At 41.5% G+C, this 133,418-nt stretch overlaps 1 long non-coding RNA gene across 3 annotated transcripts; it reads right to left on the reverse strand.

Moving 5' to 3' along the window:
- Positions 1–61,230: 61,230 nt before the first annotated feature.
- LOC143686093 (uncharacterized) lies at positions 61,231–115,796 on the reverse strand. Of its 3 annotated transcripts, none has more exons than XR_013176892.1 (7): positions 115,326–115,796; positions 113,933–114,052; positions 73,926–74,084; positions 71,215–71,381; positions 66,035–66,114; positions 63,029–63,211; positions 61,231–61,600 (listed from the first exon to the last, which is right to left on the reverse strand). It is a non-coding gene; the product is annotated as an uncharacterized LOC143686093 (long non-coding RNA). The 3 variants fall into 3 exon arrangements; XR_013176891.1 differs by having other exon boundaries at positions 73,907–74,084; XR_013176893.1 differs by lacking the exon at positions 66,035–66,114 and having other exon boundaries at positions 73,907–74,084.
- Between the last annotated feature and the right edge of the window lie 17,622 nt (positions 115,797–133,418).

Genomic DNA, 133,418 nt, shown 5'->3' on the forward strand with positions numbered 1-133,418 from the left:
CAAGATTGTGAGCCAATAAATGCTTGTTGTTTAAGCCAACCCATTGTGATATTGTCGTGTTATATATCTATTTCTTTTTTATCATCTTTCTCACCCATTGGAATACAAACTCAGTGAAGTTATATGCACATTATCTTGAAACTCAGAACATAAATACCAAGAAAAGATCCCAGAAAGTTCTGAAGGATTTAAAAAAAAAACCTTTCATATGAGGGACAGTGTGTTCATTTCCTAGGGCTTCTGTAGCAAATACCACATACTTGGTGGCTCAAAACAATAGAAGTTTATTCTCTAATAGTTCTGCAGGTCATACGTCCAAAATCAGTAACAGAGGGATGAAATCAGTATCAGCGGGTTCATGCTCTCTCTGGAGGCTCTTCGAGCTTCTGCGGCTGCCAGCATTTCTTAGCTTGTGGCTACATCACTCCCATCTTCAAGGTCAGAAGCTTCAAATCTCCTTCTGCTCTATCTTCATATCACCTTTACTTCTGTGTGTGTAAAATCTCCCTCTCATAAGCATACATGTGCTTGCATTTGGGCATCACCCAGATAAGTCAGGATGATCTCCCTAACTCAACATCCTTAACTTAATCACACCTGCAGAGTTTTTGCCATTTAAAGTGAAAGTACAGGTTTCAGGGACTAGGACCTGTTATTTTTGGAGGCCATTACTGAGCCTACATAAGACAGTGAATCAGAAAAAATGTTGAATTAAAATATTCATACATGATATCTTACTGTATGCATCGTTCTGCAACTTGCTTTTTTATTTTAATTTTAATTTTTGTAACTTTTTATTTGTATAATATAACATATATACAAAGCAAGGAAAGGGAAAAGCAATAATTTTCAAAGCACACTTCAACAAGTAGTTACAGGACAGATCCCAGAGTTTGTCATGGGCTACCATACCATCATCTCAGATTTTTCCTTCTAGCTTCTCCAGAACACTGGAGGCTAGAAAGATTTTTATTTTTTACCATCACAATTGAATTAAAAAAATTTTTTTTTGTGAAAAATAATATATATACAAAAAAGAAGTAAATTTCAAAGCACAGTGCAACAGGTATTTGTAGAACAGATTTCAGAGTTTGGTATGGGTTACAATTCCACAATTTCAGGTTTTTAGTTCTAGCTGCTCTAAGATATTGGAGATTAAAAGAAGTATCAATATAAGGATTTAGCAATCATACTCATTTGTTAAACCCTACCTTCTCTGTAGAACTCCACCATCACCTTTGATCTTTCTCCCACTCTTTAGGGGTATTTTGGCCATGCCCATTCTAATTTTTTCATGTTGGAAGGAGCTGTCAATAATATGGGATAGGGGAATGGAACTAGCTGATGTTCTGGAGAGGCTGGGTCCTCTAGATTTCAGGACCAGGACTGATCTGGAGGTTGTAGTTTTCTGGAAAGCCACCCTTGTGCATGGAACCTTTGTCAAATCTTATAGGTTGCCCTGAGTGTTCTTTACGATTGGCTGGAATGGTTTTGGTTGGGGTTTGGTAAGTTATAATAGGTAGCAATCTCTAACTAAAGCTTGCATAAAAGTGATCTCCAGAGTAGCCTCTTAACTCCATTTGAACTCTCTCAGCCACTGATACCTTATTTGTTACATTTCTTTCCTCCCTTTTGGTCAGGATGGAATTGTTGATCTCACGTTGCTAGGGCCAGACTCATCCCTGGGAATCAACTCCCACACCACCAGAGAGACTTTCACCCCTGGAGGTCAATTCCCACATAAAGGGGAGGGCAATGACTTCACTTGCAGAGTTGTGCTTAGACAGAGTGAGGCCACATCTGAGCAACAAAAGCAGGCTTCCAGAAGTAACTCCTAGGCATGTTTATAGGTAGGTTAAGCTTCTCTGCAATCTACATAAGCTTCACAAGAGCAAGCCTCAAGATGAAGGGCTTGGCCTATTGATTTGGGTGTCCCTAATATTTGGCACAGTACCAAGGGTTTCCCTGGTGGTAAAGTTAAATAGTTCCATGTTTTTTCTCCCATCCCTCAAGGGATCCTACCAATACTTTTTGATTATATGCTTAATATATTCTGGGATGTATCCAGGTATTACATTAACCTATGCAGGATTAAAGGCTCTCATTCTTTTTTTCTGGGCTCCCTGCTTTTTGATTGTTTAAATGAGCTATCCAGACAGGTTGAGTTAGATTATGTGCTACAGAAAATTTAGGTGTGGACAAAATAAAACTTTCTTCCTTTGTACTTTCAAAGAGTAGGTGTGGTCTAAAATATATACAATGTCTTTCTTACCTCTGTGTTCTGAATTACCTTAATCCCAACCTGATTGGCTCCATTCTTATCTCTAAATACCAGGTTATATATATATAAAACAGCCTCTTAAAATCCAGAAATAATAATTATCACTCCCGACTAAATGTGATGCAGCTTGCTTTTTCAAGCAACAGTTGGCTTGGAGGCTTAGCCAGATTGGTACTTGCAGATCTACTGCATTCTATTTAATTTCTGCATGTCGCCTTATCACACGAATATGTCATGAGTTGTTTAATGACTCAGCTGAATGGACATTTATTTTATTACAAACATAAATATACTTTTTAGGTAGGTACCTATAAATGGAATTTCTGGGTGGAATTTTTACAAACATTGCCAAATTGCCTATCCAAAAAAGCTGTACTGATTTCTAATCCCACCAACAGTAGGATTAGAAATACACCTTCCCCCAACTTGATAGGTGGAAAATATTGCATCAGTTTTCATTTCCCAGATTAATTTGTGGTTTGCCTCTTGATGTTCTCTGCCCATTTTTCTATTGTGCGGTCTTCACGTTTTCTCGTCTCTCTTTCTAGATTGGTATTAGCTGGCTGTTGGGTTATCACATTCTGTCCACTACAACATTTCATCCATTTCAAGATGCACATTCCTCATATTAGCATATTTGGAATAAGAAATATCAATAACCAACGGTGACTTTGCATTGTGCATAGCTTGATATGCAGTTTTTTCCGCTTAGTTTTCCATAAGTATGAGTGTGTCTCACAATTGAGGATGTTAGAGTCAGTGAAATTTGGTATGTTTCAACTTTTCCGCTGTGCTTTCCAAGTCTTTATCTCTTTGCACTGCTTTCTGGGGAGAATTCTTCAGCCCAATCTTGTAGCTCACAAGCCCCCCCCCCCCTTTTTTTTAATCATTGTGGGTTTAATTTCCAATATTTCTATTGTTTCTTTTCTACAATAGCATATTATTATTTCATATAAGTGATATTCTTTCATACTTTGAGGTCATTAATTTAGTGAGAGAGAGAGAGAGAGAGAGACCCTCATTCTGTTTCCTTGGGTGCATTTTCCTCTCTTAGCTGCATTTGGTTGTCTCCTTCATGTTCTTGGTTTCCCTGAACTGTTTGATAATTTCTGAGCATGTGCTTTCCATGCATTTGAGCTTCTCTGTTTTTCTGGATGCTATTTCTGATTACTCTTGTCTGCCTCCATGGATTCGGGGTGGGGGGGCAGGGCAGCATATTCTGTGCCAGCAGCTAGTCTCTTTTTTTTGCTTTGGCTTGGGCAGGCACCGGGAATTGAACCTGGTCTCTGGCATGACAGGCAAGAACTCTGCCTGCTGAGACACTGGGGCCCACCCAGCAGCAGCTAGTCTTTCGAATGTGGGAATATCCTATTTCTCTTTTGCCAGTCACAATAGAGGCTTCCCTCTTTCTCTGGTCTAAGCGCCCACATTCATTTATCCAGTCTGTGGATAAAAATATCTGGTCCCTGTTGCTTGGCAAGAGTAGAGAAGAGAGGAGCCCCCCCCCCCCCCCAGTTATGTCAAATGGTTTCTCATCCGTCACCCTGCTGGCTTACCTAGACTCCTCTTCTGCCTCTCATGATGCTTGCCTCTTGTCTCAAAGCACCTCTAAAATATCCCCTACGTTTCACAGCAGTCCATCACTATGCATTTTTTATTGTAGTTTCCTTATTTTTTTTCTGATCCTCTCTGCTTCCTGCCTTTCTGAGTTCCTTCAAAATTCCTGGTACATTGATTGCATTCTTTCTAACTTTCAATCGTTCTGCTTTTCAACTCATGATCCTCACAGTGGGCACTCAAGCTGTTCATTAGAGGATCCCAGGAAGAGGAATACCACATTTCAAAGGTGTATCCACCAACACGTCCTTTCTCCTCTATCCCTAGTAGAAATAATCTGGCCATTTGTAAAAGCCAGCACAGCACCTAAACAATGCCTGGAACTTACTGACTGAACGGCATGCAAGTGATATTCTTTCTCAGCTTCCAGACATAACTTCCCTCTGTCTTGATAGTTCTTTGGTAATTTCAGTTGCCTTCTGGGGAGGTCAGGAATGGCATAGCGGTGTCTATGAAGTTATAGGTTGTGCTTTGACTGCCTTGATCCTTGAAAGTTCCTCTTTCAGTCAGTCCTGGGAACAAAGACCATATTTTATAAGCACCAATACTTAGAAACCAGTGTGGACAGTTCAGGAATAACCCAAATGATGGCTTCATCTGGGAGTGCCATGGAGGACATGAAAGTGGGTATGAGAGATGGGGGAATAAAGAAGGAAGCGGATTCAGAGAGGCTGGGATTCTCTCTGAGGGCCTCCAACCCAATTGGCTTCTGTTTTCAGATGCTTTGGCCTGGCGCCTTCAGTTAGCAAGCGCAACCATTCGGATTTTACATTTTTATTTAAATGGTCTTTTTGTGAAATGTTAGAGTCATCCCCATCAGCACTTTTCTCGAAGGAAGAGACCTGGGATTATTATTTCCTTTCCAGCCTTTGAGCAAAGCGCCAGGATGAGGATGGGAGCGCAGGGCCAAGGCTGAGCAGCTGGTGTTTGCTCATCTCTTCCCCAGCCACCTTCGAGTCACTACCACTCCCTGGGAAGCCTTGTGCAAGGCTTGAACTGTGATGGGCGGATGTGCACGTGTCTTTGCAGGGCCTTTTGAATGATGCCCTTCGAACTGGATTTTTCTGCTGCTGGGGAATTTATGTGCAATCCATGCACATCTATTTAAATTTTGCTTCCGTCGATGTCATGGCTATTCATTTATTGACTGTACAAATTCCCAGGTGGATTATGTGAGATTTGGCAGTTTCCTTCTTGAAGTCTTGCCCTTTGATCATCAGCAGGCATGCCATCTGCCACCGCTGCAGAGTCGTGTGTGGCTATGTCTCAGGAATTGGTTGATGTCCTGCGAAACAGATTTGCACAAGCCTGGACAGCTTCTGCTAATGAGTGTAAGATGGTTACCAGAGTCTGATGAGATGCGGGTGATTATTAAGCCGACAGAGTTTTAAGAGTCTAATGAGCACGTAGACTTGAAATAAACCAGGCAGGCAGGACACCTTTTGACTGCATCTCTGCCTCCCTCACTCTTCATAACCATCCAGAAATCTGACATTTCTTCAAGGAAAATTTATTTTCCCTTCGTGGTTCTTCTGCAGTTCTTTCCGTTTTCTAGATTTTTTATTTCTTTACTGAGATAAAATTTACATAGAGTGGATGCACAGACATTAGCCAAATACACTGAAGAATTTTGACAAATGTGACTTCTTTCATTCATCCATGTAATGGTGTATGTTAGTGGTTTCTCCTTTTTAATTGCTGGATTGTATTCCATTGTATGAATTTTCCACAATATTTAAAAAAATATATATACTGTTGAAGGGTATGCAAATTTATTCCAGTTTGGGGCTTTTATAAATGAAGCTGCCTTAAGCATATGTATATCTGTTTTTTTTTTGTGGATACATATTTTCATTTTTCTTAAGTAAATATCTAGAAAACCAAATAGCTATGTCACAGGGTAGGCATATGTTCACAATTCTTGTTACTGTTTATTTCTAATTGTCTAATAATTGTTACCATTGTAAGATTTTTTTTACATTCCATTTTCTAAATGTTTACTTCTGGTTTATAAAAGAAAGAAAACTGTATTTAAAATATGTATTTGGTAATTGGAATCTTTGTTGATCTCTATGATTAGTTCTTTTTTATTGTCTTTTACTTTGCTAGAATAGTCTCAAAATAAAATATTCAAACATTAAATATATATATATAAAGTAAAATATGAATGACTTTCCTTGCTTTCACCCATCTCCCAGTGTGTCCCTAAGAAATAATGAATGCTAGCAGTGCAGTGGATTTGGCTTTCAGACCTTTTCCTAAGCACTTAAATGTGTAGTTTTTCAGGTTATGAATTGAATGTGGTGCCACATTCAGACCTTCTAGATCTATGTATAGTTATCATGACAGTTTTTTTTTCTTAACATTTTTTGTTGTGAAATGTAACGTAAATACAAAAAACCCCCAATATATTTCAAAGTACATTGTAACAAGTAGCTACAGAACAGATTTCAAAGTTTGGTATGGGTTACAATTCCACAATTTCAGGTTTTTCCTTTTAGCTGTTCCAAGCCACTGGAGACTAAAAGAAATATCAATAGAATGATTCAGTAGTGCTCCTCATTTAACACACAATTAAACAAGGAATATTTTAAAAAATTAATTGTTTATTTTAAGTTTGCTCCCATCGATGTAACTGGTAGCTACAGAACAGATTTCAAAGTGTGGTGTGGGTTACAGTTCCACAATTTCAGGTTTTTCCTTCTAACTGCTCCACGACACTGGAGAATAAAGAAATATCAATATAATGATTCAGTAGTGCTCCTCATTTAACACACAATTAAACAAGAAGGATTTTAAAAAATTAAATGCTTATTAGGAAAGAGGAAGGCTCACACTGGAGAAAACTACTTTGGGTATTTTTTTTTTATTAATTTAAAAATTTCTTTTTTAAACTACCAAAAAAACACCAAACAAATGCAAACATTCATAACTTTTGATCATTCCTTTCTACATATATAATCAGTAATTCACGATATCATCACATAGTTGCATATTCATCATCATGATCATTTCTTGGAACATTTGCATCTATTCAGAAAAAAAATAAAAAGAAAACAGAAAAAGAATTCATACATACCATTACTCCCCACCCCTCCCCCTCACCGATCACCAGCATTTCACTCTGAATTTACTACTTTGGGTATTTAGAGGACTCTTTGAGGTTGGTGACATTTGAATTAAAAGTTCAAAACATAAGAAAGTCCTGGTTGGTAGAGGTTCTGAGTCTCTAGGGTAGGACTATTGAAGCATCAAACACCCTTCTAACTTCTTTAAGGTGGCTTCATAAATGGAGAGAGAGGATACCATGAGCTGAAGTCTGGGTAAGTCTCTATCCGGTTCCATCTGCTATAGAATAAGCCCCAATTCTCTAACTATTTTGGCAGTTGTCTATTGATTGATCTCAGCTTCAAGGGCTGTGAGTTTCTGCCTTTCTCAGTCTTCATGGGATGTTGAGTGATGAACTTGAAGAGGCTGCACAAGGGGCCACTGGCTGACATGACTTTGAACAATAAATCTCAACTGTGTTTGTGTTAAGTGTTGTGCATCAATGCCTTTCCCAGTTTACTCTCTAACAAGTGCCTGCTGTGCAGGTCCCATTTTGCTAATTAAGGACAGAACAATAGGAGTTATTAAATGATTTTATAGAAGCTGAGGAGGGTAAGACAAAATATACTTGAATATTCGATTACGGCATAATAAAACATTGTTGCCCTGGTATTGTCTAAAATGACTGTTTCTAGTCACGTCCTTTCTCTCAGGGCCATTGAATTTGGGCCGACTTCAATACATGAATGAGTGAGTGAGATTCCAAGGTTCTAAGTCCCGGAGCATGGCTGTAACAACTTTATTCCAAAGGGTTTTTTTTTTTTTTTAAAGGAGGAGCTATCTGATGTCCATATCAGTTATAATACCAAATGCCAGAGTGAGAAATATAACTTCTAGTGTCCTTTCCAAAATATACCATTTCCAAAATGTTAAATGTAATTGTCAAAGAGGCTGCTATGTTGCTTTTTTGGAAGACTTAGTGGTTTAGTAAAAACAATCAACAGAAAACCTCAGTCATCCCTTGAAGGACTCAACAGGGGTTCACCAGAAAAGAAGTGTGTTGTGTTTGCAGGGGTTGGGGCAGAGGAGAGCTTTAAGGGAAGACAGAGAGGTATAGGGTGGGAAAGTCATGCCAAGCAGCTGGAGCAGCAGAGGTAAAAGTGATGGGAGAGAATGCAACGAAAGTAGAAAGATAGCTACAAGTTGATTAGAAGTGGGGTGGAGATTGTAAACTCCTTTAGATTGGGGACTTTGTTTATCTAATTTATGGGGTCGACAAACTATGGCCCAGGGGCCAAATGTTTTTGAAAAGTTTTGTTAGACACAGCTACATCCATTTGGTTACACATTGTCTATGGCTGCTTTTGTGCTTCAATAGCAGAGTTGAGTAGCTGCTGCAGAGACTGTATGACCCTAAAGCCTAAAATATTTCTATCTGACCTTTTCTAGAAAAGTTTACCAACCCCTGATCGAATTCATTGCCATGTCCCCACTAAGTAGATTCTGGTATAATGCCCAGCACATAGCAGGTGCTCGATTCAAAGTGAAGTACATGAAATTGAAGCATGAACTGGTATCTGGTTAACAAAGGGACCCACATTTGGTCCTTCTGGACAAGAAGGTGGGGCTTTATCTTGAAGGTAAAGGCTTTTTGAGCCATTTATTCCTTCATGCATTCATTTATTTATTCTTATGCTTTGAGACACACCTCAAGTCTGAATTGGTTTCTCTCCAGTTGTATAGCAAGCTAACGAAGCACAAACTACACTTTTTACCTATTCACTTAGTGGTTTTCTCCATTAGATTGTGATGGTAGAAGGTATTTTCTTTGTCTCAATGGTCACAATACATGACACAGTGCCTGGTACATTGTAAGGCCTTGGTAAATACATTTTGAATGAATTAAATGAGGCTTTATCAAGGGCTATTTTGAAAGAATCAAGAAATCCAGCTGATTTGATTCATAAGAATTATGAATTCTTGTATTCATAAGCATTATGTAGAAGTATTTTGTAATTTGAACAGATCAACATAAATGGAAAATTCTTTTATTGCTTAAAAACTTTCTACTTGTCTATCTGTATGCATATGTTAAGTGCGTAAGCTCCTTCTTGGAGTGCCAACAAGAAACTATGTGGACTTTAGACCCAAGTCTGAGTTGAAATCCCAGGCATTTCTTCATCAGTTTCTTAGTAGTGAGCAATTTGTTTGCACAGGCTTAACCTAGAAACCACAGTTTTACTAAAATAATTAAAAATAAAAATTTTTATAGAGTCCCATGGAAAAATGTCCACATTATATTTTTCAATAGAGGAATATTCCTGAAAACACTGGCTCTACTTTTAGCCATGGAAATGTATATATTTGGGAAAGAATGACATACAGATTTAGTTTAAAAAATATTTTTTCTCATAGATTTATGTAGTGCTCCAAGTGAGTGTATGAGTATGATTCATCCCATTATCAAAATCTATAGTTCTTTAAAAAATATCATCCCCATTTTATAGATGGAAAACTGAGTCTCAGATTTGTCCGAGGGCACAGAGAAAGGTGGAATCAGTACTGGAATTTCATTAGCTCCATTTGGTACCACAGTGATTAAGCCAATTGTGTGCTAAGCCCTTTCCCCACTGAGCCTCATTTCTGTGGCTCACTGATTTTCCTCTCTGCTCAGGCTAGGTCAGAGGTGACCCCCCCTTTCCTGTATGAAACAGGGCTTAGGCTGGTGGCCTCCACATTGTACCAGCTCAGCAGTCACCCTGGTACACACAGACTCAAGCCATTCAGGGCTTAGTCCCTAGCACTTCCCTTTAGGACCCAGGTTTGCTATGCCTTCCATCCCAGCATATCTCCTCAGCCAGCTGGAGGGTTCTCCTCTGTCAACAGGTGGTCACCCTGGCAGCCTTTATTCTTCTAATCCTTATTCCCTTATAAGTGCTGCATGGAAACTAGACTACCTGCCATGAAACAAAGCAGGGTGGCCATTTGCTCAATAGTAGGGATCCATGGCTCAACATTGTCTAATGGTTTCCTTGCCTACAAGTCTCTCCTCAAATCTTTTGGAGAGAGTTACTTAATCCTTGTGGATTTTTGTCTCCAACACTCTTAATTCTTGGAGCCCTATAAAGATATAAGTAATTGGGGATTTTTCCTTGGGGAAAGAGAGCAAAAGGGCAGATTGCTGAATTGAAATATATTCAAGTTCCTTTCCCCATTCAATCCCAACTCACTTTCCTCTTATTGACTTTGTAGGCTTTCCAGAGTGGGTATCACTTCCTTCCCACCCAGACTTCTGGACCTGGACCCCTAAGGACTGGATTCATTTCCGGACCCCTAAAGGTTGGCTTCAGTAATACAAGAGGTGAAGTTGGGACTTATTGGTGACCATTCTACATTTGAAGGGCAGGAAGGCTTTCAGCTGAGAAAAAGAGGCAGAGACTTCGAGATGGGTCTTCATCAGTCTTGGGCTCTTGACTCCCTCTTCCAGGAGGGAAGAGTCCTTCTGGCATTCTCTGTGCATCATGGTCACCATTTCTGCACAACTTTGCAGATAGTCAAGCAAGCATCTTCTGAAGCAATGTTCTCACTGTACATCCCTAAGCAGAAGGGGGGAGGATGCATCAATAATTCTACTAGTCTAGATATTGGATCCACTGTAATTAAAGGAGAAGATCTGGAATATGTTCTTCTGTGTCCAAATGACCAGAATGACATGATGGAGAGAACAAGATGAGCTTACAGAGTTTTGCAGGAGGTGACATATGAGATTGTTCTAGTTTTACAGATTAATTCATGGGCTGAACCTAATAGAATATATTTGAATGTGTCCAAGACAGACCTGGCCCTTACTTCACACTCAATAACATTAGTCCCTTCATTTATTTATTTCTCAATATATTTATTGATTTTATCAGTATAAAGCACACAGAAGATGGCTCTGCCCTGGCTTAATTTATTTTCCCCTGACCCCAGAAAGGGAGAATTTCTGGAGCTGTGTGAAGTGTTATGAACATCGAAATTTCCCAGCTCCAGAAGGCCATAGATCCACTGAATCCCTTCTGAAGGTGACTTTGCTCTTTCTCAAAATATCCAAGCTGCATGGGCTGCCGTGCTCCTCTCAGGTTTCTAAGTGAGAGCTGATGACTCTGAGTACAAGTCAGGGCACCCCATGTAGCTCATGAAAATTTGATGTTTGCAATAAAGCCTGTCTTTCTTAATGCAGGCCAGTCCCTTTGTCTGCAGGAGTTAATACCCTTTTGGGAAATGATGTAATTTAAGCCAAAATGTTGGGGAAGGAGAGGATGGGGAGGGAAGGTGAGACTCTTTCATACAACCCCTATCTCCAACCACTTAATAACTTGGCTAAAAGCCACAATCAATACAAAGCCATCAGCTGGGCTCCAGCCCCTCACAGCCTTCCCAATCAATCAACAAGATTTAGGAAGCTACCGGTTGGAGTTTGTGTCACTTAAAAAAAGGGAGGGTTCTTAGCCAGCCCTACAAAGACTGATTAATTCTTCCAGGGCACTTTGATTAGCTTCCATTTGGAGAACAGTAGCCTGTTGATGGAGGTCCAGCTATTAGGCCTTCTAAGTGTATATCTAGGAAAAGCAGGCATTTAGCACACATGAGATCCATTTATCTCTACATTTTCCCCACCAAACATAACTCTTTCATCAATTAATAGCACACTTTTTTGATGGAGATGTGGTTAAGAGGAAAGAAAACCATTGGGAGCTTTATAATGGGTCATACTTTCTACACTTATTCTTTCTGCACTTATTCTTACAGCAAATTCATGAGCTAGTTATAAGTAAACATCATTTTTCATATGAGAAAACTGAGGTGAGACCATCCTTCCCCAAAACAGGGGTCAAGAGTGAACTCCACGCATTGGGACCAAGGCCTCATCTCCCCAGGAAACCACTTGGTCACCATTGACAGAGATGAAGAAGGGAACTACAGAATCTGGAGTAAGCCCTAGCTTCTGGAAAACTCTTCCTTTCCAATAAGCAAGTCCTAGACATACACTTTTTCTATGCTGTATACTTTTGACCCCACTACTACTAGTTTTCTTGAGTCTGTCACAACTGTGGAAATAAATGAAGACTACCCTAATGAGAACAAGCAAAAGATGCTTATTCAGAGCTTGCAAGGGAATGAGGCACCATCTCTTGTGTTTAGTAGACACTCAAAGGCATGCAGGGGAGTGAGAAGTCTTTGTAATGAAAAAAAGAGAAAGGTTCCAGGTAAGCTCAGACTGGTGGTTGTTGGCATAGGGTAACTGGAGGTGGGCTAACTAGTAGTAGGAAATCTTATGTGATTGATTTGTGGAGTATTTTGGCTTTCACCGGTCAGTCCTGCGTTGGAACTGGGGGCAAAAAAATGTCCCATTTTCACCACCACCTACCTCCTGCTTTGTCTGTTCTCTGTTAGATTTGGCAAGAACCTCAACAAGAGTGTTTTTGATGGAACGAATGTGGCAGAAGTCTAATTGGAGAGTTGTTTAATAGATAATGGGAGAATAAGGATTGCAGACATTGAGTCTAAGAACTCTTTCAAGGAGTTTGCTGAAGAGAGGATTAGCAGAGCTCTCTTATGCCAACAGTTTATTTATTTTAGATTTAGTGAGTTAAAACCACATAAATTAAATCTGGGAAAAGTTAGTTCATATTTATTTAACGTTTATTAGAAACCAGGTGGGTTTGCAGAACTGGGAAGTAGATGGATGTACAGAAATAGAAAAGTTCGTCCCTTCTCTCAAAGAGCTGTGGTGAGTGCAAAGAGGTGAACAGAATGGGTTGGGCAGGGTGAGAACTTGACTTCACTCTACAACCAAACAGGCATCTTTGTCCTGCCTTTATCTGCCACAGAACCTCAACTTGGTGACACTCACAGTTTTCCTTTCTCATGTCCCCATGTTCCTTTTTTAACCTCACCAGAGCTGCATAGCATCTTCTCAGGCAGACCAGATGAGGGACTCACCTAGGGTAGACCTGGCACTGTCCAGTATGGAGCACCTTCATTCATCCAGCCCTTTGCCCTCCAATCTTGGATTCATAGGGTGAGTTTAGCTGGGCTTGGCTCCTGGTTCTGTCTCATTGGAGACTAACCAACCAACTCTGCTTGTTCTCCAGGGTTTTGTTTCTTGAGTTCATGGGATATTCTTCTCCTGTCCAAGAGATAGGACCAGCTCTCTTCAACTGTTGGTCTCAACAGATTGTGTTCACACCCACACCCAGGGATGCATCCTGGCTTTAACTTTCTCCCTCCAGAAAGCATATTAGAAAAAAGTAACCGAGTGAGGCAATTCCAGGGATAACATTGGTGTTTCTCTGATTCAGTTGTAGAAGTAAATTACTGCAAATATTGTTTTTTAACCACTATTATTCACTTACTGCTAGCATTCCACCTCACAAGGAATCCACCTGCAAGACCACTCCCAGCTGTTGAAGATTTCTATTAACATGTGTAAGCTGAAGCACAAAACGGGCCAACAGTCACTCAAGTAGGCAAAAGGGAGGGGTGGGGATTTTGGCAAACATAAAAACACAGGTCTACCTGCAAGGGGTAAGGACCTCTCCTCTAAATCATTGTCACTGTTGTCCGGCCACATATGACCAATATTCTGAGTTTCCAAGAAAAGCTGGAAATCCACATTTTAAGGAGAACCTTCTGATTTTTAAAATACTGGGAACTTATTCAAAATCTTCAAAAACTCTGTGCAGGTCAAACAAAATTCAACTGCAAGCTGGGTTTGACCCATGGGCAGATATTCTGCAAATTGCTCTCAAACTCCAGGGTCTTTGTGAACTCAGGATGACTTCTTCCTAGAATTTCCAACTATATCTGTCTACCAGAGACCCCACCCAGCTTCTCCATTTGATCAGTATTTCAATTCCATGTCCTTAGTGTCAAGTTTCCCTCTTGCTATCTGCAGTGGGTGGAGAGGAGGGGGTCCAGGACGTGGAGAGATGTGAGAAGAGAGCAAAGTTGGTGCTTTTCACAATTAACACCCTAATGGATCATGAGGAACATGATAGAAGCTTCACAGGGACATTTCCAGATCACCAAGAAACAAACTAGTGGGAAGCTGGCTCAGCAGATTCTGTGAGCTTTGGGATTTTTAAAAATCAGAATGCAGGTTGCTAGTGGTTGATGTCAGCATGACAGATGCTCCAGGTAGCTAGCTGATACTGGACTTGATGCTATTGGAGAGCCAATTAGCCTTAAGGTGGTAAGAAGCGAAGAAAGGATTGAGAGAGCAATGTGCTCAAGGAGGCAGGGAGTCCACCTGCCAATGACAGCTGGGGCCTCAAGTCACATCCATGAGGCCATTCCACTTCACCTGGAGTCACAGGGACAGAAAATGGAGTAGAAGTGCTTTGTGGAGGGTAGCATACCTCCCCTCCTCCCCATCTCCACCACCATCCTAACTCTGCCACATCAGCCAAGATTTCTGAAATGTTTTTTTTCCTTGTGGGTCAAAGTTGTTGGTTGTTTGTTTTTGGTTAGGGGGCAGAGGTGAACACAGGTTGATGTGGACCAGTCTTCTAATTTCCTGGGGTCTGAGTCTCAAACACCCCCAACACCACGCCTATCCAACCTTGTCTTGCTGCCTTCGGATGTCTGTTGCTAAGGAGGGTGCCGGAAGACCAGCTTTCATTCACTCACTAACTCATTCATTTAATTACCCATTCATTCATTAACTCATTCCACTATTCACTCATTCACCCACTCAGTCATTCACTCACCCATTCATTTATCCACTCATTCATTTACTCATTCATTCACAAGTATTTATAGACTACCTTCTCATTGCCAGCACTGTTCTAGACATTATGAATTTAGTCAGGGGAAAACATTGACAAGAATCTGTGTTTATGGAGCCTACCTTCTGGGGTGGGGGAGCAGTAAGTTAAAGGGTATATATCATGTACTGGATATCTGGAGGTGATGCCTATTTTCAAGAATGAGGCAGACTAAGGGCTGGAAGTGACCAGAGGTGCCATTTTAGATCAGCCAGAGGGAGGAGAAAGGCTCCTCTGAGGAGGCACCATTTGAGCAAACTTCTGAAGGAAGTGAGGGAGTGAGGTTTGTAAATATTGGAGGGAAGAGTATTTCAGCTGAAGGAGTAGCAAGTTTGTAGATGCTGTGTGGAGATGTGCTTTGTATTCTGAGGAATAGCCTAGAGGACAGTGTGGCTGGAGAAAAGTGAGGGAGATGAAGGGAAAGAGTAGAGATAGCTGGAGAGGAAGCTGGGGAAGCTGATAGAGATTTTGAGCAGAAGGTAACATGGTCTGCTTTCCATTTTAGCAGGATCCCTCTGTCCACTGTGCTGAGAATACATGGCAGAAGGACAGGAGTGGAAACCAACTGAGTGAGGAGTCTGGGGTGGGGTCTAGGCCTAGAATGTTGATGACCCAAAGTTGGGTGGTGGGGGTAGAAGTGATATACTGTGGATGGATTTGAAATTTTATCTTAAGGACCAGGTAAATAGGCCTTGATTTTGGTTCTCTGAGAGCCCAGGAATGCCCACACCAAGGTACATGAGCAGGAAGACAGGGTGGCCTGGCCATATGGTGGAACATGGTCACACACTGAGTGCTCCAAGGACAGGGCAAGCAGGTCTCTGTCCTCTGGAACTTCCCCTTTCAGCAAACCCAGTGGCCCTCCCTTACCCCATGTCACCACCCTATGTACTGGTTGCAAAGGTTGGTTTACTCTGCCTTGCTTCTCCCAGTGGGCCCAGTGCCTTGAAACCCAATGAAAATTATCTATGCTTCCACCCCCACCAGGAGATTTGGTGGTGGTGGTGGGTGGCGGATCCCCGTTTCATACCTTCCCTCTCCTCTGAAGTTGAGCAGCCAATTGTAGAAATGTCTGTCGGCCCTTTTTCCTACACCCAGGACCAAGGGGTGCAGAAAAAAATAAGAGGTCAAATCATAAAGAAACTAACAGATGTATATGGATATGGGACCCTTTTAGGACGGTGTTATTGATAAGAGCCTGGCTGTCTTAGTTTGCCAGTGTGTATAGCAAATATTGCACAATTGATTGGCTCGTGGTTTTGGAGCCTTAAATCAAGGAGTTGACAAGGATATGCTTTCTTCTGGAGTCTATAGAATTATGGTGCTGGTTTGCCTCAATCCTGAGGCTTCCTTGGCTTGCATCTCTGCCAACCCTTCCATGTGTGTGTCTGTGTCTATTTCTCTGTCTCTTTCTCTCTTTCCCCTTGTGTTTGCTCTGTCAGCTTCCATTGGCTTCTGGTTTCTTCCTGTGGCCTTCTCCTTCTTGATTTCGTCCAAATTTTCTTTCTTTATGAGGCCTCCAGTCATGTGGTTTGAAGCAACATCTTCAAAAGGTCCTGTTTGCAGATGAACTCATACCCACAGGAACTTGGATTAAGATTAAGAATTTGCCTTTTTTTTGCATACATAATTCAATCTACCACACTGTGTGATTTGAATGAGATACGTAAATTTTCAGTATCGCATAATGGAGATGGATGACAATAGCTACTTTCTTTTTTTGTGTGTGAAAATCACACAGGATTAGATTTACCAGTGACTAAAATGTGTTAGGATCCCACAAAAGAGCAATTGTAATCCAAACCATCCCTCCCTTTTAAGGAAAGAGAGAACAGCACAGTGTTCATTAATTTACTGAGAAGCTACATATCTGGGATCTAAGTGGAACCTTGATGAGGTCAGAGAATATTCTTGGTGAAATCACTGGGCCCAGCGTGGTGGCTATCCCATAATACGGATTCAAAAATATGGCTAAAGGGACTGAAGGAAGAGAGGAAGGACAGAAGGAAAGTGAAGAAGAAAAGAAAGAAGAGTGGGTTTCTATGGGAGATGGCCCCTTATGTCAGCTCGAAGAGATGAAATGGACTTCGAGAAAACTTGAAGGATGTGCAATAAAGACATTTCATTCTGAGTGGGGTACTGGATACTAGGTGAGACCTTTCCCTTATACAAACAACCCAGAAGAGTGGGGGAGGGAAATCCTACTCAGAATTATGTTTTACCTCTGGACAATTACACCGGTTCCTTTCTGTTAAAATCCAAAAATTTCCCTCCCATGTGGAAAGAAATAGTTTTAATGATGCAGCAGATTAAATTTTGAGCCAGAAAAGCAATTTATGAACAGTAAAACGAAACATTCCTATAAGAATAGGCATGCAGTTTAAAGCCCTGAATGCTTTGTATTAAGGGTTTAGTTAGTGTTATGCCTGCTTTGAGACAGGGAGGGAAAGGCAGAACCACTGGCATGCAGGCACAATGAATAGCAGACTGGTGAGTACTGTGACATCTCCTTTCTCTTTGTTATAGTTGGTTCCCGACACTTGCCACACCCCCTGGGAAGCTGATGTTGCTGTGGGTGAATGAACAGGGGGCATGGTTTTCCCTGACTGCTGAACTCAAAGCCCAGTGAAGACTGGTTTCTCTGCACTTCATCCCAGTAATGGATATAGCATTTCCAGGAGCATTAATTCCATGATTTATTAGCAAGTTTAATGCATCCTTTCCATACAGAGAAGGGGTCACCATTTTGCCCTAGGAGGGAGTGCATTGAGACCTTTCCTTCTAATGCAACCCCTTCAGCAATTTTCACCTTACATGTATTCACCCAGTGAACTTTTCTTCTATGTGTCCCCTAAGCAGCCCTTTAAGCATACATGATGCTTGCTACAGGAGGGAACCCTTCTCTCCTTCCCATAGGATGAAAACTTCCACTTTTCTTTCCAACTCCTTTGCCATTCCTTCTCCAGAGAGGAGGGGTGCCTCTGACTGCTAAATCTGGAGGAAGGAACACTAGCTTGTGTGGCTCAGTTCTCCTTCTCGCTTATTCTTTGGATCCAGGCTGCAGGCATTCTTATTTTCCCCATGTGTGTGGGTGGGATGAGTGGGGGTAAGATCTAAAGTTGAACTTGGAGGCTGCTTCCATTGTGGGTGCTGGTAGTAATCATTTTGGACTAAGGACTTAGCTTCTTTCTCAAATACAACTTCCCAATAATAAAATCAATGCTGCAATTCTTGCCTCTTTTCTGTCTCAGTTGAGTCTGGCCATAAATTTGAGAGTGAGAGGCATGATTCATTGGCTCCTTTAAACACTACCATCTTTCGTCAAGGAATTTGCAATCTACTTGGGAAGGCTGACAAATAAACAAACATTTGAACAGTGACAAGGGTGGTAGGGATTGTCCCCCACAAAAGGTGTCCAAGTCTGATTCTGAGATCCTATGGGTGGGAATCCATTTGTAAACAGAATCTTTTGAAGATGTTATTACTAGTTAAGGTGTGGCCTGACCAAATCACAGTACATCATAATCCAAATGACTAGAGGCCTTATGAGGAAAGGAAATTTTGGAGACAGTCAATCAGTGGAAGTCAGAAGTCAGAAGAAGCCTGGAAAGAGAGATCACCATGTGATGGGGGCCTGCCATCACCAGAACACTACCGACCCCAGGAGAAATCCAGCTCATTGTTTGGAATTTGTCATAGCAGCCCCAGTGAACGAAGACAAGGGTGACAATAAAGGAAGTACAGAGTGCTACAGCAACCCAAACAAGTAGATCAAACCAGGGAAGGGAACTAGCAGGATGAAGTAAAATGCCAGTACAGTCTGTTTGGGATGTATGGTGTGAGGTGGGGAGCAGGAGATAAGGCTACAGAGAAAAGCAGACTCTAACTAATAAAGAACCTTATAGAACTTTGTTGAAGACCTTGCATTTTATTGTGAGGAAAATGAAAGTCACTCAAGGATTTTAAGGAAACAGATGAACTGATCAGATTTAGAAAGAATGGTTTGACTATAGGGTAGAGAAGAGATTGGAGGAAGGCAGGCTTTGGAAATGGAATCTTTCAGGAGAATGCGCTGGTGGCCTGAACTAGGGTACAGGAATAAATGAAAGTGGTTGGATTTGAGAGACATTTAGGGGGTAAAAACAAGAGGACTTGGCTTTAATTAACCAGGAAGTGGGAGCCAGAAAAAGGAGTCCTTGACGACTCCCAGGTTTCAGGCTGCGTGGCTGGTAACTTTTTGCTAAAGTAGGGAATGCAGTTTTGAGAGGAAGATGGTGAGTTCTGGTTTGCACTACTGAATTTGGTTGTCTCTGGGCTAACTCCATAAGGATGCTTGCTTGGTATTTAGCTGTGAGTCTCAGTGGAGAGATCTAGGTGTGGGAGTCACCAGCTTGCATAGGACAGTTGATGTTTGGCATAGTCTATGCAGAGAATAGAGAAGAAGCTGCCTAAGGGAACATGGAAGTGTTCTTGTTAACTACTGACTGACTGTGTATATTTTGAGTCTATGAAGGTAGCTAGGGGTGAGGGCAGGCAGCCATCTAATTACTGAGTCACCCCAACTTAGAAGTCAAGAGCATTCCATTCTGACTCTTTCCTCCATGTTCAGCCTTTTTCCTTTAGTCCATACCCTTAAAGTGGTACTACTTGGTCCTGACTGAGCAGATGGGACTCTTAGGACATCCAAACAAATATTTCAGGAAAGGCCTACTTATTCTTTATTCACTGCAAAATAACCTGATTTCTATGCCACCCCAGAAGTTCAGGGACTGCTGGACTGGATTTCGCACGTGTAAAGAGAAATGCATCCTTCCCTCTCCCTCCTAATGCTCTCCATTGACCTTTGCACTCTCTCTAGGCAGGGTTCTTGACCCTGCCTGCCCATTAGAAACACCTGGGGAGATTCCAAAAGCTATGGATGCCCTGAATCTCACCCCAGTGCATCTAAATTAGAATCTCCACTGATGGAGCACAGATATTGACGTTTTGTAAAAGCTTCTCAGTTGTTTCTAATGGGGAGTCTGGCCCATGAACTTACTGGTCTGAGCAGACTCAAGCCTGTGGGTCATTAACCTTGACCAAGTCAAATAACTAATCCTCCTCAAATGAGAAATCCCTGCCATTTTGGAGAGGTTGTCAATAGGTATTATACAACCCTTTGTATTTTTTTTTTTAATCCCAGAAACTTCCAGCTGTAGAATAAGCTGAAGTATCCTTGATTGGAATGGGCACCTGGGGGCTGGTCTGCTGCCCCCCCTCCCCCGAGCCTCTGGCTTTGGTGGACAGCATATCCTTCCTAAAGGAAGCAGTACTGCTGTCTAAAGAGTCAGAGCAGTGAGTTCAGCAAAGTGTTTGGCAACGAAGTCCCATAAGATTAGATTCAGCCACGTGCATACCACCGTAAAGATTCTACTGGGCCAGTCTTCCAGGTGGTCTTGTGTTCTGGGCTCTCACACTTGAGACCCAGTCTTCATCTGGAGAGAGAATGAAGGTTAAGTACCGGGAATTGTGAATCTGCTTCAATCATGGTGGGTTAAGTTTCACTGGGTGAAGATTTTAGGGTTCATCACTATTCTATGCAACTTAAATCTAGGCCACAATAAGTCGTAGCGTTCCTTTTTTTTTTTTTTTTTTTTTTGCATGGGCAGGCACCAGGAATCGAACCCGGGTCTCTAGCATGCCAGGCAAGAACTCTGCCACTGAGCCATCACGGCCTGCCCAGTCGTAGCATTCTTAATCTCTGCCAAAGGCCTGGGCCCCCACCTATGCCCTATACCCTATCGAAGTCAAGGATCAGGTATTTGGTGACTTCATTCCTTCTACTCAAACAGGACCCTTCAGTCCTATAGGCACCTGCTCAGGTGAGCACCAGAGCCCATGGGCAGGGTTCTTAGGGCTTTGTGGTGCAAGATCTAACTTTTTTCTTAAACAACACCAGCTTTTTCACCCACCAGAGCTGCCAATTTTCTGCTTTTGCAACAACCAAATGAACTTTGTCCTGTGCTCAAGACAAATTGTAATTCATCAAATTCACACATATTCTTTTCCCTTGCTTTTTTGACTCAAACAATGCTGCAGAGAGGTTATTAAATCTTTTTTTTTTTCCTAGGGGTGAAGTACCTAGAAAGGCTGTGCAATTCAGAAATGCACTCGAAGAATTTAAGTAAATTTGCTATGCTTGATCTCACTTATAAAGCTGAATTTGCTGCTCCTTATAAGATAATACACACAAAAAATGTATTCAGCACACCCAGCCCCTAATATTCCCTGCTGCTTCCAACAATAGAAGCTGAGCTTCCTGCTTTAGCTCATATTCTTCTGAATAAGAGGAAATGTACGGACAATTTTCTTTCCCTTCCTCCTGCGCCTTGAATTTCAACCACATCCCCAGAGGACTTTTCACTATTTCTCCCCCACGATTCCATGTCTCTACTGGGCTATGTAGTTACCCACATTGAAAGGTGCTGGAAGTCTCACTTTTAGATCCTGTACAGACTTGAAGACTGTGCCTTAGAAGTGACTCCTCTTTAGGTTAAATTAACTACACGGTTTATAATTTTGCCTTTGCTTATTTGGACCACAAAGAAATAATCACAATGTTTTTTTTTTTTTTGAGCATGTAATGTGCTAAGTTCTATACAGCGTGCTTCTCTAAATTAGTTCATATAATTCTCACAATAACATTGTGAGTTAGGCATTATTATCTCAGTTTACAGATGATAATCAATTTATGGATTCTAAATCTCCTGCACAAAGTCACAATTAAAATCTAATTAATCAGTCAACCTGTCCATTTATTTAATTGGAAAATTCACATAAAGAAATAGTGCCCAGGAAAACTCAGAACAAAAATCACTACCAGATATTAAAACATGTTATAAATCCTCAGTGATTAAAGCCATGTGATATTGGTTTCTTGAGTACACAGTCAGATCAAAGCAAGGGAAGAGCAATAATGGATTTCTTATAAAAGGAATCCCCGAACTTAGTTGGAGCTAGACCCACCAAAAGGACAGCTTTGTGAATCAGTGCCCTTGTTCCCCCAGAGTTAGGTTTTGGTCATCCTGAAGCAGGCTCGAAGTGAGAGCTGAAGCACTGAATGCTATGAAATATCTTAGAGTTGATTTATTCTAACCTCACTTTATAGATGAAGCTGAGTTCCAGAGAAGGGAAGGGATGTGCACCTTCTCTCATTAATATTGAGGTGGAGTGACATTTAAAAGTATTAAATAATACGTGATTTCCTACCTGGAGTGGCTGCTGACATATCTCTTCCATTCACAGAAAAATAGTTAGGGCTTTCACTACTCTAGGGACCTCCCACCACTCAGAATAAAGATGGTGGATGCTACGTTACTAGGCTCAGAGAAGATTTGAAAATGTATGCATTTAGGTAGAAGAAATTTTACATTCCTATGGTTTAAGTCAGGGGTTCTCTGTCTGCAGCAATTTTGTAAATTGGCAATTTCTGGAGACATTTTTGGTCGTCACAACTGGGGATGGGATGGTTACTGGCATCTAGTGGATAATGGCCAGGGATGCTGGTAAGCATCCTGCAAGGCACAGGACAGCTTCCCACACCATGAATTATCTGGCCCCAAATGCCAGTATTGTCAAAGCTGACACCCTGGTCTAGATAAAGATAGATGAAGGTAGGAAGGAGGACAGTTTGCAAGAGATGGAAAAAGGCACAAGAGGAAAAGACACAGTAGGGACAGGGACAGATCCAGAGACCTAAAGTTGAAAGACCACTTTAGGAGAAGAAATATATTTTCTGACCAGCAAATGCAGTTTCCTTTATTCAGGTTATATTGTGCATAGGAGAGAACTTTCTTTCTTGAGTAAACATGGATGAAAAACAAATCATCCACTTACAAAGTTATCACCTCATGGGACAGGAAGAATATTCCACAGAGTAGCTTTTCCCCTGAGCACATCAAGTCCTGTTTTCCCTCCTCTATCCCTACCCATGAATGCTGAGAGTTGTAGGGTGTGTCCATGTAGAGACACAACTGCTACTCCTTTGAGTCAAGACACTGGATGCTTGCCACAGGGGGCAACAGAAGGCTTCCTGGAGGCCATTCCTGTGTCAAGATGGCTAGCAACCACTTAATTCTATAGGGAAGTCATTGTGAATCAAACAGACATATCCCACTAAACCCAGAGTAAATGCATTCCCAACTCAAATCACCCTAACCATATCCCCTAAATGCTCTCAGCCATCCCAGTACCACAGAACATGAGAGAAGAGTGGTGGAAGGGGCAGTCAGAGTAAAAAGAGATGACAGTCTTAACCAATGGAGATTTAAATATCTGACTTTTGCAAATTTTGCAATGCCAAAACCTTTGTAGGGACGTTGCAGGAATTTAGGGGTGGTGGTGGTGGTGCAAGTGAGGGCCTTTGAAACTTAAACTTCCTATGAGCGTCAGTAAATCCAGTTCTGCCCCATATGATCCTCTGAGATTTGAGAGCATTTGTGAGTAAGGGAGCTATGCTAGTTTGAAGTTGTTATGTACCCAGAAAAGCCATTATTCTTTTAATCTTAATCCAATCTTGTGGGGACCGACCTATTGTTTAGGGTGGAACCTTTAGATTAGGTTATTTCCATGGAGGTGTGGCCCTGCCCATTCAAGGTGAGTCTTAATTAGTTTACTGGAGGCCTTAGAAAGGGGAAACATTTTGGATAAAGCTTAGATGCAGACGTTTGGAGATGCGGAGGAAAACACCAGAAGAACTCACAGAATCTGTGAGAGCCATCTGAAACCAGAAGTCAGGAGAGGAGCCAAGCAGAAGTTGCCATGTGCCTTCCCTTGAGATGTTGAGCAAGCCCACAGTTTTTCCCTGAAGAAACCAAGTGAGGACCCACAGATGCACTGAAATCAGAAGAACAAAGCAATGAACCAAGAGCAAGGACCTCAGATGCCAGCCACGTGGCTTCCCAGCTAAGAAAAATCCTGGATGCCATTAGGCCTTTCTTCTGAGTCAAGGTATCCTTTTCTGGACGCCTTAGTTTGGACATTTTAAGGCCTTAGAACAGTAAACTTGTGACTTAATAAATCCCCTTTATAAAAGCTGATCCATTTCTGGTATATTGCATTCCAGCAACTTCAGCAAGCTAAAACGGGAGGGTTCAGGCTATTCCTTAGCTTTGCAACTGGGAGGGCTATAGTAGGGAAGATGGGCAAAAGTTGGTGGTACGGAGCATGGAGACCCAAGACAGCTGCCCAGACCTCTTCTTAGAGATACACACTTATCAACAATTGTATAAGAAGGTTGCCCACATTTCCCTCAGTCCTGAGTGGAAGGAAATGAAGGGTAACTGAGAGTAGAGTTTGTCCAGACTGCCAGCAGCTGCAGTATGTGGCAGCCAGCTCCACGAAGCAGAGGCGTCTGAGGTTTATGCAACCAGAGTCATATGGAGAGGATGGAAGGTGCTTCAGAATCTCTTAGGGTTGTCCTCAGAGGGCGAGGCTTGAGAAAACCCAGGTGAACCAATCTTCTCAGGAGAACCTGATGTTTGCAGTGACCAGAATCAGCCTTCCGGCCAGGACTGAGAGCACAGACCCAGACGACACAGGCAAGCGTGCCAGCCAGGGGCCAGCTCACAGGAGAGCATGAAAGCCCTGTCCCTCCACCCCCCCCCCAAGTCAGGCCAGTCATAAGGATGATCTCTCCACTGCCATAGCCATTCTTGGTGTGATTTGTATTTCCATGTGATGCCCTGGGATGAGCTAGCTGGGAAAAATGGAAGGAAAGGAAAGAGAGGAATGGCTTTGTTTGACATTTTAAATCAGACCTGGAGAGAGCTAATGAGCCTAAGTTTAAATTTAAAAAAATCAGGTGGGGAGATGGAAATCCTGAATGGACTGCATTATTTTACCTACTCCAAGATAAATACCTCTTGGATAAATACTGAAGAGTTGGATTGCTGGGCTTTAAGACAAGTGTATCTCTAACTTATGTTTAAAGCATTTGTGAGAGTTGTTTTTCTAAACATAATTCTTAATTAGTGCCTTCAGACTGCTCTGCCTGGCCCTTAGCTGAGTTTCTCATGGAAAGCAGAGGAAGAGGCGGCAGGAGAAGTGACATTGAAGCCTTGGAGATGCTGGTTCAAGGAAAACAAAAGTGGCGAGGGCCTTGAGGGTAGCATCAGATAACGGGAGTTTGTGTACTGGGCCCAGAGGTGGGTTGGGAGGGTTGGTGTGACATCTTCACCCTTGGGTGGGTCCTGCCTGCAGAGGAGCCTTCTCACTTTCACCGTCATACCCCCCTGAACCCCAGCTTGAAGCAAAGGCTAAGAGGGGGCAGGATTTTTTTTTTTAGATTTTAATATTTTTATTGAGAAATCTTCACACACGTACAGTCTATACATGGTGTACAACCAATTGCCTACAATATCATCACATAGTTGTGTATTCATCATCATAAACATTTTTAGAATATTTGCATCACTTTACAAAAAGAAATAACAAGAAAAAAGAAAAAACTCATACATCCCATATCCCTTACCCTTACCTCTCATTGACCACTAGTATTTCATAGTATTTCAATCTATCCGGTTTATTTTATCCCTTATCCCCACTACTATTTATTTATTTTTATTCATATTTTTTTTTTTTTACTTATCTCTCCATACCCTGGATAAAAGAAGCATCAGACAGAAGGTTTTCACAATTACACAGTCACATTGTAAAAGCTATATCATTATGCAATCATATTTAAGAATCAAGGCTACTGGAACACAGCTCAACAGTTTCAAGTACTTCCCTACAGCCACTCCAATACACCATAAACTAAAAAGAGATGTTTATATAATGCATAATGCAGAATAACCTCTTGACTCTGAAATCTCTCAGCCACTGACACTTCACTTTGTCTCATTTCTCTCTTCCCCCTTTTGGTCAAGAAGGCTTTCTCAATTCCATAATGCCAGGTCCCAGCTTATCCCAGGAGTCCTGCCCCACGTTGCCAGAGAGATTTACACCCCTGGGAGTCATATCCCACTAGCGGGAAGGGAAGTGAGTTCACCTGCTGAGTTGGCTTAGAGAGAGAGGTCACATCTGAGCAACAAAAGAAGTTATCTGGGGGTGACTCTTAGGCATAATTATAAGTAGGCTTAGCTTCTCCTTTACAGGAACAAATTTCATGGGGGCAAACCCCAATATCGAGGGCTCAGCCTATTGAATTGGTTGTCCCCACTGCTTGGGAGAATATCAGGAATGCTCCAAATGGGGAAGTTGAATATTTCCTCCTTTCTCCCCAGTCCTCCAAGAGGACTTTGCAAATACTTCTTTATTCATTGCGGGGGCAGGATTTTAAGGCTCTTTTCCTTTGGGGAGGTGACTGGAATCCCTTGTTCTCCCCCTAGGAGAAGGAGCTGCCCTCTGGGCACTGAAATGTAGACTCTCAAGCATGGAAGCCACCACCTCTAGGCAGGAAATGGGCCTCTCTCACAGTGATTCCTGATCTTCACAGTTCAATAGAACATGAAGTTGTTGCTCAGCTTTCAGGAGAACATGTGAAAAAAAAAAATGTGTCCAGTTGAAAAACCACCAGTGGGTAGCACAAGAGCCCTCCTTCCACAGGAGAGCCACTGTTTCTTTGGCAACGGCCAGAGAGGACCACTTGCCGTCAGTTTGAGGGTAAATGCAGAGGGTTTTTCCTAGGAGAGAAGAGCCCTGACCGCTCTCTCAGAGGGCTCCGGTTTTCACCAGAAGGAGAGACTGTGGGATCGGCAGCGAGATGAACAACCACACTGGCTACAGTGTGCGTTGGAATCTGTGTTTTTCCCGCCCCGCAGCCAGCTGCTGCGCTCCAGAAACAGAGGGCGTCTAACCTGCTCTCTGCCTGGAGACCAGAGACTCGCGGAAGGTGGGAGGGATGACCTTATTTTGTGGAATGAATATGCTTGTTAATTTCCTGTTGTTCTGGAGCTCTTGGGAGAACCTTGTGAGCAGCCAGAGGGGATGGTTTGGTGGAGTTTAGAAGGTTTGTAAACTCTACTGATAAGGAGTAACAGAGGCGGGCAGCTCTTCATTCCCTCTGCTAGGAGCTGGGCGGAGCAGCTGATGCCTGGCCATTTGGTAGACAACATTTTTGCCTTATAAATGAATCTTAAGACAGTGGAGTGGGAAAAAAAATTGGGGGGTGTGTCTCGTGGCTGCCTAGGGTTGTTTTTTGCAGAAGGCAGGCTGGTGGCTCCTAAGGAAGTGACTCGATGCTTCAGTGTGGTGTGGACCAGCTTAGAGCAGGAATCAGGAGATCCAAGGGTTATTCCTGGCTCCGCCCTCTCTTGCTTTTGAGCTGAAAGCCAATGACTCCACCTCCAGGGCCTGTTTTCTTATCTGTAGTTTTCACCCAGGCCTTCCCAAGCATCTCATCTTCTTCAGAGTCACACCAGAGTCTCTAAGGCCTTGTCAGTAAGACACTGTTTACTCCTTTTGGAGCTTGAAAACCCTCCGGAGAATGTCCCCTAGGCGCTCTTCTACATAAATCTCTCCCCAGGGTGCTAAGCGAACTTGGGCACAGCTTCCTGTTCCTCACTCTTGTCTTGCTGAAGCCCAGACCCAGCCCCCAGCCCCTCAGATACCCAGGGTCTGGAGGTCAGCCTGTCCCAGCTCCAGTCTCTTGGTTTCCTTCACGCCAGTGCTGAATCTGCCTGAGCCCATGGGACAAACTAATTCCAACCAAGGGATTTGGTTTATTGATTTTCCTGCTTGCACATTTAATCTGCTACTCCTTTCAGGTAACATTTGCCTATTAACAGCAATTTCCAGCGGATTGATCCAAACATCAATTTCAAGAAGGATTTGGTAGTACTTAAGAATGCATTGATTACAGAGAAGAAATAAAGGAAGAAAAGTGTCAGAGACAAATTCTATGAATTGGAGGCTGGGTGATTTAAAAGAAGAGCAGCAGTATTAGCAGATATGGGGAGTTGAGGGGGAGAATCTTTTTTTTTTTTAATTTTTATTAGATGACTTATGCAAACATTATCTTAAGTAAATTAAGGAAAACTGACAGTCATTACTGATTATCTCCCCACAAGCCCAGTTTCTTTCTTGAAGGTAAACACTGTTTTTATTTTGATATGTATTTTTCTATACCTTTCTCTATATACTTTAGAACCTGGAACAGTGCCCCAACATAGTAAGCTCCACGTGATTTAGCAGTTATTATTCTTTTTCATTGTTGCATTGGATCCTACAGAAGGAATGTGCCATAGCTCATTTATACATTGACTTCTGTTAATACAGTACTGAGTAGTTTCCATTTTTACTATTAGAAATAATGCTGCAAGAACATCCTTGTATGCGCTTTCTTTACACACATGCAAGTGTTTCTTACGGTAGATGGGACATGCATGCTTTAAATCTCAGTCTCTACTGTCACATTGCCATTTGGACATATCACTTTCAATGTGTCAGTTACCATCAATACAGGGATCCAGTGTTTGGAATTCACTGATGAAGTGTCATCAGAACACCTCTACCTAACGCCCTGGAGGAGTTTGGAGAGAAGGTGGGGTGCAGGTTTAAGGCTGGAGACATGGAGTCCTATTAGTAGCAGATCCCATAAACTCTGAGGGTATGAGAAGGGGGCACGGGTGATCAGGGCACAAGATTGAAGGATTGATTGGGGGAGGGGGAAAATTTCCACCCTAGTGCAGAAAGAAATGGGATGAGAGCTTCAAGTTAGGAGACAAACTGGACCAGTGTGTCTGAGACTGAGAGGGTTCCCAGGGCATGGGACTTGCAGTTCTAAAACTAAGTAAGTCCCTAACAAACCTGGGTGATCTGGGTCACCCTACAGAGTGAAGGAATCAACTTCAAAGAGGAAGGATGACATTTCCTCTAAAACTTTAGAGAAGGAGGCTGTGCTGGTTTAACATTGTTATGTACCCCAGAAAAGGCCATGTTCTTTTCATTATGGGTTTTTTTTTGGGGGGGGTGCATGGTCCAGGAATTGAACCCTGGTCTCCTGCATGGAAGGCAAGCCTTCTACTAATGAACCACCCCTGCACACCTAGTGTAGGTGCAGACCTATTGTAGGTGGGAGCTTCTGGTTAGGTTATTTCAATTGAGATGTGACCCACCCCATTCCGGGTGGGTCTTCATCCTTTCACTGGAGTCTTTTATAAGAGGATAAATGCAGAAGTAACTCAGAGATACAGAGAAAAAGCCCCCAGAGGAGCTGAGAGAGGAACCTACTGAAGCCAGAAGCTGAAAGCAAAGAAACACAGGAGAGAAGGACCACCAGACACTGGCCATGTGCCTTCTCATGAGACAGAGGTGTCCCAGATGCCAAGGCCTTTCTTCAGAGAAGCTATCATCCTGTGGATGCCTTAATTTGGACATTTGCATGGCCTAAGAACTATAAATTGTAAGTTAATAATTCTCCATTGTAAAGGCCAGCCCATTTCTGATATATTGTTTTCCAGCAGCTTTAGCAAACCAAAACAGAGGCCAAAATCAGGTGTCAGGAGGCAGCTAGAAAATGCACGGATATTGAAGTAAACAAGGTTTAGCTTCTTTGCCAGAGGATGTTTTGGAAGCAAATGCAGAGGGTCGAGGGCTAGCGTCATGTGATTACAAGCAGCAGAACACACCCTAGCTATCTTCAGCAAGAGGTTATTGAAGGACTGTTAAAGGTCACAGAACAAGGGGAGACTGAAGAACTGGCCTTGCTAACATCATCAAGGAGGGAACAGAAGCACAGCTACTGTTTTAAAGTAGCAGGAAGGCAATACAATTGCAAACATGTTCCACTAAATTCAGGGAGGGAGCATCCAACTGGCCTAGTCCAGTACCTGTCCAGGGTCCTGATTACAGTCCCAGAAGATAATCCAAGAGACAAGCGGGTAATGTCAAGAAGCGGAGATTGACACCAGTCTGTCAAATACAAAAAACATAATCATCAGTCCTGAATGATTAGAGTCCATTTCACAGACACTCCATGGATCTCAGTCATATACACATGAATATATTGTGTACACAGGAGATGCTTGATACAGTCTTGCTGGATGTGTAAATGAAAGAATAATCTTACAGGAGCAAGTGGGATCAGCTGTCATTCTTGTACAAAGCAGGGGCAACAGAAGCCCATATAAACCACAAACTTTCTGTCTTTATAGTGGGGCTGGTGCCATAACAGAGCATCTAAAGTGTCCTGGACTTGCTGGCATAAATCTGCCCCATAGATATGGGTTACTTTATATAACTGACATCTTCCTAAGAAGCTGTCTTTAAGCTTATTTTTTGGAAAGAGTCAAATTTTAGTTTCAGTAGGGTAACTTACTGTTAATCTTTTTTTATAGTATATTTTTTTATTTTATGGATCTAACTTTTCTTAATAGATTGGATTTCTTTTAAAGCAGAATAAACTCCCTGTTAGGGGGAGGGTAGCCTAATCTGAGTTATTTAAAGTCCTTAACTTCTTGAACCGAATTTCAGATACATACAACATCACTAATTGCCAATGAAGTGTTTCCAAGTAGAGATCCTGGAGGACCACTTAAGAAACTCTGAAACTCATTTGTAATTGGCTGTATCCATCTTTATTCCAATGGCTAATTTGCTAAAATCCTTAGAATCAGTTTGTTCTTGTAGTACCCTTAAATATGATTTATGCTATCTATTTTCCTTTGCAAACCATTTAGTTGCAGAGAATGCAAGCCTTAACTTTACTCCCAATTTAGAATCCCAGTGAATATAGTTTCTGAGTAATGTCAAATCCTGCATTTCCTTATGTACTGATGGGCTTTCCAGTGATTTTACTTGCTTTTTTTCTGGGGTCACAATATCTTCATTTGCCATTCCCTTAATTAGTAAGATTTATTTAATTTTGGCATCTGTCTTGCCTTTTGTTGATTGTTTTGGGGGAATGTGCATAGATCCAGGAAATAGTCTTACTGCCAAGATCGTGGATCCATCTAGACCTTTCCAATGCTTACATTTGTATGCTTCAATATGTCTCAAGATGCTTAGAACATCCCATTAGAAGTCGGTGAGATTAGTTGATAGGATCTGTGAGGAAAAAAGTATTTCCAAATTCGGTGCTGCTTTGAAAGGATTGAACACCCTAGAAAAGCCATGTTTTAATTCTGATCCAATCTTGTAGGAGCAAGCTTTCTTTTAATCCCTATTCAGTACTGCAGGTTTGGAACTTGATTAGATGATCTCCATGGAGATGTGACTTGCCTAATGGTGGGTGTTAACCTTGGATTAAACGGAGATGTGACTCCACCTATTCCACCTGGGTCTTGATTAGTTTACTGGAATCCTTTAAGGGTAAACATTTTGGAGAGATCCAGAAGAGCCAGAGCTCATGTAGCCAGAGAACTTTGGAGATGAAGAAGGAAAACACCCGGGGAGCTTCATCAGACAAGAAGCCTGAAGAGAAATCTAGCAGACATCTCCATATTCGCCATGTGCCTTTTCAGTTGAGAGAGAAACCCTGAACTTCATCAGCCTTTCTTGAGTGAAGGTAACCTATTGTTGGTGCCTAAATTTGGACATTCTTATAGACTTGCTTTGATTTGGACATTTCCACAGCCTTAGAACTGCAAATTAGTAACTTATTAAATTCCCTTTTAAAAAAGCTATTCCGTTTTGGTATATTGCATTCTGGCAGCTAGCAAACTAAAACAGACATTCTAACAATTCTCTATTCAGCCTGGTTTCTAACTTTCTGGAGCTTCAGCAGAAAGAGGTCTCACTACAGTGATGCTTCTGACAGTTGAATTCAGAGATAGCCAATTCCGGGCACAAATGCCACTACCGATAGCCTGGAATCTTTGTCAGACATCCCATGATACTTTCCTGATGAGCCCAAACGTGGTATTACGAACCTCAGCTGTAGTAAGGCACCACTGATTATGGAAGAGCCTATGAATTGAAACCTAATTAAAACCCTGGTTTAAATCACTGGGGCTTGGGAAAAGGATTGCAACACTGGCAGAAGGTAAGCTCTGATGACCTTGAATATGACTTTAAGTTATAAGCACCTGTGATTCTATAACTCGGTGGGGGAACAACATGACTGTTTTTCCTCCTTTACATTAAAGGAAAAAAATATATATATATTTACATATGATACATACTCTGCTTTGCCTGGCATCTGATATTTTTGCCAGCTGTTTTTAGTGAAGCTGTGTAAGGGTGACCTTGACCAGGTCAGCTTTTCTGTGTTCCGTGCCCACCCTAGAAACCCATCTGCTCTAACTGCAGCTGCCACTCAGAGAGAACTCACCAGCTGATCAAAGCCCACCCCTTTCTGAACATAAAATGAAATCTGAAAAGCAAGGCTACGCTGATGACACCTTTTGGGCAAAGCCTTTTATGAGGGGGCCGCGTCAGCACCGGTGGGTCCCATTTCTGCATCCTGCCTGAGTCCTGCAGCCCAGCTGTCAGCTGTCAGTGTCTGAGCAGCACTGTGCATGTGGGAAATCAAAGCTCTCTGTTTCCACGAGAGAGTTAAGCCCCAAAGGGTCTGTATGGCATGATTACTTGGAATGCTGCAAGGGGCTTTTTATTCTCTTTCAGGTCAGCTTTGCTGATATCCAGGGGCTAAGTATAACTTTAAGCATGCGAATTCCAATAAATATGTTTCCTTCAATTACCCAGCTGGACAGTTTAGTTCATCAGAGCCTGCAATCATACAAAAGCTGCCAGGGAATTGTTGTGATTTAGATAATTTCTAATCTCCTCTCTGCTTAACCTGTAGGGGCTGGCAGCCTCGGAGACCAGTGAGTGGAGAGAGGGAGGTGGGGCAGAGTCTGTTTTTACCAACCCAGAGGTGTGTGTCCTTGGTTCAGGGATCGAGGCTGCATTTAAACAGAGAGGCAGAAAAACACCAAGGGTACATGGGGGTTGAGGTGGGAGTAGGAGGGAAGAGGAGAGAACAGGTGTGTGGGGTGGGTGGCAGGGGGGCTGGAGAAAGCAGAGAAGCCACAGGGGTGACATAATGGAAATGGACCCAGCTTGAGTGCTACGAGGCAAAAGACCCCCAGTGACAACTTATTTAAATCTCTAATCTTGCACCCAACACCCTTTCTGCAAATTCAGGAGGAGTTGTCTGTAGTTGGTAGAAACTACCATTTTAATGTATTGTTTATAAGTGCAGTTTGGGAGGTAACTTCCCAGCACAATTTTATCTGTGATGTGTACCTAACTAAACTCTTTAAATATGTAGACTATTTCTACTTAAGTACCCAGTTGCTGGTTAATGAGCAAAGGGTTCTGGCTGCAGGAAAAATTGCAAAGGACAGTGGAGAACTGGGTGGAGTTGGAGCAACTGTGTGGAACTTGGGTCCATCTGCGACCTTGGACCTCTTCATGGGTGCACGTGAGGTCCAAGCTGTCTGGAGTCTACAATCATGGAGAAGGAGGGACTCCCAATAGAATGGCAGTATTTGCCTTTCCCCTTTCACTGATATTATCTGGTTGTGGGTATCGTCTCCATTTTGGCCCCATTTCCTCTGAGGCTTTGTTTCTTCCTTGTTAGAGAGTCTCATGGAAAAATCACCAGAGGCCAGCCACACCACGACCTAGTCTAGGCCAAGAGGGTGATTTTTCCTTGACAAAGGGACAGGAGCCTGAAAGCAGTTGGTGCTCTAATCCATCCTGGCAGCGGTTCCTGGCCCAATTGTCCCTGCAGTGAGACAAGCACCCCGGCCCCTGGGTCTGCTTTTACTTCTGCCGTTCCTAAACCTGGTTCTCCAAACTCCCTTCAACCTTAGAAGACCTTGATGCCGCTATGCTTAATCTACCCAAAATCGGATTCTGTGGCCTGCAACCAGGAAACTCTAACATCCAAGAGACCACGTGCCATTGGCAAGCACTTTTATTCATTTATACAGGTTATATTAATTCCCCAGCAGGAACTTTAGGAGTTCCTGGAATCCTCCATGTTTTTGATCTTGCATTTTTAACAGATGAGAGAACAGAAGTGAGATATGCATTATCCAAGGTCAGATGGTTGATTAGCGATAGAGCAGGAATTTGAACCCAGGGCTTTAATCGAGTCCACAACCCACAGATTCCTTACATTTGGCTTGAACATTCTGGCAACATTCTGACCAATCAGATTCTTTGGTTTGTGTTTTGGTTTGCTAGGGCTGATATGATAAATACCACACACGGGTTGGCTTAAATGACATTAATTTATAATCTCATGGTTTCAGAGGCTAGGAGCTCAATATCGACGTATAGCAGGGCTTGCTTTCTCCCGAATCCATGGTGTTCAGTCATTCTCCATCACGTGGCAATCTGTCTTTCCTTGTGTCTGCTGGGCCAACTTCCACTGACTTCTACCTCTGTGCCCCATTTCCTTTGCTTGGAAGGACTTCGTCCACATTGGGGATACGTTCATTGAGTCCTTCCCTCTGCAGTGTGTGTTTGGTAAGGTAGAGGCAGGGATGGGGAGAGTTGGCAGGCTTTGAGAGAGAGAACAGAACTGCATTTCAGAATGCACCGTCATCTGCCCTTGTGCTTGGTCAGAGGTCCCAAGTGTGTAATAGTCAGACGGTGCACATAATAAAGGCGTATTAATATAAATAGGAAATAAATAAGCAATAACCATATCATGCACATTTCAGTATCACCTTGGAACAAAGTCCTGCAGGATCCCCCAGGGGGCTGTGGAAGGAGGCGAGACCGCAGCTGCCCTGGAGGTGCTTTCCCTCCCTCTGCCATAGAGCCCCATCCTCAATTAGCCTCCCTCCCACCCCTCCCAGGGCCCTGCGGCTGCTCTCTCTGACCCTCACTTCAGGTGCTTAGCAGGAGCCTGCTCTCTGACATGCGCTGGGGCCCTGGCTGGGCCCTTCCTCCAGTGAACAGCCCCACTAACGAGGGTGACATTTCCACTTCCCCCTCCTGTTGTCTTTGTCTTCCTGCAACATCCTGGACCTGGTCTCCTGGGACACCTAATTAAGGAGCTGGCAGCACTTTGCCTGATAGTCACGTCTGGAGCTGAGTGCTGTCGCTGTATCTTTGTGACAGGCAAAAGCATCTTTGGATCTACCCCCAGGCCTGTGTTTCATAGAGTAATAGAGTCCACATCCCACAGACCGGAGGCGTTTAGTTTCAGTCAGGGGCACTGCACCTCTTGCCTTTGAGACCGTCATGCATTATGGCATAGGGCAATGATGGGTGGTCTCGAAGATAACCCTTCCTGCATCCATTCATTCATCTGGTTACTTTATTAAGCCTCAACTGCATACTGTTGTGCTTGATATTCTGCATTAGGTTAGGCAATGAGGATGCAGGATGGGTAAGAAGGCAAATTCCTTGCTCTTCAGGTCCCTGGACTTAGAACCTATTTCTTCTTTTCCTGGTATTTATCCCTCAATCTTCCCTTAGGAATAACACTTTTCTTCTGCCTGTGTTGCTAAAAGGCAGAATGGAAGCCTTAAGGAGCTGGGGTTCATCCCTGGTACCATTTGGGGGAAAGTCTGTGTTCTAGTTTGCTAGCTGCCGGAATGCAATATACCAGAGATGGGATGGCTTTTAAAAAGGGGGAATTTAATAAGTTGCTAGTTTACAGTTCTAAGGCTGAGAAAATGTCCCAGTGAAAACAAGTCTATAGAAATGTCCAATCAAAGGCATCCAGGGAAAGATACCTTGATTCAAGAAGGCCAATGAAGTTCAAGGTTTCTTTCTCAAGTGAGAAGGCACGTGGCGAACACAGTCAGGGCTTCTCTCTCATCTGGACGGGCACATGGCAGACACAGCATCATCTGCTAGTTTTCTCTCCTGGCTTCCTGTTTCATGAAGCTCCCCAGGAGGTGTTTTCCTTCTTCATCTCCAAAGGTCGCTGGCTCATGTACTCCCTGCTTTGTGGTGCTGCTCTTTCTGAATCTCCCATTCTCCAAAACGTTTCTTCTTTTATAGGACTCCAAGAAACCAATTAAGACCCACCCAAATGGGTGGAGACATGTTGTCACCTAATCCAGTTTAACAACCACTCTTGACTAAATCACATCATCCAGGGAGATGATCTGATTACAGTTTCAAACATATAGTATTAAATAGGGATTATTCTACCTTTGTGAAATGGGATTTTTATTAAAACATGGCTTTTCTAGGGGGCATACCTCCTTTCAAACCAGCACAGTCTGCTTGAGAATGAAAACAGAACAAAGGAAAATAGAATTGATTGTTGGGGCAAATAAAATTTCTGACTGCATCATCGGGAGCAAATGGTGGCAGACCTACCTGGGAGTTTTTCAATGACACATGTTAATAAAGTCTCTGTGCTTGCTAACCGATTGAAATGGCCTTCTGTTTTTTGAAATAAAACAGCTCTTATTGATAAAACAATAGGAAAGTAGGGGGGCAAGACTAGATGGGCACAAGAACTTATAGCACAGAGTGAAAATAGATATTCACAGAGATGCCATGGGGAGCAGAGGGATACCTTTGCCCAACCTGGGAGAGTTGGGAAAAGATCACAAGAAGAGGGGCAATTTAAGCTGAGTGGGAATTATCCAGGTTCATTGGACGTTCCAGGAAGAAGTAAGGATGCCGAGAAAATAAGGTAAAATCCATTTATTATTCTATTTTTATTATTTTTATTAGGACATTGTAGGTTTACAGAAAAGTCATGCAGGAAATACAGAATTTTCATGCACCCCCACCTCCAGTTTTCCCTATAATTAAAACTTTGTATTACTTGTGATACTTTTTAAAATAACTGATTAAACAATAAAATTATACTGTTAGCTGTAGACCATAGTTTACATTGGGCTCTCCTGTTTGTTTTGTATAGTCCTATGTAGTTTTTTGTAAAAAAAATTTCTTCTAGTTAACATATACACAACCTAAAATTTCCCCCTTTAACCATATTCAAATATATAATTGAGTGATGTTAATTAAATTCATAATGCTATGCCTCCATCACCACCATCCATTATTAAATTTTCCATCATACCAAATAGAAAGTTGGTACTGATTCAGCATTAAGTTCCCCTTCCTTACCCCTCCCCCAGTCCCTGGTAACCTTCTAGTTTCCAACCCTATGAACTTGCTTATTCTAATTATTTCCTATCAGTGAAATCATAGAATATTATCTTTGTGTGTCTGGCTTATTTCACTCAACGTGATATCTTCAAGGTTCACCCATGTTCTAGCTTACATCAAAATGGCATTCTTTTCCACGACTGAATAATATTCATTGTTGTGGCTGTCCTGCATTTTGTTTATCCATTCATCTGTTGTAGGCACTTGGGCTGCCTCTACCTTTTGGTCTGTACTATGAACATCGATATGCAAATATCTGTTTGAGTCCCTGCTTTCAATTCTTTTGGGTATCTACCTAGATGTGAGATGGCTGGATCATATTTTAACCCTATACTTCACCTTCTGAGAGCCTTAAAATACTATTTTTTCAAGGAAGGAGTATTAGATTTCAGAAAGATTTGTATTTGAAGTGGTAAACCCAAAAGCACCTTGATGTTCAAAAGGGGCCATTTCAGTCTTGTAGGAGATTAATGAATGAATATAGGGTAGCTTGTCCCTTTATGATGCCCCATCAATGCTACTGCATTGCTGAGCTAAGTATTCCCAGATATACCCTTTTAGTTCCTGCTAACATCAGGGGATAGGATCTGCAGCATTGGTCCACAAATCTGGATGTTCACTGATATAACCTAGTAAAGTTAAAATAGAGACAAAAGGATCCGACCTCTAATGAACTGAAACCCAAAGTGGGACTTAGTGTATTAAAGTTCCCCAGTGATTCTCAGGTGGAGTTAAGTTTGGGGTGCACTGAATCTAAAGAGAGCAGAAAAATTATAATGATAGAATGTTCCAAAATTTGGAAGTCAAGCAAACCTGGGACTCCATTCTGTCATCTCTTAGCCTCTTTGCAGTTTCATTACCTCATTTGTAAAACCAACATAATGACATTCATAAATATGTGTGAGGTGCTTCCTATGTGCCAGGCACTGTATTATGTGCTTGTGACATATTGGTGAGTGAAACAGATGAAAATCTCTGCCCAGAAGAGATGGATTGTGGAAATAAACAAATAGGTAAGCTATGTATGGCAGAAGATAATAGGTGCCATGAGGAAAAGGGAAAGTAGGGTAGTCCCATCGTAAAATAATTCAATCTAGTCACAGAATGGTTGTGAGGAGCAAATAAAACAATTTATGTAACACATACAGTGCTATGGCTAGCACACATTAGGACCCATTGTTGTCATCAGTTGTTATGATTCTACATTACCATTCCAGACCCAAAACTTGTACAGTTTCCTTGAATGGGTTTCTGCCAGAAAAGCCTGTTTCATGAAAATATGAGAGCCTGAGTTGACTTCTTTTTTCTCCCTGATCTACCATTCAGCTGCTTCCCCCTACTTCCACCCCTTTATCTTTTTTTAATCCTCCAGTGAATGAAAGTGGAGGAATTTTCAGGTTGATTACCTTTCCAGTAACTTCTCTGTGCTGCTACTTCCGTCCCATTTTGTTCTCTGTCAACACTCTTTAATTTGAGAAATCTCCAAATTCCCTGTAAACCTCAGTGCCCCACACTTCACAGCTTTCCATTTCTCAGAAGCTTGACTTTATTTATTCCCTACTCCTTGGCTGTCCTTACCATTTCTTATTCTTTCTTGATTCATCGAGAGGAAATTCTGTCACTAGTTGGTTGTTCTTACGATGTTGCTGTGCTTTTTTTTCTTTTTTTCTTGGCTTTGGAATGGACTCCAAAAATAATCCTCCTTAACTTGTAATTTTTATCTCCACATTGTTTTTGTTTTGCTCCACATTGCTGGAACCATACCAAAAGATTCTCAGAGTAATTCTGAACAGCATATATGCATGGAAGCTGTGAAAAGGGTATTTTATTCTTAGACAGACGCATCTTTATCTTTGTGTCTTTTGGGGGCTGGTGACTTCCAGTGTCAGAACAAGTCACTGTTTGAATATAACAGGGAATTCCTGTACTCACATAACAACATTCATTTGGAACACTATACATTTGTATGCTTAGACATTTTGTTTAATTCATTTTGAACCAACAAATATTCCTTGAGCCCGTACTATGCTTCTAACCCTGGGAATATAATAATTCGTCAAATGTGGTCACTAATCTCCAGGAACCCTTATGCTGGCAGAGAAGATACCCAGAGATATCTTACTGACACAATGTGGCAAGTGATATCAGATGGCACACACAAAATGCTGAGGAAGCTTATGCTGCCAAGTTTCGAATATTATTTAGTTTAGTGGGTACCACAGTGCTTTTATGTTTTTCTCAATGTTTTAACATGGTTGTAGCTCCAGAGTCTTAAAGATTAATTAAGTTGACTTAGTGGCTTTCCAGGACTCTTAGGGTATATTTAAAATCTTCACTCAGGCTATATTTGAATATATTTAAATATAAATATGAATAACTATGTACATGGATATGGATATAAATATGAATATAAACACACACATTTCCAAATATATATATATATATTTCCAAAGAGTAGACCACGGGTCCTGTGTGAGCTAGCTCCAGCCCACCTCCCCAGCCTGTGCTTGAGTCACTGTATTTCTAGGCCACGTTTTCCTGCAGTACCAGCCTTGATTCTGTTGGCAAAGCCCCTACACTTCAAAGCCTGAGCACAGGTCTCTCTGCCTGGAACGTGCTCCCCCATCCCATTTGGCCAAACTTCTCCACTTCCTTTGGCCTTCAGGTTAAAGTCACTTCTTCAAGAACTTTGCCAGCCTCCCCTCTGCCCATTCAAATTAGGTCCTCTGTATTGTTCTCTTCTATCACCCTATACTTTTCATTCATAGCACTTAGAGCCATTTGTGTCTATTTGTTTGACTAGTGCTTCAATGTCTGTCACTTTCATTGACTATAAGGTCATTGACAAGCAGGGAATTTATCTTTTCTGTTCACTACCCTCTGCCCAGGACAATGCCTGACACAAAATGGGATCTGTTCTCACTTGTCCCTATTATCTTTCATGTCCATTCTCGCATTCTCTGCTCACCTGACTACGAAGTGTCACAGCTAGAGGTCACGCACAACCCTTCTGGTCCCAAACCTCTGCCTTGTGCCGTAGCCACACCCTCCCATTATTTCATCTTCTCCACTTTCGTGGCTGACACATGCTTTCCAAACATTGTAAATGTGGACGTAGCTTGCAAGATGTCATCCTGTGTTGCTATTTATATATACCCTTTTTTTTGAGCTATAAAATGAAGTAATGAATGTAAAATAGTCACCTAAAGGCCAATTAATTCTTTCTAAGCATTATTTGCATTTAAGGTAGGCGTAACTAAGCAAATGTAGTACTTGTTTGGGATTACGTGGGCTCCAGGCAGCAGGTAGGTATTATCTAATGCCATTTCCAAAAGCCTGGTAGTGGTTGCCTGGAGTGATCTGTTGAAATCTTCTGCAACTGGCCTTGTCTTCTCAAAGTGGAAAAAGCAATGCTATGATTGATTGTTAATGCCTGCTGTGAGCATGGAGAGTGGAGAGGTAGTACGCACACATCCACTCTCTTTGCTAGGCCTGCTAATTGGGTTACTTAAGAGATAAATGAATATGGACAATCTACTGAGTATTTAAAGCTAAACAAAATGTTTTCCCATTATTTTTAATTTAAAAATAGTAAAATCCACTCTTTTTTTTAGGGTAGAGTTCTGAGAGTTTTGACAAATGTATAAAGTCATATAACCACCACCACCATAATCAAGATACAGTTCAATTGTCCCCCCAAATTTCCCATGCCCTTTTGTAGACAAGCCCTCCCCCCACTTCCAGCCCATGGCAACCATGGATCTGTTTTATTTCTCTATAGTATTTCATTTGTAAGAAGGTCATATTAATGGAATCAGAAGTTGGGTGTGCAAGGGTAGATCAAGGGTAGAATTCTCACCTGCCATGCTGGAGATCTGGGTTTGATTCCCAGCCCATGCACTTCCCAAACAAATAAACAAGCAAAACCAATAAATGAAAAATGAAACAAAAAAAAAATTCAAAAAATGGTGCTGCAATAAGGGGATGGTCACATGGAGAAAGAATGAAATGTGACCCCCACCATACAGCATACAAATTAAAAAAAAAAAAAGTAAGTAGCCTTCTGTTTGAATTCTTTCAGTTAGCATAATGTGTTTGAGAGTCATCCAAATTATTGTGTGAAGACAGAGTTTTTAATGCAAGGTTAGTCAAGAAATTAATAAATGAAATAGATTTTCATTCATCCATTGAAAAATATTTAATGAACCAATATATGAGTATTAGTATACTTATGAATACAAAGAAGTATCCACAAGCATGGTCTTTTCCCTTCTAAATGTGTATCTCTATCTATCTATCATCTGTCTACATATTTATATATCTATATCTCAAGGTAAGTTATCCAAAACAAATTTGAATGGGTGCATGCATGATTCAGTGGTAGAATGCTCGCCTTCCATACAGGAGACCTGGGTTCGATTCCCAGACCATGCACGCCCACCCTCCCCCCAAAAATCTAAATATAAAATAAATGTGAAAAATCTAAATATAAAACAAATGTAGAACCTACCTAGAGACAGTAGGTTCTACAGGAGTTCAGAGGGTGGAGTTCATCTTTGTTGACACCTGAGGATGCTTTCTTAAAGTGGGTGGCATTTGAGTGAGCTGAAGAGTGACCAGAATATATAACTTCAGGAAATGCGGCCCTTCACCCAGAAGTTCTAAGTATTCTTTTCTATTCCAGAGGGCTTCATCAGACCTTTCTTAAGACTAGTCCAACCTTATGGGCCATGTATGAGAAGGAAAAGGAATGGTCTGGATGCTGAGAAAGTTTTATCATTTTTTCACTGTAACAAACATTTACTCACCATATACTGGCTGCAAAGCTCAATGAAAGAAGTTCTGGAGAATACAAAACTAAACAAATAGTTTTACCTACTTTATTAACTATTTGAAGTCCACTTTTCTTTATTCCATCCTCATTTTCCCCTTTGCTCTCTTCTCATTTCATGAAGAATTTGAGACAGCTGCCAAAAACGCATGGAAAAGAAATCATTGAAAATATTGGGCAAAGAGATAATATGGGTAAGAAAGCAATCCAGGGGTAAATTGACTTACCTCCCAGGAATGCATGCCAAATTGTTTTACAGAGGTGCTAGAGGTGGGCCACAGAATGGACTTTATATTTTCTGGAGGCTTAAATAAGTAGGGAAATAGGCTCAATGAAAAGATTCATAGTGTCCACAACATAAAGACAAGCCAGTTGTTTAAAGTTTCCATCTTGTTGAGCTATGAAAAATTTCTCTCTTGAGTCTTCAACAAGAAAATGCTTTTTGGTTCAGAGAAACAACATCTTGGGCTCAATCCCAGCAATAACTAAAGAGCAAAGTTTGGTTGCTTCTTACAACATCCCTCAATGTGAGCCAATAGCAAAACAGCAAAGTTCAATTCCGTCAAGTAAATTCGCCAATAGTCGGAATGGTATAATCTGGATATGCGGCCCTCAGATGGTGTGCTTTGATCCGAGGGTAACATTTATCATTTCCAGAGAATATGTGACTGGAATGTCCTTCAGGTAATCCTCCATAAATATCTGTTCTCATAAACGTGATTTTGATAGGTTTTGGACAACAGAGTGTTATCTCTGACAGCACCTAGAATACATCTATTCAGTATTTCCATTAGGGGCTGATGCTTATATTTTGACAACAGATCAGAAAGAAGGTAGGAGAAGATTGTTTATTAAAAACCAAGGAGACAATATAAGGTGTGTTTGAACAGAGGTCATTCCTCCTTGATACAAATGTGCATTTATTCCACGCAAAGCAATATGCTAAGAAATTTACATGCATGCTGACATTTCAATATCATATAGCATCCCAATGCAATAGCTTCTATTTTTAATCCCCATGGCATAGAGAAGCCAACCAGGATTCAGACGGGTTCAGCGATTTGCTCAGCAATAACAGCTTGCGAGTAACAGAGCCAGGATTCAAAACCTCTCTGGAATCAAAGGCTGCACTAGTTATTTTATTTTTGCTTTTAAAATATTTTAGACATAATAAAAGATACAAAGGTACAGTATATTGAACACCCACATCCCCATTGCCCAGCTTATGATACAAAACACTAGGAATAAAGTTTACATCCCTGAACTCTCTTATCTGATGTCTTTCTCCCCTTATTCTCCACTCCCTACAAAGATAATCACTATTCTTGAATGTAAAGTGTTTTTCATTCTCACATATGTCCACATGTAGAGGCCTATATCGTATATATAACTGTTTTGCATATTTAAAAACATTAGACAAATGATATCATATTGTATGTTTTTTTTTCTTTCTTTTTTGTTCAACTTTATATATTTTAGATTTATCCATCTTGATAAAGTTCACAGTCATTCGTTTTCACTGCTGGAAAGCATTCCATTGGAGATGTTCAGTTACATAGGTACCTTCTTTGGGCATTGCTGGGAGAGACTGCCTTTCTGAGAAGGGATTTTCCAGAAGAAGAGAACAATGGACCTTCAGGAACTTTCTGAGTGAATGGAATGCATCCTATCAGGTTGCAGATAAGCAACACCTTGTAATAAACCATTTTTGGTCAAGGAGAGAGAGCTTATCAGAATGGACAAGTATACTATACTAATGAATAAGTATCTGCTCACTACCCTATAAGACCCCGCCCCCTATAAAAATGGAAACAATGAGAACTTTATATCAGCCAACCAGAACATTTCCTTGCCTTGCTTCTGCAATGCCCCACATAAGCTCCTTCTAGGAGCTCCCTTCTACATTCTGAATGGGATGCTACCCAATTCATGAATCTCTCAGTAAAGCAGTGAAATCCTAAGTTTAGTGTTGCCAAAGTTTTTCTTGTAACATAGGACTTGCATTTCTTCCTCTGCTGATGACAACTTGGGTTATTTGTTATTACAACAATGCCACTCAGAACATTCTTGTACATGTTTCCTGGTGAACACGTTTAAGAGGTTCTCAGGGCAGTGATTCTTAGTGATTCTCTTTTGGGAAATCATGGGTGTAATTTTTGTTTGCCACAATGACTGGGCCATTACTGGCATTTAGTTGGTGAAGTCAAGAAAAGCTAAAGAAACAGCAATGCGTAATATACAGATTTGTCCCAGCACCCCTACCCCCCATGCGACTTTGGAGTATCATATCAGAAATTCAGGTGAAAAACTTGTTTATACCTATCTGTGCCTAGAATATAGCCCTAATTTGCATAGAAACTATTTAAGCATAGTTTTAATGTGCCGAGTTTTCCAGGAATTAATTGGCATGTAGTTTAAAAAAACAACAACACTGCATTTGGTTCAGAACTGTGTCAGGTAGTTATCATTTTGGAAAACCATTTGACCAATGGTGAGTCCACTGGTGACACTTACATTGCCAATTCAGCATGGGTGCATCAATGTGATCTCATCACAGCTGCACTTATGGTGATTGTGCATGATGGTGTGAAATAGCTTAGTCAAGACTAACCCCTGACATATTCAAATAATATTATTTTATTATAATTTATTTCCTTTTAAAAATTATAGTTGGAATATCAGATTGACTTTTCAATGACTTTTTAAATATCTTTAATTACAGAGCCAGGTAGTGTTCTAGAATTATCTTTCCTTCTTCATGGGTTCAGTGTCGAGACTCTTATGCTCCTCTAAGAAACATGGACCCATCACTAACGATAAATAGAGTTCCCTTCTTATACACCATCAACTGCTCTTAAAAATGCCACAATTTAGTTTGATTTGTCGAAGGCCCTTGATTCTGTGGTTTACGCTTTTTGAAGTTATGTGTGTAGATAAGTTATATTATTTATGAATTAAAGAGAGTAAAAATGGTGTTATAAACTATTAGTTATCAAAGGCAGACATTAGACCCAATAGGGGTGCAAACTGCTGCTCTAGGATAAATAATTGGGAGTGGGATTTCTGACTGTGGCATGCACATCTTCAAATTTACTAGAAAATGCCAATTTGCTTTCAATAATGATTTTTTAAAAATTCATGCCGTCAGCAGTGTTTTAGAGGCCATTTGTTCTTCCACGACCTCAGAGATACTTTTGGTGTCATCAGACTTCTAAATTTCTGACAACTTTTGTGTATGATTTGAAATAGGATTTTGATTAAATTTAGAAAATATGAAGAACCTATCAACCTAGCTCCATTTATTGAATACACTATTCATCACTGCTTCACATTCTAAGACTATTATATATAATATCCTTACATGTGTAGATTTGTTTCTAGGATCTCTGTTCTTTCCCATTTTTCTATTTGCATATTCCATGAAAATACCAATCTGTCTTAATTACTATAGCTTTATAATAAGTCTTTATTGAAGTCTGGATTTTTTTCACTTCCTACGTATCCTGACTCCTAAAGCAGTCTAATATTTAGCAGGGTAGCTTTATGGTGAACCCAATAGGAAAATTAGTTGCAAATTATACACACAGGTGAATAATTACAGAATATTGAATAAAGGTGTTGGAGGTAATCCAAATAAGTGAAAGGGATCTGTCAGAGATGATATCTAATTTTAAAGCAAAGGGTGTTAAACTCTCATTTTCCATCTGACAATAATTAGATTACCAAATTGTCCATTGAGCCAACTTCTGGTAGTTGACATAATAACAAGATCGTTGCTTAGAGAGGTGCCCTTAAATTTATGTTCTAATTGCTAGGTAGACTTGCATCCAACTCATCTATATCTATCTATCTATCTATCTATCTATCTATCTATCTATCTATCATCTATCTATCTATCTATCTATCTATCTATCTATCTATCTATCATCTATCTATCTATCTATCTATCTATCTATCTATCTATCTATCTATCTAAATGAAAAGAAAGAAGCACATTCCTATTTTCAGTGTTTTGAAGTAAGTACCTGATCTTTCCAGAAATTATTCTTTCTAATCATGGTGAGTGAGGGTCATTCACTCATGAAGTTACCCTCATATCACTGTCCATGGAGGGCCACAAATAGTCAATTCTAAATATCAAATATCTAAATGTCAATTGCTTTTGGGGAGGATGAATTATGAAGCCTTCCTGAAGGCTGATATATCCTCTGATCCTCTGGATTAGAGGAAACCCCATTATTTTATACATTATTACAGTCCTGAAGGCTGAATGGGCACCAGAAGAAGACCACTCCTCTGTTTGTATTGGCTAACATTCATGGAGCAAAATGACCCTGCCACTGTAACTTCATGGTGTTTGCAATTATTTGTGTTCATGGCATTTGCTTTTCTGTGGCCATATTATGTTCTGTTACATCCTAAATGCACAAAAATAAAAAAAAATGGGTTAGTGACTCATAGTGATTCATTGAGGTGTAAAAATGGCATAAAGAGACTTCTGCTTTCAGCTTTGACATATAAAGAGCTAGGAATTTGTGACTGTCATTCTCACAACATGAAAAAGCAAGACAAACTGAAGGTCAGTGACTGATCTTGAACCCATCAGAGAACTGAGGCTGTGGGCAAACTACCCTCCTGAAATCTGGAGAGAGAGGTACATCCAGAAGACTCGGTATCTGGAATAGGAGCCATAACTGATTCCATAAACTGGAACCATAAACTGGAGAGCCATTTAAATGGAACCGTAAACTGGTAGAGGCATTTTAAATGGTGAATTTGATGAATTACTGGAGGCTGAGTGTGAACTAGAGTGGGAGTGAAAAACCCTTGGGGGCTGCAGTCTTAGGGGGGTTGGAGAAAGAAATAGATGGGGGAGAATAAACAAGGTCCTGTGCAGAAGAATTCCAAGAGTTGAGCACAACTCCCATGCTCTGAGTGTGGACTATACATAGTGACTACCTTTCAAAGCAAACAGTATAGAAAGGGGGCATACAGATTAACTTTACAGGGGAGAAACCTGACGTTATGGATTAAGTTATGTCCCCTCCAAAGACATGTTCAAGTCCTAACTCCTGGCCCTGTAGATGTGCACCCATTTGCAAAAAGGATCTTTGAAAATGTTATTAGTCAAGGTGAGGCTAAAGTGACTCAGAGTGGGCTCTAATCCAATATGACTGGAGTCCTTATAAGCAGAGGAAATTTGGACAGAGTAGGAGACAAAGAGACAGATGACCACGTGATGGAGGCAGAGATTGAGTTGTGGATTGCTGGCAAGCCACCAACAGAATGCTACAGACTTCACAGAGAAACCTTAATTCTGGACTTCTAGTCTCCCAAACTGTGAGCAAATGAATTCCTATTGTTTAAGTCAACCTGTCTATGGTACTTTGCTTAACACCCTTTGCAAACTAAGACACCTGACAAGCACCCTCTCAGTTAGATGACAGAGGTTAACATCATCATTGATAAGTCACGTTGATTGAGATTTGCTCTTGGTAGGTTGTGAGAAGAATGGCTTTCACTTCTGTAGTCTTCCCCCCAAATCATCCAAATCATAACCCACTCTAATCACGAGTGAAACATCTGACAAACCCCAGTTGAGGGATAGTCTACAAAATACCTGACCAGTCCTCCCCAAAATGGTCAAGGTCATCAAAACTAAGAAAAGTCTGAGAACCCGTCACAGCCAAGAGAAACCAAAAGAGATGTGATGATTAAATGCAATGTGGTGCTTCTCCCCTCTCTTTCTCCACCGGCCCGCCGCGCGGCGCCCACGCCCTGCAGCAGCCGACCCGCCTGCCCTCCTTCTCTCCCCGCCGCGTCTCCCTTCTTCCCCCTCCTGCTCCGGCAGCTCTCCAACCACCACGGTGCCCTCTTCCCCCGCCTTCACCGGCTCCTCCGCCACCAGCCTCGACAGGCTTTCCGCCCTCACCTTTCCTCCTCCAGAACAGCTACTGGGGGAGTGGAGACAATACAGAGCAGCTCCCGGAGCCACGATGGAGATCAAAAGGACAGCGTACCCCATCCTGGAACAGCTGACTGTGTGGGAGAACCAGCTCCGGTGAGAACACCGAGGGACGCGGGCTTTCCTGGGCGGGACGGCAAGCGGCCGGAGTCCCTCCCTTCCTCCTTCCCAGGCCAGCTGGCAGAATTGGGCAGGCGGTCCCCTCAGGCCGCGGCGGCTGGCGTCCCCACCACGCGAGGCCCCCCGGACCAACTGAAAGAGTTGGGTCAGAAATCCCCAGACTGCGGAGAATGGTGACCAGGGGGTCCCTTCCAAACACGTGACTCCCCGGTCCACCTGGGAACAGTGCACTCTCCCGGGCTGCGACAGCTGGCGCCCTTCCGCCACGCTTGGCGCCCCGGGCCGACTAGGAAATTTGGTCGGGCGCTCTCACGTGCTGCAGCAGTCGGCGACCCTCCCCGCATTCGGACCCCCGGGCCGGCTGGCACTCCTCCAAGACGCTTCAGCTGCCAAACCTCCCCTACGGTGAGAGTTTTCCAGAGTTAAAGGACCCACAGCAACTTTTACTGGTGGATCCCATAGAGAAACGTGTGCCACGAGCGCCACCTACTGGGCAGGATAAGAAAAACAGAACCCAGAGATTTCACAGAAAAATCTTACAACCTGTGGGGTCCAACACTCAGGGAAATCTGACTAAATGCCCAGACGCCAGCAGAAGATAACGGATCACGCTCAGAAAATTGAAAATATGGCCCAGTCAAAGGAACAAACCAATAGTTCAAATGAGATACAGGAGCTGAAACAACTAATGCTGAATATACGAACAGAAATGGAAAACCTCTTCAAAAACGAAATCGATAAATTGAGGGAGGACATGAAGAAGACATGGGCTGAACATAAAGAAGAAATAGAAAAACTGAAAAAACAAATCACAGAGCTTATGGAAGTGAAGGATAAAGTAGAAAAGATGGAAAAAACAATGGATACATACAATGATAGATTTAAAGAGAAAGAAGATAGAATTAGTGATTTGGAGGATACAACATCTGAATTCCAAAAAGAAACAGAAACTATCCGGAAAAGAATGGAAAAATTCGAACAGGGTATCAGGGAACTGAATGACAATATGAACCGCACAAATATACGTGTTGTGGGTGTCCCAGAAGGAGAAGAGAAGGGAAAAGGGGGAGAAAAACTAATGGAAGAAATTATCACTGAAAATTTCCCAACTCTTATGAAAGACCTAAAATTACAGATCCAAGAAGTGCAGCGCACCCCAAAGAGATTAGACCCAAATAGGCATTCCCCAAGACACTTATTAGTTAGAATGTCAGCAGTCAAAGAGAAAGAGAGGATCTTGAAAGCAGCGAGAGAGAAGCAATCCATCACATACAAGGGAAACCCAATAAGACTATGTGTACATTTCTCAGCAGAAACCATGGAAGCTAGAAGACAGTGGGATGATATATTTAAGTTACTAAAAGAGAAAAACTGCCAACCAAGACTTCTATATCCAGCAAAATTGTCCTTCAAAAATGAGGGAGAAATTAAAACATTCTCAGACAAAAAGTTACTGAGAGAATTTGTGACCAAGAGACCAGCTCTGCAAGAAATACTAAAGGGAGCACTAGAGTCAGATACAAAAAGACAGAAGAGAGAGATATGGAGAAGAGTGTAGAAAGAAGGAAAGTCAGATATGATATATATAATACAAAAGGCAAAATGTTAGAGGAAAATATTATCCAAACAGTAATAACTCTAAATGTTAATGGACTGAATTCCCCAATCAAAAGACATAGACTGGCAGAATGGATTAAAAAACAGGATCTTTCTATATGCTGTCTACAGGAAACGCATCTTAGACCTAAAGATAAATATAGGTTGAAAGTGAAAGGTTGGGAAAAGATATTTCATGCAAATAACAACCAGAAAAGAGCAGGAGTGGCTATACTAATATCCAACAAATTAGACTTCAAATGTAAAACAGTTAAAAGAGACAAAGAAGGACACTATATACTAATAAAAGGAACAATTAAACAAGAAGACATAACAATCATAAATATTTATGCACCGAACCAGAATGCCCCAAAATACGTGAGGAATACACTGCAAACACTGAAAAGGGAAATAGACACATATACCATAATAGTTGGAGAATTGAATTCACCACTCTCATCAATGGACAGAACATCTAGACAGAGGATTAATAAAGAAATAGAGAATCTGAATATTACTATAAATGAGCTAGACTTAACAGACATCTATAGGACATTACATCCCACAACAGCAGGATACACCTTTTTCTCAAGTGCTCATGGATCATTCTCAAAGATAGACCATATGCTGGGTCACAAATCAAGTCTTAACAAATTTAAAAAGATTGAAATCATACACAACACTTTCTCAGATCATAAAGGAATGAAGTTGGAAATCAATAATAGGTGGAGTGCCAGAAAATTCACAAATACATGGAGGCTCAACAACACACTCTTAAACAACGAGTGGGTCAAAGAAGAAATTGCAAGAGAAATTAGTAAATACCTAGAGGCGAATGAAAATGAAAACACAACATATCAAAACTTATGGGATGCAGCAAAGGCAGTGCTAAGAGGGAAATTTATTGCCCTAAATGCCTTTATCAGAAAAGAAGAAAAGGCAAAAATGCAGGAATTAACTGTCCACTTGGAAGAACTGGAGAAAGAACAGCAAACTAATCCCAAAGCAAGCAAAAGGAAAGAAATAACAAAGATTAGAGCAGAAATAAATGAAATTGAAAACATGAAACAATAGAGAAAATCAATAAGACCAGAAGTTGGTTCTATGAGAAAATCAATAAAATTGATGGGCCCTTAGCAAGATTGACAAAAAGAAGAAGAGAGAGGATGCAAATAAATAAGATCAGAAATGGAAGAGGAGACATAACTACTGACGTCACAGAAATAAAGGAGGCAATAACAGGATACTATGAACAACTTTACGCTAATAAATACAACAATTTAGATGAAATGGACGGGTTCCTGGAAATACATGAACAACCAACTTTGACTCAAGAAGAAATAGATGACCTCAACAAACCAATCACAAGTAAAGAGATTGAATTAGTCATTCAAAAGCTCCCTAAAAAGAAAAGTCCAGGACCAGACGGCTTCACATGTGAATTCTATCAAACATTCCAGAAAGAATTAGTACCAACTCTCCTCAAACTCTTCAAAATAATCGAAGTGGAGGGAAAACTACCTAATTCATTCTATGAAGCCAACATCACCCTCATACCAAAACCAGGCAAAGATATTACAAAAAAAGAAAACTACAGACCAATCTCTCTAATGAATATAGATGCAAAAATCCTCAATAAAATTCTAGCAAATCATATCCAACAACACATTAAAAGAATTATACATCATGACCAAGTAGGATTCATCCCAGGTATACAAGGATGGTTCAACATAAGAAAATCAATTAATGTAATACAGCACATCAACAAATCAAAGCAGAAAAATCACATGATCATCTCAATTGATGCAGAGAAGGCATTTGACAAGATTCAACATCCTTTCCTGTTGAAAACACTTCAAAAGATAGGAATACAAGGGAACTTCCTTAAAATGATAGAGGGAATATATGAAAAACAGCTAATATCATCCTCAATGGGGAAAAATTGAAAACTTTCCCCCTAAGATCAGGAACAAGACAAGGATGTCCACTATCACCACTATTATTCAACACTGTGTTAGAAGTTCTAGCCAAAGCAATTAGACAAGAAAAAGAAATACAAGGCATCAAAATTGGAAAGGAAGAAGTAAAACTATCACTGTTTGCAGATGATATGATACTATATGTCCAAAACCCGGAAAAATCCACAACAAAACTACTAGAGCTAATAAATGAGTACAGCAAAGTAGCAGGCTACAAGATCAACATTCAAAAATCTGTAGCTTTTCTATACACTAGCAATGAACAAGCTGAGGGGGAAATCAAGAAACGAATCCCATTTACAATCGCAACTAAAAGAATAAAATACCTAGGAATAAATTTAACCAAAGAGGCAAAAAACCTATATAAAGAAAACTACAAAAAACTGCTAAAAGAAATCACAGAAGACCTAAATAGATGGAAGGGCATACCGTGTTCATGGATTGGAAGACTAAATATAATTAAGATGTCAATCCTACCTAAACTGATCTACAGATTCAATGCAATACCAATCAAAATCCCAACAACTTATTTTTTTTTTTTTTTTTTTTTTTTTAAAGGAAAGACAGAGAGAAGGAAGGAAGGATAGAAGGAAGGAAGGAAGGAAGAAAGGGAAACATTTTTAAACATTTTCTTGTTTTATTGTATTCTGTTTCTCCGTTTTTGTTACATGGGCTGGGGCCGGGAATCGAACCGAGGTCCTCCGGCATAGCAGGCAAGCACTTTGCCCGCTGAGCCACCGCGGCCCGCCCCCAACAACTTATTTTTAAGAATTAGAAAAACCAATAAGCAAATTTATCTGGAAGGGCAGGGTGCCCCGAATTGCTAAAAACATCTTGAGGAAAAAAAACGAAGCTGGAGGTCTCGCGATGCCGGACTTTAAGGCATATTATGAAGCCACAGTGGTCAAAACAGCATGGTATTGGCATAAAGATAGATATATCGACCAATGGAATAGAATAGAGTGCTCAGATATAGACCCTCTCATCTATGGACATTTGATCTTTGATAAGGCAGTCAAACCAACTCACCTGGGACAGAACAGTCTCTTCAATAAATGGTGCCTAGAGAACTGGATATCCATATGTAAAAGAATGAAAGAAGACCCGCATCACACAGCTTATACAAAAGTTAACTCAAAATGGATCAAAGATCTAAACATTAGGTCCAAGACCATAGAACAGTTAGAGGAAAATGTAGGGAGATATCTTATGAATCTTACAACTGGAGGTGGTTTTATGGACCTTAAACCTAAAGCAAGAGCACTGAAGAAAGAAATAAATAAATGGGAGCTCCTCAAAATTAAACACTTTTGTGCATCAAAGAACTTCATCAAGAAAGTAGAAAGACAGCCTACACAATGGGAGATAATATTTGGAAATGACATTTCAGATAAAGGTCTAGTATCCAGAATATATAAAGAGATTGTTCAACTCAACAACAAAAAGACAGCCAACCCAATTACAAAATGGGAAAAAGACTTGAACAGACACCTACCAGAAGAGGAAATACGGATGGCCAAGAGGCACATGAAGAAATGCTCAATGTCCCTGGCCATTAGAGAAATGCAAATCAAAACCACAATGAGATATCATCTCACACCCACCAGAATGGCCATTATCAGCAAAACAGAAAATGACAAGTGCTGGAGAGGATGTGGAGAAAGAGGCACACATCCACTGTTGGTGGGAATGTCAAATGGTGCAACCACTGTGGAAGTCAGTTTGGCGGTTCCTCAAAAAGCTGAATATAGAATTGCCATACGACCCAGCAATACCATTGCTAGGTATCTACTCAAAGGACTTAAGGGCAAAGACACAAACGGACATTTGCACACCAATGTTTATAGCAGCGTTATTTACAATTGCAAAGAGATGGAAACAGCCAAAATGTCCATCAACAGAAGAATGGCTAAATAAACTGTGGTATATATGTACGATGGAATATTATGCAGCTTTAAGACAAGATAAACTTAGGAAGCATGTAATAACATGGATGGACCTAGAGAACATTATGCTGAGTGAGTCCAGCCAAAAACTAAAGGACAAATACTGTATGGTCCCACTGATGTGAACGGACATTCGAGAATAAACTTGAAATATGTCATTGGTAACAGAGTCCAGCAGGAGTTAGAAACAGGGTAAGATAATGGGTAATTGGAGCGGAAGGGATACAGACTGTGCAACAGGACTAGATACAAAAACTCAAAAATGGACAGCACAATAATACCTAATTGTAAAGTAATCATGTTAAAACACTGAATGAAGCTGCATCTGAGCTATAGGGTTTTTTTGTTGTTGTTTTTTACTATCATTACTACTTTTATTTCTTTTCTCTATATTAACATTTTATATATTTTTCTGTTGTGTTGCTAGTTCCTCTAAACCAATGCAAATGTACTAAGAAACGATGATCATGCATCTGTGTGATGATGTTAAGAATTACTGAGTGCATATGTAGAACGTTATGATTTCTAAATGTTGTGTTAATTTCTTTTTTTTATTTTTATTTATTTTTCTTTTTTCTTTCTTTCCGTTAATAAAAAAATAAAAAAAATAAAAAAATAAATGCGATGTGGTGTCCTGGATGGGATTCTGGAACAGAAAAAGGATCTTAAGTAAAAATTTAGGAAATCTGAAATAAAGTATGGACTTCAGTTAACTATAATGAATTACTAGTCATTCATTATTATGACAAATGTACCACAGTAATGAGGACAATTGGAAAAACTGGGGTGAAGCGTAAGGAAGCTCTCTGCACTGTCTTCACAACTTTTCTGTAAATGTAAAATTATTCTGAAAAGAGATATGAAAATAGTATTGAAAATAATAACAGAAATACTACAACCCGGAACAATGTCATATAAATGCATAGTGAGCAGTACGCTATGAATCTGATGATTTGGACAAGAAGTTAAATGAGTAAAGGGCAAACAGAATATGATGGTGAATAACTGAACATTGGATATGTGAGACTGGCATCCCATTGGGCTCCAATGCCCTGTGCTCTGTCTGCTGTCTGTTACAAGTTGTATTGTGAATCCATTAAACCTTTTGTGTCATTTGCAAACAAAGCCAATGAATTAATTTTTAGAGAGCAAGTTAACAAAAATATTTTCTGGCCTGGTGGCATGCGGATCTTGTTTCTAAAGGCAGAAAAAAAAAGCTAAAATTATAGAAGCATCATCACTGAAGACTGCATCCCTGATAACAAAAGTAATTACCAGTCACAACATTGCTGAGAATCTTGTAAGATCAGGTGCAAAGGTAATGGCACAAATCTTATATTCACAGAGAAGAGCAAACTACTGGCAAGATTCCTTCATTGGAAGACAGTCCTGGCTGTGATAATTCCTCAGTGGATATGACATGGAATCACCACTCTGATTTCATTCATAAGCCATCTGAGCTTTGCCATATAGTTGCACAAAATGTGCTGAGTACAAATTAGCTCTGGGCCTATAGGTAAGACGTATATAAGGGAGATGTGCTCAAAATTTTTTTCCTGGTAATTACTAAAGATTCATGCTATGGAAGAAACCATTTTTTTTTGTTTTAATTTGCCATTATTTTGTGATCCTGTTGGAGGCTAGAGTGTATGGAAATCAGCACTAGTGATCTTCAGTAGCAAGTGTAACTAGGTAGAGCATGCTAAGAGAGGACACACATGAATGCCAGTCCCAGGGTTTTAGTCGGCGACCAACAACATTCACCCTAAGCTTGATTCAGTGTGGAAGGGAATGATAAAAATTATGCACGTTGTAAAATCATGGCAACTTTGAGTTTATACCTGCAGCAAGCTGTGTGCTAGAATGGGCAGTGATGACACGTTCCTTTTCTGTGATATATGCTAGAGGCTCACAGAGCTTTTTGCTTCTGTTTTTATTATATTGATCAATCAGTTTTGGAAAGGTGATTTTTGCACGTGGTACAAAATTTAAAAGGTTCAAAAGGACATAAAGAGAAAAATATGGACTCTCAACCATGTTTTCCCCAGGACAACCAATCTTGTCTTCCCAGGACAACTATTGCTATGTTTCTTCCTATAAGTTGTTGACATGAAGGATGAGAAACAAATCTGATATTTGTGATTTCTCATTAATATATCAGGTGGAGCACATACTTTTATCAAAGTTGCCTCCTGAAACCCACTGGAAATGAAAATACAGGATTTAAAAAGGCATGGACACAAAGGATAAAGAGAATGGGAGAAGAAATAGCAAAAGAAGAAAATTTTGAAAGTTGGAGAGTGGATGAATGAATGGGTGATAGCAAATTTGTCAGACATGAGAAATCTGAAGCCTTAGCAGACAGAGTGGGGAGCCCAGCAGCAAGACAGCTTTGCAGACTCCAAAATCTCAGAATTGGGGGTGCCAGATTCACAGGAAAGTGGGAAGGCAGGGAAAGCTGAAGATGGGATATGTGATTGAAAGTTCTGCATGAGACACTTTTTTAGAACAGACTCCCTCCCAAATCTCTGATGCTAGGTGGCTGCCCTCCAACATCCTGGGGGCAGGGGGATTGGGCTTTTCTCCTTGGAGAGTTTGTTCAGAGAGATTTTGGACAAGGGAACTTCGGACACAGCTGTGGGTGGGGTAATTTACAGACGAGATCCCTCAGCTTTTTTCCTCTCCTTGGCTTCTGGAGAACTGTCATTCAGGAAGGGAATTGAAACCTTTCTCTCTTAAGGAATGTGGAGCAACCAAGAGAAAAAGATTTGCTGATATTGACAGTTGGAAATCTCTCAATAAAACAAGCTAACCATGTGCTTTAGTCAGAAGACTCTACCTTGGTACACAGGGATTTCTGTTAGCTTTGTAGTACCTTACTACTGAGGATCATGAAGCCCTGAGAAAACCTCTACCATGAGAGACATGATAAAGCAGACAAAAAAGAATCTCAAATGAGGAGAGACAAGACTGGCAAAGAGAGAAAAGCTGAAAAAAGTATCTTTGGTTATTATAGGTGGAAATAGAAGAGAAGATATTTCATTTGGAAACAGGACCTAGATGGTATAAGAAGAAATAATAAATGACAAAGGAAAGGCGTTGGGGAATGAAATGGTTGGGTTCTGGTGTCAACTTGGCCGAGTGATGATGCCCAGTTGTCTTGTCAGGCAAGCACTGCCCTGACTGTTGCTGCCAGGATATTTCATGACTGGTTGACAAACCAGAAGGCTAGTATATTAGATCATTAGTCAGGTGGTTGCATCTGTGGCTGATCACATCTGTGATCAACTAAGGCCTGTCTCCCATCGTAAGATATTTCAATCAGTTGAAGGCTTTTAAGGAAGACAGACTCATTGCTTCTTCAGCCAATGAGTCTCTCCTGTGGAGTTCATCCCGACCCTTCATTGGAGCCACGAGATTTACAGCCTGCCCTACGGATTTTGGACTCTTCCATTCCCATGGTTACATGGGACACCTTTATGAAGCCCATATTTTCAGATCTCTCCCAATGGTTCTGTTTCTCTAGAGAACCCCAACACAGGGAGTTAGACATATGACAGAATAAATGAAAAATTCAATCTTCTAGAAAAATCTAGAAGATGGTGTTGGGAAACTACCCACAAGTAGATTAAAAAGATAAGAGAAATGAAAATGACTAAAGGACCAGTTTAATAGGATTTGACAGCTGAATAATAGGAGATGACAGAGAAAATAGATGAAGGAAACTTTTGAAAAAAAATTTCAATAAAATTCTCCTCAAGTGAAGAGTAAGAGTTTTCAGATTGAAAAGGCACACTAAATATCTATTTCAATGGAATTTTTTAAATATAAAAAATAAGAGATCCATCATCATATAGTTTTAGAACACCAGGGACAAGGAAAGGATGCCCCAAGGGGGGGGGGGGAGAGAGAGAGAGAGAGAGAGAGAGAGAGAGAGAGAGCGAGAGAGAGAAGCCTTATACATTTTATCTCCTGTACCTACCTGCTCAGGAAGTTATTTGGAAAATGAACTCCATTGAAACAAAGAAGTAAACCAAGAGGAAAAATTAACATGGGATCCAGAAGAGGAAGGGATCCAACACGGGAGAAAGATACAGGGAACCCTTTAGGATGATGATGAATGGAGCTCTTGGGTCAAAAGGCTTGAGAGCAACCAGTTCAGGTTGGAGCAAGAGAAGGGAAGCCCTTGGGGGGAGGTTTTAGAGTGGTAGTGGCATATAAACTGAATGGGTCACTTAATGGGATGGGATGTACTGTGAGCAGATGTGCACAGCATGTAAGAACATGGGGCTTAATCAGTGATGCTTGAACAAATGAAGCAAACAAGAGAATCTGAAAAAATAGTAAAATAGCATTCAAGAAAGGTAAACAAGTCATAGTAGACCCCATATAGTCACTTAGTAAAAATAAGAAAAGTAATAAATATTCATCCAACCAAAACACGATATAACCACATTTGGGAGAGTGGAGAAGGGGCAGTTTGTCTGGTGGGACCAGGGGGAGTTTGAGTGAGAGAGCTAAATTCATCATCCACAGTGGCAGTTCAATAGACAGTATCTAAAAACTGAAAAAAAGGCAAAGGTAATAAGCATATTACTTGGAAAGATGGAGGAAATGTCAGGGATAAAAAGAACTTAAAGTGTTGAAAGTTGTTGCCTCTAGGTAATGGGAATTAGGGAAATTGAGAGGTAGGATGGGGACAGTTCTTCTTGCTTCTGTATTGTCATAAGCTTTGTAGAGCTTGTTGATTTTTTAATAAATAAATGAATTTTAAAATAAGGGAATTTGACTAAGGGGAAAATTGGTATGATTATTTTGGTACCTTTAATAGGCTTACTAAAATGATATTTCTCCATGACCTATTTAGTGTCCTGAGTAGCTTGAACCATCACCTCAAGGATAATTATCATAATTTTAAGGCTAAGAAGGCAGAATTTTCCAAGAAGTTCTGACTTAATACAAGTGATTTAATCACTATATGCTCTCATCTCACACTTGTTCATTTTCTTTGCTGTTGGCAAGCAGTGACTCAGTGATGTATTATTTAGAATTACACACAAAGCCTTTAGCATATATTAAAAATATGGGCCATTCAATTGAGTGGCCAGGTATCATTTGCTTACTTTCTATTTCTGCCTTTTTTGTGGTTCATATAAACTTCATTCTAACAAAGAGATTCCCACTAATGGACTAGGGTTTTTGGGCATTATCTGGAAATTTATAGTTGGAACAACCACTCCCTATCTTTTTTTTTTTTTTGGCATGGGCAGGCTTCAGGAATTGAACCCAAGTCTCCGGCATGGCAGGAGAGAACTCTGCCACTGAGCCACCATTGCACCGCCCTCCCCTATCTTTTTTCTTTTTTCTTTTGGCAAGTACCAGATTTTACAGTGGTCATATAGGGAAACAGTTTCCTCCCTATCCTGGATGAGGAATTTTATATATTATCACTACCCTTTTTCCTCACTTGGTAGCTATATTAAGTCTCTGGGGAAATGAAAATCCAATATTCTTAGAAAATCAGGGTGAAAAAGTTTTTCCTAATGCATCATCTCATCTTATTATTCTTTCTGAATGATTTCAGACCTTCCAATGCCCTGTTGAGTATTGGGGATTGGTTGTTAGCAGAGAATAATGCATAAGGTTTATCCTCTGGAGACAAGGGCATCAGAGGATCACTGTGAAATAATTCTAAATTTGAAAACAAATGAGATTCTGCTTGATCAAGCTCAGCTAAGCTGTGGAATTGTGGAACTGAGAAGATGTGTGGCTTGGTGTGCTGAGTATTTAGTAACCTAGTGAGGTAACCAAGAAATCATGGAAGGGAAGTGGGTCCAGGGGCATACAGAACAACTAATATGAGAAACATCAGAAGATCTGGCCATGTTTAAATATGCAAACACTTGTAGAAATGGAGTCAAACCCCTTGTTTGGTCTGGCTCCAGAAGTTCTCACAGATGGGAGTAGATCCAAGTGACAGTATGGTGTAGCTAAACAGCATGGAGTAAGATGGCCTGAGATTGAGTCCTAGCGTTGCTGCTTATGTATCTGTCTTGGTTTTCCAGGCTGCTATGACAAACACCCCACAGTGGGTTGATTTGAACTGTAGGAATTTATTGGCTCATGGTTTTGAGGCTAGAAATCCAAGATCAAGGTAGCAACAAAGCTTGCTTTCTCCCGGAGTCTGCAGCATTCTTGTGCTGGCTGCTGGCAGTCATTCCTCTCCTTTTGTCAGTTCTTCCAGTTTCCACTGAACTCTGGCTTCATCTTGCATGGACTTCTCCACCTTCTGGCTTCTAGTTTTTTCTCTCTGTGAGGACTCTGGTAATATGGGTTCAGACCCATCCTCGTTCAGTTGAGTCAGACCTTAACTAAAAACAACATCTTCAAGAAGTCTTATTTGCAATGGGATCACACCCACAGGGACACGGATTAAAATAAAACGTATATGCTTGTTGGGGGTACATAATTCATAATTCAATCCACCACAGTGTGCACAAGCTTTGCTTAGCTATGAGGGCTTTAATCTTGGGCAAGTGACAAACTATCTCAGCTCAGTTTCCTCATTAATAAATTGGGGGTAATATTTGGATCCACATCAACAATTCTTCTAAGGATGAAATTCATTAACATATATAAAACCTTTAGAACTGTGCCTGGCATGGAGCAGGCACTCACATGTTAAGGGGCTATAAGAGATAATGGCAGAGAATCAGAACTTAGTATAATGTATGAAAGAAGGTTCTGACATGAAAGCTCTCTGAAAAGCTCATCATCCCTGTAGGGTTTGAATGAAAGCTGGTTGACAGCTTCATGGGATATAAGGATTTGTGCAAAGCGGAGATGTAGGACTGGATACATCTTAAAGTCTTTACCATTTTTGAGGTACTGAAGTCTAAATCAAGTGGTCTCAAGCTGGCTAGCTGGGCTCAAAGCCTTGGCTTCCATTTTGGAGCCACTCATCGAACATGGAGCTGCCTCTAGTATGCATTATTTGCTTGCATGTAAGCAGGAACCAGTCCCAGGTGCTTACCTCCATTTTGCTGAGGGAACAGAAAACAACAAAAACAGCAACCATATTTTTCCTCTAGTTCATTCTTGGCACAGAGCACACTGGAATCCTGGGCTAGTGAGCAACCCGAGCTCACAGGATGAAATTCAGTTAGAAAACAAGACAAACGAAAACCCAGTAAGCTGCTCAAGAAGGAGCTGCGTGTCTCTTGGTGCAGGAGACACAGAGGTGTAATACACAATGTGTTGGAAACAACCACCTCACAGGCACAAACCCACACTGTTTGCAGGGTCTGTCTCACGGGATCCTGAGGTTCACAGGGAAAGATGTTGTCACAGGTGAGGAAAGGCTAGCCGGAACAGGGCTCAGGGCGCCAGAGCAGAATAAATGCAGTGTACGGGGTTTGAATAAAACCCATTGCATATAATGGGGATGGATTTTTTTCTTTTAATTGCAAACCCAATGGAGTAACATTAGGGAACATTTTTAGAACAGAAGTAAAGGTTATTGCCTGAAATATTGTCACTCATACAATTTCTATGATTTGTCTATATTCTTTTATTTTTCTGTGCTTCTATATTTTTGTAACTAGCCTTTATACTTAATATTATAACATAAGAATTTCCCCAAGTTGCCTCTTAGATTTATCACTTAAAATTTTAAAAATAGCTACCCATTTTACCTTATACCCACTCACTGTATTTTAAATTAATAGTCATGCACAGTGGGACATTGAAGCTGCTACCAGATTTGCACTATGGTAAAACTCAGAGGTTTTGCTCTTTTTTTTTTTTAATTATTTACTTAAATTAAGTGGGATTCCTGGGCTAAAGGGTCTGGATATTTTTATGACTTGTTTTTTACTTAAATACAAATCAGTGCTCTTCTAATTAAATATGGCAGGTTGACAACATGTGTTTATCTCTTCTTTCTCCTGACATCCCACTAAAGTGGCTGTTATAGAATTTGTGTCCCCAAAAAGATACCCTGAAGTTGTAATCCTCTGTACTTCAGAGTGTGACTTTATTTAGAAACAGGATTGTTACAGGTAGAATTAGGAAGTTAACATGAGATCGTACTGGAGTAAGGCAGGCCCTTAACCAATATGACTGGTGTCCTTAGAGGTTGGGGACAGCTGGACAGAGATAGACAGGAGAATGCCACATGATGAGCAGGGCAGAGAATACTGTGGATTGCCAGCCAGCCATTGCTAAAATCCGGGAGAGAGGCATGAAACAGATTTTTCCCTGCAGACGTCAGAGGACACCTGGACCTGCCCACACCTTGGTTCTGACTTCTGGCCTCCAGCATTGTGCGAGAATGTATTTCCATCGTCTTCATCCACCCAGCTTGTGGTGCTTTGTGATGGCAGCCCTAGGAAACCAAGAGAGTGGCAGAGACAAAAAGAGCACAAACCATGCTTAGAAGGCTGAGGAAGAGTCTAAACCATGTGGGGGCAAGTCCCAGGCCTGCCGGAAAGAACTCGTGGCCAGCCCCATGGAGCACGTAGAGCAAGGGCTTCCAGAGAGCCCAGACCCCAAGCCACCCCTACAAAGCACCAGACATGGCAGGGAATCTGAGTGGCCCCTCCAGCCACCAAGTATTTCTCAGCTAAGTCACTTGGACCAGAGATCCCTGAGCTACGCAGTCATGATGGACAATAAAAGTGTTGTGGTTTTCAGCCATTAAATTTCGGGCTAGCTCGCTATGCAGCAATAGGCAACTGAAAACGCAGTCGAGATCATAGAGAGCCATGGAAATGAGAGAAAAGGTGGTTAGGAATTCCAGGAAAGACAGGACATTGAGAAAAAAAGAGAAGTAATCATGGAACATTACTTGGCCTCTTGTGAATGTACCATAATCTAAACAACCTTTCCCCAACATGGAAGGCTTTTGAGTTTTAAAATTATTATTTTAAGCAACATTTTAGTGACTATGTACATGCCAACTTCCTAGGATTGATTCCTGGAAGTGGAAGTATGGGGTCACACTGTCTGAGGACATTTGTAGGGTCTTCAGTGCACACTGTCAAATGGTTTTCAACAAGGGTCACCACAGTTTTCACCCTTGTTACCGAGAGGTGGGTCTCATGTTTCATGTGAGCCCAGTGACCTTGGTCAAACACCACCATTCCCCTCTCCCTACACTGGGGGCCTCGGTTCTTCCCACTCATTTTTTTTTTTCCCAGAGCCTTTCATTTTTATTCAACTCCCTCATAATCAACCTCCCTTCCTCCTTCCCCAAAATGCATCTTACCAGCAGTCCAAACCCAGATCTTAACTTAACAATGCATATAATTTTGGCCAAATCACAAATTCACCAGAACCCAATTTTCTCACGCATAAAGATCTTACCATATCATCTTTAAGGCCCTTTCAATTTCATCTTTACTATTTTTATTATTGAGTGATTGGAAATAACCTAAAAATTCAATAACAGGTGTTTGATTACATAAATTATGTTATATTCAGATCATGGAATACCAAGCAGTGATGAAATAACCAACATTTTTTGAGTAATTACATGGGAACAAACCTATGATATGATTCCAAGCAAGAACAGCAAGACATTGTTAGATACCGAATGTATGCATACAGATCTGAAAGAAAAACACCTCAAGGCTAACAGGGCTTCCCTTTATTATTCTACTATGGGTAATATATATAGAGAGAGGAATATGCATTTTCTTTCATTATGAAAATCTGATGCTGAAGCAGGATCAGCTAAGCTTCTTGGCCACTGTGAAGCTTTCCCTGATACTCCCAGAGAGGATTACACCCCATCCTTCAGCTCCCACCATACCTTCATTACAGCAAACATTGCACTGCAGAGTAATTACTGGTGGACACGGCTGCTTCCCACTGAATTCTGAGTCCCCTGACAGCAGGGCTCTTGTCTTGTTTATTGATATATCTGTAGCATGATGCCTGACCCATGTCAGCTGGATGCTTCATAAATCCATTGGTGAAACAATTTCTATTGGACCTATAGACCAATTTAATCAGATTAATTTTGAAGCTTGGTATTTCTTGCTACTTTACAGTTTCTGATATACTATCTTCTCCTAAACCCCAGAAAATATTTTCTCCTAAACATTTTGTCTGTAACTGGGGCACACTGCAAATAAAATACTGCTGCTGCTTGGGTGAAGGGATAAGAAAATTCCTTTGGGGGAGTTGGAGGCATCAGACCACCATACTTAGTGTCATCATTTATTTGTGTAGACATCGGTGCTGGTTTGAAAGGATGTATGTCCCCTAGAAAAGCCATGTTTTAATCTAAATACCATGTAATAAAGGCAGAATAATCCCTATTCAATACTGTATGCTTGAACTGTAACTAGATCATCTCCTTGGAGATGTAACTCAATCAAGAGTGGTTGTTAAACTGGATGAGGTGACGACATGTCTTCACCCATTTGGGAGGGGCTTGATTAGTTTCTGAAGTCCTCTAAAAGAGGAAACATTTAGGAGAAAGAAAGAGATTCAGAGAGAGCAGAGCAGAACGACATAGCCATGAGAAGCAGAGAGCCCACCAGCCAGCAACCTTTGGAGATGAAGAAGGAAAACGCCTCCCAGAGAGCTTGATGAAACAGGAAGCCAGGAGAGAAAGCTAGCAGATAAAGCCTTGCTCGCCAGGTACCTTTCAGTAGAGAGAGAAACTGTGACTGTGTTCACCATGTGCCTTTCCAGAATGAGAGAGAAACCCTGAACATCATCGGCCTTCTTGAACCAAGGTATCTTTCCCTGGATGGATGCCTTTGATTGGATATTTCTGTAGACTTATTTTAATTGGGACATTTTCTTGGCCTTAGAACTGTAAACTAGCAATAAATTCCCCTTTTTAAAAGCCATCCTGTTTCTGCTATTTTACATTCCAGCAGCTAGCAAACTAGAACAACATCTATCTCCCATTGCTGGGAATCCTTGCTCACCATGCAACTTTCAAGTTGTAATTTAGCTTCTCATGGAAATGTCAAAGCAGAGTAAGTGTACTAGTTGGGCTAGAAGATGGGAGTAACTTATCCTTCCAGCAGTTATGTTTCTTGTGGGAAATTAATGAATTGGAAAATTTTTTGTTAGCTCAGCCTTTCTGAACTCAATTAACTTTGAAACACTGAGGAAATTGGATTTGGGGACCTGCATATCTTAGGATGAGATTTGGACTGGGTTGGCCCTAACGAGATACTACCACCTGTGAGGTTTCTTGGGAATGCTCTATACTCATGGTACCATCTCTCTCTCCTCCACAGATCCACAACAGCCTCTGTTCGAATCAGAAGGCTCATGGTCAGGATTGCTGTAGAGAAGCTATCCAAGATGGAAGAGAGGCTGCCTAGCAAGACATCGGCCCCGTTTGCAGAGCTTCGGACAAAATTTCACATATCTGCACCCCACCCCCACCCCAAATTTTTGGTGTGGGTTAATTCTACACATGCCTAGGAAAAAACTAGTTAAATGGAACAATGATTTCGATGGTTACACATTAGTAGAAAATGTTCTAAATTGTATTTGGGCATTTGTGTTTCTTACATTGCTTCTCTCTAAACTGTATTTTGTTTGTACAGTCAATTTCATTACTTGCAGTAATTATGTACTACAAAAGGTGCCACAAACGTGGACTTAGTAAATATTGAATCACTGCTCCTAGGAGATTTAGAGGGTTAGGTGCCTGCAAACCTCTCATCACAACATTTTCATCAACCGATAAATACATAATCTTGTTTGATGTGTACTTCTGTCTGAGGACGCCCTGCTTACAATATACTGCTGATTCATTAACATTGAATTCACAGCCAGCACCCCTCTAACTCATGCCTAAATGAAGCTTATCTGACACATCTATTTTCCCCATAAGGCATATCACAGCCTTCTTGAACTCAGTAACACTAGACAGTACCATGCTGGGGACATTTTACATAGTGAAATCACCAACAGGAAGCACAAACATGAGAACAACAATACAACATGAAAAGGACATCTGTTTACCATGACAGCTGAAACAAGAAGGCAGAGAGCATCACCTTGTGTGACCTCAACTGGAACTGCACATGTCAGGTGAGTAAAATTTTTCAGCACAATGTGCATGCTCACTGTTTCCATTTGCTAAAGCTGCAGGAATACAACGTACCAGGAATGGGTAGGCTTTTGCAATGTGGATTTATCAGTACAAATTTACAGTTCTAAGGTCATGAAAATGGCCAAATTAAGACGTCAACGGGGTGATACCTTCTCTGAAGAAAGGCACCAGCATCTGGGATTCCTCTGTCACATGGGAAGGCATATGGCCAGCATCTGATGGTCCTACTGTCTCGGGTTTCATTGCTTTCAGCTTCTGGTTTCAGTGGCTTCCTCTCTCAGCTACTCTGGAGGCTTTTTCTCTGTATGTCATCTCTTGGCTTTTCCTGTCCTTTATACTCCAGTAAAAGGATTAAGACCCACCTTGAATGTGGCAGGTCACATCTCAGTTGAAACAACTTAGCCAAAAGATTCCACCTACAACAGCTCTGCACTCACAGGAATGGATGATAAGAATATGACCTTTTTTGGGGGTGCATAACAGCTTCAAACCAGCATATCTAGGTTTTTCAAAACACAGTAAACACATAAAGGTCTTGCATATAACATATGCAGAGAACACTTAAAACTCAACATTAAGAAAACAAACAACCCAATTACAAAATGAGCAGAAGATACGAAGACAATATTACCAAGATACACAGATGGCAAATAAATGTATGAAAAGATACTGACCCTTTTTTTCATTAAGAATTGCAAATTAAAGTAATAATAAAATACTGCCACATACCTGTTAGAATGGCTAAAATCCAAAACATTGACATCCAAATGCTGGTAAGAATTTGGAGCAACAGGAACTCTCATTCATGGCTGGTGGGAATGCAAAATTGGACAGCCACTTTGGAAGACAGCCTGACAGTTTCTTACAAAGTTAAACATAATGGGTAATCGAACTGTGGTATATTCATACATGGAGTATTATTCAGCAATAAAAAGAAATGAGCTATCATACTACAAAAAGACATGAAGAAACCTTAAATGCATTTGCTAGATGGAAGAAGCCAGTCTGAAAAATCTTCATATTGTATGGTTCGAATTATATGACACTCAAAAAAAGATAAGCACCAATACAAGATGTTAATAATAGGATAAACTGTGTCAAGGGGTGGGGGAGGGAGAGGGATATATGAGAACTCTCTGTACTTTCTGTGCAATTTTTCTGTAATCCTAAAACTACCCTAAAAATAAAGTATTTTATTAAAAAGCAAATGGGATCATGGAACCTTCATGCATTATTGTCTCCTTTTGGATCTCTGTGTGTACCAGATAAAGCCCAAATTCCTAAGCTTGGTATAAAAGGCCCCTCACAATCTGATATCATTTCCCATTATGTAGCCTATATCTTAGTCAAAGCAAGATACTGAGCTTCCTCAAATATGACTTCCTGTCTCATCACACTTCTGAGTCTTTGCACCACTTATTATTTCTACCTGGAATGCTCTTCTCTGTCTCTTTGGAAATTTTGTTTGCATCCTTTAAAATCGAGATGATCCATTCTCTACTCAGGGTCTCAAAGCCTCTTTATGCATAGTTTCTTGCCCCTTACCTTGGATTTTCACATTACTTTCAACTAACCTATTCTCTAGCAATAACCTTACAGTGCTGTAAATTTCCATGTGCACAAGTTCATCTCTTACCAGTCTATGAATTTCATGAGATTAGAGACCTGTCATTCATCTCTGTGGAGCCAGTGTTTGCCACAGCGTCTGACTCATCATAGAACCTTAATTCATGTTTATTGAATTTATTAATTAAGCCATAACCAAAGCATAACCATCCATTTAATTGCAAATGAAATCCCAAAGATGAAATTAACAGCCTCATTTCTATCAGCCTTGCTGGTGAAGTGTTGATAAATACTGAGGGCTTCACACAAAGTCAGCCAATGCAGAGTGTAGAGAAGCATCCACAGATGTTGGTCCAGCACTGGGGAAGATTATGATATAGCTGGAAAAATGAAATATTCATCCACAAAACACATTGAGGACAAAATTAAGAATGCTTTAAAGCCAGGTTAGTTGGAACAGACATCTGAGATGCCAAGGACAGGAAGCAAGAACAAATGAGAGCAGAACCCCAACCTTCTAACCTGCCACTCTACCCCTCCGTGGTTGGAATCCAATGCGTGTGTGTGGGGGTATGTACACTGTACTTAACCATTTCAGAAAAATTTTCTATATGAAGGTGGATCAAGGCTGCTATTGAGAGGAATTTGGTTTGAGAATTAGCAAAGAAGGGTGGAAGAAAGGTATTCTAGAAAGCTGAAACAATGTGTAGGAAGTGCTAGCTAATGGGGGAAAAGAGGCACAGGCCATCTGAATAAAATCTTGAGTCATCACAATTGCTTGAAGGACTCTGTCATGCTGCATAGCCTGAATGCAACAATAAAAATATTCTGTTCTATTTTTCTTTGCCATTTATGCAATATTTATGCATCCTTGAAATGGTCATTTGGTCCTTATGACAATCTTGTCTGGGGGGCTAATTGTCTAGAGTCTCAGTCTTTCTTGACCTCACATGCTATGCCCCATTTCAGGGTAAAGAAGTGCGGTAGTTAGGTTCAGGTGTCAACTTGGCTAGGTGAAGGTGCCTAGTTCTATTGCTGTGACATGAGCGAATGGCATGTGGACCTCATCTGTTGCTGATTACATCTGCAGTCTGCTAGGAGGTGTGCCCGCTGTAATGAATGATGTTTGATTTAATTGACTGGTGCTTAAATGAGAGAGCTCAACATAGCACAGCCCAAGCAGCTCAGCACACCTCATCTTGGCACTTGCAGTTCAGCCCAGGCCTTTGGAGATGCAGAAAGGAGTCACCCTGGGGAAAGTTGTTGGAACCCAGAGGCCTGAAGAGAAGTCCAGCAGAGATCGCCTTGTGCCTTCCCACATAAGAAAGAACCTCAGTTGAAAGTTAACTGCCTTTCCTCTGAAAAACTATAGATTAACTAAATAAATCCCCTTTTATTGAAAGTCAATCCATCCCTGGTGTGTTGCATGCTGGCAGCTAGCAAGCTAGAACAGGGAGAAACCCTTTATGATCCTCCAGAGGACCTCCATGCCTCCTTCTGTCGAAGTATTTTTATAAGCTTCTCTGCTCTTTGGTTTATTCCTGGGGAGAGGAGGTGCCATGTTTTACCTGTGCCAACCATCTGAAATAAAATGGGAGCTCAGCAAATGTTTGCTGCATGAATGACTGGGTGCATGAATGACAGACAATGCATGGCAATCCCACTTGTCATTACTGTTGCCTCTATCAAAAATCTCTTTCTCCACCTGAGTAACAGGCTGGTCACTGAGTCCCTAGCAGTGAACCCCAAGATTCCATCCTATTCCAGAATCCCCAGCTCATCAAACATCAAATGGACAGGATTGCCCAGTGATCAGCTGGATCCATTTCTCTTCCCAGCTCAGGTTACCACACCTTGAGCCTTTCATGTGTGCCTGCCAAAGCAAGGAAGCAGATATGACCCACTAGCCCCAGGCTCCACAAAGGCTTTCTGAGCAATGGTCCTTCAAAGCAACAAAGCAAGACAGACAACCTGCCAAAAACATGCCAACCCAGCAGACTCAGAATCCCTTACCCGCTGAGAAACAGTCTTCCTAGCCCATCCATCACATAGACAACTCAAATTAGATGGCAAGAACATCAAAGAAGGCTTTGTAGCTGTAGGAAAGCTCCTTGGATCCTTGGGTAAACTTATCCCAACTACCCACTCCCACCTCTCAGTGAGCCTGAGAAATAAATATTCTCATCTGCCAATCAGTTTTCTATTCATCCTACCAGACTCAACTTAAATACCAACTCCTCTCTGATTTCTTCACCCATCTCTGACAAATATCCTTTTCCTTTCTTTAACCCTTGCAACACAATGTTAGATTAAGAGGGGTTTCAATGGTATTCTGGAGCAGAGTCTCAAGCCTGCCCAAATTCTGATCTTCAAATTGCTTCTTCCTCAAAAGAGATATACACAAGGAGAAACTATTTGGTGACAAAAGAGCCCCTTTGCATCCAACATGTCAATGCAGAGCTCGCTGAAAGAGCAGAATTGGATTGTAAAACTTAAATTGAGACCCAAGTTGAGCCTCTATCTCCTCCTAAAGCCAGAATCCATGTCCTGGGGTCTTCTCACTAGGGCCATGATGAATGCATTCAGGCATATATGAGAGAGGAAAGAGATGCTGGGGTCCTCATATGATGAGGCTAGCTCTGAGTTCATTCACACATCCTACCACATGAAGGTGGGAGGATGAGTGGAGAGTGAAAGAGAGAAATGATTGCCTATACTTTTCAAATAGATAATGGCTTGGACACTGACCAATTATATTAGCACATGGTAGGAGGGCCACCTTCTTTTCAAATGTGGCTTTAGCACTTTTACCACTAGCCACACACCTATGGGATCAGATTTTTAAAGGGACTTTCCACACTCAATATCCATGTTCTGATTTGACTGGAGAATTCCATTTCAGGCAGCATTTAACCAGCTCCTGTGTGCATTCCCAGCCCTGGGAGAGGTAGTTCAATATCAGCAAGAGAAAAGGTATAGATGCTCCATTTAAAAAATCAGAGACCTCTAATTCCTCCTTCTATGTTGAGCTGATGTGCCATAGGGACCAGTCCTTACCACTTGAGAACTGAGTCAGGGGAAGTACTCAGGACTTGAGGACCCTGTGACGTCTCTCCAGGAGGGAGCTGGGAAGCTGGGGGCAGGAGGAGGTGGAAGTGTAGAAAATAAGGGAATCATGGAGAGAGGAAAGAATATGGGAGTAGGGGAAATGAGAAAGGGGAGGCTCCTCTGACATCATTCCAGTGCAGCCTCTAGGGACTGAAAGGAGACACATTGGACTAGTAAAAGAATGTTTCGAGCCATCTTCTAGACTCTGTGTGAGTTCCTGGTCATCTGAGGGTAAGTGACCTTCTCTTTGGTGATACACTGTACATGCACACCTTCTTGAACCTTATTGACCCAGCCAAGAGATCACCTAAGTTTCAGTACAACAGTCGCATTCTCCAACGTTCCCATCCCCAATTGCGGGCTCTGATTTCAACTCTGACATTTCAGATCTATGTTGACCACTAGCATGAGCCTTGTCCTAAGTCCCAACCCAGTCTGGCAACTCTATTGTAAGGTCTCTCAAGGGCAGTGTAATTGTTAGAAAAAAAATACAGTACATTGACATGTCAGAATCCTTTGCATGGGAGACCATTCACAAATAATGGGCCGCCCTTCCCTTTGGGGCAGGGGGAAGCATTGGATTTCTTTGCCCTCTTGATGTTAGGTCTGCATATGAGACTGGTGTTGGCCTGAGGAATGTAAGCCAAAGTGACTTCCGAAGGGGAGCATTTAATTGCAGGGCTCAACTTCTCACTCTTTTCTTCCCCTATCAGAGAAAACCCTGAAGCTTTGTGTCAAGACAGAGATGTAGTAAGAGGGAGTGAAGAGCTCCCTGTCAAAGCAGTGTACTTGCAGCCATTTATAATAATTAGATTTTCCTTGGCTTAAGCCACCAAGATTTTGATGTTATTTGTTAATACAGCATAACATAATTTATCCCGACTTACATACTTTGCAAACAGTAAAAAGCATGTTTATAAAAGGATTTTCAGGGGCATGGGAACATAGGAATATGCTGATGACATCTTAGATTCAAAAAACAGGAAACAAAGTTATGTAAGCAGAATGATCCTAAATATGATATGGGTTAATATGTTAATATGTTATATATCTGATTTATATTACTATGTACTTTATAATATTAATATATAATGTAATATAAAATCTCTTTGAATGGTCAGATTGTATTTTCCAGCATTTTGCTCATTTTTCACAGTGAATATGTATTATATCTATAGAGATAAGAATGCTATTTTAAATAAATTGTGAGGATTGCTGTGCTGCTCTGGACCTACCTGAGTGGGCTGTTTGGTAGATAGCTGGTTCTTTGAAGGCCTGAGGTTTACTGTTCATTTGCTGTCTCATGCAGATTGTGCTCAGTGAAGATGGGTTAAGTGAATGGATTGATTAGTTGAAGACTTTCTTCTCCTTAGTCATCAGAGAAGCTCAGAAAGGCATCAGCCTAGGCAAGGAATATAAACAGAGTGGAAGAAAACATGGACTCCTTGGGGAGCTAAGGAGATGTGTGAATAATCCAGAACAAGGAGAGGATGGAGATATCCAGAGTAAAAGGCTTTCCAAGGCATTCCATCTGGACTGGGTACCTTGGAAATTTTTCTGTCCTTTCCATTCCTATCCTTCCTCTAAGGATTAACTCAAACCCTATTTCTTTCACAAAGCTTTCCTTAACTCTAGTCCTTAGGGCTTTTCTTTTCCCAACTCCTGTAGCACTGAGAATCGAGACCAATGGATATCAAACATGAGTTCCTGTGGGGTGCTGGTCTCCCCCTGCACATAAATGCTTCAAGAACCATCTCAAAGGTGGGAGGATTTATAACCAGCCCCCATCCTGACCTTGATCAGACAGCAAAGATCATTTATTTCATGTGCTTCAGCAGAAAATGAAAAGGTTCTGCAGCCAGAACAAAACATTTATTTCAAAAGTTTGAGAATTACTGAACTTGAAGTAATTCAATTCAATTCGATTTAAGTTATTCAATAATTTCACAAAACCTTCTCCCACCAGACAGAAGCTCCTGCTCAAAGATCTGGGTTTGAGTCTGCGCTCCTCTGATCCCAGCTGTGTAAACTTGGTTCATTTATTTGCCTTGTCTGAGCCCTGATTTTCTCATCTATAAAATGAGAAAATATGTACATGTGTACATTTTATTTGAGTCTGGAATGACATATAATGGGTGAATGTGCTTTGGGGAATTGAAAGAAAATCTAAACCCATATAAAGGATCTTTATAAATTGGATTTTTATATCCTAGCCAGTGCCTAATTCTGGAAACTCAGTTTTGTTCGCTAAGAATTTGTGAACAGGTTGAGGCTGATACTATACCTGTGGTTGGGAAATCTTGTAGCTTGATCAACTCTCCCTTTGGGAATTTGGTAGTTTTTTTGTTTGTTTGCTTGTTTTTTGTGTCCCTTAGAGAAGATTCCTGACAACTGAGGAGGTTGTTTGGGGAAGGGTCATGTTCTCCAAAACAAATTCTACGAGGAAACCTCTGGTCTTTTGACAGCTAAATATTTGGTAGTTTTTTTGTTTGTTTGCTTGTTCTTTGTGCCCCTCAGAGAAGGTTCCTGACAACTGAGGAGGTTGTTTGGGGAAGGGTCATGTTCTCCAAAACAAATTCTATGAGGAAACCTCTGGTCTTTTGACAGCTAAATATTTAGTGATAAAAGCTTTGTCTCTGGGATGTGGCCAGGGTCTGTTGGGGATTGTCTGCTCTTTTGACAGTCTTCAGTGTCTTCTCAGGAGTCTTAATAGGAAGGACTGGAGACCAAGGTTTGGGGTCTGCGGGGTGGTTGAGCCTTCTGGAATCAGAGGGCGAGAGGTTAACTGTGCCCATCTGTGATCTGGCCAGGGCCTGTCAACTTCAGGTTGCAGTAGAGACAATCGTAAGATCCTCAACAGTGTGGGCAGCTGGACAGGGAAGGCCCTTTCTCCTCAGCCCAAAGCAGGTATGTTGCCAGAGACTGTGCATCCTGCTCTTTTCCCCTTATTCTGAGACCTCAGAAACTACTTCCTTGAGGATCCATGCAAGAGACTCTCTAGTAATTTTAGTTTGTTTTTCTGCTCTTTTGCCCTTTTCTGGGAACCAATGCAAAACAAAGCAAAGCAAAGGAAAAAAAATCAAAACTTCTGTTTTGGAAGCATAAGTCAGGGGGTACCTGCCGTAGGTGAACTCCACAGAGAGGCATTACCCAGATTTCAGGTTTTGGAGTTGTTTACATCTCTGCCATCCCGAGATCTTTCCTCCTTATTTGATGATTATTTATCTGAATTCTTCCTGGTCTCAGAGGCTTATCCTGACCTGACAGTCTTACCTATGTCAGAATGCACTGCTAAAAATGCTCTTTCTAATCTTAATGAAACCAAGAATAATATGGCCTAGGCACAGACATTTTAAATACGTTCTCATTCATTTCATTCATTCCTCTACTGGTCTCTGAGGTCGACAGTTATCCCATCTTATAGATGAGAAAACCAAGGCACAGAAATTTAAATTACATCCTTAAGGTTGTACAGACATTTGGCTCTAAAGATCATGCAATAACCATTCTGTTCTTTTGAAATTAGACTCCCCTGTAGATTCTCCTCATTGGTCCTCGTTCATTCTCTAGATAAATACAGAACAACCTCCCCTTTCATTTCACAGAGAATGTGTGTGGCATCCTTCAGTGAACTGGAAGCGCCATATGCAATTGTGAGGAATGGTTATGCTTAGAGGGCAGGCCAGTGTCTCTCCAAGTCCCCTTCCATTCTAGATTAAACACATATGTTCCCTTACAATATTAAAGTGAGTGGTCATTATTACCAACAAACAAGCACATTTATAGAGGATTCTTTTCAGGAAAAAGGCAGGCAGCCATTGCTTGCTGCTTCTCCAGCCAACCCTTGCTGATTAGTCAGCATCATTCAGTGGAGATGAAAGGTTCATTCCTCCCCACATCCTCAGCCTACATGTCACCTGTACTCACTGGGTGGATAACAACCTACTGGTGGTTCTGCATCTGGTCCTTCAGTCCCAGGAGTGGTGGCAGTGATGGCAGCAGCAACAAATCACTTGTCTTTGAGCAGACTTTGATGATAAACAGGACACATCTTCACACGATGACTCAGTGTCAGCATGGGGGTTGATGTCCCCAGAACTTCACCCTTGGACAAAACCAGTGGTCACAGAAGGCAATATTAAAAGTGATGACAGTGATGTCCTAATCTGATTTGATTATTTTACAGGTAAGAAAACCGAGGGCCAGAAGATGAAACCATGTTGTCCATCATTGGCAGCCCCAGAAATCAAATGGTGGACACAAAAGAACTGGGCATCTGAGTGCCATTGGCTGTGAAGTTGCAAACATAACACCACCAAAAGAAGAGCAAAAACCAGAGCCAACAATGAGGGGGCTCCTGATGCTGGCCATGAGTGAGTGGTTGGCACTTTAAGATTCTTCCTTTTCCCTGAGTCACCCTGACGGGGCCACTGTGGACATTTTTGTTGGAAGGGATGAGGTTGAGGTTGAGGGGCAACTCACTGTGCCTTTCTGCCTTGGCTCAGTTTGCAAAAGGCATTGACAAATAATTTTCTGTTGTAAGCTTTCCATTTAGTTTGTCTCTGGTGATTAAACCTAAGTCATCAGAAGTCCAAGTCCAAGGTTCACTGTCTTAAACACCATGCTATAAGGCATACTGGGTCTCTAGCAATGACCAGCCTTGACTTTGGGAAATATGTAAAATGGACATAACTAACTTATAGAGTTGTTGCAAACATTAAATAAGATGTGATATTATATACCGAGCATGGTGACCAAGTGCTAATCATGGAGTTCACTCTCACTCAAAGGTTTCCAGTGTCACCAGCAGGGGTGAGGACCCAAATATCTCTCACACCTCCCTTGTAGGGTCCTTTGGACCACACCACACCTGTCTCCCTTGGGCAAAAAAAGATGGCATCTTCCCTTCCTCCTCTTTGAAGACTTTTATTTGCATTGTTTCTGAGATAGCATCATCTCTGGATCTATTTCTCTCCATCCACTTTCATAGTCAGGTACTCCTTTGCAGTCTCTTGCTGGCTCCTCCCTCTTTTCCAAATCTCTAATAATTGGTGGACCATTTTGCCTCCAGAGAACTTTTTCCTAGTTGATCTCATCAGGCCTCATGACTTTAAGTGCCAACTGTACAATGATGTCCAGGTCATTTTTTCTCTTACTCTTCCCTAAGCTCCAAACTCCAATTTACAACAATCTACACTACAATTTCAATTTTATGTTCTGGGTTTCTTAAACTTAATATTTCCCAAATTGAACTTGTGAGCCTCCCACTCCTGTCCCCACTCCCACTGAGCTTGCCCTAAATTTCCACAATTTATTCATTCAATACATATTTATGGAATGTCATCATTATTCCAAACACTATTCTAAACAGTGGAGAACAATAAACTGTAAACAAAAAGTCCCTGCTTTCATGAAGCTTATAGTTTAGTAAAAGAGCCAGAAGATGACTAATAAGTAACTCAATAATCTAATTTAGTTACTGATACTTGTTCCTTTCCTAGCGCTCTGTGTCTCAGCAGATGCGGCTGCCATTTGCTAGCTGCTGAGGCCAAAATACTTGTAATGAATCTTGACTTCTGCCCTTCAACATAACCTATCAACAACTTTTTAACAGCACCACCTCCAAAATATGCCTATTTTGAATAGAGTTGTTAGTGGTGGAGGTGCATTCCTGGTTGGAATCAGGAATGATCACAGTTTATACTGCATGCTGTGTGCGGAAAGAGATGAAAAAAAAATTATTCCATTACTCAGAGAGATGCGGGTAGCAGGGAATCAACCTCCAAACATACTCATTGTCATGGTTAGGGACACGTGCCAACTTGGCCAAGTTGTGGTACCTGTTTATCTGATTGGGCAAGTGCTGGCCTGTCTGTTGCAATGAGGACATTTCATAGGATTAGGTCATGATCATGTCAGCTGCATCCACAGCTGATTCCATTTGTAATCAGCCAAAGGGGAGTGTCTTCTGCAATGAGTGATGCTAAATCTAATCATGGGAAGCCTTTTAAGGAGGACTCAGAGGAGACAGGTCCCATTCCTGCTTTGGCTGGTGAGCCTCTCCTGTGGAGTTCGTCCAGGCCATCCATCGGAGTCGTCGGCTTCACAGCCTGCCCTGTGGATGTTGGACTCTGCGTTTCTGCGGTCACGTGAGACAGTTTTATAAATTTTATATTTGCGAGGGTTCCCTGTTGATTCTGTTTATCTAGAGAACCCTAACTAATACACTCATCTTTGGCAATCCTTGTCACCAGGGGCAATTCATATTATTGCTGTTCTCTTGGCTTTGTATTCCTCCAGGACGCCGTTCTTTGGTGGGGCTTCTCTGATTCCTTCACTCCCTGTAGTGGGGTGGCGATACCTGTGTCACCACTGTATTCACACTAAGCAGATCTCAAGCTGGGTTCCATGAAGTCTGATGGAGACACAGGGACAGGGCCAAGCCTTTGTGTGCTCCAGCCCACCTCAATGGTATTCCAGGGTCCCTCCATCTGAGTTGGGTCTTAGAAATGTTCAAAGGGGAACTAGATGGAATATGTTAGATGGCACCCAAAAAACTTGCCAAGGCATAGCAGGTGTCACTGCTGCAGGACCGTCAACAAATGATCTGTTGGATGCTGCTGGACATCAAAATGGAGAATAGCAACAGAGTTTCTCCATGGGGCTCACTCAAACTATGAATGAGTGGTCTGCAGGTCCCTGAGTCGTGACAACATTCACAGCTTTCTCTATGACACAAGAGTGAAGTTGGGTGGCTCTAAACTTTTCTGCATGATCCTTCTAGGTCTTGTGCAGACTCTACCCTCTGTCTTTCCTTCCCTAGTCAGGTGTTGGGTGTGAAGGAGAGAGGAGCTGTGCATCACAGTCTTCAGGAAATCCGTCATTCAAGCCCCAGATTCCTCCATGCTCTCTCTGTTTTTCCCCAATATATGTAGAATCATTCCACTTTGGTAAAAAGTGGATGTATTATATATACATGCACATTGTATGAATGCACATACACACACCCACACACTGAAAGACTGTGACACCACAGCTCTCCTACCCTTCAATGATATGAACAAATCAAACCTGAAATCCAATTTCTTGGCTTTGAAAGAGTCAGGGACTTGTTCATGCTTTCTGTTAGTCCTTGGGGATTATTTCCTTGTGTCTCTCCCTTCCTTCACATTCCTACCTTCTTGATGAGCTGTCTCACTCATGTCCAATATCATAAAATTGAAAAATTTCACCAGTTCCTGAAAAAACTACCTCATCCAAATATCTCATGAGCTTAATAATTTTATTAGAGTGACCCTAGGGAGTTATGGGGAAAAGGTCACGGCATATATATAGCACATGCCTTCTATAATGTCACTGAATTCACTCTTATCCTGTTCTTTAAAATCTTTTCTCATTACTCTGGGCAACAGAAAAATTTTTTTCCTTATCTCATGTGGCATAAAACTGCTCAACTCAGGGCCTTCCAATGTTCTACTTGATTTTTTCAAAAAAATATTTTATTTTACTTTATTTTTACAATGCACACTTCCTCTTTTCCCCTCCTGCCAATCTCTAATCTGCTTTCTATGTCCGAAAATTTTCTATTTCTAGTCATCTCTTATAAGTAATCTCATACCATATATATCCTTATTTCACCAAGCATGTTTTCCAGCTTCTTCCATGTTGCAGAATATTTCAGAACTTCATTCTTTTTTATGACCAAATAATGTTTCATTGTGTATATGGACCACATTTTGTTTGCCAATTTATTTGTTGATGGACATCTGGGTTTTCTCCACCTTTTGACAATTGTGTATAATGCTGCTATAATGTTGGTGTTTACAAGTCTGTTTGAGACCCTGTTTTCACTGTCTTCAGATATACAACTAGAAGTGGAATTGCAGGGTTCTATGGTAATTCTACATTTGACTTTCTGAGGAAATTCCATACTGCCTGCCATAGTGGCTGCACCATTTTACTTTCACACCAACATTGCACCAGAGTTCCAACGTCTCCACATACTTTCCAACATATTTTCTTTTCTGTTTTTTAAATAATAGTCATCCTTGTGGGTATAAAGTACTATCTCACTGTGGTTTTAATTTGCATCTCCCCAGAGGCTAATTATATTGAGCTAATAATCTTTTCAGGAGTTTATCGGCCATGTGTGTATCTTCTTCAGAGAAATGTCTATTCAAGTCCTTTGCTCATTTTTCAACTGAGTTGTTTATCTTTCATTTTTGCATTGTAAAAATACCTTACATATGCTGGATATGGTTTGAAACTATTTACTCTCATTCTATTGGTTGTATTTTCCCTTTCTTCATAATTTCCTTTAATACACAACATTTTTAATTTTGGTGAAATCAAATTTATCTATATTTTTCTTTCGTAGCTCGTGCTTTAGGGTCATATCTAAGAATCCCTTGCTGAATCCTCTATGTTAACTCATAGGCATTTTATAGTTTTAGCTTTTATATTTAGGTCCTTGATCCATTTTGGATTGATTTTTATGTATGGTGGGAGGCTGGAATCTGATTTCACACTTCTGCATCTTGATGTCCAATTTTCCCAACACCATTTGTTGAAGAGACTATTTTCTCTTTCTCAGAAGGTCTAACATTTCAGAACCAAAAAGAAAGACTTGACCATTTGACATTCTTCTCCTGAGATAACTATACAGAATATCTAGCCACTTGAAAGGGGAAAGGCATGGGATAAAGGAGCATGAGGAAAAAGATATGTGCAAGAGGATGTATCAGAATCTCTTTCTACCACAGCTGCTTTTCATTGAGGAGTGTCCAAAATTTCGAGGAATGACCACACATATAAACTTAAGACAATTGGGGTTTATGAAGACTGTCTATGTACATAATCTCATTGAATTTTTACATCACTGCTATGAATTAGTAATGGTTTCTTACATACATACCTACATACATATATAGATATCTCCGAAAAGCTGCACAGGCTTAGAGCTTAAAAACAGGTTCCTGCCTGAGTTTAGTGTGTTTTTCACCCCCAGGAGAAAATTCTGGCATTAATGACTACAATGTTATTGTTAGATCTCTGATCTAGTCCTTTGACCCAAATGCCCAACCCACAATTTCACATCAGTGTTTATTTTGAGTTTTTTCAAACAGCCCTCTTTAGGCAGTTTTCTCCCTCCTTCCCAGGCCTGGATAGTTTATCATAGAGGCGTAGGTTAGACTTATTGCCCTCATTCATTGCCACTGTCTGAGCCCTGGCCTGTTGATTTTCCCCATTTCCTGGAGATCACAATATGATCTGAAGCAAAGGTTGCAGGAAGATAGGGATTTAGCAAGCAGATACATTGGCAATTTTGGCCAGGGAACGGGAGGGAGCTGCAACATTTTTAGAGTTTTAAATGACAGAGAACAAGTATGAGTGACATGAAGGAAATGGTGCAGATTTTTTTTCTTTCCATTAAAAAAAACATTTTTTTTGACTCATTTTCCAAGAGCGTGAAGGGAACCTGCATTGATTCTAGAAGAATTTGACTTTTAACCCATCAGTTGGGAGCCCTTTAAATGGCACTATTTATTGGCTTTCATCCTTCTCATCATGGTTGAGGGGTGACGATATTTCTGCAAAAGCTCATTCACATTCACACAGGAATGGAGGAGAGGGATCTTTGGGGCAGAACTTCTCAGATTTTTGTGGAGAGAGACCACTTTTTATTTTCCTTGACTATAACATGTTAGGATTTAGGGGCAGGGACAGAGCCAGGTTTTGTGGGGCCTGAAGCTTACATAATTTGGAAGAAAGGACTGCCATAATAAAAAGAAAGTCAAACATTTACTAAAAGTCAAAACAAAATACCAGAGCCTTGGGAATTCAGTTAGCTTTCTTTTAGTATCTCTTTAGGCAATTTACAAAAAAACCCTGCTTATTTAGAAATAGTTTCTGAGACTCCACCTGGAACCCACTGCAATTCCCAACAACTCCCAGTATTACAGAGATCTGTGCAAGTTGGGGCCCTGAAACTTGAAACGTCAGTAGCTATGAGAAATCTGCCAAGGGGTGTGGCTGCCCATGGGTGCAGGGAAGTGGACATATCAGTGGGGGTTCATTAGTCTCCCACTCACCTTAGAAACATCTTTGAACTATGTGGAGTATGCTTCAGTGGATTTAGTTGATCACATATCGAATGGGTTGGGAGGTCTGCTCAGGAGTCTGGAAACCTACCAGCAGCTTGAACTGGCTGAGGGCATCTTACAAGTTCCTGGTACCTCTCCATCTTCAGATGGTGGCCAGGGAAGGCTCCAGGCTTTAGAGCATCATAAACTTTTCTTGTGCATGGATCCCTTTAGAATATAGGCTTTACCTCATTTTTACAACACAAACTTCTCTCCCATGATTTCTTCTTCAGCCTACGGGAGTGGGGACTTCTGTTCTCTCTTCCTATCTTTGGCAGATCTGGGTGAGGGACATTTTTTGCCCCTCTATCAACCCCACTTACTGGCCACACAGGGAAGAGGAATTGCTGTTTTGACTATCCCACATTCTCTGCATGCATTCAATGGCTGTTTGTTAATGACGGGACCCAAGAGTCACCTTCTTCTTTTACTTCTGGTGCCCAGCACAGGAGATTTCCTTCCGCCGTCTGTTCTCTTGAGTTCCAACATGTGTAAACCTCAGCCTGCCCTTCCGAGTTCTTCATGTTTGTTTCTGCTTCTCTAGCTGTACCTGGAATCTCAGGAATTCAGTTAGCTTTCTTGTTTTTAATCTCGTCAGACAATTTACCAAAAAAAGTGTTTATTTAGAAACTCTTCCTAATTGCAACCTGGTTTCCCCACTCCCCTTGGAACACACTGCAGCTCTTGGCAATTTCCAGCCTTACAGAGGAGGGTGAGGAAGACTGGGCTTTTTTTTTTTTTTTTTTCTTTGGCATGGGCAGGCTCTGGTAATCAAACATGGGCCTCTGGCATGGCAGATGAGAATTCTGCCACTGAGCCACCATTGCCCACCTTGGGCAATTTTGCTCATGTGGCTAAGGGATAAGAAAGTTTGGTATGCCCCACAGAACCAAACCTTCTGCAGGGAAGGAAACCGTACTGGGACCTCTGGGCTTTGCATTGTGTGCATCAGCCTACGATATTTAAGGAAGCTCTAGGTTAGAAAGCATCAGAGGCTGGCTCAGATATTCAGGTTTACAGCTTTATTTTCTGTAGTGAGTTCTCTATTTGTCCTTGACTCTCCCTTCTTTATCCAGAAGGAAGAAAAGTGAGTGGCAGAATTCAGCCACTGGAATCCTATTTGTGCCCTTAATAGTCCTGTGTGTATGCATGCAATTTTGCATATGATTTCAGGGATATCACAGATTATTTTTAAGGATACCAAGGAGTTCCTATAAAGCAGCACTTCTCAGACAGGAATATGCATGCCGATTACCTGGGATCTGATTAGAGTGCAGATTGAATCTGTAGATCTGGGAAAAGGCTTGAGACCTGTATTTCTAAAAAATTCTCAAGTGTTGTCAAAGCTGCTGGTCCATCCCATCTAGAATCTGGCTCCCCAAAGGTGGCCCATGGATGAACAGCAGCAGTACCACCCGGAAGAGTGCTTAAAATGCAGAATCCCAGGCCCTGGCCCAGATATACAGAAACATAAATCTTGGCCACCGCTAGGTATCTGATTGTCTTTCCATTCCTCTCCACCCCCACCCCGCACCCACCAACTCCCCTGGGGTTGTATTATATAAACAGCTACAGCTGCACTGGACAGGACTTGATTAACTTAGGGGCTGGTTAGTAGGAAAATCACTAATTTCCCCAAGGAGCCTCTGAGATGGTGCTGGCAGCTGGCCCTCCTCTCCCAGTAGTCAGAGGTTGCAAACAGGACCTTGTGTGATGCTCGTGGAGGGCAATGTGGCTGAATTAACGATGATGCAGGAGCCTTCACAGGAGTGTTTCTTGACTCTTTTAATTGCACCATTTCTCACCCTTAATGCTGCCTCACTGCCATTTCTGAATTATATACCCACACACTTACAGAGAGACACATGCCTTAAGATTAATTTTCCTGCTCTGACTGATAAACTACCCAGTGCATAATTTAGACTCATTTATCTTTGCCCTAATCCAAGCAAACTCTTTTTCTTTTACTGTCAACTGGAAGGCTTTGCAAAGTTTCATCTCCAGACTATGTACTGTAGACACTGTTCACCAACGCCCATTCAAAAGCTTCAAAAGGAAATCAGAGAGGTAAAGTTTTTGGTATGTTCCTAGGTTTCAGACTTTGCATACTGAAAGTTGTATTTTGTACCATAACAAAAAAATCACGTTTCTACAAAACATACTCTCCTCTTCCACATCTACCTTGCCTTCCATCATCACCCACATCAACCCAAACTGTATGTTTTGCTTCTTTGGTTTAAGCTTTATCTGGTTTATACGCTGTTTGCTCCCATCTGCATATCTATCTGTCTTCCTAGTCTCCCTAGTCTAACTTCCTTAAATTCTTCCCCAGACTCTGGAATACAGACTCTAAGGGACAGAGGCCTTGGTGCTCTACTCAGACACAGCTTCTCCCTCCCCTGGATTCTTCAAGCAAAGGGAAAGGCCCACAAGTTTGATTCCACCCTGTGGTTCTACCCATTGCTGCTCCTGCCACCTCCATGATTTTATGGACCTGGAGTCTTATTTTCTCAGACTCATGACACCCTGTGGGATCCTTTCTGCCCCAGCTGACATTTTTGGAATCATCTGCTTTTATGCTTGGGACCTAAAATCTTCCCAGATCCTTCCAGACTTGACTCATCAGGTTCTCTTGACACTTACCTTGTTGCATTCAGCTGGCTGCCTCAGTATTTGCCAGTCACCTCATGACCAGCTAGACTTCCAGCCTTTGTGTTGGCCTTTTCAACCAGTCACATCCTACTCTGATTCAAGGCCTAGCAGGACCTAAACTCCCATCAGAATCCAGACATGGGCTTCTTTCTTCAACTGAGCCTCTTCCAGGAACTTGAGCCTAATCTCCTATGGTCCTTCCATTCTTTACCAAATGAACAGAGTACTTGGGGCATTCAAGGACCCCTGTTGATGAAAATCCAGTAAGGCGTCAGAGATGCCCCATGGTAAGCCAGCAAACTCCTAATTTGGGTTTTGAGGGTATGGAAGTGAAGCACAACCTCTCTTTCCACTGACAGCTTGGCTGAAGACTGAGGAATTTGCACCATTTTCCATACTAAAACAACTTAAGAACTAGCCCAAATATGGGACCAAAGAGATATGATTTTTAGTCCTTCTTACTTTTTTAAGGGGTAGAGTGGATAAATAACCAAACATAGTGTCTTGGTAACTTCCCAGACTGTGGCAAAACATGGGAGAGAATCAGCTGTTAGCTTTGGACTCTGTCAGAGAGACATGGGTGGGGACAGAGATGGAATGAAATTTGAAAAGGAGCTCATGGTCAGTTTGTTACCTGATCGACCCTTAACTTCATGGTCAGCCATTTCAACACTGATTGCAAAACTTCCATAGAGTTTTTCATCTCCTTGATCATTTGCAGCCAAGCCCTTGCTTTGAGTAAATTGCAGTATGTTTCTCTGCTCTTGGGCTGCAGGGTGTTTCTAGAGAAAGACGGTGGATCACCCTCACATCTTTAACTACTGAGTATTAACAAGGACATCACTGAACCTAGTGAGGCTCCTTTCCTGGTCTCATGATGGCTTCAAGCTCCTGGTTTCATTCCCACCCTGCCTTTCTCAGCAGCTGACCTCACCTCCTACTTTAATAAGATGAAATCACCTCAAGTAGGAAAGAGAGAATGGAGGTAAAATGCAAGCGAGAAAGGGTGAAGAAAGAATGTAGAGAGGAGGGCTGGAAAGTGAAAGGTTTGGTGGTACAAAGGTAGATGATCTTTCCCATCTCAGGGCATGGAAGGAAGAGGAAAATTCTAAGAGCTCATGAAACCTCAGCAGGTCCCTGTCACATACTACCAGCCTCCTGCTAGCTTCACCCACTCCACAATGCCCTCACACCCTCCCAGCCACTAGTTGGGAATGAAGACTCCTGAGACAAAACTTGAATTTGCACACTAAGGACAAAAGATCCTTCATTTGCTTTTTTTTTTTTGTAGGCTGTATAGCGGGGTCACATTTCATTATTTTTCCATGTGAGCATTCCGTTATTGCAGCACCATTTGTTGAATTTTTGTTTACTTGTTTTTTGATTGTTTGTTTGTTTTTGGGGAAGTGCGTGGGCTGGGAATTGAACCCGGGTCTCCTGCATGGCAGGTGAGAATTCTACAACTGAACTACCCTCACACCCTCCTTCATTGCTTTTATTTACAGGAACAGCAAACTATGACTATGGTAAAAGTACAAGAAGGCCAGGGGAGCCTATGAGGAGTTCTTAGTACCTCTGAGGACCCATAGAATAGAGAACTGAATATCCAGTTTCAGAGTTGTGTAAACTTAAGGCGGTAGCTGAGCACTTCCTTTGGATGGAAAGAATGGATGCAAGAGTTTGAGGTGGCATCTTGGAGAACTGTTTGGATGGTTGTAAGTGAGATTATAGGAACCTTGAGGAAACCTGGGGAGAGGGAGATAGGAAGTTCAACCCCCCAACACATCATTCAAGGAAGGATGGTCTTGCCTGCCTCAAACATTGCTCTGAGTAGATGAACCCTGTGCCTGATGCCTTCTGAATTCATATGCATTTTTTATCAGGACTGACCTTTGCCTCTGGTCTCATCACATATTTCTTCCTTTCTTCTCCTTTTTACTCTTTTTTGCCCTCTTTTCTGCTTTTATTCTTTATCAATATCTAGTCAGATAAACAGAAACCATGCTAAGTCTTTCAAACATAGGGGTGTCACTACATAGAACAAGTTTCAGCACTGGAAAGGCTGAAAGAGCAAAAATATGAGGGTGAGATAACGCAGAGATTAGAAATTGCAGGAGACTACTATCACCCTTAGCTAGAGGAACCGAGGTGACTAGAGGAGGTCTGGAGCACCTGGGTGGCTCGCAGTGCTGGGGGCTGCTGAGGCTATTCAAAAAAATCCCCAATGCACTGTGGAATACACCACGAGGCTGCTGGAGGCAAGCCACTGCTGCTGCTGGATTCATAGCCATCCCTGGGTCCTGCAGGTTTTGGATGCTGTCATCCATTGACCCACTGCTGGGATAAAGCCAAGCATGGAAGGGCATGGAAGATGCTGAGAGTGGACCAGCAAAGACAGCACGTTTCCATGATCCTTCCAACTCTTGATCTTCCTTTTCTTAATCCTCCCTTTCTTTTTTCTTTGTTTCTTCTCTCACTTCATTAATTTTATCAGCATTCATTGAGCAGCTGCCATATGAGAGTGTTTGTGCTAGAATTGGGGTGGGGGTGGGGTGGATTCAGAAATACAAAGACAACAACTGTATCCTCAAAGAGATTCCAGTTCAGAAATACCTTCCTCCCCCTGCCTTTCCAGAATTATTTCTGGAAGTGAGTTTTTCCAAGTTCCCTCCATCTTTCTCTTGTTTGGGTAATTTTAGTCTAAAAAAATTCAGGGCCATCTTTGACCACTTCACTTAGTCAATGTGCACACACTAAGAATGTATAATGTACATTGACTCCATAATTAAATCGAACCCTACTAGGAGCAGCAAGGGGCAAAAGACATATTACACAGTCTTCACCCTCAAGAACCTTACAGTCTAGTGGGGAAAGCCTTATGGTGCATGACACAATAGAGAGAATCTTATTGCTACAGGTTGAGGGGCTGACTCCTTAAAGGCTAACTGTAGGACAGTCTAGAGGGCCATGGGGTGACTGGGGGTCAGGGCAGGCTCATGGGGAAAGAGGCTTGGCTTGGATATGAGGACTGGGGATGCATTTAGGAGGTGGGCACACAATTCATTCTCCCATCTCTTGCCCCCAGGATTACACTGGGCTTTGGAATCCATAGAAACGTGAAGTCCTATTTCCACCCTCTTCCACGCAATCTAGGGGTGGAAGGGAGACATGCTATGTGAAAAGGGAGATAAGTGCTCTCAGGTCCAGGACACCATAACTCACTCTGGGCATGGACGTGGGAGTGGTGTTCTGATTTACTTGGGGGAAATTGAAACTCCCATGTGGACCAGCAGGACCCTGATGCATCCTAACTTTATTTTCTCTTCTCTATAGTAGTGCCTGCCCTGGAGTTTCTGGAGCCTTTGAAGGGGCTCCCACATTCATTCTTCTGGGTGGCCTACATGCAGCCCTGGCCTGGTTCACGATCACCCCAGGCCAGCCAGCTGTCACAGGAAGCAAGACCTCTTGATTGGAAAAGACTTTCTTCATAGCTTGCATGAAGGGCAGAGGCTGAACCAGGGGTAGGCTGCTTTTCGTTCCCTGCTCCTCTTCTTCAAGGCCTCTGTCCCCAGCTCAGCCCCTCTTCTGTTTCCCCCCCCATAGGCACTTTCATGCCCACATTCACCTCAAGACGCATCAGGTGTCCCCATAATGAAAAGTGACAGCTCATCATATTACAAGCTTGCCTCTCTGGCAGAGAGGTTACTGCTGGTGAGGCTCATTAGCATCCTCTCAGAAGGGGACCAGGCAGGTCTCCTTCTCCCTCCCAGAGCACTCATCTCCCTTCCCTGGCTCCCCATGGCCATTCTCAGCTATATGTCTCCCTCCACTAGTATGGTATGAGCTGTATGGTCATGTCATTTGAAGAGAGTCACAAGTCATTTGTTGCTCAATAGTAACATCAGGAGAAAGGCGTGTGTGTGCTGTGCTTTAAAAATGTATAATAAATTGGAGTAGTCACTTTCATTTATGAGAATTCCAAGATGATTTCCTGAATAAGAGAGAAAAGCATGGAGGTATGGGGAATTGGCTAGCATGCTGTGGCTTTGTCCCTGGGAACAAGAGAGTGAAGGTCATCCAGGATATCTGTTTCCCATGAAGGAAGATTGAGAACAAGACCCCCAGCCTTCCTCCTGCCTCTGACTGCTAGCTGATGGTAGGCAAAGGTGAAGTGGGATGTCATGGAACTTCTGAAGGAACATAGGTTTAGAACCTCTGACCAAAGGGATCTTCTGAAATGGTGTGTCTTGAACATGGACGTGCATATAAACCATTGGTAAAATACAGACTCTGATTCAGTAGGTCTGACATGGGGGTAGTTGGGAACCTCCAGGCACTGGCATGAAAAATAGGGACTTTCCTTGGGGCTTCTGGAATGAAACCACCCTGACTTCTTTAAGTAGGGATCTAGAGATTGGATGTTTTCTTAGATACTCTCTCGTTACCAGGGATCCTACAATGAGATCCGTAGACCCAGTTCCTCATGGCAAAAGGCCATGTTGGTCCATGCGAAGGTCATCCTTGGTGGTCATGTTTGAGGCCGACCATGCATATACAGTTCATATGTGCCATTTTGGAACCAGTGACCTATTCATGAGCTATGTGTCTGTCACACTTGTCCAGAGTTAATTGAAACCACCAGAAGGACCAGAATTTAAATCTGGAGGAGTCTGAAGAAAATCTCACATCTAATGCTCTTATTTCACTGATCATGAAAGTAAAGCTCAAATGTTCAAATTACCAGCTTAGTGCCTAACACTGTGCCCAACTGTGACCCAACAGCTGACCCAATTAACACAATGCCCAACATCAAACCTTACAAAGTCTATTGGAACAGGGGCCTTTCTGTTGTCATTTGTTAAACTTTCTACATTGGGATTTGCGACCCCATGCCTACTACAGCAGAGGTGGGTGGGCTGGGTGCAGACCATGGGGATGCTGTTTGTGGCTGTTACCATATTGTATCACTGCTGTCTAGTATTCCTTTATGGGTCCATTACACTATTTATCCATTCTACAATTGATGGGCATTTGGATAGTTTCCATTTGGGGAGATGCTTCTGTTAACACTACGGTACATTTCTTTTGGTGATTATACATACACATTTCTTTGGAATATATATCCAGGAATGGAATCTTTACATCATATGGTATTCAATTTTTAAGCTCTGTAGTTGCTGTCAGATGGTTTTGCAAAGAGGTTATATCAATGTACACTCCCATCAACACTTGGTGGTCTAAAGATAAACTTTTATTTTGTTTTTCATTTGGTGAATGTGGTGTATCAGAACACTGTTTTAATTTGCATTTTCCCAATGATTAATAAAGTTGAGCCTTTTCTATTACATGTTTAATGGACATTTGTATATTCATTTTTGTGAAGCGTCTGTTAAAATATTCTGCCCATTTAAAAAAATGGTTCTTTTCACTCTTACTGATATCTGTATCTTTTGACAAATAGAAGCTCTTTACTGTAATGCTGACCAATTTATCGATAGTTTGACTTAATGGTTAACATTTGTGTCCCATTTAAGAAATCTTGGTCTAGTCCAAGGCTACAAAGATGTGTCCACAAAAATATTGAAGTTCTACCTTTTATGTTTCTAATAGAGACTTGAATAAGCTTTTTTTCATCTCTTAGAGATGCTTTATTCCTCAGGCCCAGTGAATCTACAGAGTAGCTGAAAGGCACTACCCAATAATGGTCATGAGTGAGTATCTGAAATCCGGCTGCCAGGGTCTTCCAATTATTATCTGTGTGACCTGGGACAAGTGCTTAACTTCTCTGTGCCTCAGTTTCCTAGGGGTGGTAATCCTGCCCTCTTCATAGTTTTCATGGGGAGACTGTGTTAATACATATACAACGTAGAGAACAGTATCTGATGCACAAAAGCAGTCAGTATTATTGGGCTTAAATGAACAAGCTACAGGGAAGAAAGAAAGGGAAGAGCAGGGAGAGAAGGAGTGGAGGCTCAGTATTTAGAAATGTTGCATGAGAAGAGGGGAAGAGCTAGAAAACTGCTCACATCTACCCATTTCTTAAGTTAGCTCATGGGTCATAGATTGTCAGGGGATAAAAACCAGGAGGTTCTAGACATTCACCCTGGGAATGCAGGGCAGCAAATCTCAGATGGTCAGGAAATACCTTGGTCCCCTTTATTCCTTCTCCTGGCACTGGGGAGAGCAGGCCACCAATTACTTTAGTGGCGAAAGGAAGATGATGATCTATTAAGCCTGTTATATATGAAGGGCAACTATGGTTTGGGAAGGGCTCTGCTATGCTGACAATCCAGCAACTTAGTTCCCCACCCTACTTTCCAAGAGGCAGATCCTGAGATGGTTTTCACAGAGTTGGAACTTATGGAGAGTGGGCACTTTACCCTGAACCCAAGAAGCCGAGACTTGAGGACCAGATCATTTAGTGAGTCAAAGAATTCCTCAAGAGAAGTTCTAGAATTATGTATCTCCTCTCTTCACATAAAGCTACAGAAAATTTAGAATAATATCATACTCCTTAGTCCAGAACAGGTTCCATCAAATATTTTCTGTGAAAATCCAGACAGTAACTATTTTGTGGGCCATACAGTCTCTGTCTTAACGACTCAACTCAGCCAGTGTAGCACCAAAGAAGCCATAGCCATATGTAAATTAGTGAGTGTGGCTGTGTTCCAGTGATTATTTCTAGACATTGAAATTTGTATTTTGTATAATTTTCACATTGTAAAACATTATTCTTCTTTTAATTAATTAATTTATTTTTTTTCTTTTCTACATGGACAGGCTCTGGGAATTGAACCTGGGTCTCCAGCTTGGCAGACAAGAATATTTGCCACTGAGCCACTGTTGCACTGCCCTAATTTTTTCAACCATTTAAAAATGTAAAAACCATTCTTATTCATTTCCCAGTGCCTGCCCATGCAAAAAACCAAATGAACAAACAAACAAACAAACAAAAAACCATTCTTAGCTCATGGGGCAAACACAAACAAGCAGCAGCAGGCTAGAATGGGATGCATCGGCATCATCGGGGAACTTGCTAGAAATGCAGTTTCTCAGACCCCAGACCTATGGAATCAGAAATGAGGGGTGGCCCTCCAGGTGATTTTGAAACACAATCGAGTTTGAGAATCATTGGTCTAGAATTCATGTATGTAGTCTAAGTTAATTTTCCTGCCTTTTGTTCCTACATCTTTTTGCATTAGACACCCTCATCCACCTGACACCCTAAATCCCTTTTGACAAGTCCTTTCCCACTGTTACTCATAGAGGTAAATGACTCCAGAAAATTGCTGACAGGTGACCACATTCTTTGTGACGCGGGTCATAAAAGGCTAATCAAGTTCACCTTTGGGAGGATTTTAACTGGATGTGTGGGTTAGAAATAGTTCATTGCTGTGGGTAGTCAAAGTGAAAATAAAAATGCAGAGAGAGACAGGAGGCCAGCCTCATGGGGCAGAGAAAGCTGTGAGGAGGTAGATGCCATGAGAAAATAGAAGCTATGGGTTCACTGAGATTGTGTGGGAGAAGGGCATTCAACTGAAGCTTATCCACAATGGACAAAGGACCCAGAAGAGGAGAGCCAACATCTATTAACAGCCACACAACTTCACTGAAGGGGCAGCAAGAAAACCTGCTTGATCTCCTGAAACGCAGGTTTCCTTCCTGAGCCAGGGGAGTCCTGGGTTCCTGTAAGATTCCTGTTCGCATGTGATCCTGCCAAAAGACAGGAGTGGAGCCTGTTTCTTAACAGCCAAAGAGGAGAACATTCTTTCAGTGGAGGAACACCCCAGCCTCATCCGCATGAGGGTTGTTTCTCTGCTCAGACAGGTCGGCCACACTCCCTGTCCCCTTCCCTACTCTCCCCCACCCCCCACCCCCAAGCACCTAAATCCTATTCTCACTTAAGGAACACTCCCCAACTAAGTCTTCTCTTTGTCTGGGTGTATCCTTCTTTCCCTCACATCCAGCATCCTGTTACTAGCACCCCTCTTCCTTTCATTGTCTTTAAAATTACTCACTACAGATCTGCCAAGTGACTTGAAGGGACTTGAATTCATATCCCAGCCATCCCCAGCACACATCTGGCACATGGTCCAAGTTTACTCAGAGTTGGAGGAGATGACAGAAGGTCATCCTGCTTCTGCCATGGTGTCCCAAAAACCCACCCCCAATAGCCATTTTACAGACCAGAAGGTCCAGGGAAGCAACAAGATGTTTGTGATGTTATCTGAATGACACTCTGGGACTGGAAGGACCCCTCTCTAAGCCCCGGTCTCCTTCACACTTCTAAATCCCTTCTCCACACTTCCACTGAGGGGACCTGAGCTAATTTCAAGGGCTTTCAATGACCATTTGCAATTAACTGCGTGGGAAACATCTTCAGTCAATTAACGTTGGCACGTTTCCAGTGCTGTCACCAACCTGCTCTGGAGCAATCAGACTTAATTATCTGTTGTCTTTTTTTTTCTTTTTTTTTAGGTAATCTCATTTGCAAGATTTCTGTAAACAATTATGTAAGCAGAAACTTTAAATTCGAGTGAAGCAAATTTGGACAAAGCAACTCTACTTGATGAACAATTCACAACCGGCAGTCTTTAAACCTCGCTTGAGTCCTATGCATCTCCTAGAAATCTCTCGAATGTTATTTCTAAGGAACAAAAACTTTGACAGCTCTGGAGAGAAACTCACTTTCTTTCTTTTTTAATCAGCCCAGCACTAAGAGAGAAGCTAAGGAGGGGACAGCTGATACCTCGTTTCTGTTTGACCTCTACGGACTCAACAATAAACTCACTAAATAAAATGAAACAGGTGTTTAATAGCAGTAACTAATGGTTACTTTGGAAGGAAGCAAGACATAGTACAGCATTTGAAAAGCTAGTTCCCTAGAAGGTGAGCAGGTATTGTTTCTGCCTGCTTACCATTCGTTCTCCCACCGGGAACAACATCTTTATTTTATTTAAGAGTCACCCTTCTGCCATTCTCAGTCCCCGTGGCTCAAGGGATTTTGAGCCTACCATCACCTAGCTCCAGGGATGGGGTGTCTGGTCCATGGGACTGCATTGTGAGTCAAGTTGTTGGCTTGGGATGGACAAATGTCCTTGACCAGACCAAGGAGAGGCAACCACGAGGCTTTTTCTGGGACTTCAGGGCAAGAGCAGGTCTCCTTCTGTGGGTGATGTTAGCTTGTAAGAATGAGTGTCTGGTCTCGGTAGTAATAGTAGTAGTAGTAGTAGTAGTAATAGTAGTAGTAGTAGTAGACACTTCAGAAGAAGAGAGTCTATGAATAAAGACAAAATAAAGGAATTCAGAGTAGAGTAAGAGTGAGAGCAAAGTGAGATAGATAGATAGATAGATAGATAGATAGATAGATAGATAGATAGATAGATAGATGATAGATAGATAAAGAGAGAATGATTACTGGAGTTGTGAATTGAGTTGGATACCTGGATCAAAGTTCAACCTTGACCTCTCAGGTAATTGGGTGAATAATTCATTTTTTCCTTCCCTAACCCAATTTAAGTTGTATGTGTTACTTATAACCCAAAATGTCCTTATAAATATAGTATTGGAGGATAAAAGCTTTCCAGGTCAGAAATTATGATCCAACAATTTTTTTATCAACCATATGCAACCAGGACAGCTCCATTTCTAATGGAAGCTCCCTCAACAGCCTAAATGAGAAACCATGGTGGACTTAATTTGATCAAAGGAATACATTTCATTTTATCTTCATTCCTCCATGAAGCTGGGGTAACTCTGACCTTATTCTTCAGACTGCATAAGAATATGAGCAACGACTACTCAGCAGACTCTCTTTCAGACACTTCTCTGATATCAGCTCAGATATTTAGCTGTGTCTTACCTGCCTGCAGTCTACAACCCTCTCTGCTCCTACTTGCCATGCAGTACAGAGGGCACTGGGCCAGGAGGGCTGTTTTGCTCATAATTAGAGCAAACTATGCTACTTCTGGCATAGTTCTCAGGGGTCCGAATATGTGATATCAACTTCTCCCTGTGGAGGCCCCTTTCCAGGCCCTTGTCTGAGTCCTTGTAAGGATCTTTCACACTGCAGCTTCCTTTCCCAGGGGCCTCCCACTTCTGACTCCAACAGGAACCCAGGAACTCTCAGTCCTCCCCTTAATAACCTGTGTTGACCAGAGTTCCTGTTTTTCACCACCCAGTTGGAACTCCTTGGAACTTCACACCCCACAGTAATTATCTAATCGTTGCTTTTACTTTCTGTTTCCTCAGCCCTTGACATTGGTTCAGACAGAAGGGAGAATTCTGTGAAGGGCTACCTTTTACTAGGACTGTGCTCCTGATCCCAGGAGGCTCTGCGGTGCATCTTAGGAAGATGGGAGCACAGCGGGAGATGGGAGTTAGCACATGCTCCAGGTTCTGGGATAGTGTGTGGGTGAGGCTGGAGAGAAGGCTTTGTACCTGTGACGGCAGACACTCATCACACAATTAAAAAGTGAATAAGAAAAGAAGCCCTCAGTGTGAACTTGAAGGAAAACAAGAGAAGAGCTAACATAAGCTCAGAGCTCATGCTTCAGGGCCAAGACAGCTTGGCCTTTATATGGGGGAAGAGTCGACCTTTAAGGCTTCTCTTGTGTCCTGCAAGGATGAGGAAGCTGTTGTGTCCTTGGCAGGCTGGACTCTGGGACATCTGTCCACCCCACTTTATCCATTGTGCTTAGCCATCCTGGCTCTCTGCCCAGTTCTGAGCATCTCTGGGTCCTCTCCAGCCCACTGTGGGATCGATAAACATTAAAATGTCATGCTTCCAGGAGTCATTTGATGGGGGTAATGTTGCTCAAAAAATGTCACCAGAGGCTAACAACGTCTCTCCTGCAGAGGACCCTTTGGCCATTACTTTCTCCCTTTGGGGTCATCCCTGGACCTTGCTTAGCTTCACATTTAATAGGAAAGGCTGAGGAGCTGGGGTGGTAGACTGCATTGTGTCCCCCTAGAGGTGTTTGCATCCTAAAACCTGTAACCTATAACTTATAACCTATGTTACCTTACTTGGCAAAAGGGATTTTGCAGCTGTTATTAAATAAAGGGTCTTGAGATTTGGAGATTATGCCGGGTCATCTAGGTGGGCCCAATGCCATCACATGGGTCCTTATAAGAGAGAAGCGAGACGACCAAAGTCAGAGAAGATGATCTGATAATGGGAGCAGAGGGCAAAAAAGGAGATGTGAATCAGGATCAGGAACAAGGCATGTGGGAAACCTCTAGAAACCGGAGAATGCAAGGAAACAAATTCTCCCCTGGAGCTTCCAGAAGGAACACAGCCCTAACAATATCTGGATTTTGGCCCAATGAAACCCAGTTAGGAATTCTCACCTCCAGGACTGTAAGGTAATAAGTTTGTGTTAATATGTTACAGCAGCCATAAGAAACTAATGTAGGCTTCTCCTGACTTTGAAGCAAAAGGTGGCCCTTTCCCCAGAGAGCTGTGCCCTCAGGAGCTGGTAACCCCATGAACTGGGTGGTAGTTGTTAGTGCTGTTTACTAAACTTCTGGATCCTTCCACTCTGCGAGTGGTAGGACTGCACTTCTTCATTCTCTGTGATTAGATGCAGTTAAATCACTGGTTCTGACCAATGAATTTTGAACAGAAGTGACGTATCACCTTTAGACTGGAGCATGCAATTGCTGATGTGAAACCTTCTTGAGATATCTTTTCCCTCTGATGTGCTCATCTGGAGTATTCAGTGTGGTAGGACCTCCCTCAGCCTGGGTGCCTGAGTGAGTACACTGAGCTGGGATCTCTGCCATAGTCAGTGAACCCATAGCACAGGCTGGAAATACACTTTGTTTAGCCTGTTGTTTTACTAAGATTTGAGGGGGCCATTTGTTACTGCAGCATAACCTAATCTATTCTGACTGATACAGTCTCCACATTGTTAAGAAATATGAAAGGGGAAGACACCAACTTCACTATTCCTCTCATCTGCCCCAAGCATTCAAAAGAATAACATAGCAGGATTAAAGGTTATGTTTTTAATCATTTTAGTCTAAGAGTGGCTATTTTTGCAGCAATGAAGAGACTTCTGACCTATGTCTCCAGGAGGGTCCTATAACCCAGAGAAAGGGGCATTTCCCTCAGCCCATGGGTGCTCTCTTCCCAAGCAGAACATCCTCAAGGAAGCTTCTGGTCTTGGCCCAGAGAGAGAATTGTTGGAAAGGAAGTTGTAGGTGTTGTCCCGGGACCCAAGTGGAGGTATAACCACTGTTTCATTTGCTCACCCCAAAAACATGTCTAGAAAAGATGTCAGGCTTGGAAAGGTAATATGTGGTAAGGCTGTGCCTGCAGCATGGTTCAGACAGTTTGAATGAGGACAGAGGTTGCCCAGCGTTCCTCCAGAGGGCAGGCAGCTTTGGTCTCGAGTCCCAGCCTCTGCTGGCAGCTGGGAGGCTGAGCCTGTAATAAACTGCAGGAGGGAAGTAGTCATGTGTGTCTGGGGACAAGGGGGTGGGGACAAAGAGGACATTACTCCATTTCTGGCTGAGAGAGGCTGCCCAGGACAGTGCTTCCAAGACACAAGGGGAAGAAAATTGCCAACAAATGGTAGAACCTGGGCCTTTTCTGGTTACCCCAATTCCAGTCCCTGGCAGGGAGTGTCCTGAGGGCCACTTGTTGGGATGAAAGCACTGCTCCTTCTTTTCAGTATGGACAGTATCAAATCTGTTGTTCTGACCCAGCTCTTCTAGCACTTCTCCAGATACCTCTAAAGATGCACAGGATGGGAAAGGAGGGATTTTGATCACTGACTTCCACATTGCAAGATTTCAGAGCTGGCCTCAAAGAACCCCTTTTCAAAAGTGCTTTCACTATTACTGTTAAGTTCTCAAGCTATGTTTCCAGGAGGGCTGCAGGCTGTGCCTTTCAGAGTTCAATACCAAAACCTAGGGTAGAAGGCAGGGAGAAGATAACCTCTCCTCTATCATCTAGGACCTACTGTTCTGCAGCAGGAGCTGTCCTTGTGGCAGGGGTCAGTTTTTACTCAGAGGGAGCCCTAGTATTGTCTGCTCACTGTGCAAGAATACTGTATCCCTGTTTGTGTACTTTCTGAGTCATATTTCTCCCTCTACCTGTCTGCATCTGCTTCCCAGCCTACATCCTTTATGGTTTATAATCAATCTTGCAAAAGAGGTGGCTTCCCAATAGGTGAGATGGCAATGAAAATATATCTCCGTTTTGAGTTACATTAGTTCTGAGAACAAGGGTTCTCCAAGGATTACGATTACACATTTCTACTTCTTTCTTGTCACGACCCCCAACAGGCAGCAACTCCAACAGTGCAGCGCTGACTACTTCACCTCACCTGTCTGGCAACAGGGGCTCTGAATTTGCTTCTGGCCCTAGATTCTGGGCCACTTGGAATTCTGAGCAGACTCCACAGAGTTAACTCACATCCTAGCAGCTTCACTGTGTATTCCCTTCGTGTCAATACCTTTCATCTGCAGAGCTCTTTCTACTTTCACGTCTCCTATTGTCTTCACCCCTCAGAGGCATTTATAAAATTGCAAAATACATTTCTATGGTGCACGTACAGTACTTGCAGTTTCTTTCTCACCATCAGGAAAGCCAAAAGCATTTACACAAACATTCAGTTAAGGACGTCACGGCTTTTGGCATACACAATAGACTCATATTTTTATTCTTTGCCATCTCTTCTTTCCCTTCACTTTTTCACAATGTGTGTTACCCTTTTCAAATGTCTGTCTCCTGATGATATGATATACATTCCCACTTCAGGGTTTTTACCATCTCAGGAAGTATTTAAGCCCAACATCCTTATGCTTTATTCTCGTTTTGCTCTCTTTTCTTTGAACAAGGCTTTGTAAATCCTTTTTCTTTAAATCGCAGTTTGCTTGTTCCTCCTAAGCCATTCCTTTCCTCTTAGTCTTTCTCAACTTGCTCTGAAATTCATGTCACACGTTCAGAGAATAGGTGTGGTTTTGTGTACTCTCTTTGGGTCCTAACAGGTGTTTTCTTTCTTAACCCCCGTGAAATCAAACCGGACATTTGTTTATCCATTTAAACACCAAATGCTTATTGAGTACCTACTATGTGCTAGGTACTAGAAATGCAGCAGGGAATAAGAAAGGCATACTCCCTCATGATTTTATATGTTTATTGGGGAGACTAACAAAGATTTAAATTATTAAACATCCTCAAGCAGGCATTGATATAAGCTCTGAAGAAAAATTAGGCAGAGTAAGGTAAAAAGAAGTAGTGACAACTCAACAACAAAAAGACAGCCAACCCAATTACAAAATGGGAAAACGACTTGAACAAACACCTACCAGAAGAGGAAATACAAATGGCCAAAAGGCACATGAAGAGATGCTCAATGTCCCTGGCCATTAGAGAAATGCAAATCAAAACCACAATGAGATATCATCTCACACCCACCAGAATGGCCATTATCAACAAAACAGAAAATGACAAGTGCTGGAGAGGATGCGGAGAAAGAGGCACACTTATCCACTGTTGGTGGGAATGTCAAATGGTGCAACCACTGTGGAAGGCAGTTTGGCGGTTCCTCAAAAAGCTGAATATAGAATTGCCATATGACCCAGCAATACCATTGCTGGGTATCTACTCAAAGGACTTAAGGGCAAAGACACAGATGGACATTTGCACACCAATGTTTATAGCAGCATTATTTACAATTGCAAAGAGATGGAAACAGCCAAAATGTCCATCAACAGAAGAATGGCTAAACAAACTGTGGTATATACATACGATGGAATATTATGCAGCTTTAAGACAGGATAAACTTATGAAGCATGTAATAACATGGATGGACCTAGAGAACATTATGCTGAGTGAGTCCAGCCAAAAACTAAAGGACAAATACTGTATGGTCCCACTGATGTGAACAGACATTCGAGAATAAACTTGGAATATGTCATTGGTATCAGAGTCCAGCAGGAGTTAGAAACAGGGTAAGATAATGGGTAATTGAAGCTGAAGGGATACAGACTGTGCAACAGGACTAGATACAAAAACTCAAAAATGGACAGCACAATAATACTTAATTGTAAAGTAATCATATTAAAACACTGAATGAAGCTGCATCTGAGCTATAGGTTTTTTTGTTTGTTTGTTTGTTTTTTACTATTATTATTACTTTTATTTCTTTTCTCTATATTAACATTCTATATCTTTTTCTGTTGTGTTGCTAGTTCTTCTAAACCGATGCAAATGTACTAAGAAACGATGATCATGCATCTATGTGATGATGTTAAGAATTACTGATTGCATATGTAGAATGGTATGATTTCTAAATGTTGGGTTAATTTCTTTTTTTCCGTTAATTAATAATAATAAAAAAAGAAGTAGTGAGAGGTCAGATCTGTTTTAAATGGCTAAAAAGACCTCTTGGATGATGCGATGCCAAGCAGAGACCTGAATGAAACAAGGGAGGTGGTTGTGCACTACAGGAGGAGGCAACGCCACGTGTGAAGGCCCCAAGGTGGGGGTGTGATTGGTGCGCTTGAGGGACAGCAAGGAGGCCATTGTGGCTAGAGTTTGGTGAGTGAGAGGAAGAGGCTGGGAGGTGAGGTCAGAGAGGTGGGCTGGGGGCCTTTTAGGTGGCAGACTTTGGAGTTGATCTAAATAGGAGGAGACACATTTGCAGATGAAGAACAAGGATTTGACATAATCTGATTCATGTTTGAGAAGGGTCACTCTGGCTTCTGGGTGGAGAATGGAGAGTAGACAAGCATGGACACAGAATCTATTTAGAAGGCTATGGCAGAAGTACAAGAAAGGTCATGTTCACTTGGTGGACATCTGGAGAAGTGAATGGATTCAAGATATACCTTCAAGGTAAAGTGTTATTATCAACTGAGATGAGAATATCAGTGGAGAAGCAATTGATGGGGGCTGTAGGACATCAGGGTTCAGACTAAAACATATTAGAGTTGATACACAAATGGATATGTGTGAAGAAAGCAACTGGATAGTGATATTTTGAACTTAGAGAGGGTATTGAGGCTAGATATATAGACCAAGGAACCATCAGGGTATAAATAATGTTCAAAGCCTCTGGACTGAATGGGATCACCAGGGTGTAAGAGATACAGGAGAGGAAAAGGAGTTCAAGGACATAGCCTTAGAGAACGTCAAAATTTAAAGGTCAAGAAGAGAGACAGGAACGAGCAGAGAAGATTTAGAAGCAGCAGCCAGTGATACAAGGGGAAATCGGTAGAGTAATGGCTCCCATAGGACAAGTGAGGAAAATATTTCAATTAGGAGGGTTTGATTAATGGGGTCAGCTGTTTTGCATCTTATAACAAAACTCTAAAGCACATAAGAATGTCCCCATTTTATGGAGCAGGAAACTAGTACTTAACACAGTGAGATGGACTGCCCAGAGTTAGGCAACTTTTCTGACAGTCAAGCTTAGAGTCACACCACAAATTTTACCTGTGTCCCCAAAAGGGGGAAAGTACTGTGAGAGTCAGTGATAGAAACATTAGAGAGCCACACAATCCTGCTTTCTTCTGGTGACGTGAGTTGGGGACTTTAATGGCCTTCAAAGAGAGACAGAGAGTGTTGGGTGCTGGCTCCCTTTATCCTGATGGACCATCTTTTAGAAGGCAAGAGAACAATGATGAACTCAAGGAGCTTGAAGGTAGGAAGTAGCTTTACCTTCCCAGGGGGCGTGGGGATTGGCCTTTACAAACATCACTGCCTGAAGCAAAGTGTGGCTAACAAAATGGGGGTTTGTCTTTGGCTAGCTAGAAATTCTGAGCCTCCAAGAAAATCCCTGAAAAGGCAGATTCCCATTCCCTTATCTTTAATTAATTTCAGGAGTCAAGAGATACAGTTCAGGGGTTAGCTATGAGATAGGATGTACAGTGGAAGAGCAAAAAAGTGTGGCAGATGAGGTTTCCCTCTCTCGATATGACTATAGCTGGTTTGCCTGTTTTGAACCTCTAAATGGAAATAGTGTAATAGGGGAGATGAATCATCTGTTTTTGGGGATGATACCAGCCTTGCCTACCTCCGAATTGCATTGCTGTCTTCCCCATTGTGTTATCCTAGAACTCAGGTGCTAGCTCACTCCACACATTGAATCTAACACAAGTCCTACCATTTTTACCTCTGAAGTAGCTCTTGAATCCAATCATGTTTTTCCATCTCCATTACTTTTGCTGGAACCTAAACCATCATCAACATTGGCAGGACTACTGAAAGACTCTTAATTAGTCTCCCCACATCTATTCTGAGCCCTCCAGCCAGCTCTTCACACACAGAGTGGTTTTCATCATCTGTTAGAAACTATCAGTGGCTTCTCACTGTCCTGGTAATGAAGATCAAACTCCACAACTTAACATCTACTGCCACCTTCCTTTTGATCATAATTCAAGCATCATTTTTTCATGAAGACCTTCTTTGGCAACCTTGTCCATTATGGATTGCTTTGTTATCCACTTTCATAAAATGAGAGTCCTTCTCCAAAGAACATACCTCACTTTGTAATTATAAACTTAATTCAGTGATAATTGTATTAATATCTGCTCTCCCCATTGCACATTAAGCCCCATGGCTAGGCTAGGGGCTTTCCACTGGATCTCCACCCCATCTCCATGGCTGTTGCATGATAGGCACTCAATCAATATCTGTTGAGTAAATGACTACCTGTGTGAAGAAGGCTGTGTGGAGCCAAGATGAGTTCATTCAAAGAGGAAAAAAGGAATGAGCAGTAGTTTTTTGTGAACCCATTGCTTTTGGAAATCAGGGTGCAAATGCCATGGACACCAGTCAATTGTGTTCTCCTCTAAAAGAGCTTCTCTAGGATCTGGCCTAGAATCCTCTCAGAGTCCAATGAATTCATCTATAGATATTATCTCTGCTCCACATCCCTATCATCAGCCCCCTGTTAGGTCTCCACAAAAAAACCACTTACACCATCCACATTGTGTATTTAATTAAAATGTGGGGCTCACTTCGAATAGTCACACCACAGATGGACCAGCTGTTTTCATTTCTTAGCTGCTAAAACAAACACCAGAAGAAGGATTTGACTTCACAGCAGGAATTTATTGTCTCATAGTCTCAGAGGCTAGATGGCTTGATTCTCCAGGGGGTTGGTATCTTCTGGACGGCTGCTAATCTTTGGAGTTCCTTGACTTTTCCTAGGCAATGTACATGGAGGCATCTTCTTTTTTCTCTTCCAGATTCTGCTGACTTCCACCTTCTGGGATCTTCCTATGGCTTCTCTTTTAATGTCTGAATTTCATTCTGCTTATTTAATGTCATCTGGATTAAAGCCAAAACTGATCTAGTTGGCCATAACTTCACTAAAAATAGTATCTTCAGAAGGTCCTATTTACAATGGTTACACTCCCATAGGAGTGAGTTGAGTTTGAGAACATGTTTTTCTGGGGCACATAATACAATCCCCAATACCCATTATCTCCCATTTCCCCACTTCTATTCTTCTCCTTCCCCTTCCTAGATATGCCTCTTTCCTCTCCCCACCACAAAAGAATGTCAAATCCCTCTTCAATGTGTGCACCTTCCCATTTCCTTTGCAGTGCTTGCTGGAGGGCCTCAGCTTCTATCCCCAAACTTGCACACACTAACTCACTGAGAGGGTGAGAAAGAAAAAAAGAGTTCATGTCTTAGTATGACATGAACTCTTAAAGAACATTCAGGATTATAAATGGGGGCTTCCCTCCTCACCCCAGAGTCATAAAGAGAAGCTACAACATAGAGGTGAAATAGTAAAACCTAGGACGCTTTAATAAAAATAATGCAAGAGTTTATTCTTAGCCTTTTCTGGGACATACCATTGGTGGTAACTTGAGTGAAATCATGGAACTTTATTATAATCACCTGAGGAATTTTAGAAACTAAGCCAGCTTGGGCCCACAGGCTGGCCCCACCGCTGAGAATCTCGTTCAGCTGGTTAGGATGGGATCTGGCATTGGTATTGGTAAAACCACCCAGGCAAACCTAATGTATAGCCAGGGTTGAAAACCCCTGTTGGACCATGTCCCTCCCTTTAGAGACAAGGACACTGAAACTCAGAGAGCAAATCTTCAGCTCAACGGAGATACCTTGTTACTCATAATTCTATTTCTAAGTGGTTTAAAAACTCACTTTTAAACCTCAACATTCCATTCTTGGATTTTTTTTTTTACTGTTAATTAATTTATCCAGTGCTTTAAATTCCTTCTTTCAGGGACGCTAGAAGGTCTTAGACTTTCTAAGCACTGGCATATGAATGTTTTTTTCATTGCATTTTCACATAGATGGCTACTGAGTGGTATCAATGCAGTGCTTCTCAGACTGTAATTGGGCACGTAAATCACCTGGGGGATCTCATTAAATGCAGATCCTGACTGAGAAGGTCTGGGTTGGAGCTGGAGAAGCTGCATTTCTAACAAGCTTCCAAATGCCACTGATGTTGTTGGTCCGTGAATCACACTTTGAGTCTCCAGGGTGAAGTGGAGCATTAGTTTCTCTTTGCCCACCACACTTTCCCATCCCCTTTGTCAAGTAACTTTAGGGCATTTCTCCTGCTTTTGGGATCTTCATGAGGATGCCATTCCTTACCACAGGGATTTCTACTTGGTCACTGGAGGAGATAAATTCTATTCCACCCAGATTGGCAGACTGAGAGCATGGGAGGAGGCAGTAGGCATTGTGTTTGCCATGTGGAGAAACCCAACCGAAGCCGAGCACAACAAAGGTGAGAGATAGAGGGTTTTGATGTCATCACTTGAGCCTCTGAATTTTACTCTACCTCAAGACTTATTTTCAGAATTGTTCAGTTATCCAACTTAATGAATTTCTGCCCCCTCAAGGTAGTCGAAGTTACATTTCATTTTTATGTATATAGAAAGTGGTTCCAAGAATTGTGAGTTACAAAATTGTTGTGGGGAATTAGCTAAATTAAGGCTTTGTTCAAGATGGTGAAGATTTCTCCTAATCCTGGGTGGGATTTGGCAATATTTATTACACAAGAGTCAAGCATATGGTTAAACTTTTACTTGTTGAAGTGGAGCCTGTTCTACCTCAGGCTTCATTCCAAGTGTTTATTGAAACTGGAGCTTTCAGGTGACCAGAAAACTACCTGGGTGTTGGAGCACGCTGGCTTTTTTTTTTTTTTTTGCAGACTAGTAAGTTCTTGCAAGAAAGGATCAAGGTTCAGTCCCAGCTACCTGTCTGCAAGCGGGAAAGGAATATCATATACCTGTGGTAAGAGAAGCCCCTTCTACTGGGGTCAGCTATCCAAGCCAGTCAGATCATCACACACCCTGAACTTTCATACTGATTATTGATCATATTAGTTCTGTATTGTTGCATAAGAAATTACCATAAATTTAGCAGCTTAAAACAACAAACACTTATGATATTTCTGTGGGTATGGAAATCCTAGGGCTACATAGCTGGATGCCTCTGACTTAGCGTCTCTTATAAGACTACAAGTGAGGTATCAGCCAGGGCTGTGGTGTCATCTGAAGTTTTGACTTGGGGTGGAGGCAGTTTCCACTTCCCAGCTTTCTTACCTGGTTGACAGGCCTGGATCCCTTGCCATGTGGGGCTTTCCACAGGATTATCTCGTGTTATGGTAGCTGGCTTCCCCCAGAGGGAATGATCCAGGAGAGAGGGAGGAAGCCAAGCCACAAGCCAGTCTTTTTACAATCTGCTCTCTTAGAAGTGGGTCAGTAAGTTCAGCCCACAGTCACTGGAGCGCATGACTCTCGGGAGGTGGTCATTACTGGAGCTACCTTAGAAGCTGCTACAGAAACCCATGGAGTAATAAGCTTGCAACCCTTGAAGCTGTACCAAGAGCCTCTCCAATGCCTTCTGCTGTCTATCCTTCATCAGGGGCAAAATCTGCCACCTCTGGAATTGATATGGGGACAATCAGCAATTGGTGATGGTTGGAGGTGGAGACCAAGAGTGAAGCTCTTGGCTCCAAGTCTTGCTGGGAAAGGGAGTGGCCCAGATACAGGGACCATAGCACTCAGTAAGATTCCTGGTGTTGCTTATTCAGATTTTATGGAAATCAAATTTATCAACAGTTAATTCAGTTTTAAGTGAATTACACTGTGAGAGAAACTCTGAGTCTGGCTAAGAGGGGTCTCTGTTTGCTCAGCCCCTATAATATCCTCAGGCCTGTGTCACGTGGCCGATAGACAATGGCCTGCTAAGTGGTTACTGCCACCAATTCTCTTTTGTACCTCTCTCAGGTGTGGCTGTGGAAGAGAGTAGAAAGAGGCTCCAGAATGTTCTGTTCCACTCCAGTAGGAGCTGGGATGGCCTATTGGCCACTGAAGTCAATTCCCCTACTTTCCTTTTCTAAATCAGAGTTACTATTATGTTAATCCTATTTTCCCTCTATCATTGTAATACTGGGCTTCTTGGAAGTGGTTAGAGCTATCATTTAGCTTTAGGATAAGGAGCTTGGGGAGTCACATATGGCCTTGAATGAGGTGGACAGAGTAACTAGACATAGAACTGAGTTGTCTTCCTTTGGGGGAAAAGGTGTACAGGGTTTTGATTATATTTTGGGTTGTAGCCTTACATTAGGTGGAGGCATTTTTTTTTTTAATGAATATAAAGGAAGAAGGGCCTAAGTATGTGAGGCCACAGGGTGGAATATAGTGGAAGATGCAACTATGGTCGTAATGATCCTGGAATGATTCCCTATCTCCTTTTCCCCCAGTCCCTTGGGGGACCTTCTCTCCCACTCCAGGGTAGAGCTGTGAGCCTGCCAATCAGAGAACCTCACCCTTCCTCCTCAGGGTTTCTGTCTTAGTTCTGACATGGGAAATGTCTTAACTAAAACAGATGCATATAGAATAACTTGCTCTCAGCCCTCCCCTCCACCAAACTTTGTTGATTATGTTTGGCATTAAATGCTACAGAGGATAATTTCGAAGTTAATGTGTTGTTTTTAAATAAGAATGTAGGTTGCCTGTTAAGCCTGATTTCACCCTTAAGTTCAAGATGCGTCTATATCTAGTAGGAACTTTGGCTAATATTTGTTGAACACATTCGATCTGCTAACTTAGGTCTTCAGTTTAAGGACATTTTCCTATTATTAAATTGTTGATATTTGCTTATGATCTATTTGTCTTACCCTCTCCAAATACATAGTTAATCTGTATTATGGATCTCTCTGTCTCTTCTCTCTTATCTATTTGTAGCATCTGCTCTTTCATGATTTTATTTTATTTTTACTTTTTCTCTTCCTCTTCATTGTGGTTGAGTTCCTCAGTAGTGTCCTCTACATTGCTGATGTGATATTCTTGTGCTGTTGATTCTTTTCTCTACACTTTTTGTGCATTAAAAATATCTTTTCGCGTGTTTAATAGTAACATTCTCTGCTTATCTCATCTAGCTCCCTATTTATAACTCCCTCTAAGCAGCTGCCTTTTGATCTCACTGTGTTATCTTTTGTTTTGATATTGTTGACAATACAAAACAAATGTCTAAAATTGATGTCTCTTCCCTGCAGTAATTTACAAAAAAAAAAAAAAAACACTCTTCTATTGCCTCAGAAGGAATATACTATCCATCTGTGTTTAGCATCTTTTAACTGGTCCCAAATTATTTTACTTCTATTTTCTCACCCTTGAACAATAAAGTTTCTGTGTTTGGAATTTGTTCCCCTAAACTGTATGTGTGGATTCTTCTGGAAACATCTTATTTAGGTCTTAGGCTCTTGGAAATCCTGAGAACTGGAGAGAGATCCATAGCTATGGACAATATCAGAAGGGGAATTTCATGAATGGGCAGTGACTTTCCTATAACAAAGCCACTGAGCTGGGCAACCTGTCCAGGTTTTTAGATGGTCCCACTTTTTGCCCATATGTATGAATGGGCCATATATATTGTTTTGTGGGAAAGAGGATGTTTGCTGCTGTTTCCATCCCACTGTTTGATAGAGCTGCCCATGCCCTGGTCTACCAGTAGAGTTGCCTCTACAATTTCCCATTGCTCCTTCTGGTACTGTTACCCACCACATCAAGGAGGAGGCCTCATTTGTACATTGCTGTTTATGTTGGCAGTGTTCGTGATTCTCAATGGATGGAGGTGGCCTAAGCGTACAACAACTAAGGAAAAGAAGGGGGAACTGTGGTGTATACTTAGAATGAACTACTGAGCAGTGCAAGAAGGAATGAAGTTGTGAGGCACACAACTAGGTGAATGAACCTTAAGGACTGTATGTTGAATGCAATGTCAGAAACAAAAAGACAAATATTATCATACCTCAAGCATATGGACTAACTATAGCATAAAAAACTTGGTGAACTGAAGTTGAGAGCTTGGTTTATCTGGTTGGGGCCTATTGTAAGCTCTTACAGCAGTCACACATATTTAGAAGTTGTAACTGTTATTTCTAGATTTGGAGATACTGAGCTGTTTGTATATAACCTGGTCATTGCCTGAAACTTTGGGTATTTATGTGATACCTGAAACTCAGAGTTAGAGCTCTGAATCTATGAAAGGCAGCAGTAACCCACTAGGGAACTGTTTATAGCATTGATGAATGGATCAGACTTTGACTAGATACATGAATTAAGCTGATCTAGATAGGACTAAGGTAGATTAGAATACAGGGTACAGGATGATATCATCCATATTTTCAAACTTCAACTTCTGTGTGAGACCAAGGGGAGAGATACTTATTTGGTACAAAATTTATATTTTGGGTGGTGTAGTACCTAATTTAACTCATATGGACATTTTAGTTGAGCACCATAAGTACATGGAATCTTGAATAGAACATGAGATCTTGTTGGTTTGTCCAGGTTAGTGTGATGCCCGGATAAAAATATAGGCAGTGAATAAAGAAGGATTTGCAAGGTCCCCCTGGGGGGATTGGGGGAAAGGAAGAAATATTCAACTTCCCCATTTGGAGAACTCCTGATTCTCTCAAGTAGTAGGGACAACCAAGTCAATAAGCTGAGCCCTCAATCTTGGGGTTCACCCCTATGAAATTTATTATAAGTAATTTCTTATAATACTAAGAGTCACCCCCAAAGAACCTATTGTGTTGCTCAGATATGGCCTCTCTCTCTAAGGCAACTCAGCAGGTCAACTCACTGCCCTCCCTCCTACGTGGGACATGACTCCCCAGGCTGTAAATATCCCTGGTAATATGGGACAGAACTCCTGGGATGAGCCAGGACCTGACATTTTGGGTTTGAGGAAAACTTCTTGACCAAAAGGGAGAACAGAGAAATGAGACAAAATGAAGTTTCAGTAGCTGAGTGATTTCAAAGAGGTTTTGAGAAGTTGTCCTAGAGGCTATTCTTATGCATTATGCAGCTATCCCTTTTTAGTTTATGGTGTATTGGAGTGGCTGGAGGGAAGTACCTGAAACTGTTGAGTTGTGTTCCAGTAGCCTTGATTCTTGAGGACGATTGTATAACAATATAGTTTGTACAATGTGACTGTGTGATTATGAAAAAGCTTGTATTTGATGTTCCTTTTATTCAGGGTATGGAAAGATAAGTAAAAAGAATGGATACAAAAGTAATAAATAATAGTGGAGATAGGAGTAAAATAAATGGGTAGATTGAAATACTAATGGTCAATGAGAGGGAGGGATAAGGTGTGGTAGTTAGGTTCAAGTGTTAACTTGGCTAGGTGAAGGTGCCTAGTCCTGTTGCTGTGGACATGAGCCGATGGCATTGAACCTCGTCTGTCACTGATTACATCTGCAGTCGGCTAGGAGGCGTGCCTGCTGCAATGAATGATGTTTGATTTAATTGGCTGGTGCTTAAATGAGAGAGCTCAACGTAGCACAGCCAAGCGGCTCAGCATACCTCATCTCAGCACTCGCAGCTCAGCTCAGGCCTTTGGAGATACAGAAAGGAATCACCCTGGGGAAAGTCACTGGAACCCAGAGGCCTAGAGAGAAGGCCAGCAGAGATTGCCCTGTGCCTTCCTGTGTAAGAAAGAACCTCAGCTGAAAGTTAGCTGCCTTTCCTCTGAAGAACTATACATTAACTAAACAAATCCCCTTTTATTGAAAGCCAATCTGTCTCTGGTGTGTTGCATTCCAGCAGCTAGCAAACTAGAACATAAGGGCTATGGGATGTATGAGTTTTTTTCTTTTTTCTTTTTATTTGCTTTTCTGAAGTGATGTTAATGTTCTAAAAATGATCATGGTAATGAATACACAACTATGTGATGATATTGTAAACCATTGATTGTAACCATGTACAGACTGTATGTATGTGAAGATTTGTCAACAAAAATATTTTTTAAAAAGAAGGTCCCCAGTCCCCAAAATTGCCACCACTAATGGAATACATGACACTTCATAGTGTCATCAATTTTCCATGCTTCACATATCAACCCAATACCCTTCCCTATGCCTGGAATTTATCAGTTTATCTTTTTTTACCCTTCCAGTTTCTACCCATCCTTGAACATTTAACCTAATAGTCCTCTTCCACGCAAAGCATCTTTAGATTTCTCCAGCGTTTGTTCTCCTATTGTACCTTAAATATATCGGCATTTCAACATTTGGTAAGTCATGTTTTAATTCCTTATTGTCTTCTCTTCCTAGTTAGCATATGAGTTCTAAGTTGCCAGGGATGTGTTTTATTCATCTCTATTATCTCTTCTGTGTTCTTGGCATCTAACAGACAGCTCAGTAAATGTTTATAAATGAACTGAGTGAGAAGAGTTACACACCCGAAAAGAGCATTTCAACCTAAAGGCATTTTATCTTTAGTTTGAGAAAGAGCACAGGAGTTTGCTTGGAAGCTCAATTTTGACTGTGCATTAGTGGTTTATGTGTACATCGTTTTGAATCTGTTGGGGACCCCAGAAAAGACATGTCCTTTAATCCTCATTCAATATTGCTAGGTGGTAGCTTTTTTATAGTTCCCATGGAGATGTGACCCACCCAATTGTGAGTGATAACTTTTAATTAGATAGTTTCCATGGAGATCTGTCTCCACCCATTCAAGGTGAAGTTACTTACTGGAGCTCTTTAAGAGGGAACTATTTTGGAAAAAGCTTTAGAGTCTGTCTGTACAACCAGAGACCTTTCGAGATGAAGAAGGAAAACGCCCCCAGGGGAGCTTCACGAAACATGAAGCCAGGAGAGAAAGACAGCAGACTTCACCATGTGCCCCTCCAGCTGAGAGAGAAACCCCAAACTTCATTAGCTTTTCTTGAGTGAAGGTAACCTCTTGTTAGTGCCTTCATTTGGATGTTTTCATAGCTTTGCTTTAATTTAGGCCATTTTCATAGCTTTGCTTTAATGTGGACATTTTCATGGACTTAGAACTATAAACATGCAACTTAATAAACTCTCCTTTTTAAAAGTCATTCCATTTCTGGTATATCACATTCTTGTAGCTTGCAAACTAGAACAGTATAGGAGATTAGAAGTCCAAAATCAAGACTTCGTCAAGCTATGCTTTCCCTATGAGTCTGTGGCATTCTGGTGTTGGCTCACTGCAATCCTTGGAGTTCCTTGGCTTGCATTTCAGCCTCCTGTTTCATGGAGAGCTTTCCCTCCTTGTGTCTGATCCTCCAGTTTCCATTGACTTCCAGTCTTCTGGGTCCTGTGGTGCTTCCTCTGCTTGACTGTGTCTGAATTTCTTCTGCTTATGAAAGGATAACAATAATATGGATTCAGGCCCACCCTATTTCATAAGTTGGGCCACATTTTAACTAAAACAATATCTTCAAAAGGTCCTATTTATAAATGTGTTCACACACACCCTCCCCCCAAGAATGTGGATTAAGGTGAAGAATATGTCTTCGTTGGGGAGCATAATTCAATCCACCATTGCTGGAACTGTAATTTTCTTATGTCCTCCTTTCTGTGTTTTCCTTGTATTTTATCTATGATAATCCTCTGGGCTTACAAAACCATAGAGCATTCCAAAACCTCTGTGCAGAGCACATAGTCTTCACCCTTCATAGTCACTTGTTATTTGTAACCATCCCTCCTGTTAATTGGAAGAGGCTTTTAACTTAAAAAAGAACACAGCACACTTTCTCATGTTGTTGTAGCTATAAATCACATTATCTTTTTAGCAAGGTGCCAGTCCTTCACTCCTGACAGAAATGCAAGATTGAATATCCTCTCTGATAGGTATTCTTTATTTTCAATATTTCAGCCAAATATCAAACAGACAGGAGAACTTTTTAAAGAGATTCCTAATAGTTTTGAAGGGACGATTGAGATAAGGCCTGGTGCTAATTACATTCTAGTTTTCCCTATAATTGAGTGGCTCACTAAAGATCTAGCGAATGACAGGAACTTTTGCATTCCTATCTTTAGATGCAGAAAGTATCTCCAATAAATTAAGGAGGTGACATTTTTTTTCAAACCTTGTGGCTTTTATCTTTCTTTTTGCAGCTTTGAGGTATAATTAAAATATGAAAAAATGCACCTATTTAAAGCGTACAGTTTGACAAATTTTGACATTTGTATACATCTGTGAAACCATTATCACGATCAAAGTAATGTGCATGGATATGCACAATGTTGTGGTTTCATATGCCATTAGGGTCAAGGGTTCCAAATTTAAGGAGTAATGAATGTCATCAATTTTTACCTGCTGCAGCCTGCGCAGGGTTACCCAAACTGTGAAGTTAAAAGCATGGTTTTACACACTGCCAAGTCTGCTCAAAGCTTCTGACCCCAACTAGAAGGAGTTAGGGCCCAACTACACAGTTAAAAAGTGGGGTCCACACAGGACTTCCCTGACTTCTCATACCACCCTGTGGGTCGGTGATTCTCTAGAAAGACTCCTAGAACTCATGAAACTTATGACCTTCATGGTTATATTTACTACAGGGAAAAGATAGAGAAAGTCAGCCAGAAGAAGAGACACCTTGGACAGAGTCTGGGAGGGTTCCAAACATAAGGCATCCATTGCCCTCAAGACTGTTTACTGTCATGGAATCAACCTGTGACAATAAGCACCGAGTACTGCCAACCTGGGAAGCTCAGTGAAAATTCAGCATACACAGTTTTATAGTTTTTACTGAGGCTTCATTACATGGATGTGAACTCTCTAGGTCAACCAATATTATATGACCCAAAGGCCCCACTCTAAATCATATGGTCAGCCTTTCTGATTTGAACCTTCCCCTACCCTAAGGCTATCAGGTGTGGTTGGTCCCACTCCAGCCATCTCACTAGCATACAAAGATATTCCTATCACTTGGGGAATTCTAAGACCTCCTTTCAGGCAAGGCCAACTTCCTTACTACCCAGATTTTTTTTTTCCATACAGCTTTACACTCTTGTCAGGTTTCATTTACTTTGCTACCACAAGAATCAATTCTTTCTCAGACCTTGGAATGGATTTTGTTTTCCCTTGAAACTGATGATGGTTAATCTGTAGTCAGTGACATATGAAGGCAGGGGGACTCTCATCCACTCGGTCCTGACCTTCTTTTCATAGAATCACAGTTCTCTGAAAGGTTAATCTTTCAGAAACCTCTCTCCCCCATCCTGATCACAATTCCAGCTATGCTGATAAGAATGAGTATTTCTACCACCGTTTCTGTCACTGAATCATTCTCATGGCTTCATGATCTGTTTCACATGTTGACCTTGAATTCTACCTGATTCTTGATCACAGTTTCTCCAATGACAAATCAGTGATAACTGTAGAATCCAGGATTCAGGTAGCATACTAGCAGGTGTCTAGGTTGTAAGGGTTGTAGGCTGGGAAAACAAAGACTAACAAATGGTAGTTTGGATGATGTTAGCCATCATATAGGTTTAATTTGAGTGTGCAATTGAAAGCATCCTAACTCAGAATAGGAACTTTTAACACTCAGAGTGCTCCATCACAAAGGCTAATGCATTTCAATTTTCCCAGGCAGAATTCTGGAATTCAAACAAGAATCAGAAAGTCTTTACCTGATCTTGTGGTCACTTGTTTGATAAATATGATAGAGAAGCCATGTCTCCACAGTACTTTAAAAATTGTTGTATAAATACTGCTTGAAACAAGATCATCCACCTTGGGAATAATTTTACCACAGACAAGAGTTCCACAGGTGTGATAATTACAATGTGATTTAATCTGTGTTTGTTCCTGTGGTATATTTACTGCCTATTCTGGCAATAGAATCTAGTAACGTTTGGGAAGAACTATCTGTATTTGAAGGTGAGGAGGGTGGTTGTCAAGAGGGAGAGGTTAATTATAGGTTAGCAGATGGAAGTACAAAATGATTAGCAGATAAGAATTTAGAAAATATGTGGAAAAACTCCCTGAATCTAGCTTAAAGAGATGATGATCAATGCAACAGACATGGTTGCATGTTTTTGTTTTAGTTACTATTGCTTCATGATCCTGATTTTCCTAACCATAATTATTATTCACCAATAATTACTATTAGCCATAATAATTCAGTGACCAAAACAGCCATTTTATTTTCATAGACTCTGTGGGTCCAGAATTTGGACAAGATCTACCAGGCATGGCTCATCTTCTATCCAGTATGTCTGTGGACTCAGTAAAAGACTCAATGGCTTGGGGCTGGAATCATTTGCATCTGTCTTCACTTGCATTTCTAGCAGTTAATGTTGGATATAGGCTAGGACCTCAGCTGAGATTGTTGACTGGAATATCTACACAAGTCTTTTACAAGTAGCTTGGACTGCCTGACAACATGGCAGCCTCAGGGTAGCTGGACTTCTTACATGGGACTCATAGTTTCAAGTTGAAGTTTATTCACTTTTATGATGCAACTTTGGGAGACACATAACACTTGTGTTGTACTCTTTCGGTCAAAGCTCTTGCAGGTCTCAAGGGGAGGGGACAAGCTTCAAGGACAAGAGACCTAGATGCTCATCTCTTGATGAGAGGGGTGTCAAAGAATTTGTGAGGCATGTTTTTAAATTGTCACAATTTTGTGACTCATCTCACCTATCATATGCTAAGCTCCTAAAAGATTTATCCAGTGATCTTTACATATACTTTCATTTCACTCCTGAGTGATCTCAATAAGTAGTTGTTGAATAAATGAATGAAGGTGCTCAAAAGGATAGCCTGAATCTTCCAGGTAAGAAGATGGTAAGATGTTGGGTAGAATCAAATCTTAAGATAGCAAAGTATGTAGAAAAATGTGTTATGTGCAGCAAGAAAGGAATAAAAAGTCAAGAAGGACAGTGTAAACCATAGTTTTTTCCCAGGGGAATGTGAACTATGTGAAGGTTGAGACAGAGTCTACCATTTTCTCAGCTCTATCCAAACCTTGTACAGTGCATGGCATATAGGAAGTGCTTCGTGAATGCTTTGGGGTTGATGAAAAAAAATAACCTTACTATGAATCTGCCCCAAACTTGTGTAAGATTAGGTATAGGGGTGAAGACATAACCAGAGATACAACCTGGAAGAGAGGGTTTGATAGGTCTATGTGAGGCTATGCTAGTTGTCTTTGAATACTGAGACAAATTCTAAGCAGCAGAAGTTAAGACATGATCTGTGATGTTCCAAATGAGAGAACTAAGACCAATGGAGAGGAGAGTGTGGGGTTTACTTTGGGAAAAGCTATGCAACCGCAGAATGGGCTGTGAGCTCTCCTTCACTGAAGTGTGTTTAAGCATGGTAAAAAAAATTTTGGTCTGAATCACGCTGAAAAGATTAATGAGGTAGAAAAGTGGTTCAATCTAACAGAAGCAGATCCATAAAATGAGCAGGAATTCAAAGACAGAAGCATTATAAGAACCTTACCAATCTTGGTTTAACTCAATAGGAAATATAAGGATAAAAAACATCCAAAATAAAACCTCTGTGTGAAACTGTCAATAATAATTACTCATTTTTTGGCATTCTAACAAGTGGTTTCTGGAAACCTTCTAAGGGTTTAAGGTCAGATTGGGAAATACGACTACCAGTATTAGAACATCCTACTCTCCATCAGAGGTACATGGACACAGGTGAGAATTCTCCCAGATTGGTGGTTCTCAAAGTGTGGTCCCTGGACCAGGAGCATCAGCACCACAGGGAACTTGTTAGAAATGCAAATCATAGAGCTCCCTACCAGACATACTGAATCATGAACTCAGGAGTGTGGCCCAGCATTCTGTGTTTTATCAGGTCTTCCAGTTGATTCTGACGCAAGACAAAGTTTGAAAACCACTGTATTAGACCACATCTAAGTACTCACCTCTAAGGCCCCTTATAACTTTGAGATATTTCTTCATCAATACAAATATTCCACATAAGCTCCTTGAAGGTACAGATCACACTTCATATTTCCCTTGGTTACTTACAGGGAACCACAGTTCTGCAAACACATCAGATTAACAAGAAAAAAAAAAAAACACATTTGATGTAATTCCAGTTGTTGGACCATTTCAAGTGACTTGAAATCGTGTCTCCAAACTTCAGAGACAGTTATCCCTTTTATTTCCTAGGTTACCTGCCCTCCCAGGGCCTTCCTTGAGGCTTAAGGATTAACCAAATAGGATCTTATTCTGTTTTCCAAAAGGAATTCTCCAAAGCTGGTGGGGGAGCAGTCGTCAGGAGTTCAAACCCTTGTGAAGAGTCGATATTCAACCACTGTGAATTGTTTTTATTTCATTTCACATAGTTCCTGGACAGAACATACGTTATCAAACACTATGCTCAATTTGACTGCCTTATACCTTTGTGGCAAATGGTAATGATCATCCAAATTAAGAGGATGTTAAGAAGAGTTAGAAAGGCTGATAGAGAAAATATGGAGACCCCTCATTTTATGGATGTGGCAATTCAGATGCAGAAAAGTCAAGTGCTTTACCAGCTCTTAATGAAAGTCAAGGATTAGACCCCAGATCGCTGACTTCTAGGTCAGAGTGTTTACCCTGACATTAGAAATTCCCAAAGAAGAGTGAGAGAGAGATCTCTCCACTTTAGAATCGGAAGTAAAAGTAAATGCCATGTTGCATTTAGAGTTTACCAACATTAGTGTATGCAAATTGTATACCTCTGTTCAGAGGATATGGTATGTCTGGATTAATCTCCTCTATTGCTACCTTAAGTAGAAATGACTAGTCATGTATTTCACTAACTGAATCACATTGGACAGAAAATAAAATCACTGCCCCAGAGCCCTTTCTGACACTAATGTATGCATGTTTATCTTTGCCTTCACACTCCACTAGACAGTTTGTGTCTGGGACGATGCTTCTCAAAGTGGTCTTAAAGGAGGAGAAAGCTATGCTCATAGCTCTAGCTAGGTTTGACTGGTGAATATTCAGTCATAGATGGGCTTAAAAGGGCTGGTGTTACAGTTCATTAACTGGATTCTAGAGCAGCTGATTTGCCAAATGCCAGGCCCAGACCCTCTGGGCACTAAGAATGTACTCAAGAAATGTAAATGACTTCCTGACTTTGCACCGTCTACCATTTCAGTCATTATATTTGTTTGAATTAGTTTCTTTAATGGATTTTTATTAGAGAAGCTTTATGACTAATGAGTGAGAACACAAGTGCTGGAGTTTGGTTTCTAAGATCAGCTCTAACCCTTCACTTGCTCTGACACCTCAGGCAAGTTACTTACCCTCCCTCTGACTCACCTTCAAACTGGTAAGGGTTCAAGCAGAAAAAGAGAACCACTAGAATGTGTGTATGTGTGTATACATATAATGTAGTAACAGGGATTTGGCTTTACATAATCATGGAAGCTGGTGAACCAGTCTCCATAAGGCTCTCGTCTTGGCATCTAAAAATGATACTTGAAGTCTGTAAGGCCAGCAGTTGTGAAAGAAACATGAACGTTTCAGATGGAGGAGGGAAAGGACAAGCTAGAACTCAAAGGCATGAGTGGAAGCCCGTCAGAATAAACCAGAACCTCCATCAATTCTCACTGCCTTCAACTTTGATTGAGTGTCCTGCTGGGAATGGGGAAGCTGAAGGTGGCCTCAGGGGAAGTTGGAAAGGTTGTAAGCTCCACGCCAAGCAGAGTGAGCCCACGGACCAATGACAATGTGCGCGCTCCTACGTGTATGCATGTAGGGGTGGGGGTGTTTTAACAAAATGGCTGCCGCTTCACTTCCGCCCTCCAAATCTCGCAGGAAAATATCCCTGTGACCTACCCAAACTGGAAATTTACGGGGAATGGAATTCTGGGAACGGAAATTCTACGTCGCCGAATTGACTCATTGTAAAGCCAACACCATATGGGGCTGACAACCGGACCACTGTGTGAGCTTGTTAGGAGGTTTTGATAAGTGGGGATCCTGGAGCAATGCTCAGTGATTATGCTGATGTGACATATGGTTCCCACTCTGAGCATTTGTCAATTTAAGGTATCACAGGGGCTAGAAATACTTAGTCCCTCTTCTCAGATTCCTCACATTCTAATGTGAGAGAACACATGCAGATGAGACATCCTAATTGTAACAATTCTCTAAAATTTGAATGTCTCAGGAATTGGGCTTTTCTAAATGGGTCAGTTTGAGGGACTTGCCCTTTAAATATCAAAACAGGCTCTATTTTAATCATTTTCATGGAACATCTTTTGAAAATGCTTTTCCCATTTTCTGACATCTTACATAGCTTGAATGGAACCATTCAAACATTCCTTCATGACTCAGAGTCATCACAGGAAGCGGCAGTATTGTATTGTTCTATAATGGGACCAGTTGTATTTGGGGCTGTTTAGTCTGTGGCTAAATGGCTCCATGACTGATACTGTTCTCCCTTGTTCTCTGCTCACATTTCTCACTATTATCACCCTTTTTTCACTAGGTGGATATCTCAGTATCCCTCCTTTCTCCTAATTTGCTACTTCCAATCTGCTGTTTGTTGGGAAACCAGATAACTAAACTTGTTAAAACTGTGGGTCTAGCATCATAATATAAGCCCCGAGGAGAATCTGAGCAAAAGTCATTTGGTTAAATTTGCTTCCCTTTTCTCAGGTGTATTGCTATTTCAGTGCACCCATAAGTAGTATTTCTTTAATTGTGTAGGTTACTAAGTAAAGAACAGTGGTGCAGTTCAAATACAAAATGGAGGCGTTCCCAGCAGGTGAAGCCATGTGATCTCTGGTGCTCCCTGTGAACAAAGGTTTCACAGTGGCCAGAATTGAAAGAATCTGTGGGAGTGCAGAGTGATCATGTGGCACAAGGAAATCTAGATGTAGTGGTTCAAAAGGACCCTCCTGCGGTTGCTGGGACCGTTGTCACACACTCGGTAGAGCAATTCTGTTTCAGCAAAGCATAGCCAAACCCATGACTTTTATATTAGTAACTCGAATTTATGAATTTTATATCTTATTGGAATTTGATTTCTAAAATTTATACTTTCAAAAGACCTATAAACATGGGAAGACTATACATAGGTCTTTGTAGCATGTGTAATTGCAGTAAGCCTGCATGTGCGTGGGGGAACATTTTCTTTTGAGAAGCAAAAATAACCTTCCCCCTCAGCTTCAGTCTTATCCATCAAATTACTCTAATTTTGGTTTTCCGCTCACGTTTGGAAGAAATCTTTCAATTCTGCCTGTCTGGGGGCTACTTTATACTTCAGTCTTTCCATTGGCAGTGTTTGTACTTTTCACATAATAGTATACATAATAGCCAAGAAATGGGCTCTGGGGCCAGGCAGTGTAAGTCTGCCAACTTACTAGTTGTATGACTTCTAGCAAATTAACCTCTATGCACCTCGGTCTCCTCAACCATTAAATAGAGATAATACTGTATATACCTTGAGAAGTGTTAAGAAGAGTGACTGTGGAATCCTAAATATTCCCCAAACGTTGGCCACCGTTTTCTGACTCTTCTGTCACTTCAGACCCTCAAAGCATAAATGATGTTGAAACAAAATGAAATGAAAGGAGGAAGAGCCAAATCATGAAAATTAATGGCCGTCTTCTAAAACGTATTGCTATTAATCCAATTTATGTATTTCTAAGTTTTTAAATGAATTTCAGAGGAGGATGGCCACCCCCCCATCAGTGTTGGGTGGAATGCCTGTGTATGGGGATGAAGAAAATGCATTGTATGTGTGTGTAAGATTTTTATGTTGAAAAAAGTATTTGCCAACAATTCAATATCCTGTTCAGAGTGAAATCACGTAGACTGTAATCCATTGATGACAGTCAGGTCTGCATGGCAGGAGGTAGAGTATTCCTGGGGTGAAATACCAGTGTTGGTCCATGAAGGAGGGTGGCAGATTCAGCACGAATCCTGGGACGTGATGGGAGCTCAATGGATGTCTAAAGAATGAATGAATGGATAAATGAATACAGGAAAGAGCTAATAGGAGTTGCTTGAAGAAGATGAGAATAAGTGTCAAAAAAGGAATATAGAGAAGATGATTTAAAGAAGAGAAGATTGGTGGAAAACAGTATTACTCTCAAACTCATTTGTAAATTGGTCCCACAATGTGTGTCTCTTCTCATGTGGCCATTCATGGAAGCTAAGAATGATGGGCTACTGTGTATGTATGGTGAGCGTATGTATGTGTGAATATGTGTGTATGTGTGTATATGTGGTCCGTTTGTGCATGTGCATTTGTATAGATGTGTGAATGAGCACATATGTATGTATGAATGTCTGTATGTGTGTGTGAATGTGCATGTGCAGTGTGTTAATGTGTATTTGTATGTGTGTGAATGTGTATATGTGCAAATGTGTATGAATGCTAAAGCACGTGCATGAATGTTTGTGTATAAGGGAATGTGTATTAAAATGTGTGTATGAATGTGTGTATGTGTATAAATGTGTGGGTGTGTATGCGTGGATCTTTAAATTAATATAATCTGTCTGTTCTGACCTCTGCTGTTTGAGTCCAAACTAATAAAAGCAAAGTCACAGGTCCTTCATTATCTGCCACTCATATGAAACAGAATCTGCTAATTGCTCCTAAGACTCAGTACAGTCTCTCTAAAACTATTCTCTGGTCCTTTAATCTTTAACTGTGAATGTGGTTGTGACAGGTTCTGATTTTCTTCTTCTATATCCTCATTAGAATCAGAACATAAAAGGAGAGTAACTTAACCTCTGGGGGTCTGTACAAGCTGGCTGAAATTGTCCTCCCTACTTCCCCTCAGGTAAGATGAGCTTACCAGAAGCTGCTGCAGATCTCTTGCACTTCTCATCTTTGCCAGGGGCCACTAACACCTGGTTCCCTCCTTAGGGACTCTAGTTTGCTCCTCTAAGTTAAGCTTTTTCCCAGGTGGACCCTAGAAAATCCCAGACACCAGGGAAAGAGAGTTCCCCAATGGCATGGGTCCTGGGTATTTCTCACCATCAAGAGCTCTCACCTTTTGCACTGTCTGTCTCTTTGGTGGGATTTGCTTGGACTCACAAGCATTGTTGTCACTTGTTGCTACATTAGTCTTGGTTCCTGTATGGCTGTGACTGCTTGTCCTTCAGACCTGTCTGAGCTAATGTAAACCTCAGCACAAGTCAGCTCTGGCTCTGAACTTTGCACTAAATGTTGACATGGACAGAGTGAGAAGACCTGGGGTTGAATCTCAGCTCCAGCTCTCTCTGACCACTTGGCTGTGGGAGTCATTCAACCTCTCTGAGCCATACATCCTCAGTATAAGACAAGACAGGATTGTCAGGAGATTCAAATGAGTTGGCATAGAAGCCTCCAAGACCTCCACTTGTTACATGACAAGCCTGGTCCAAAGTGGTTGTTTAATAATTGTTGGTTCATGCCCCTGCCCATCTCTTGTAGCAATGCTTGTCATGCATTTTTCAAAATCATAGTTCCCAGAAAAAATAATTTTACAGCACCAGGAGAAAAAGAGATGAGGTTGTTCAAGGCTGAGGTTCCCACTGCCCCAGGTTTCTGCTTCCACCATACGCTTTGTCACCATCAGAGTGGCGCCCCAGTGAGCCTGCTGGAAAGCTTAGGCTGAAGCTGTGGCAGATCTTGACTCTGGAAGAGTAGAATCTGGGAAGGGGGCTTGCATTTGAGTCTTAAATCCCAGCAGTGTGACTTTGGCAAGTCAAATAACATCTCTCTCTGCTCAACATGGTGTCCACTTCAAGGGATCTCTGTGCTTGCTCTTTCCCCAGGCACATAAGTGTTAGTTGTCATTATTATTATGACTCTAATTTGAACCAAGTTTGAATTGGGTGATTGAAAAATAAATATAAATTTTATGTTTTTATTTTTGAGTCAAACACTTCTTTTAAAACCCTCTGCCACAGTTCCCCTTTCTGTCCCTTATTAGCATCTCTGTCAAATCGCTTGGCTTTCTGGTCACTTTCTGATATTAAAGATCCTGGAGGAACTTCGATCTCATTCCATCCTTGTTCTCACCTCCTTCTTGAACCACTTGGCATGGGCAGAATGGGTATCCATTCAGTCTTCTTCATTTCCTCCTCCTGACTGCTGGGGTATGTGGGTGGGTTGGGAGGGAGAAGGGAGAACAGTTTTTTGTTTTTGTTTTTGTTTTTGATGCATGATCCAGGAATCGAACCTGGGTCTCCAGCATGAAAGGTAAGCATTCTACCACTGAACCACCCATGCACTCCCCAGGACAACCGATTTTAAGGCAGTGGATGATGCATCAGTTCTCTCTTAACTGCCTAGGTGCCTCCTGGGGATCCTTTCTTTATGGGGCAGGAAGTGAATGTGAGTTATCTGAGTGGTCACAGGCAGGGTCCAAGGTGCTGCTGCTCAGAGAGCCCTTATTGGCAAGCAGCCTTCCTGGGCAGGGCATCCACCAAACAGGCTGAGCCCAGCAGCTGTGACTCTGGGATGCCTTCTCACCTGAACAAAATGCACCCTGCACTTTCTGTTCCACCATCATATTTCAACTGTCTTCCCATCATTGTTGAGAGGAATGGAGAAATTGAGTCTAGCTTCAACCAGGAATGAGATCCCAATCTTTACTATTTGCAAACCAGTCTCTTCCAATAGTTCCTTGGGGGCCAACACTGCTGATGTAGGGTGAGCTGAAGCCTGGGGATAGTCATAGCACTCCCCATAGGGTGCCTAGCAGACTTAGATTCTCCTCAGAGTCCTTCTGGCCTCTCAGTGGTGGCCTTAGTTTGCAGATCTGCTTTGACAAATACCACACAATGAGTTGGCTTAAAAAATGTGATTTTATCGTATCACTGTTTTGAGGCTGTCAGTCTGAGATCAAGACGTTGGCAAGGTCATGCTTTCTTCTTGGAGTCGATAGCACTCTGGGGCTGCCTTACCACAACCATTGGGGTTTCTTGGCTTCCATCTCTGCCTCTGTCACATGGCACTGTTTTTCTCCTTGTGTCTGCTCTCCTCATTTCTGCCATCTTCTGGATTCTTATGGCTCATGGATTCTTCTGACTTCTCTGACTTCTGACTTCTTGTGGCTTTCTGTGACTGCATCCAAATTTCCTCTCTTTATAAAGCTGCCAGTCATATGGATTAAGACTCACCCTGATTCAACTTGGCCACAACTTAACCAATGATAACTAATTATCTTCAAAAGATCTTTTTCTGCAAAATGAATTCACACCTACAAGATCACAGATTAAAATTTTAATAGATCTTTTGTGGGGATCATGATTCCATCCTCAACAGTAGGGATGATAAGTGGGGTCAAGTCCAACTTTTAATTAACCCTGAAGGACTCTTTAGAATGTGAGAACTAGTGTTCTTGATTTTAGGGCTTGACTTTCAACTTTTAGACAAGAACTGTCCTATTCACTGAGATTCTTGGTACAGATTTCCAAAAGTATTGGAGGGCCACTTAGTTTTCTCATTGTCATTAGTAGCGCATAAAGAGGAGTTCCTTCCCTCTTTTTCTTCCTCTTCCTCTCCTACTCTTTCCAACTCTTCTTTTTTCACCATCTGACCTCTTCTCTCTCTTTTCTCTGGACTATGTAAAAAATATCACTCAGGATAGCCTTAAATAAATGAAAATTATAAGTCAGAGGAGAAAAGCTTTGAAAAAAAAGCAGCAGTAAAGGGGAGGGATAAAATGGGAGCCATAGAACACTAGAGGAGGTAATGAGAGAGGAGGAGAGAGAGTGAAGACATTCATGTAGGGAAATCAGCATGACTTGTTTCAGAAGTGAAACAAAGTCTGATTAACAGAAGTTCTGCGACATCATATTCTATCCCTTGAGGTTATTCACCAAGATGGTATATTGGTCAGCCCTGGCTAGATTATTCTGAGTAACAAACTAACCCTATACTCTCAATGGTTTGCTTATCTCATGGCTTATTTCTCATACAAGCTAATGACTGGCATGGGTTGAGAGCGGCTTCTGCTCCCCATTACCTCACGGGGAGCCCAGGTTGATGGAGGCACCGCTTTCTTGTGACATGGTCCTGTAATATGTGGCTTCCAAGATCTCCATATCAGGGATGATACGGTGCAGGGGCTTTGCACTCCTTCAGTGTAGAAGTGATACATAGCATTTCTACTCACAGTTCTTGGCAAGAACTTGTCACCAGCTTGAACAGGCAAGGGGGCGAGGAAGTGTAATCTTCTGGGTACCCAGGAAGTAATGGAGACCCAGAGACCCTGATGAGCACTAGAAATCATTACAACAGGTGATCTGGGTGACTGGCTGGCTTTAGAATGACTTAAAGGGAGCTAGGTGATGGAGAGAGCATATAATGGAGCACTTCTGATGGACTTTGGTATTAGATATTTCTGCCTCTGAACCTATCTTCATAGTTGTTAGTGGGGTGACACTTAGTAGTTTAATTAAACTCTTAAAACTCAACTTCCCTGCCTGTAAATAGGGGGATAGATACCTATCACAAAGGGATTTTTTGAACACTAAATTATGTGCATTAGTCACACAGCATCATTTCATTGTATATCGGTGCAAAGGATTTGCATTTGATCTAATAGGTTAGTAGAGGATGTGCTTTTGTGGCCTGTCCCCATATTTTCCTTTTCGACCACCAATTTTGCTATTCAGACTTCATCCAAGAGAGGAGGAATTGCTGATTTAATTGTTCAGTGTCTGGAACCCAGCTGTGCTTCTGCTTTGCTTTCTCATATGTGTCCTCTATTGTATCCCATGAAGTCTAATATCCACATGGCAGACAGAGTAATCCCCCTAAAAGATAAATCAAATTACTCCTTTCTCTCTTGCTTAAAACCTTCTGATGGCTTCCTGGTGGTCTTAGAATAAACTCCCAAGTTCTAATCATGTTCATAATAGTCTGTCAGCCCTACATAATCTGGCTTTAACCTCACTCATGGAATTCCCCCTCATATGCTCCAGCCACACTGACTGTTCTGAGAAGGTGTGAAGTTCTTGCCTGCCTCAGGACCTTTGCACATGATGTTTCTGTGTGAATGTGCTTCTCTGTTTCCTCACATAACAGGAGACTTCTTATTTGTTAGCTCTAGCTCAAATATCTCTTCCAAAAGGCTTTCATGAACCACCCAAGTCACTCCAACACTCCTGTCTAACCACCAGCATAACGTCACGTTTTTTTTTTTCTAAAACATGTTTCATGTTTCAATGACTTTTATTCATTTCCTTGATTGTTATCTGTCTCTCCCAAATAATGTTAGCTCAGGAAGCATAGCAATTTTGCCTGTCCTGTTGTATCCCCCATGCCTAGAACAGTGCCTAACATATATAAGGTTCTCGGTACATATTGGACAAATGAATGAAAAATTAGGTCAGCACTGCTACCAGCCAGAGTCGCTATTAGTTTACAGGTGAGCATCCATGAGCCAACTCTTCCTGAACTTATGTGGCAAGCAGACAGGGTAGAGCAAGCTTATCAAATCTCTCCTTCTTAGCTACTTTTTCTGTACCTACAACCACTGGGTAGTTTTGAACTTCTCTGGAAACCTTGTCATATTAAATTTGGGGAGGGGATAAGCAAGAGATCTATATTGCATTTCCTATTCAGTTTTGCCAAAAAACGCTACTGAACGTGTTCCAGGTGTTTGCCATCTATTAATTAACAATTACTCTGATTTTAATTCTCCTATTATTTCTAATGTATAGATGCTTCAGTAATATCCGGACATTTATGGGTCCTGGATGTGATAATATAATAACAACACCTTTTGTGGAACCACTAATGTTACTAGTGTTGACTGGGAGCCAAGTGAATAAATGCATAGAGGATAAGTATTGGGGGACAGAGCATCACTTGGGGAGATTAAAGCTCTGGATCCATCTTGAGTAGCCAGCTCTGGCCAGTCTTGGCCAGGCAGCTGGTGACAGTAAATGGATTTGGGGGTCAGATGATGCATGCCCTGGACCACACTCTGAAATGGCAGGCTCCTTCCTGGGTTTGGCCAAGGATAGAGCAATTTTTCTTACAGGAGCAGATGGGCAGGAAAGGCTGACTTCAAATTAGACTTCAAATTAGGTAGTTTTAGGAACAGGCTGTGCTCAGGGCTGATTGTTGGAGAATTAATTCTCTCTTTGAGAACTGAGGGACTCATATTTCTAAGGTGAGCTCAAGAAATCAAGAAAAGGAGTGAAAGAATGTGGTGTTTCTCCTGGCATTGAACTAACCAATCAATTAAGGCTGGCAGAATTAACAAGTCCAAGAAATACCAGGTGTTGGGGTGGTACCTGTAAGAGAAGTCCCTCAGCTTCTAAAACCTCAGGTTTTGGGAGCTCCAAGAGAAGCACATAAAGCTAAGGAAGTTCTGGGTTTCTGGAAGTTTCATAAAAAGCTCACAGAAGCACAAATGATCTCTTTGTGGGAGATTTCTGTCAGCCAGTTTCAAGTCTACAGGCTGACTCCTGGCAAGGCTGAAACCAAGCTTTCTCCTTCCTTTGCTGTCTGCTCTGTCTATCCTGCCTCCCTGGATAGCACCATCTCAGAGGTGATTTTAATGTGGCACCTTTGCTTTTGCTTAGGAGATACCATTTCTGCAGCAGGCATGTCTAGTTGACATTTTATTATGGTAGGATCTTGCAGCGTGGAAACAGAGCATGTCTTATTGACTCCACTACTCAAGACTCTGAGTTAAAGGGGTCAGAAGCCCACTGAAAACAGATTAAGCAATAAAAGAAAAATGTTTGGTTCATGTAACCAGGAGAGTCCTGGGGTGGGTCCAGCTTTGGCCTGGAATGACTCCAGTTCAAGGAATGTCTTAAGAACTTGCAATTCTCTCCCACTCTCCATCACTCTGCTGTTTTCCTGTGCCTCATTTTGTTTACAATCTATGTGGTGACAGCATTTTATCTTTGTCTTATCCCTGCCACCTCCATGGCTTCAGCTTCAAGCTTACACTGTCTTTAGAGTTCTTGATCTCTGAAGAAAAGTAACACATTTTAATCCTGACGTTCATGTCAATTCCCCCAAAGGACTTTGTGTGGCTTTCCAAGGATCGTGTGTTCAAATCTAAACCAATCATTGTGTCTAAGTTGTGAAAATGAGGTCATGGGTGGCACCTCTCAATGATGTGCCTAATGCTCCACAGGGAGCCAAAACCACTTGACTGATGGCCGAGAATCACATTGAGTGGAGAGATCTTTCGTCACAGAATGAAGGGATGCAGGGCACACAAAAGGGACCATGTCTTATATGCTGACCTTTTGTATATTTGGGAAAATAGAGCAAATGAGAGATTGGGGTGGTATTCATCCAACTTTATAAGTGCCAATGATACTATGAAAACCAGTGTCCCACAAAGAATTTGGAGAGGAACCCCTGAGACTCAGCATAATGAGACATTGAAGAAGGAAGAATTTGCATTGTTATCTGGAAAGACTTTTATTCCTAGAAGAGATAGAGGTTTTCTTTTTTTTGACCTTAAATTCATTTTGATTTTCTGTGGTTAAAATGTAGGCATTCCTATTGTGTTTCTGGAGCTCCCTGTACATATCTGGTAGGCAGTATCAGTCAAATGGGGTTTACACACGAGACAGGAAGATGGAAATTTGGTATGTTGTACTGAATGGCTTTGGAATGAATTTGATTAAAGTATCTTTTGGGTCTCTTCCAGACACTTCTATGTGTCATAGATAAACAGCCCCTCTCATGGTTTCAAAGATGGAAGAGAAGTGGTTTCATGGGAATGTATCCAAGAGGACAGCTCACGGTGCTGAGAATTGCATTCTCTCAGGGTACAATCATATCCCTGTTGACCATGGACTTGCCTATTGAGTCACTGGATTTAAAGAAGAAAATGTAACATGGAATGTGGTTGGGGTGATGATTCTGTCCCTCTTCCCATCCTTATTCCTTTTCTCTTAGAGAAGGCAATTCTTCAGTGCTCTTTTCTTGCTTGACCTTCTGACAATCCCCTTTGTGGCTTTTCATCCCTACTAGCTCCACCCCCAAGCACACAAAGAGGAAAAATTGCTAACCTGGTTGATCAGAACCTAAGGACATTTTTTGGTCCATGGAAATGATGTAGTGGGCACCATATTAAAATCTTTCTCCCATGTTTACTCATTCTGTCCTGTTCTCTCCACTTGCTTGGCAAATAGATGTGGGGCACACCTGTCCAGATTAACATACAATATTGATCATATAAAATTATATATATGTAATTATATATATTATATATATATAATTTTATATTTATACACTGACCTAATTTGAGTTTTCAATTCTGTCTCACAGATCTACTTGCATATTTCTATAAAAACACCATATTGATTAGACTACATTAACTTCGTAGGTAGATAGGTAGGTAGGTAGATAGATGTCTGGTAAGACAACTCCCTTCACTAATCATCTTCTCTTTGTTTTATCGGGTATTCTCAGGCATTTATCCTGCCACATTAAAATTTGAAGTGGTGGGGACTCTAATTGAGATTACATTAAATTTAAACATTAACTTAGGGGAAATTGATATTTGGAATCATTAAGTTCTCCCATTCGAGAACATGATGTAAGTAAAGCACTTAGTGCAATAATTGCCATAAGTGCTGTATTAGTGTTAATTATTATTTTGCCATTATTTCCATATGTTCATATCTTGTTTTATGTCTTTCAATAAGATTTTATAATTTTTAAGTTTTAGGTTCTGTAGTTTTATTCTTAATTTTATTCCTAGTTATTTCATATCACATATTTCATATTACTATTTCTAATGTAAATTTAATATTTAAAAATTTTCATTTCTAGGTGTTTGTTACTAGAGTTGAAAGAGCTATTTTTCATAAGTGTATCTTGTATCCAATTATCCAATTCTCTTATAAATTCCGGTTTTTAACTCAGCTGTTGAATTTCCTGAGTATACAATCATAACATCCAAAACACTACATGGGTTCATTTCATCTCTTCTAATGTCCCTGTCATCGTTTCTGGACTATAGCTCCCTCAGGTAGGAGCCCCAGTGGGAAGGGAAAGTGCATAGTTGGACTTGGGCTTTCATGGTTCTCTGGTTATAATGGCCACTTCCGAAGCTTCTGGCTCTACAGAGGTACCACCAACCATCTGCTGATGAGCCCAGGGCTGCTGTTGGCTCACACGGGCAGAAATGGGTAAAGAAAAAGCAGATACTGAGCAAAGAGAACGAGAACGAGCTTGAGTCCATCAAAAACTGTGATGACCATCAGAGAGTCATGGCTGCTGCTTCAGATTTGCATTACAAATCTCTTTATAAATTCCTCCTTTGTCCCACCCAGGCATGGAAGAGGAATCTGGAAAACATAGTTCCAGCTTCTCCAAGTCGGCACTGTACAAACTCCAACACATTCCTAATTTCGACAGGAGAGGTTAGACCAATGGGATCTCAATTAGTATGGAAAAAAATCTGTCCAGATGCATCTTCCAAAAAATATCTAGAAAGTTCTGTGTTCCCGCATTGTACATTTTCCCTTTGAATTGGGACATCGTTATGTGTTTTAAAATGCAAGATTTATTGATTTAAAAGTATCTGAAGAGGTAAATGTTGTTCATTTAAGACCTTTCCTCTTCCCCACTTATGATGTGCATAAGGTGACAGGCATGTGTGTTCCCAGGCTGGAGAGTAAGTGTGAGATCTGAGGAGGAGGACTGAGAGATTGAGGATGCCTCTTGGTTTTCAGGAGCAGGAAGGACCTCTATACTCAGAGGGTGAGCTAATAACTATTCCTAGCTGGCCATGACTTGCATCCTGTTCCCACCATGATTACATACACGTTTCTTTATCCCCAAATCTGCAACAACATGTAAGCAAACAGGAATTGTCAAAACCAATAGGAAGTTATAACCAAAGCAACCGCAATATGCAAGAGGAAGAGAATACCTTCAAAGAGTGGTGCAACACTTAATGAATAGAAAAACTGGTACCTTAGGAAATGAAGTTTATGGAACTGGGGAAATTTAATTCATTCTACTGACAGTTTTATTATTTATTTATTTATTAATATTTTTTGAGCACCTACGATAAGGTCTGGGATGAGCGCTAAGAAAACAGTAATGAATAACAGCAAAACAGCCTCAGTCCCTGGGGAGTTTACTGTCTATAAAGGGAGATAAACACTGATCAAATAATCACAGAAACAATGTTAAAATTATAATATTGACAAATGTGGGTGGGCCACAGTGGCTCAGCAGGCAGAGTTCTCACCTGCCATGCCGGAGACCCAGGTTTGATTCCCGGTGCCTGCTCAGGCAAAAAAAAAAAATTACAATATTGACAAATGCTATAGGAAAGAATCTTAATCTGGAGAGTATGTGTCAGGGAGCTCAGGGAAGTCACCACTGGTGAAGTGATGCTTAAGCTAAGCTATGAGGAATGAGTTTGAATAAATCTGAAAGGGGGGAGAGTATTCCAAGCAGAAGAAATAGCATGTGCAAAGAGACTGTGGTAGCAGAAACAGAGCAATAAGTTGCTCAGAGAAGTGTCTCAGAGTTCAAGTGGATATGAGGAGAAAGAGAGGATTGTCATATTAATTATCTATTGCTGTTTAAAGGCTTATTTCTTTGTTTGATTCAGATGGGTTTGGCAATATTGGGGTTAGATGATGTGCTCCTTTGAAACTATTATGTACCCCACAAAAGCCATGTTTTGATCCTGATGCAATCTTGTGGGGCCAGGCCTATTGTTTAGGGTGAGAAATTTTGGATTATTTCCATGGAGTTGTGATACACCCAGTTGTGGGTGTGGCCTTTTGTTTAGATTACTTCCACGGAGATCTGATATGCCTAATTATGGGTGTGGCCTTTTGATTAAATGAATATGTGATTCCACCCATTCAAGGTGGGTCTTGATTAGTTTACTAGAGTCCTTTAAATGGGAAAATATTTTGGAGAATCCACAGAAGCAGATGCTTGGAGAACAGTTGCTTTGGAGCTGACAGAGACACAAATGTTTGGAGATGCTTGGAGTGCCAACAGAGAGAGCAGATGCCTAGACATGGGCAGAGCCCAACAGATGTTGCCATGTGCCTTCCATGAGATCCTAAGCAAGCAAGAACCTGGAGAAAGCCAAGGGAAGCCAAGAGATGAAACCCAGCACTGGAGAAGCCACGTGAGGATCCCCAGAGGAAGCAGAGGCTGAAAGTAACAGAGCCCATGAGCAAGGAACCAGCAGATGCCAGTCAGGTGTTTTCCAAGCTGACAGTGGTGTCCTGGATGTCATCAACCTTTCTTGATTGATGGTTACCTCCTGTTGGTGCCTTAATTTGGACATTTTCACAACCTTAGAACTTTAAACTTGCAAATTAATAAATTCCCCTTTTAAAAGCTATTCCATTTCTGGTATATTGCTTTAACAAACTAAAATAGATAACAAGAACATTTTTGAGCTTGACAATGATTCCATGAGGGGTGTGAACCCCTGTTTTACTGGGCCTTTTTAAAGCTTCCATGAATTGCCCAATTCATGATCATCACCAAACATGAAAGCACTAAGACGCACCCCTATGGATCTATGGATGTCTCCTCATGATAATCGAGATCAATTACCCATATCAGTACAGTAAAATCTTTCTTGGCCTGATAATCTCCTAGCATGAAGTGTCCCAAATTACCAGGCAACATCTACTGCTTAGGTTCAGTGAAATGCTTACTGTGTATTTTTGGTAGAACCAGCTCTTCCATAGTAGTAACCAGTACCTCTAATCCAGGAGGTCCCAAAGTTGTGGAGGCAAGAGGCACTTTTCTCCAACTGGGAGTGATGTTGGGAAGTCCATTCCTACTTGCATCCTTTGGTCCCTGGACCCAAGTATATATTACATCTTGAAGGATAGCACCTAGAATCTTTAGAAGTATTATTCTTAAGCTGATCCCTTAGCTGAAAGTTTGAGAGGTCATTCCATGGTCTATTAGATCAGCCATTTTTGCATGAAGACCCAGTATGTGATAAGACTAGTGGATCCCATGATCAAATGCCCATTGTTACGTCTCCTTTATCTCCAAGTGGGTCCGTTGGTTCAAGGTGATATAATTCAAGACTCCATATTGGAAAATAAGATACTCCATGAGCCTAAGATAGTTGTGTTAGCTGAGCCACTGTGGTAAGTAAGGCAAATCCATACGTAGAACATGTATCAGTCCTAATAAGGATGAATCACTGCCAATTCTGGGGAGAATGGGTCCAAGGTAATCAATTTGACTTCTGGTGGGAGTTCGTCTTCTGAAGACCCAAGGCTCAGGGCTGGTCTCTGCTGCTCTCAGGCCAGGATGCTCAGCAGCCAAAGTAATTCAGCCCTGCTTAGATAGAGCCCAGGCTATTGGGTCTATAAATAGCTATCATTATGACTGACAGGGTATTTTGTAGGCATTGGGTGGCTGAGGACAGTGGCTCATGAAATCTACAAGCCATCCTGAGCACTTGTTTTTTCAGGGTCAGCTCAGTGGTAAATGCTTGCTGGTGGGAACTGACATGAGACAAATGTCAACACCCTCATGCCCATTCCCATATGTCCATCCTCATGCCTCTTCCCTGGACTCCTTGTTTCTGATCTTCCAGTGTTGCCTCTTTCAAATACCTGACAATTACTCAAGGCATTTGTCACCGTAACAATGAATCTTATCACAAGTCATTTCTCTCTTCAAGTAGAGTCAATGCCCTGGTATATTACTCTAAGTTCTGACCCCTGGGAGGCTTTCCCTGGCAATGTTCTTTTAGGAGCCACCCATGTGTTGGGTTATAGTAGCTCTATAACCCATGGTAGCTCTCCATTTTCAGCTTCCACCAATATGTTGAGCCAATCTTTCCATGAACCCAGGTTTCCCCCCTGATAGCTGGTTATAGGAAATCCCCCCATGAGACTGGCATTTGTGTGCTAATGGAAATATGTCAACTCAATAGAGATTGGTAACTTGGGAATCTGGACCACATGTTCATGTAACTTGTACCCTCTAAAACTTCTTAGAGCCAATTCAAACATTCTATTTCCATTATCAAATAGGTTGACTCTATGCCTACCTGTGGTATGCAGAATAATGCCCTCACCCCAAAATGTATATATATCCTAATCCCTAGAACCTGCTGATATTTTAGCTACATTGAGAAGGAAAATTAAGCTTGCAGTTGGAATTAAGGTTGCCAACCAGCTGACCTTAAAATAGGGAGATCACCCTGGATTATCTGGGTGAGTTCAATGTAATCATAAGGTCCTAAAAAGTGGAGGAGAGAGGCAGAAGAAGAGTCAGAGGGAAATGTAACTATGGAAGGATAATCAAATTATCAGAAAGATGCAATGTTACTGGCTTTGAAGAGAGTGGAGAGGGCCTATGAGCCAGGGAATGTGGGCAGCCTCTAGAACCTGGAAAAGGTGAAGAAATGAATTCTCCCCTAGAACCTTCAGAAGGAATGCAGCCCTGCTGACACTTCAGTTTTTAGCATATGAAACCTATGCCAGGCTTCTAACTTACAGAGCTATAAGATAATAAATTTTGCTGCTTTAAGCACTACATTTGTGGTAATTTGCTACAGAAGTAATAAGCAACTAATATACCTCCCTCCCTCTTGGATGTTCCTCCTCACCTACCTCTCTTCTGGATGTCCCTCCACCTCCCTCCCTCTTGGATGCCTGACACCTCCCTCCTTCCTACATACCCCTTTACCTCCCTCCTGTATGTTTGTTTTGTACACAGCAAGGAAGCACCAGTACTATCTGAGCCTACTCTCAAATAATACTGACCCCCCCGACACATACACACTGATTTTCTAACATTCCCCCACCCTATCCAAGCAACCTTTGCTTTCTACATATCCAGAGTCAGATTATAGGCATGATTTTATACTTCTAGGAAACAGCCACGTTCTCTATTTCCTTAACAAATACGGGGAAGAATATGTGAGGTCATATTTCTAAATCTTTATTGGTTTTCTCTGAAACACTTGTAGATTAGTGGTGTCTCTGCTAATCTTAGGTGCCTTTAAATTGTCCAGAGAGGCGGAGTCATGTGTCATCCTATTGTGACTCCACCCCCTCCTTCAGGAAGCCTTCCTAAATATCCTCCCTCCTCTGGGATTCCAGGATCCCTTGCACAAACTTAAATGGGTGGATTTATCAAACATTTATAATTACTCATTAACCTTTCCATGTATTTTCCCTACTAAAATTTTAATTCTTTGAGGATAGAAGCCATTTTTATATGAAAAATTTATAACATTGGGGCATACTATTTGTCTGGCAATGAAAGCACTGACAGATACTTGTTGAATGAAAAACATTGAATGATGGATAAACACATGGATGGATGCATGGATGTGTGAATGGTTGGATGGGTATGTTTATGGATGGTGGATGCATGGATGTGATACTTGAATGCATGGAGGGCTGGATGGATGGTTGGGTAGATGATTTATGGATGAATGCATGGATGGATGGATGAATTTATGGATGGTTGGATGGATGCATGGATGGATGAATTGATGGATGGATGGATGGATGGATGGATGGATGGATGGAGGAAGAATACTGTGGAAAGGTGAAAAGCCTTCAGGTTCTGTGGGTGCTTCCACTTGCCTGTTTCCACTGACCACCTCCACCATGGAGCTAAGCAAGGGTCATGCACCTGCCACAGTATTTTAAGATTTTTACCACACATATATTGCTTCATAATTTTAAATAGTTCAAAAGGACATACAATGAGCAGTATGTCTCCCTTCTATTCCTATCACCAAGCCCCCTAATTCCCCTCCTGAGAAGGAACTGCCATGATCCCCTTTCTTAGGGATCTTTTCACAGCTGCCCTATGAACATAGCACCATGTGCTCATTCCGAAGTGCCTTGTTCCACAGGCCTCTTCCTCAGATCCCTGATCCCTCAGCCTGGCCTTTAGCTGCTGAATCATCCTAAGAGTGAGGAATGGGGTGCTACACTACCCATGCATGCAGGGAAACTGAGGGACTGGGTGGGACAATACCAGTGGATGGAAAACAAAATGGACTGCTGCCCTGACTGGGTAAAAACAAAGTCTGTATAAAAGGCTCTATGGGATGGAGCTTGGTATTGACATTCTAAGCTCCCCACCCCCACTCTGCCTCAATACCCTCTCCCCTGGTCTCCTCAACTTTTACCTGTCTACTAATCCATTTCCCAAGTGGAACTGCCAGTCCCTGTGATGCTGCCTTCTAAGAATCACTGCCTCACCATTCACCCCAGAAGGCCTCCCAGGAAGCCCCAAGGAAACCCTCACCCCCCACCACTCTCTTCCACCCATTCAAGCACAAGATGGACTGACGCCTTCATTTGCAAAAGGCTGTGATTTTGTAGGAGTTGAGACCGTGAGACAGCCATTGTTTACTGCATTAGAACCTCGGCATTTCTAATCACACCCAGCCCCTGGCTTCAGGAGCACGAAGAAACCCTATTTACTAGCATTCA

Source organism: Tamandua tetradactyla, chromosome 6, assembly GCF_023851605.1.
Source record: "Tamandua tetradactyla isolate mTamTet1 chromosome 6, mTamTet1.pri, whole genome shotgun sequence".
Lineage (NCBI taxonomy): Eukaryota > Metazoa > Chordata > Mammalia > Pilosa > Myrmecophagidae > Tamandua > Tamandua tetradactyla.